At 44.3% G+C, this 142,990-nt stretch overlaps 7 protein-coding genes, 1 long non-coding RNA gene and 2 pseudogenes across 13 annotated transcripts in view; 2 read left to right on the forward strand and 8 right to left on the reverse strand.

Annotated features, from left to right (window-relative positions):
• LOC115121865 (ephrin-B2-like) overlaps window positions 1-11,800 on the reverse strand; it is a 143,043-nt gene extending 131,243 nt beyond the window's left edge. The window contains exon 1 of the mRNA XM_065025416.1: window positions 10,537-11,800. Within this exon, the coding sequence (XP_064881488.1) occupies window positions 10,537-10,697 (161 nt within the window). The 5' untranslated portion in view covers window positions 10,698-11,800. The remainder of the gene's footprint in view (window positions 1-10,536) is intronic.
• Window positions 11,801-12,992: 1,192 nt separating this feature from the next.
• Window positions 12,993-20,090, reverse strand: si:dkey-111f13.5 (uncharacterized). The gene is made up of 7 exons (XM_065025417.1): window positions 20,002-20,090; window positions 19,811-19,850; window positions 19,328-19,464; window positions 18,716-18,961; window positions 17,246-17,373; window positions 16,236-16,305; window positions 12,993-13,416 (listed from the first exon to the last, which is right to left on the reverse strand). The coding sequence occupies exons 3-7, from the start codon at window positions 19,331-19,333 to the stop codon at window positions 13,261-13,263; spliced, it is 606 nt and encodes a 201-aa protein (XP_064881489.1). The 5' UTR covers window positions 19,334-19,464; window positions 19,811-19,850; window positions 20,002-20,090; the 3' UTR covers window positions 12,993-13,260.
• A 10-nt stretch (window positions 20,091-20,100) lies between these two features.
• On the reverse strand, window positions 20,101-34,106 carry LOC115139062 (telomerase Cajal body protein 1-like; annotated as a pseudogene).
• Window positions 34,107-34,521: 415 nt separating this feature from the next.
• Window positions 34,522-40,876, reverse strand: LOC135574303 (uncharacterized). The gene is made up of 2 exons (XR_010465307.1): window positions 37,690-40,876; window positions 34,522-37,502 (listed from the first exon to the last, which is right to left on the reverse strand). It is a non-coding gene; the product is annotated as an uncharacterized LOC135574303 (long non-coding RNA).
• Window positions 40,877-41,014: 138 nt separating this feature from the next.
• Window positions 41,015-79,571, reverse strand: LOC115137995 (GRB10-interacting GYF protein 1-like). Of its 5 annotated transcripts, none has more exons than XM_029674372.2 (25): window positions 79,193-79,571; window positions 74,975-75,535; window positions 74,716-74,779; window positions 73,983-74,112; window positions 62,164-62,259; window positions 61,895-62,012; window positions 59,756-59,867; window positions 56,454-56,674; window positions 56,106-56,317; window positions 55,830-55,932; window positions 55,461-55,670; window positions 55,127-55,284; window positions 54,743-54,902; window positions 54,273-54,490; window positions 53,724-53,827; window positions 53,441-53,541; window positions 51,808-51,881; window positions 51,466-51,603; window positions 51,087-51,284; window positions 50,530-50,732; window positions 49,566-49,732; window positions 41,819-41,982; window positions 41,673-41,720; window positions 41,440-41,584; window positions 41,015-41,177 (listed from the first exon to the last, which is right to left on the reverse strand). In XM_029674372.2, exons 3-25 carry the CDS (start codon window positions 74,748-74,750, stop codon window positions 41,110-41,112), a joined length of 3,183 nt encoding a protein of 1,060 aa, XP_029530232.1. In that variant the 5' UTR covers window positions 74,751-74,779; window positions 74,975-75,535; window positions 79,193-79,571; the 3' UTR covers window positions 41,015-41,109. The 5 variants fall into 5 exon arrangements, with proteins under 5 accessions (XP_029530232.1, XP_029530230.1, XP_029530231.1 ...); XM_029674370.2 differs by having other exon boundaries at window positions 74,975-75,538; XM_029674371.2 differs by having other exon boundaries at window positions 74,964-75,538.
• A 306-nt stretch (window positions 79,572-79,877) lies between these two features.
• Window positions 79,878-81,533, forward strand: LOC115137997 (ribonuclease P protein subunit p20-like). 2 transcript variants are annotated; one of them, XM_029674377.2, is made up of 2 exons: window positions 79,878-79,991; window positions 80,487-81,533. In XM_029674377.2, exon 2 carries the CDS (start codon window positions 80,505-80,507, stop codon window positions 80,910-80,912), a length of 408 nt encoding a protein of 135 aa, XP_029530237.1. In that variant the 5' UTR covers window positions 79,878-79,991; window positions 80,487-80,504; the 3' UTR covers window positions 80,913-81,533. The 2 variants fall into 2 exon arrangements, with proteins under 2 accessions (XP_029530237.1, XP_029530236.1); XM_029674376.2 differs by having other exon boundaries at window positions 79,883-79,991; window positions 80,406-81,533.
• A 114-nt stretch (window positions 81,534-81,647) lies between these two features.
• LOC115137996 (erythropoietin-like) lies at window positions 81,648-91,045 on the reverse strand. Its single transcript, XM_029674373.2, has 5 exons — window positions 90,789-91,045; window positions 85,895-86,025; window positions 85,293-85,379; window positions 84,926-85,090; window positions 81,648-83,485 (listed from the first exon to the last, which is right to left on the reverse strand). The coding sequence occupies exons 1-5, from the start codon at window positions 90,808-90,810 to the stop codon at window positions 83,342-83,344; spliced, it is 549 nt and encodes a 182-aa protein (XP_029530233.1). The 5' UTR covers window positions 90,811-91,045; the 3' UTR covers window positions 81,648-83,341.
• A 28,129-nt stretch (window positions 91,046-119,174) lies between these two features.
• LOC135559599 (endonuclease domain-containing 1 protein-like) lies at window positions 119,175-122,000 on the reverse strand (annotated as a pseudogene).
• A 12,583-nt stretch (window positions 122,001-134,583) lies between these two features.
• On the forward strand, window positions 134,584-139,830 carry LOC115138000 (perforin-1-like). The gene is made up of 7 exons (XM_029674379.2): window positions 134,584-134,694; window positions 135,103-135,473; window positions 137,015-137,178; window positions 137,291-137,510; window positions 137,603-137,742; window positions 137,866-138,289; window positions 138,972-139,830. The coding sequence occupies exons 1-7, from the start codon at window positions 134,688-134,690 to the stop codon at window positions 139,428-139,430; spliced, it is 1,785 nt and encodes a 594-aa protein (XP_029530239.1). The 5' UTR covers window positions 134,584-134,687; the 3' UTR covers window positions 139,431-139,830.
• Window positions 139,631-142,990, reverse strand: part of LOC115137998 (interferon-induced very large GTPase 1-like) — an 18,994-nt gene continuing 15,634 nt past the window's right edge. Inside the window, exon 7 of the mRNA XM_029674378.2 lies at window positions 139,631-142,990. This exon is cut by the window's right edge and continues 3,574 nt beyond it. Coding sequence (XP_029530238.1) covers window positions 141,823-142,990 — 1,168 coding nt within the window. The 3' untranslated portion in view covers window positions 139,631-141,822.

Consider the following 142,990-nt stretch of genomic DNA (forward strand, 5'->3'; position numbering starts at 1 on the left):
GTCTGGCCAGATGGACTGAAGGGAACTGAATTCACACAGGCTGTCCCTATGCCAGTGGGTTCTAGTTACGAACACACGGACACAGAGACAGTGGTATGAAGTAGTATTGAAGACGCATTCCTGGATCTTAAGCACTTACAAACTCGTAACATATCGTACAAACTGGAATCCGTAACATATCATACGAATTTGCAACAACAACTAAAAACGCAGTGTTAATTAATTAATTGTTCACAATTTTCAGGGACCCGTTTGGGCTCGTGAGCACCACTTTGCAAACTACTGGCTGAAATGATACAAAAGCCCTGGAGTATCACATGAACCTGTATGAATAGCAGTAAGTAGAGTATAAATCAGGAAGAAGTGTTATGAGGGTTATAAGATAACAGTAATAGGAGAAGGAGAAGGTTGGGGTAGTATGGCCAAGCAGTATCATAGCCTCCTCCCATATTATAGCTGTGTGCTGTGGTCAACTCTGTGCGTGTGTGTGTGAGATATTGTGAAGAATGTGTCTTCGGCTGTGTTAATGGCACACAGGAAGAAGCTCTCAGGGTGATGATGATCAATTGGCCATCACTCACTATCTGGGTCACGACACATCAGACCACAGCCCCTTCACCCCTCTGCTAACTCTCCTCTACTCCCACTTTCTCCATTCCTCTCTCCCTCCCCAGTCAATCACCGGCCTCTCCTCCTCTCTCTCTCGCTACCAGTGCCAGACCTCATGTCCTCATCCACCCCTCTCTCTCTCTCTCTCTCTCCCTCCTCCCCAAAGAGTCAGTAAGCACTGTCAGTTACTGTGTTACTGTGACATGATTCAGCTGGCTAGGTCAGGATAAACATTCCCATTGCTCTCTGACACACAAACGCGTGCGCGCGCACACACACACACACACACACACACACACACACACACACACACACACACACACACACACACACACACACACACACACATACACAGTTGCCAAAGGAGATAAACATAAAACAAGTTTGACTAAAACGGACATGAATAAACACAGAACTGAGCACTTCTGTTAGGAACAGACAAAGGTTGTCTCTCAAATGGCACCCTATTCCCTATATAGTGAACAACAATTCCCTATGGGCCTTGGACAAAAGTAGTGCACTAAATAGGGTGCCATTTCAAACACAGCCAAAGTTTGTCGGTGAAAAGAGACCATTTGACGCCACTAGCTCAAAGACAGACAGGAACTGTTTTGAATAGATCTAGTTTCTCGGGAATGGGAGATAACAGAATAACTGTGGCTTTATTCCATTGCTTTGTGTTTATGTTCTTTTCTGCATAACTTTGAGCCAGGCATGCAAATGAAGGCCTCGCCTTACCAAGCTGAGGGGGATAGGAACACACCTTGGTTGGAACACACACACAAACACGTACTGACACACACACACACACACACACAGAGGTGATAATTGGGGCAGCAGGGTAGCCTAGTGGTTAGAGAGTTGGACTAGTTTTATTTATTTATTTATTTTATTTCACCTTTATTTAACCAGTTAGGCTAGTTGAGAACAAGTTCTCATTTGCAACTGCGACCTGGCCAAGATAAAGCACAGCAGTGTGACACAGACAACACAGAGTTACACATGGAGTAAACAATAAACAAGTAACATAGTAGAAAAAACAGAATCTATATACAGTGTGGGCAAAAGGCATGAGGGGGGAGGCACTGATGTGATAAATGAGCAGATGATGATGTGCAAGTAGAGATACGGGTGTGCAAAAGAGCAGAAAAGTAAATAATATAAAAACAGTATGGGGATGAGGTAGGTAAATTGGGTGGGCTATATGCCGATGGACTATGTACAGCTGCAGTGATCGGTTAGCTGCTCAGATAGCAGATGTTTAAAGTTGGTGAGGGAGATAAAAGAAGGTTGCAAGTTCAAACCCCCGAGCTGACAAGGTACAAATCTGTCGTTCTGCCCCTGAACAGGCAGTTAACCCATTGTTCCTAGGCCGTCATTGAAAATAAGAACTTGTTCTTAACTGACTTGCCTAGTTAAATAAAGGTAGAATAAAAAGAAATAATTGTAATCCAGGCCACAGGTCTGTGGGGTCAGGTCTGTGGGGTCAGGTCTGTGCATCTTACCATCTGTAGGAGGAGGAAGAGCAAGAGGGAGGAGGAGAGGAAGGAGTAGGAGAGGAAGGAGTAGGAGGAGATGGGGGGGAGGAAGGAGTAGGAGGAGACAGGGGAGGAGGAGAGGAAGGAGTAGGAGGAGACAGGGGAGGAGGAGAGGAAGGAGTAGGAGGAGGAAGAGCAAGAGGGAGGAGGAGAGGAAGGAGTAGGAGAGGAAGGAGTAGGAGGAGATGGGGGAGGAGGAGAGGAAAAATAGGAGGAGACAGGGGAGGAGGAGAGGAAGGAGTAGGAGGAGACAGGAGAGGAAGGAGTAGGAGGAGATGGGGGAGGAGGAGAGGAGAGGAAGGAGGGGGAGGAGGAGCAGGAGGACGATTGCCCTGTGAGGTCAATCCCAGACCAGCTCAGCTCAGCCGTGGTGAGGCCAGGCCACTCATTAGCTTGGTTCACACTGTCCCCTCTAAGCAGGATCATCCCCCCTCATGGAGGCATTTGGTCTGGCTCAGAGAGGACCGGAGGACTGGGAGGCTGGGGTGGGGTTGACAGAGGGGACACGTGCTGAGAGCGAATCCTAGATCAGAGGAAACCTGGGGGGATTTGGGGGGCACCACCCCTTGCCCCTGTCTCCCCTCTCTCCCCATCTCTCCTACACACACCCAGGCCAAGGCCGATTAGCTTTGTTTAACCAGTGGATCAGGAGGATCAGAATCGTAGATCTCAGTGGGCCAGCCTGCTGATCTAAAGGCCATGTGGATGGATATTATTGTGTTGCACCCCAGGGCACTGCTCTTCATCCGGATGTACTGGAGAGCAGAGAGAGCCCCCATTGCTTTTCACTGTGTGTGTGTGAGCACGCAGTCCACCAGTCCCCTATAACTGTAGAGAGACCATTCTGCCAGTCTGTCTGTTACAGGTGGAGATCTTCTCATATTGTGATTTTGACAGTTACTCAGCTAAGTACCCGGGGACTGAAACCTATACAACTAGTGAACCTAAAGAACCACAATGTATCAGACTACCATTCATTCCTGAAACCTCATGTGGTGTGTGTGTGTGTCTGGGCTTCTGACATGCTGTCTGGGCATGGTGTGTGTTGGACTCTCACTTCACATACACAGTGGCTGTGATATATGAAGCCCACACACTCACTCGCTTCAAAGGGGTAGTTAAGTAAGGTCGTCTGAGTATTCAGTGTAATGCACAGTGTGTGTGTGTGTGTGTGTGTGTGTGTGTGTGTGTGTGTGTGTGTGTGTGTGTGTGTGTGTGTGTGTGTGTGTGTGTGTGTGTGTGTGTGTGTGTGTGTGTGTGTGTGTGTGTGTGTGTGTTTTGTGCGTTTGTGTGTGACAGACATGTCCATGTGTGTCTGCCTGCTTGATCTCATACCCCAGGGAGCAGAGAGACAGAAAAGGACACCCCACTACTACCCTGCCTACCTGCCCTTCCTGGCTGGCTACCCGCCTGGCTGGCTACCTTACTAGTTTCTCTCTCAGTGAGCCAGCAGTGGCTAGTCTGTTCTTTTCTGCCACATCAGCTGAAAGCTCTATTCATATCTCCCGACGCTTTCGGCTCGTAAACTCTCTCTCACACAGAACTTGGCCTTTTCAGTTAGAGGAGCAAAAACAAGTGCCTGCTGCTGAGGATGCTTCACCGTGCAGCTAGGAGAGAAGCAGCTCCCCATACTCTCCCTTTCTCCCTGAGTTTCTTCCTCTTCTCTCTCTATCTCTCTCTCTATCTGCCTCTCCTCCCTCCAGTGAACTCCAAGCTCCTACCCTTTTCTTCTTTATTCCCCTATTAAACTTAACAGTAGATACTCGCTAATCATTTTTGCCCCAGGATCCGTGTGACTAAGCTTACTGCTTCTTATCCACACAACAGAAATCCCTCAATGGAGAATACATCCTTCCTTTTTAGGGAAACGTAAGGGTGGATTTATGGTTGAATTAAGGTTTGATTGTACCCATACAAATAGTCACTAATTCACCATAAAGTACACTGCATTAATAATACAACCTACAGTAACACCCCCCCGATTACATTTTCAGCAACCTTTCTGTTTTGAGACCCTGTTGTGTTGTGTTTTGTTTTCATTTTTTACTTGAAACACTTAGTTAACCAGCCTTTTATCCGGCATTAAATTAGCAGACGATTAATTCATTATTGAGAATCTGGAAGCAGTCGAGGGGAGACACCCACCCACCCACCCACCCACACACACACACACACACACACACACACACACACACGTTTACAAACAACCTACACTCTTAGAAAAGGTTCCAAAAGGGTTCTTGGGCTGTCCCCATAAAATAACCCTTTTCAGTGCCAGGGAGAACCCTTCTTTTACACCCTCTGTGGAAATGGTTACACATGAAATCCAAAAGGGTTCTGGTATGGGGACTGCTGAAGAACCCTTTTAGGGAGAGAGATAGGGAGAGAGAGACCGGGAGAGAGAGACAGGGAGAGAGAGACAGGGAGAGAGAGACCGGGAGAGAGAGACCGGGAGAGAGAGACAGGGAGAGAGAGACAGGGAGAGAGAGACCGGGAGAGAGAGACTGGGAGAGAGAGACCGGGAGAGAGAGACCGGGAGAGAGAGACAGGGAGAGAGAGACCGGGAGAGAGAGACAGGGGGAGAGAGACAGGGAGAGAGAGACAGGGAGAGAGAGACCGGGAGAGAGAGACCGGGAGAGAGAGACAGGGAGAGAGAGACAGGGAGAGAGAGACAGGGAGAGAGAGACAGGGGGAGAGAGACAGGGAGAGAGAGACAGGGAGAGAGCGACAGGGAGAGAGAGACAGGGAGAGAGCAGACTGATTTAGGCTGATAGACCAGACCAGCTCGAGAGGCATGCAACCCTCAAACCCTTTAACAACTCCCAATCTGATCGTACGCATTGGAGCATCCAAAACCCTAGCATAGGCTAAAATCATATCACATCTAATGAAGCCATTTATCTTCTACTGTGTGTGTGTGTGTGTGTGTGCGTGCGTGCGTGCGTGCGTGTGTGTGTACAGCATTAGCGACCAGCTTCCCTTCCAGTCCCACTCCTAACTCACGGAGAGTAATAACAGATTCGATCTTTCATTAGCCCAGCGTGTAGTTGATAATGGGAGATGCTGAGATAGGAATAACGGTGTGTGTGTGTTAAGTGTGTCTGGGATACGGATAATGTATGTCTAGGGGAGATTCTCCCAAGGTGATCGTTCTGGTTCAATTCCTGTTCCTTAAAGTATAACGTGTACTGGCACTTGTGTCTTAACGCATATCGATTCACGTACATTTTTGAGTCATTCCAATTTTAATCCTCTTGACTCCACCGTCCTCTCTGTTCTTCCCTCCACTTCTCATTCACTCACCCTTTTTTCTGTCTCTAACCTTTCCCTATGTTCCATCCATCCAACCCCTCTTCCCCTTCCTTCACCTACCTTTCCCTATGTTCCATCCATCCAACCCCTCGTCCCCTTCTTTCACCTACCTTTCCCTATGTTCCATCCATCCAACCCCTCTTCCCCTTCCTTCACCTACCTTTCCCTATGTTCCATCCATCCAACCCCTCTTCCCCTTCCTTCACCTACCTTTCCCTATGTTCCATTCATCCAACCCCTCTTCCCCTTCCTTCACCTACCTTTCCCTATGTTCCATCCATCCAACCCCTCGTCCCCTTCCTTCACCTACCTTTCCCTATGTTCCATCCATCCAACCCCTCTTCCCCTTCCTTCACCTACCTTTCCCTATGTTCCATCCATCCAACCCCTCTTCCCCTTCCTTCACCTACCTTTCCCTATGTTCCATCCATCCAACCCCTCTTCCCCTTCCTTCACCTACCTTTCCCTATGTTCCATCCATCCAACCCCTCGTCCCCTTCCTTCACCTACCTTTCCCTATGTTCCATCCATCCAACCCCTCTTCCCCTTCCTTCACCTACCTTTCCCTATATTCCATCCATCCAATCCCTCTTCCCCTTCCTTCACCTACCTTTCCCTATGTTCCATCCATCCAACCCTCGTCCCCTTCCTTCACCTACCTTTCCCTATGTTCCATCCATCCAACCCCTCTTCCCCTTCCTTCACCTACCTTTCCCTATGTTCCATCCATCCAACCCCTCTTCCCCTTCCTTCACCTACCTTTCCCTATGTTCCATCCAACCCCTCGTCCCCTTCCTTCACCTACCTTTCCCTATGTTCCATCCATCCAACCCCTCTTCCCCTTCCTTCACCTACCTTTCCCTATGTTCCATCCATCCAACCCCTCTTCCCCTTCCTTCACCTACCTTTCCCTATGTTCCATCCATCCAACCCCTCTTCCCCTTCCTTCACCTACCTTTCCCTATGTTCCATCCATCCAACCCCTCTTCCCCTTCCTTCACCTACCTTTCCCTATGTTCCATCCATCCAACCCCTCTTCCCCTTCCTTCACCTACCTTTCCCTATGTTCCATCCATCCAACCCCTCGTCCCCTTCCTTCACCTACCTTTCCCTATGTTCCATCCATCCAACCCCTCTTCCCCTTCCTTCACCTACCTTTCCCTATGTTCCATCCATCCAACCCCTCTTCCCCTTCCTTCACCTACCTTTCCCTATGTTCCATCCATCCAACCCCTCTTCCCCTTCCTTCACCTACCTTTCCCTATGTTCCATCCATCCAACCCCTCGTCCCCTTCCTTCACCTACCTTTCCCTATGTTCCATCCATCCAACCCCTCTTCCCCTTCCTTCACCTACCTTTCCCTATGTTCCATCCATCCAACCCCTCGTCCCCTTCCTTCACCTACCTTTCCCTATGTTCCATCCATCCAACCCCTCTTCCCCTTCCTTCACTCTCTTCCTTCACCTACCTTTCCCTATGTTCCATCCATCCAACCCCTCTGCCCCTTCCTTCACCCACCTTTCCCTATCTTCCATCCATCCAACCCCTCTTCCCCTTCCTTCACTCTCTTCCTTCACCTACCTTTCCCTATGTTCCATCCATCCAACCCCTCTTCCCCTTCCTTCACCTACCTTTCCCTATGTTCCATCCATCCAACCCCTCTTCCCCTTCCTTCACCTACCTTTCCCTATGTTCCATCCAACCCCTCTTCCCCTTCCTTCACCTACCTTTCCCTATGTTCCATCCATCCAACCCCTCTTCCCCTTCCTTCACCTACCTTTCCCTATGTTCCATCCAACCCCTCGTCCCCTTCCTTCACGTACCTTTCCCTATGTTCCATCCATCCAACCCCTCGTCCCCTTCCTTCACCTACATTTCCCTATGTTCCATCCATCCAACCCCTCTTCCCCTTCCTTCACCTACCTTTCCCTATGTTCCATCCATCCAACCCCTCTTCCCCTTCCTTCACTCTCTTCCTTCACCTACGTTTCCCTATGTTCCATCCATCCAACCCCTCGTCCCCTTCCTTCACCTACCTTTCCCTATGTTCCATCCATCCAACCCCTCTTCCCCTTCCTTCACTCTCTTCCTTCACCTACCTTTCCCTATGTTCCATCCATCCAACCCCTCTTCCCCTTCCTTCACTCTCTTCCTTCACCTACCTTTCCCTATGTTCCATCCATCCAACCCCTCTTCCCCTTCCTTCACCTACCTTTCCCTATGTTTTATCCAACCCCTCGTCCCCTTCCTTCACCTACCTTTCCCTATGTTCCATCCATCCAACCCCTCTTCCCCTTCCTTCACCTACCTTTCCCTATGTTCCATCCATCCAACCCCACGTCCCCTTCCTTCACTCTCTTCTTTCACCTACCTTTCCCTCTCTCCCTCTCAGCACCCCTCCCTCTCTCCCTCCCTCCTTCCCCAGCTCCCTTCTCTGACCTACCTTTAGTCACCGAGTGTCCCCTGCTGTGCAGCTGTATAATTAGTGCCTGAATGTGACACATTTTTAATTTGCCACGTCTAGTCACTGCGCTCTGAGAGGAGTGAGAGAGCGAGACAGAGAATGACAGGAAGAGAGAGAGGCTTGAAAAAGTGTGACAGGAGAGAGAGACAGAAGGTAAGAGGGAGAGCGGTGAGAGAGGAATGGACAAGAGGATGGAAATAGACAAGAGACTGGGAGAGAAAGAAAGAGGTAGAGAATGAGAGAGAGAGAGTGAGGCAACGAGTCCATGAAAAAGACAGGCCAATGTAACTTGAAGAAGAGATTGACACGTGTAGAGATGGAGGAGGGCAGCGGGGGAGTTGGATAATGTAGAGGTGAACACCCTAAACATCAAAGCAGCGAAATGAGGGATGGTCTTCAGGATAACTCCTCATCACAGTCACCAGTACATTTGCTACAAAGCCCAAATGTGGACCACTTCATTTGAATGTATTGTTTGATCCCGGCTTTGCATGGCAGTACGTGGTCATTTTGACAGCATACAGGAAATATAGTGTGTGTGTTGGGAAAGTGGGGGTTCTTCTTCTCTTAAACACTTTGTCAACGTGTAATAACTTGTGTAATCACCATGTTTCAAACATGTAACAACATGACTTTACAGAGCAAACGTTGGCTCTATTTCTCCTGTGACTGTCTCTTTCCATTCCGTGGCACTTAGGGAAGTGTGAAAGGGTAGCGAGTGTGAACGTCGCCACGGTTCCCCATTACTTACATTTTACATTAGTTCTAGACATAGGTCTACTTACCTCACAAATGAAGGTAACAGAACTTAGAAGTGACAAGTCAATTAAATTAGAACCCAATCGCATACTCAAGCATTAGGCCCGCTCACAAAGTACTCCCATTGCTACCCCTCCACTCCTTCGATGAAAACCACCCTCCATTGTCCAAGGCTGACGTTCCCATCAGATTACTACGCCCACTGCTGACGAAGACTCTGTGCATCTCAAATGCCACCCTATTCCCTATGTAGTGGACTACAAAGTGAATAGGGAGATATTCGGGACGCAGAGCCTCATTAGGGGCTTCTGCCAAGAGCTACAACGGCAGAGCCGTGCAGAATTAGATCTCTCCTCGCTGTAGCATCTGTTGAAGGAAAAAGAGGCCCCGGAGTAGCCCAGTCCACGGACCACATGGGCGCATTAAAAACCTATTCATCTTAAAAACAGCCCTCGGCATCTGTAGCTGGGCCTAATAGCCGCGCATAACCTACATTCCGTTCCAGACTGAGACCAGCTATGGAGTCTTGAGGTTTGAGTAGGCTACCTACCACACACGCCATCGCCACCGGGTGTCAATTCAGACGCACGGAAATTGGCGGAGGTGTGAGGAAACTGACGGAAGGTGGTCTCGGTTGTTAGGCAAAGTAGCTAATGACATTTAAAATGACATTTCTCACCTAATGGACGTTCCTTTTTCCAGAGGGAAAAATGCAAATGATTTGAATGTGTTCAGGGCAGGCAGCCTCTACTGTTAATCAATGTCAACTTGGCCTACAAGGCTACACGATTTCTAGACCACTAAGATGAATATGGTTTTATTATTCAAAGTCTATTTATATTCCTATAGCCTATATAATTGAATCTCACCCAGAAATGACATAGGCCTAGATGACAGTAGCAAAAAGTAAGTTCATGCACATTAACTACAATGTAACAACCAAACAAATGCAACTAGATAATTGACACAGAATTTTTATTTCAGTGCCTGATTGCAATAGATAGGCTTGATCACTGTTTCCCAAACTTGGTCCTGGGGCCCTCCCTGGGTGCACCTTTTGGTTTTCGCCCTACCATTACACAGCTGATTATAACAAACTCATCATCAAGCTTTGATGATTTGAATCAGCTGTGTAGTGCTGGGGCAATAACCAAAACATGAACGCTATTGGGGCACCAGGACGGAGTTCAGGAAACACTGCTCTAGATGAGGGAAACGAATTTCATGCCTCGAAAGGGAAAATCGTTTTCGAAATGCCGTCGTAAAATCCCTCAACACACACACACAATACAAACTGGCATTTACGAGCCTGGGTCACATAAAAGCACATAACTTCTAGCCTTAGATAACGAGAGAGAGAGAGAGAGATACAGAGAGAGAGGGACAGAGAGGGAGAGAGACAAAGAGAGAGAGAGACAGAGACAGAGAGAGGGAGAGATACAGAGAGAGAGGGAGAGAGACAGAGAGAGAGAGGGAGAGAGAGAGAGATACAGAGAGAGAGAGGCAGAGAGACAGACAGAGAGAGAGAGAGACAGAGAGAGAGAGAGAGAGAGAGAGAGAGAGGGAGAGAGAGGGAGAGGGAGAGAGAGAGGGAGAGATACAGAGAGAGAGAGAGAGAGAGAGGGGGAGAGACAGAGAGAGAGAGAGGGGGAGAGACAGAGAGAGAGAGAGAGAGAGAGAGAGAGAGAGAGCTACAGTTGTATAGGCCTGGAGTTATTGCACACCCTTCTCCAAACTTCGTTGAGAGCTTTAAACGTCCACATAATAAAGATAGGCCTGTAATTATCGTTTACAAAAGACTAGAAGGTAAACATCACATAGGCTGCACCGCAAGGCTTTACTTTCCACTCTTACCTTTTGTTCAATGAATTCCAGTAGATAGGCTCCATGTTGCTCGCCGCCGTCCCCAGTAAATCCATTAAGATTATCAGCAGAAAACTCAGTCTACTCCCACTTCTCAGACGCGCCATTGCAACCACACTAACCCGATTATTTACCCCCATTTCAAAATACATGTGATACTTTCTATGAGGTTGGAGATGGGGGACTTTCAAAACAAAGACTATAGCCGTGAAGGCTATAGGTGAGTCACTCAATGCGTGAATATGAGATATCGTGCCTTGGGCAACCGCATGGATATAAACCGAAAATAGAAGAGAAAATGCGTAATTGACACTGAACTATGACAGATAAAAGTTGCTCTATCCGTGACAGCTGGACGACAATATAGGCTGCGTCCTGCGTAAATGGAGAATATTTTCTGTGCGTGTCCAGGAGAAATACTATGCAAATCCCATGACTTTCTGATTATTTTGTCATTAGTCCCTATTTTTTCTCCTCAATGCGATGTCCACTGGCCCGTGCACAACTCCCCTTCTTACTCAAAAATAAATCCCGTTAAAGGATTTCTAGTGGTATTTATGTTGCGTGTTGGTCTTAGCTATAATTGTTTTTCCCAAACAATGTTCCCTTGTTGTCTGCGCCGATTCTGTTCGGCTTCTCTCCCATTCCTTCTTTTTTTAAACGGATTTTCCAGCAATATAGAAAGGGTACTTTATTTTTTTTAAATCGAGATAGAAGCGCTAATGTTGTGTTTAAAAATGGAAGAGGATTTTCTCCCGTTTAGAACAGAAGCTCCATCCCCATAAGGACGCGTTGATGCTTGCTGCTCGGTGGATTTGTCATTGCGCGGTCTGGTCCCCGCTCACTCCTTGTTCTTTCTCTTCTCTTCCAATTAGTACATCCGAGATCCTATCCCAAATGATTTGTAAATGCGACTGGCGAATAAACCTCGGTTAATGTTGACATCCAAGAACCAACTTATCACAGAACAAATAAAAACACTTGACTAGAACGAGAACTGAAGACTAGAACATCTCCAGCCTATTCAACTTTCAACTAACCAGAGGAATATGAAGAAAATAACACTTGGAATAATAAATAGACGTTTAACATAGGCTATATCCTTATGTTATAGACTAGCCGGTCTGGCGTGGCGAGTCATTTGGAATATAGATAGCTTCCCTTCTCCGTCAATGTTTTCCATTCGATAGCCTATCTCCCCCGTCTCACTAGTTCAAATTCCCACTCGTTTGACTTGCTGAACGCTCGGAGCGCATTGACAGACTGCCTGCTTGTTTGGGAAAAGGGGAGGGCAAATGGGAGGTGTATGCTCGAATGAAAAAAAAAGACCCATCTCCCGACTGGCAGGCGCACTAAAGGAGCGGAAAACTCCTTTCGTTTTTTTTTGGGGGGGGAGTCGGTTTCACTCAATGTATATATCAGCCTCCTTCCCCTCTCCTTGTGGGGGGTGGCAGCCGCTCTGGACCCCGAGCCGAGACAAGCAGGGCAAACTCTGACTCAGTCTCTCCTTTCGGTCTTTTCTGCCTCTTTCAAAGAAAGATTTCCCTTTCTCTGCTTCATCTGTTCGCATACTCCAGCAAACAGTCGCTCACGCTGGCCATCATGCACGACAAATGCTGCGACTCCTTGGTGAGACAATTTGTTAAAGATTGGTGAAAGGTCTCGAGCGCCCCCAGTGTGTATTTCTTCTGGTTCACAAAGTGGTAGCCTATTTGGGATTTTATGAGAGAAAATGACAGGTCTCTCTCTAATTATTATTGTATAATAACTGTTCATTGACAGCCAAATTCGGAAAATGTGTTCAGAAATGTATTATGTTAGGTGAATGTGATTCTAATTCGGACAAGTGTCCCAAGGCCTCTGACCCTGGTCATTCCCCAGATTCCCACCCATATTTTTCACTCTCTTTGCTTTGACATTGTTGAAAAATTATAGCCTAAGCAATAACTTCCAATACAAACAGCTGAAAGAGCCGTTTGATTTGACGATGTGCAGAGCACTGCGGGCGACAGGCACATCGGTGGCCGCACACTATTGTTTACAGTGGGGCCCTACTCGCCAAGAGAACAGACGGGGCTACATGCCATCTGACTGTCAAGTAGGGACCAAAACCTTGCCTGCACTGCCGCCCCGTGGTTAGATATGTAACTGCATGTCATGTTATGCATGACATTACTGTGGAATTACATGTACTTTTTTAAATTTAACTAGGCAAGTCAGTTAAGAACAAATGCTTATTTACAATGACGGCCTAAACCGGGCCAAACCTGGACACTGCTGAGCCAATTGTGCGCCGCCCTATGGGACTCCCAATCCCGTCCGGTTGTGATACAGCCTGGATGACGATATGAACACGATCTAACAAAATGTATGCTGATTTCTTGGTTCTGAAGCTTGTATACATTCTCCGTGCAGATTAAACTAAGATGATAAGATAAGACAACATATTAAAATGCTATCAGTTTATTGCCGAATACATGTGACCTTCATACACTATATGGACACAGTCCTGATGACAGACCAGAGAGGCAACTGTGAGTTCAACTGGTAAGGAGTTGGATGAAGTTGCTCCTAAACATTGATCTAATGTCAGTGTTGAATTCTTCCACATAATAGTAAAGATCAGGATGGGGAAGAATAATCGGATCCTAGATCTGTGCACACAGGCAACAGCAATGTTGTAGCTGTAGGTAGCAAGTAGATGTCTGTGCATCATCAGGTAATGTGTTGTGTGTTGATGACGTCATCCGTCTGGACCGCCACGTCTGTATAGCCAGGTTCTCTGCCCAGGCGACGCAGCTTCAGCAGGTAGTCAGAGTGGAGGGAGGACTCGGTCAGATCCACAAACTGTCTGTAACTACACTGTAACCTCTGACAGAGAGAGAGAGAACGGGAGACGGAAAGAGCAGTAGAAAGAGATGGAGGGATAGAGAGAGCGAGTAGGAGAGAGCGTTGAGAGTGAGAGATAGCGGGAGAGAGAGATGGAGGGATAGAGAGAGAGAGAGATGGAGGGATAGAGAGAGCGAGTAGGAGAGAGCGTTGAGAGTGAAAGATAGCGGGAGAGAGAGATGGAGGGATAGAGAGAGCGAGTAGGAGAGAGCGTTGAGAGTGAAAGATAGCGGGAGAGAGAGAGAGAGAGATGGAGGGATAGAGAGAGCGAGTAGGAGAGAGCGTTGAGAGTGAAAGATAGCGGGAGAGAGAGATGGAGGGATAGAGAGAGCGAGTAGGAGAGAGCGTTGAGAGTGAAAGATAGCGGGAGAGAGAGATGGAGGGATAGAGAGAGCGTTGAGAGTGAAAGATAGCGGGAGAGAGAGATGGAGGGATAGAGAGAGCGAGTAGGAGAGAGCGTTGAGAGTGAAAGATAGCGGGAGAGAGAGATGGAGAGATAGAGAGAGCGTTGAGAGTGAAAGATAGCGGGAGAGAGAGATGGAGAGATAGAGAGAGCGAGTAGGAGAGAGCGTTGAGAGTGAAAGATAGCGGGAGAGAGAGATGGAGAGATAGAGAGAGCGAGTAGGAGAGAGCGTTGAGAGTGAAAGATAGCGGGAGAGAGAGAGAGAGAGAGCGGTAGAAAGAGATGGAGGGATAGAGAGAGCGAGTAGGAGAGAGCGTTGAGAGTGAAAGATAGCGGGAGAGAGAGATGGAGGGATAGAGAGAGAGAGAGAGATGGAGGGATAGAGAGAGAGATGGAGGGATAGAGAGGGAGAGAGAGATGGAGGGATAGAGAGAGAGAGCGGTAGAAAGAGATGGAGGGATAGAGAGAGCGAGTAGGAGAGAGCGTTGAGAGTGAAAGATAGCGGGAGAGAGAGATGGAGGGATAGATAGAGAGAGAGAGATAGAGAGAGCGACTAGGAGAGAGCGTTGAGAGTGAAAGATAGCGGGAGAGAGAGAGAGAGAGATAGAGAGAGCGAGTAGGAGAGAGCGTTGAGAGTGAAAGATAGCGGGAGAGAGAGAGAGAGAGATAGAGAGAGCGAGTAGGAGAGAGCGTTGAGAGTGAAAGATAGCGGGAGAGAGAGAGAGAGATGGAGGGATAGAGAGAGCGAGTAGGAGAGAGCGTTGAGAGTGAAAGATAGCGGGAGAGAGAGAGAAAGAGATGGAGGGATAGAGAGAGCGAGTAGGAGAGAGCGTTGAGAGTGAAAGATAGCGGGAGAGAGAGATGGAGGGATAGAGAGAGCGAGTAGGAGAGAGCGTTGGGAGTGAAAGATAGCGGGAGAGAGAGATGGAGGGATAGAGAGAGCGAGTAGGAGAGAGCGTTGAGAGTGAAAGATAGCGAGAGAGAGAGATGGAGGGATAGAGAGAGAGAGAGCGGTAGAAAGAGATGGAGGGATAGAGAGAGCGAGTAGGAGAGAGCGTTGAGAGTGAAAGATAGCGGGAGAGAGAGATGGAGGGATAGAGAGAGAGAGAGAGCGGTAGAAAGAGATGGAGGGATAGAGAGAGCGAGTAGGAGAGAGCGTTGACAGTGAAAGATAGCGGGAGAGAGAGAGAGAGAGATAGAGAGAGAGAGAGATGGAGGGATAGAGAGAGCGAGTAGGAGAGAGTGTTGAGAGTGAAAGATAGCGGGAGAGAGAGAGAGAGAGATGGAGGGATAGAGAGAGCGAGTAGGAGAGAGCGTTGAGAGTGAAAGATAGCGGGAGAGAGAGAGAGAGAGATAGAGAGAGCGAGTAGGAGAGAGCGTTGAGAGTGAAAGATAGCGGGAGAGAGAGATGGAGGGATAAAGAGAGAGAGAGAGCGAGTAGGAGAGAGCGTTGAGAGTGAAAGATAGCGGGAGAGAGAGATGGAGGGATAGAGAGAGAGAGAGAGAGAGAGAGAGAGAGCGAGTAGGAGAGAGCGTTGAGAGTGAAAGATAGCGGGAGAGAGAGATGGAGGGATAGAGAGAGAGAGAGCGGTAGAAAGAGATGGAGGGATAGAGAGAGCGAGTAGGAGAGAGCGTTGAGAGTGAAAGATAGCGGGAGAGAGAGAGAGAGAGATGGAGGGATAGAGAGAGAGAGAGCGGTAGAAAGAGATGGAGGGATAGAGAGAGCGAGTAGGAGAGAGCGTTGAGAGTGAAAGATAGCGGGAGAGAGAGAGAGAGAGATGGAGGGATAGAGAGAGCGAGTAGGAGAGAGCGTTGAGAGTGAAAGATAGCGGGAGAGAGAGATGGAGGGATAGAGAGAGCGAGTAGGAGAGAGCGTTGAGAGTGAAAGATAGCGGGAGAGAGAGAGAGAGAGATGGAGGGATAGAGAGAGCGAGTAGGAGAGAGCGTTGAGAGTGAAAGATAGCGGGCGAGAGAGAGAGAGATGGTGAAAAGGAGACGGTAGGTGTTCAAATCTATGGTTTTATATTTTATATGAGAAGGCCAAACTGAGAAAAAAGTAGGGAGATCTAATGAGAGAATGGATGGCTTGAGATTCACAAATACAACCCAAAATGAACATAGTGGACGTGGTCACAAACAAAGGGCAAAGAGACAAAATGTTTGACACAAAACAAAAGTCAGGGGATGAGCTGGCACCGAACACAACTTCACAGCTTCTGCTTCGGCTCAGAGAGAGAGGGGAGGACGGCTGGAGTTCACATGTGCATGTTATGGATGGAGAGAGGGGAAAGTGTGTGAGAGAGAGAGGACTGCAGCTTTCTCATGTGGCCCATTGTGGATGTGGGTGGTAGTTTAGTGGTGTTCATTTATTCATGATGACCTCATTAAGTGTGCTGACCTTAAACTCTGTCTCATATCTCATCCTCTCCCCTGTGACTCTGGCCAGACCCTGCTCCAGCTGCTTGTACCTAACACCACACACAGAGACAGACAGGGAGGGAAGGAGACAAGGCCAAAACACATGAGAGGGAGTACACACACACAGAGAGAGAGAGATACATTGCCAAAAACATGGACGCACATACACACATTGCAAAACATGACGCAGACAAACACCGCAAGGCATGACACACAACGGCACGCATACACACACACATTCATATTACCAAGGCATGACACACAACGGCACGCATACACACACACATTCATATTACCAAGGCATGACACACAACGGCACGCATACACACACACATTCATATTACCAAGGCATGACACAACGGCACGCATACACACACACATTCATATTACCAAGGCATGACACAACGGCACGCATATACACACACATTCATATTACCAAGGCATGACACACAACGGCACGCATGCACACACACATTCATATTACCAAGGCATGGCACACAACGGCACGCATACACACACACATTCATATTACCAAGGCATGACACACAACGGCACGCATACACACACACATTCATATTACCAAGGCATGAGAAACACACAATAATAGACATCACAGGAGGTTGGTGGTACCTAAATTGGGGAGAACGGGCTCATGACAACGACTGGAGCAGAATGAGTGGAAAGGTATCAACAACATCAAACACAAGGTTTCCATTTGTTCCGTTCCAGCCATTATTATGAGCCGTCCTCCCCTCCGCAGCCTCCACTGGCACACATACGCAATGTGTGAAGAGAGGGCATGCAAGGGCATACACACTATGGAGAATGACAGAGAAGTAGTCATGTAGGCAGGTATGCAGGAGGGAGAGGAATGCATACAGGGAATGCAGAGCAGAGCGATGGAGAGATAGGGATGAAGGAGGAGGAGGAATGGCTCAGCGTCAGTGAGTCCCATGCACATTGTGTGTGTGCATGTGTAGACATTCTTGCCGGCTTTGCATTAGAGCGAGTTCCACAGTATGTCTGTCCTGGAGAATCTGTAGGTCCTTCTGTGCCTCTCTTTCACACTGCTGTCGCACACACACCTCTGTTTCCCGAACAAGCCTCTTCACATTCTCCTGAAAAAAAGATAGAGAGACTGCATGCAGAATTCTGCCAAAAATATCCTCCGTGTACAACGTAAAACACCAAACAATGCATGCAGAACAGAATTAGGCCGATACACGCTAATTATCAAAATCCAGAAAAGAGCTGTTAAATTCTACAACCACCTAAAAGGAAGCGATTCCCAAACCTTCCATAACAAAGCCATCTCCTACAGAGATATGAACCTGGAGAAGAGTCCCCTAAGCAAGCTGGTCCTGGGGCTCTGTTCACAAACAGACCCCACAGAGGCCCAGGACAACAACACAATTAGAACCAACCAAATCATGAGAAAACAAAAAAAATAATTACTTGACACATTGGAAAGAATTAACAAATAAAACTGAGTAAGCTAGAATGCTATTTGGCCCTAAACAGAGAGTATCTAGTGGCAGAATACCTGACCACTGTGACTGACCCAATCTTAAGGAAAGCTTTGACTATGTACAGACTCAGTGAGCATAGCCTTGCTATTGAGAAAGGCCACCATAGCCGGTCTTCTCTTGAGAGCCAGGTCTGCCTATGTGCACACAATTAGGTGGAAACTGAGCTGCACTTCCTAACCTCCTGCCAAATGTATGACCATATTAGAGACACATATTTCCTTCAGATTATACAGATCCACAAAGAATTTGAAAACAAACACAATTTTGATAAACTCCCATATCTACTGGGTGAAATTCCACAGTGGTGCCATCACAGCAGCAAGATGTGTGACCTGTTGCCACAAGAAAAGGGCAACCAGTGAAGAACAAACACCATTGTAAATACAACCCATATTTATGCTTATTTATTTTCCCTTTTGTACTTTAACCATTTGCACATCATTACAACACTGTATATAGACATAATAAAATATCTTATTTTGTAACTTTTGTGAGTGTAATGTTTACTGTACATTTTTCTTGTTTCTTATTTCACTTATGTATATTATCTACTTCACCTGTTTTGGAAATGTTAACACACACACACACACACACACACACAGGACAGCTAAGCTTGTGGGGACACACAATTCAATCCCATTCAAAATCATACTTTCCCTAACCCATAAATCTAACCATAACCCGTTCACTTACCCTAACCTTAACCCTAGCTCCTAACCCTAAAACTAATCCTAGCTCCTAACCCTTAATGTAATTCTAACCCTAATTCTAACCCCCTAGAAATAGCATTTGACCTCGTGGGGACTAACACGACATTTCCCCAGTTGGTCCAATGTTTGTTTGTTTACTACTCGTGTTGACTTCTGGTCCCCACAAGAATAGTTAAACACGTCCACACACACACACACACACACTTTTTGATATCTCCCACCTGTACTTTTGCCTCCATGGCCTCTACTTCTCTCTGTCTCTCCTCTTCCACCTCTCTCTGCATCTCAGCCCTCATCCTTCCGCAGGTCTCCTCTACCGCCAGCCTCATCTCCCTCTCGATCTCCTCCCGCAGCCCCACACAGCGCTCCGCAAACTGGGCCTGCTGCTCTACCCGCTCCCCCTGCCTCTGCTCGGCCTCCAGCCTCTCCCTTGCCAATAAGGCCTCTTTGAAGCACACCTGCAGACACTTGGGAGGGAATAAGGGAGAGGGGGAGAGAGAGAATAAGGGAGGGAAATATAAAGTGATGGTGGTCAAAAGGAAGGTAAGGAGGAATGGAGTGAGGGAGGGAAAGAAAGATGAAAGGAAGAAGGGATGAAGGGAGGAATGGAAAGAGGGATGGATGGAGAGAGGGAGTGAAATAAAGAGAGACTGAAGGTGGTCAGAATTGGCACTGTGCTCAGTGGTTTGTGGTAGTACGCCTCAGGGCTGGTGAGGAAGAGTGTGATCTTAGGGTTGGCTGCTGTACCTTTCCCTAAAGTGCAATTATAGAATCCATTACTCCAGCTAGGGCCTCTAAACTTTCAGCCATAGGTCCTATCTGCCAGGCCTCACCTGCATACAGGAGACTCCACAGCCACTTCAAAAGGCCCTGTTTATCATAACTATATATTGCCAGAGGGAATAGAGAGAGCAGGGAGCGGAGAGAGAGGGAGGGGGAATTTGGGGAGAGAGGGGGAGATGGGGAGAGACTGAGGCAGAGGGAGGGAGGGAGGGGGAGATGAAGCGAAGCGTGCTGAATTACTTATTCTTTATGTATGAGAACATATTGGAAATTCAAATCTGGTGCAGTGGGATCCTGGTCTGAGTTAGTGTATGATGTATAGTTTAATGTGTAGGTTATAGTGATACCTTACATCTATACGGTATGTTAATCAAGGTGGGTGTTTCACAGGGATATCCAACACATCTGGATTGAATGAGGTGAGGTCAGAGGAGTGCTGATGAGAGAGAAACCTTGTGTGTGTGTCATCTTTTCCTGGATTCTCAGTGTGTGTATAGCAGAATGTAGAGCTAACAAGTGCCAATTACCCTCACCTTCAGTGTAAGCAAGGGGAAATGTGTACATCAATCACATCTAAAGCATTGGACATGGAAGAAAGAGAGACGAGAGAACATTTAGGTAGATGAAAAATGGCATTGAGGAGCTATGAAATGTGCTGTGCAAAGATGACTTTGACGATTGAAATATTTATTTTTCAACCATGTTGTCTTAGTGTGCGTTTCACCTCTTCCTGTTGTTTCAGTGACTTCTCTTTATCCTCCTCTGCCCTCTGCAGAAATACTGCCATCCAGGGGGACTCCCCCTGTGTGGCCCCCACCTCTGGCTGCTCGGAGTGGGGGGAGAAAGAGGATGGCCCCGGGTCCTGGCTGGTGCTTGTAGAGGTGGACGGAGGGAGAAAATACTCTCCCAGACCTGTTAGGACCAATAACCAACAGCAGTCTCAGTACTCCCATAGAACAAGGTCCGACAACTCCAGTCCTGCAGGGCCACTGTTAGTGCAGGGTGTTGTTCCAGCCCAGCATTAACACACCAAGCCTGTTAACATTACAACCCCTCCGGGACCATATATCCCACCCCTGCCATTGAATCAAACTTGGATATTCTCAATCTGTGGAAAATTACTTTTAAATATGACATCAATGTCACAAGTCCTCAGTGACAGAAAATCTATTCCCTCCATTGCCCTGAAAACCTGTTCCTTAAAGAGAGGAGCAGAGCAATGAGAGAGAAACACCATACATTTACAATTCCGCCTCCAGATATGCGAAAACGTCTTTCTCCATGTAGAATTACCCTGTGTCAAACTGAAGTGTATGGGTGTGTGATGTGTGTGTTCTCTCAGTACGTTCTACCTAGGATTAGCTGCTCCAACAGAGGGCGGCCATTTGAATAATTGTTTTCAACTTTCTTTCTCAACGTCAAAATGCCAGTTCACTTTACGTTGCTACTTGCCTGATATTCCCCACTTGGACGACAAGGGTTTCTGACTATAGACTGTGGAGGCAGGCAACCAAAGCCTCTGTGTATTTGCAAATAACAAACTGACTGCACTCAAGCAAATTACACTAACAAAAGTGTCATGGCATGAAGGTAGAAAATGTCCTGCCTTGAAGTGAGAGAAAGTGAAAGAAATCAAGAAAGTGAGAGGAACAATACGTGTCATCCAGGAACTGAAGTAGCCCATTTTATACTGTGTTGTTAGTTGAGCGTTGCGTTTGAGTCTCACCCAGGATGTGTGTGTGGAGGAGCCTCTGTGTGGAGAGGCTGGTCCGGTTCAGCATCCTCTGTAGAGGCCCCATGTCAGACATGCTCCTACCCCACGAACAAGAGCACAGACCCCTTAGACTGGATAGATGACCCCCTTCTTATTCCCTACCTTTGGCTGGATAGATGAACATACCCTCCCTACTCACTGTTTGACTGCTACTGGAATACCCACTGTTGACACTGAAGACCACACCACTGATTCCCTCCTCTCTTTCTGCACTAACGCCCGCTCACCTTTTCTGTTTCACACTCTCTTTCTGTCTCGCACTCCACTTCTCTCGCTCGGCTCGTCCCTTATTCTAAAACGGTCGCTTAGCAACGCGCACAACAACAAAAAGGTGCGGCTCTTCAACCTGGCACTTCGCTCTATTTATACCCGGGGTTTTATACCCGCGGTTTTACAGTGCGCATTTGTAATGAGGGTATGCTCGAAAGGCATTTGACTAAGATATTTTTCAGAAATGTAAAATCTACATAGTCTTCTCACTTTGCCAAAATAGCTTATGTTAAATAACTATGAAGAAAAATAAATACAAAATATTATATATAAAATAAGACACATTCATTCAACAAAATACTGGCAGAAGAAAAGGAACCATAATGAGACTGGTTGAGTGAACAGAACCTTATTCAATCCAATTCTTGGACAGACAGCAAATCCACCCGTAAGTGTTCGTTAGCCCTCTAGTGGCCTCTTCCTAAACTTGCAGACGAACAAGACAGCAACATGCAATGGATAACTTTAATATATATATATATCAAATTAACCTATACAAACATAAGTTGTGCTACAACACAAAAGCAGCATAGCAGGCATTCTACATATACAAATATTGTTGATCATTTCATCCACACTGCCACAAGAAATCCCAGGACTAAGACAGTACAGGAACATCGGCCGTACGCAGTAAATCCTCTACTGAGAGGTCACGTTGAATCGCTGGGAAAATAAAATAAAAGGAACAATGTTGACGTGTCATCTCTCACGGACATTTCACTATAAAAAGACGTTTGCAGTATCCATTTGTTTGTGGTTACAGCAATTATGCCAACTGCTTACCGATTTTAATACCTTCAGAAACTAAATATTCATCATGGCTATAGAAAAATATACATTTACTGACGCACGTATAGCGACACCTCGGCACTTAGAACAATAAAATAATATTCACAAATCAAAGCTCTGAATTGCACTTAAACTAGCAGTATTAGGTTATTCTGGGCAGGACTATAGACAATAGCCTGATCCCAGACCTGTTTGATTGAAATGCTAAATAATGGCCATAAAACAACACCGAGATATCTGGGACCAGGCTATACAGCCTAGAAGGTAAACAACAGAACACTCCCATGGAGAAACATGAGTGGAAAGTAGACAACACAATGTACACTGTGCTCCTCCAACACAGTGGGCCTGGTCTGGCTGTGGTTTTACAATTACATGTAGTTTGAAATGAGGAAGAACTCAGTTAGCATAGTAGCATGCTACCAAAAATTCCTAATAACATGTTAGCATTCACCATAGTTTGTACCTTGGCTTCGACACCGGGGAAACTGTTGTTCGCTGAATCCAAGGGACTCAACACACTGGTTTGCATACTCAACATAAAAAGTACTCCCAATATTGTAGTAAACTTTACTCAGTGGCAGTTTGAAGTTACATTTGGTTCAGTCCTGAGGAGAGGGGTTTGAGTTGGGCTACTCCACCATCAATCAATCACCACCATTGGTGCTGGTTCCTCCTGCCCCCCCTCGCTGGCTGGGCTGAGTGGTCTGACCCAACACAGAGTCAGGGCGTTGTCCTGTCTGACCTCTGGGGTTGGTGATATCACAATATCACCCTCTGAACCCGAGTCGAAGGAGTCTCCGTCGCTACTGTCCCCCGGGTCGAGGAACCTGCGCTGCCTGCTGGTTGACACCAGCAACGGCACGAAAGGGTGGACACTGGGGGAGAGAGAGAGCAAATGGGAGGGAGAGGGGGATGAGAGAGAAATAAATGTAGTTAAATATCAGAAAGTGGCAAATATGACTAAAATACACTTGCAGTCCCCATGAGCCTGGAACTAGAGGTGAGGCTGCAGTACCTCCTCATTCCCATTGGGGGGGGGGGGGGGTCCCACACTGACACCACCCCACCTGTGTCGCCACTCAACAGGTACCGGGCAGACCTACAGAGACACAGGGGCAGCAATCAGCATCAAATGAAAAGAGTGGAGTGAAGAAACCTTGTGCTTTTGGGAAGCCCCAGTCTAGCACATAGTCTATCTAGAAGGAACCGGTTTACTTACGGATCCAGGTCAAAGTAGATACGTTGGTTGGTGGCTACTTTCCAGAACAGAACCTTGCCCGGGTCTCTCAGATCCCAGCACAGAATCTCTGGGTCCTACACACAATCATCATTCAGAAACACGTGGACACATACAAGAGCAACAATAACACTGGTCGTGAATGTGGGCATGTGTTTGCATGTGGAGAAACACCACGTTCTCCAATGTGACACTGTGTTCCTCTTCCCCAATCTCTCTCTGTGAGCAGTGGGTCCGTTTTTAAAACAAGACGGACAGCTTTTTGAGGCCCGTGTCTCTCTTTGTGTTGTCCTACCTTGCGCCCGGCAGTGTACAGGTAGTGTCCGTCGGGTGAGAAGGCGAGGTGTGTGATGCCCCTGTGGTGCCTGGGTGGCAGCAGAACCAGCCGAGAGCCGTCCTGGCAGGAGTCGAGGCCTGCGGTGCAGGAGAAGGAGCCACAGGCGTACACAGACTGGCACGGGCTGAACGCCAGGCAGGAGATGATGCCACTCTGACACTGCTTCTTCACTGGTGAGGAGAGGGAACACACTCAGCATCTATAGAATCGGGTTAGGGGACAGTTAGTTGAGATTTAATAGCACTTCTATAAACCCTCTGTAAGGGATCTCCCCAAATAAAGATGTACCCAGTATTGTTTCTGTTGCTACTGGACTCTACTCCACACCTATAGTTGGCCTCTCCTCACAGTCCCGTCCAGGCCTGTCTGTGTAAAACACCCTGACAGTCTCGTCGAAGCCGCAGTAGAGCTGTGATCCGTCTGGGGAGAAGCAGAGGTCAGCTCATCCAGATGGTTGTAGGGTCTGAAGTTGGCTCGCAGGTCCCCGTTGAACGCGTCCCAGATATGGACCGGGTTATCACGACTGCTGCCGGCTGGTGGAGAGAGAGACAGCGGTGGTGAGAGACGGAGGGGAGAAGGATGGAATATGATGCGAGGGAGGTTAGAGAAGGAAGAGAACGATGGAAGGAGAAAGGAAAGGAAAGGAATGGAAAGGAAGGATTTAGAAAGGAGAGAAAAGGATGGAGAGTGGTGGTGACAACAGGAAGAGCAGTACTGTACACACACTCATTTCATCTCCGTTGAAAAATAACTGACAGACACAGACTGACACTGCTTTGTGCCAGACTCATCTGGCCTCATCAGTGAAACACCCCACTGAGGCCATTTCACTTTTAATATCATTCCTCCCCTCTATCTATTCAAAAACAATAGCAGTTTGTTGTCACATTGGGGTTTATAATGGACAAAAACGATCCATCAACAGACATGCCGCATGGCTTTGGCTTTTCAACTTACATAATTGCGGGGGGCCACTGCCAAACAGCGAACCTAACAAACCAAACGCCGAAACATCACTGTCTGGACTGAAGCTCAATTAGCCAAAGCCAAGAGGAAATGAACCTGGGCGGCTCAGTGCTGTTATGGCACTGTGTCTTTGTTCTGGCTGTTGGGAATCACCCCATTATAATGGTACACCACAGCTAGCCTGGACGCCGGCCCAGAAAACAATACAAAGGAGGAACACCGGCAACTATTCTACACTCTCTACAGGAGAGTACAGCACATGGCTGTTGACAGAGAGAGGGTGTGAGATGGAGCAAGATGGAGAGAGAGGGGGCGAGACGGAGAGAGAGGGGGAGAGATGGCGAGATGGAGAGAAAGGGGAGAGATGGAGAGAGAGGGGGCGAGATGGAGAGAGAGGGGGAGAGATGGAGAGAGAGGGGGAGAGAGGGGCGAGATGGAGAGAGAGGGGGAGAGATGGAGAGAGAGGGGGCGAGATGGAGAGAGAGGGGGAGAGATGGAGAGAGAGGGGCGAGATGGAGAGAAAGGGGGAGAGATGGAGAGAGAGGGGGCGAGATGGAGAGAGAGGGGGAGAGATGGAGAGAGAGGGGGAGAGAGGGGGCGAGATGGAGAGAGGGGGTGAGATGGAGCAAGATGGAGAGAGAGGGGCGAGACGGAGAGAGAGGGGGAGAGATGGCGAGATGGAGAGAAAGGGGAGAGATGGAGAGAGAGGGGCGAGATGGAGAGAGAGGGGGAGAGATGGAGAGAGAGGGGGAGAGAGGGGCGAGATGGAGAGAGAGGGGGAGAGATGGAGAGAGAGGGGGCGAGATGGAGAGAGAGGGGGAGAGATGGAGAGAGAGGGGGCGAGATGGAGAGAAAGGGGGAGAGATGGAGAGAGAGGGGGCGAGATGGAGAGAGAGGGGGAGATGGAGAGAGAGGGGGTGGAGAGAGAGGGGAGATATGGCGGGAGAGAGGGAGAGATGGAGAGAGGGGGCGAGACGGAGAGAGAGGGGAGAGATGGAGAGAGAGGGGCGAGATGGTGAGACAGGGGGCAAGATGGAGAGAGGGGGCGAGATGGAGCAAGATGGAGAGAGAGGGGCGAGACGGAGAGAGAGGGGGAGAGATGGAGAGAGAGGGGGCGAGATGGAGAGAAAGGGGAGAGATGGAGAGAGAGGGGGAGAGATGGAGAGATGGAGAGAGGGGGCGAGACGGAGAGAGAGGGGGAGAGACGGAGAGAGAGGGGAGAGATGGAGAGATGGAGAGAGGGGGCGAGACGGAGAGAGAGGGGGAGAGACGGAGAGAGAGGGGAGATATGGAGAGAGAGGGGAAGAGGGGGAGAGAGAGGGGAAGAGATGGAGAGAGAGGGGGTGGAGAGAGAGGGGGAGATATGGCGGGAGAGAGGGAGAGATGGAGAGAGGGGCGAGACGGAGAGAGAGGGGGAGAGATGGAGAGAGAGTGGGAGATATGGAGAGAGAGGGGGAGAGAGGGAGAGATGGAGAGAGGGGGCGAGACGGAGAGAGAGGGGGAGAGACGGAGAGAGAGGGGAGATATGGAGAGAGAGGGGAAGAGGGGAGAGAGAGGGGAAGAGATGGAGAGAGAGGGGGTGGAGAGAGAGAGGGGGAGATATGGCGGGAGAGAGGGAGAGATGGAGAGAGGGGGCGAGACGGAGAGAGAGGGGGAGAGATGGAGAGAGAGGGGGAGAGAGAGGGGGAGATATGGAGAGAGAGGGGAAGAGGGGGAGAGAGAGGGGAAGAGATGGAGAGAGAGGGGGAAAGATGGAGAGAGAGGGGAGATATGGAGAGAGGAGAGAGGGAGAGATGGAGAGAGAGGGGCGAGACGGAGAGAGAGGGGGAGAGACGGAGAGAGAGGGGAGATATGGAGAGAGAGGGGGAGAGATGGAGAGAGAGGGGAAGAGGGGGAGAGATGGACAGAGATGGAGAGAGAGAGAAAGGGAAAGACAGGGAGAGAAAGAGTGAACATACACTGAGTGTAAAAAACATTAGGAACACAGACTTTTAATCCTTGAGACAATTGAGACATGGATTGTGTATGTGTGCCATTCAGAGGGTGAATGGGCAAGACAAAATATTAAAGTACCTTTGAATGGGGTATGGTAGTAGGTACAAGGCACACCAGTTTGAGTGTGTCAAGAACTGCAATGCTGCTGTTTTTTCCCACACAACCTTTTCCCATGTGTTTCAAGAATGGTCCACCAACTTGACACAAGTTGAGTTCATGCCCCGACGAATTCAGGCTGTTCTGAGGGCAAAAAGGGGTGCAACTCAATATTAGGAAGGTGTTCTTAATGTTTTGTACACTCAGCGTACAAGTCCATGGTTTGTTTGACGCCCCAAACTGATGTTAGGAAACGCTAAGGCCACGTCATTCCACCTCACTCCACTCTGTAACCCTTAACACCAGGTGAACAGGTCCAAGACAATATTGTGCCGTCTGAACAAGCACACAGATGAAGGGTAACAGAGTTGACATGGGGTGTCAGCTCCGACTAGCCCCCTCATCCCTGGCTCCTCTCAGGGCCCAGCTCTCAAGTGGTTCATCCCTCAGATAAATCATCTCCTCGAGTTGTTTATGCTCTCATCCTCCACCCTGTTTGACTCCTGTCTCTCTCTCTCTCTTAAACTCCCTTTCTTTTCTTCTTATTCCCCCTCTCTTCTTGCCATGGAGAGATATTTTACATGTGGTTTATGGTTTGATCCTCCTGTATTAACTATGGTGAGCACCTCTCTCACACACACACACACACACACACACACACACACACACACACACACACACACACACACACACACACACACACAATGACCCTTTTTTTATTTTCTCATTCCCTTTCATCTAGAGATGTTGTTTCCCTCGCTCCGTGGGGTTGACCACGGCCCACGCTGGGCACTGATCAGAGAGGAACCATGGGAGGATGGGGTTGCTGTTGTTAAGGGGGCCTCGTTAGTAGGCCCTACCAGCGTTGCCTGTAACAACGGCATTCTCCACAGTAACGGCTGGGCGCCCATTGATCTCAGCTTTCCACATCACAGACAATGTCTTAATAATTTCCGCGCTTTTGTACGGCTAGAAAAAAAACACGCAAAGACACACACACACACACACACACACACACACACACACACACACACACACACACACAGAGAGAGAGAGAGAGCCAGGAGAAAACCAAAAGTCTGGAAATCATGGGGCCCTTTAAAAAGCGTCTGGAGTTGTTAGTTCTTCTGTTCGTTCTGTTCTTCTGTTAGTTCTTCTGTTCGTTTTGGGTGAGTCATCACCCAAAGCACCACAGGTCTCGGACAAACAAACAGACAGACAGCACTGGGGTTCAAGGGGAAAAGGCTAAGACTCCTCAAAGAGAGAGACAATGATGATTTTACGGATTAGCAACTAGGTGCAAAACAACTAAACTACAGTGCTCACGTACTAGCACTGACAACATTTTCACTGTCAACAGTCTAATATGGAACTTAGTACAGTGCATACAATGTAGCATGGCTCAGTTAAGTCAGAAACCAAGGTTGTGGGTTCAATTACCGCAAGGTAGAAGTCTTCACGTGTCCAACAGACTTGAAATTCCGAGATCCAACCTGGGACCGTAGCGTATCCGGGTCCTAAATTCTGACTTTGGTCTAGGATCGGAGTCGGGTCTGATAATTGCCACAGATCTCAGGTATGTGCAATTACAATTTATTTACCGATTGGACCGGTACTTCGTTAATTTAATGTGTGTGAGGATGAGAACTGTGCAAGCTTGTTATCTGTGTCAGCCAATTGCAACTCAATAAAATGTATAGCTGGTTCTGGTTCTGGCAGCTCATCTCACGTACACCTGCTGCTGAGGAGAGAGACAGAGTGAGAGAGGAGCCTTGTCCTTGTCTACTGTTGACTGAGAAGATGTAGGCCTTTTTCATTGAAGTGAAAAGGAAAGTTAGAGGAGAAAGAGTGAAAAGAATCCGACAAGTGGAATGTCCCCAAGGACAAGTTTTAATATTGTAGTGGACGGAGATGAGAGAAAAGTTGGTGTGGCCAAATGGACTGTGTGCATATCGTTTAATGCAACTTAAAACAAATTATAATGAATACAAAAATAAACGCATTTATCATTATAGGTCTCTTTAAGAAATCAAAACAGTTCTTTAAATAGGCAATATGCTAATTTAAGTTCGAATTGTCTTAAATTTTGAGGTACGTGTTTAGTTGAAGGTTAAAAGTTGGCCTGTTAAATAAATATCATTAGCCTATTGTCGTCATTTGTTGGGTAGGCCTACAGTAGAAACTCACCTTTGTTGGTAGGCCTAACTGCTGAATTATCCTAGCCTGTTCTAAACTTTTGGGAAGGTTTAAACCAGTTCTTTAAAAAGGAAAAAAAGTGTTTTGTTTCATTCTGTTGAGACATTTTCTTTGACCAAATTAAGTTCCAACTATAATGTTGTGTTTTCCGCAATATAATAGAATTACCGGTAGGCCTACTATACGGCTACTAGCACTTAAACCATGAAAAGCAAAAACCAAAGGCGTCGAGACGCAAAACTTAATTTAATGCCTCAATATAAGAACATGTTCATATTTTCCCTTATAAACAATGACTTAACTTTATAATGGGAATATCAAAAGTAAGAAACTCTTGTGAAGGTTTGGTGTGGTATGGCTAATCTCAGGTTTAGCTACTGCAGGCCTATGAAGTCAGTGGGCACCAGCACGCCAACGGACTCCGATGGTTGAACTTGAGGTGAAGAACAACGTTTTAGGCCTACCAGTTACTCCTTTAATCTAACAATAAAATAATACTAATCTTTCTAAAAGAAAATATCCTGATGGAAAATGTACATAGTAGCCTCCTGTACGCCTGTATCTGTATAGCAGTAGTGGCCTGACAAGTATAAAGAAATGCATTTGGGTGTTGGGAACATGACGCTGGCATATCTTCCTCCTACTCTCCATCTCTCTAGGGCTAAGCTTCTTTTCCTTTATATAATGTTTATACATATTATTATCATACAGTGGGCTCATATGCATGCAACGCCCTAATGCATTTAGTGCTCAAATCTCTGACAGGAAAAAATAATAATCAATAAATAAAACAGGCTATACACTTTTGAATATGCTACACATCGAAATGTAACAAATTGTTTTTATTTTGTGTCATTTTTATAGGCAGTTAACTGTGGATCATTTGGCCAATATCACTCGTTTATTGATGGAGCTGGCAGCGTTTCTTTCTCTCTCGGAGCTGAACTGGTTTCTCGTATCCTAACCAGCATGGGCCTTTTCGTAACATGTCTGACTGGCCTCAGGTCCATTCAGAACAGGTCTGCGGATCCATTTCGGAATGGGTCCAACTTTTTGGGACCCGTCAAAGACTGGGTCACATACTATAAACCGCTTTGATACAGGATATAGGGCGGCAGGTAGCCTAGCAGTTAGAGTGTTGGGCCTGAAAGGTCACTGGTTTGATTCCATGAGCTGATAAGATGCAAAAATCTATCAACGTGCCCTTGAGCAAGGCACTTAACCCTCATTTTCTCCAAGGCGCGCTATACTACTATGGCTGATCCTGTAAAACGACACATTTCCCTGTACCTATCCGATGTACAGTATGTGACAATAAAACATCCCTTTATAAGCAAATGCTAAGGGGCATATCTCTGATATGAGTGGTGGTAGTGGCAGAGGATGGCTGCTGAACTCACAAGCAGGAGTTTGGATCCAGAGGGCTCATCTTGGGATACCAGCAGTAGTCATAGATGGTATCCCCCTCTGCCATCTTCAACAGTGGACTCTGTAGGGCAGGGAGAACATTAGAGAGAGGGGGGGGGGGGTCAAGTCCTCTATCTAGGCCTATACAGGATAGGACAGCTTATGTTGCTCGTTCAGTCCAGAAACATGGTAATTAACTACAATGACCATAACACCCATTTGTTCTGCAGATATACAGATATACTTTTACGCCTGCTACGCTAGGTTAGATACACAAAGACCGAATAGACTGCAATGAGCGAGGAATGTACACAACACAACAACAGGAAGGATAGAAACAGTTCAAGGTATGCAAGGTATCTACTTTGAAGAATTATTCAAATGACTTTGTCAGACAGCTCTGCAGCCTACTTAGGCAGGCTGGTCTAGCTAAATAGAATGACTAAAGACAGTACAGTATGGGAAGCACAGAGACAACGTTAGATGGTTTGGCTGGCTGGCTGCTACTACCTGAGCAGAGATGAGATGATGACTAAGGAATGAAAAATAACAAAGTTCTCAAATAAAAACGAACATGCACAACTGAAACATTGTACTATTTCGTAGTAATTAACCATTTCTCTATTGATGTCTACCCAATGTGGACCTGACAGAGACAATGGAATATTTTCAAAGTTTTGGCAATTGAATGTTTAATATGTTTCCATTAAAAAGCTCTAAATTCATTTTAATATCATCATTTTATAATGCATTTAATGTTTTGTTTTTTTAAACGATTGAAAGCGAAATGGAAACCGACCTCAAAAAGCACTAATCTCTCAGCACTAACCAGGAGTGAAGATCAGTGATGTAGTGAGTTAGTGGCGCCCTCAACATCTCCGTGAGCAGGTTCCAGTTGTAGATCTCTGGGGGGAGGTTGTAGACACGCAGCACGTTGGTCAGGATGCACGAGTCGTCTGGGGGCCCTGGGAGAATTACAGTGCCTTCAGAATCTATTCATACCCCTTGATTTATTCCACATTGTGTTGTGTTACAGACTGGATTAAAACATGGCTAAAGCAAACAAATATACATTTTTGCTCATTTATAGGAAACAAAACACTGAAAAATCAGATTTACATAAGTATTCACACCTCTGAGTCTATACATGTCAAAATCACCTTTGGCAGCGATTACAGCTGTGAGTCTTTCTGGGTATGTCGCACACCTGGATTGTACAATATTTGTACATAATTCTTTTAAAAAAATATTCAAGCTCTGTCAAGACAGTCATAGATATTCAAGCCAATTTAAGTCAACTGTAACCAGGCCCCTGAACATTCAATGTCATCTTGGTAAGAAACTCCAGTGTATATTTGGCCTTGTGTTTTAGGTCATTGTCCTGCTGAAAGGTGAATTTGTCTCCCAGTGTCTGTTGGAAAGCAGATAACCAGGTTTTCCTCTAGGATTTTGCCTGTGCTTAGCTCTATTCCATTTATTTCCATCCTAAAAAAAACTCCCTAGCCCTTGCCGATGACAAGCATACCCATATACCCATAACATGATGCAGACACCACCATGCTTGAAAATACGAAGAGTGGTACTAATTGATGTGTTGTTTGATTTACTCCAAACATAACACTTTGTATTCAGGACATAGAGTTGGCTTTTGCCACTTTTTGTGCAGTTTTACTTTAGTGCCTTATTACAAACAGGATATATATTTTGGAATTATTTTAATCTGTACAGGCTTCCTTTTTCATTTAGGTTAGTATTGTGGAGTAACTACAATGTTGGATTGTTGATCCATCCTCAGTTCTCTCCTATCACAGCCATTCAACTCTGTAACTGTTTTAAAGTCACCATTGGCCTCATGGTGAAATCCCTGAGCGGTTTCCTTCCTCTCCAGCAACTGAGTTAGGAAGGATGCCTGTATCTTTTTAGTGACTGGGTGTATTGATACACCATCCAAAGTGTAATTGATAACTTCACCAGGCTCAAAGGGATATTCGATGTCTGCTTTAAAAAAATATTTTTCTACCCATCGACCAATAAGTACCCTTCTTTGCAAGGCATTGGAAGACCACCATGGACTTTGTGGCAGAGTGGGTTCATCACAGCACCCACGGGACACTGGAGGTTAGAAAGATTGGAGGAGAATTTGAATGAGAATAAGACAAAACATATATGATACACGTACAATAAAACACATCATGGTAGCAATAGCACCAATGATAAAGCACACCAGCCCACCAACAAAATTACATTATTCAATGACGGGCTGCTTAAATGATGGCTAGTTCAGCAATTAGTTAGGTAACTTTCCATAAGATAGCAACCCAACTATTACGCTTGTTTACACTGTGCTGCACTGGGATCGGAAGGCAATCATGGTTACGTTAAGACACTATGGCGTCGGCGCAACATATTGGTCAGAAAACGTACCTAGATGCAGGGATGGGATATGCCACTGTACTCCAACTTCTACCTTTACCACACTGATACTTCAAGATTGAAATACTGTCCTTTTCATCCTCATGCTAGCTAGCACTAGTCACCGCAGCAATTTTGGAATGGCAGTGTCAGACCATCAGCTCATTTGTTGTTCAAGCAATGTGCCATTCCATAATGGCTGATGTGGCCACTGCTAGCTTGCACGGGGACAAAGTAATCACTGTTCTTCGAATGACTAGAAGTCTGCTTACATCGTAGCCGTACACTGGAGTTATATAGCAGCAGTCACGAAATCAAGTCATGCTGCGAATTTGTAAACACAGGAGGCCGCCATGAAAGATTGACAGCTGTACGAACAACACCATGAACAACAACATGAACACCCTAGTTTGGAGGAGTTCCTCCAAACTAGGGTGTTCATGTTGTTGTTCATGGTGTTGTTCGTCTTCTATGGTATATTGGCGATTGCACAATTGAATGTGCATCCCACCATTCAGTGTGCCGGATGGAAACAGGATTCCCAAAAACGGAACAAACTACCAAAAAACGACAAAAAAATGTATTCAATAACCAACTTTTCTGTAAAAAAAATGAAACCAATCTGATCCCTAAACAGGCTCTAGGGGAACCAGCACCGGCACCAGTCCCAAAACCTTTTCTGCCGCAGCCACAATAATGCAAGTCTTTGAGACTTGGCCCATACAGTTTATAACTGTGGCAATGAACGCCACAAAATCACTCCATGTTTTCTCAATTCTATTAATAGCCTTTGTTTGACCGCTCTAACTTTTACCAGCTCAATCTCTTTCCCCCTTACAGGGCACTCCAGGATCATGATCCCCACCGTCAGCCTTCTACACAGTTATTCAGCATACTCTGTCTGCACACATTTGAATCATGGCCAAATCCTTTACAATTCTTACAGTGCAGTGGTTTGAGTAGGAAAGCTCTTACAGCGCATATTGTGGCAACCCGGGTGCCAGCAGGGAGCTGCAAAGAAAGCAGGGCCTTGGTCAGCTCCAGAGGGCTAGAGAGCCAAGGTGAGTCAGCACCATGGACAGTCACCAACTGGGGCTGTTGATTCAACACAAGTACTACTCAGTCCAGGTGCTGCAACCAATTGGCACCTGGAATTGGTCCCACCAAATGAGTATAAGTAGAGGTGTAGTCACTCGGGCAGACAGGCAGAGGGTACGCCTAGACTTCAGAAGAACCGGAGTGAGTATGATAAGCACCCCGATCAGACGCCAAAGAAGATACTAGGCAATGTTTGACTCACCAGTCTCTCTCACTTCCCTTTCGTCCCCCGAAAGGAAGCGGACCCATTCCCGGGCAGCACACCACCCGGCGCAAGTTGAGAACAAGTATTGAAAGACTGAAATCATCGCTCTCTCTTTTGTTGTTCATTACCCTAGGCGGTCCGAGGAGCTGCCACACCGGACACCAAGTGACCCACCCGATACCCGAGAGGCCTTTCAGTTGTATTCCTCCCAACCTTAAAGAACAACTTTTGTTTGAGCACCTCAAAACGGTCTCCCGCCATCTTATTTTGTGAGTTTCACCTCTGACTCCCCTGGGCTGCCACAATATGAACTGTAACTCAGTAAAATCTTTGGAATTGTTACATGTTGCATTTATATTTTTGTTCAGTGTAGTTAGGCATGTTCCATTTTATGAGTTTGAGTAAAATGAATAACAATTGATAGTAAGAACAGAAACATAGCAGAAAGTCAGTCAAATCCATTGTTAAATGCATTTTATTTAATAATTTTTTGTTCTCGTCAAACCAACAAAACCCAAACTATTTACACTTTTTATGTTATTTTTCTGAATGCATTTGTTTTTATGTTACTTATCTCTAAAATATTCAAAATGTTTAAGCGATGGAACTGAGCCGACCATTTGGGTGAAAAAGAAAATGGATATAATTTGATCAAAATCGGTTTGTTAATGAATCATACATTTTTATGGAATGCATACATCAAAGGCATTGCAATCTCTCCCTGGGGCATCACAGTGCCAAAACATCAATCACTTTGAACTTCAATGATTAACAGAAAGACAGAACAGACCCACTGTTCACCTACAGGTGACCAACAATTACTCCAACAAAGACAATGCCAACTTTTAAAAAAATGAAACACCCAAATATAACTCAAGAGAATAATAATTTAGAGATGGCTACATATTAACAGTTCACTGCAAACCAGTTTATGGAGGGCATTCTTATCCCGCACAGATGGAGTTGAAAGATTGAAGTCAAAATCCACAGTATTCATCAAATACTTCAGTGACATTTTAGATATTCCTCCAGTTGCATTAACTAATATATCAACTGATCAAAACTATCATATATATATATATGGCACCCCCCCTTATTCATTCATATATATATATATATATATATATATAAACAAACAAACATGTTCCACTCAAAGTAGAGGGTCTCATCTCCCAAAGTTAATATTCATTTGTTTGACCAACCGAAGCAGTTGGAAAACACTTACAAAACAATTAATCCATTCAACCTGACTGACAGGGGAAGAATTGAGCTTCTCCATTGAAAACCTGGTTTCTATTAAAGAGACAGACAAACCCATGATCAACTGCATAGATGGCATACATACAAGTAACATACACAGCCATTCAATAACGTTAGTAAGATGCTTCTAATATACGAGGACATAATCTGTACAATGGTCAGTAATCAAAGTGTCAAATAGACAATCCACAAAGATAATCTACTCAGAGGACCACCAAGAAGAGATAGTACCCTCATTATTGGAACAGTGAAGCATTTTTTGTTCTTATGGCTCTATACTCCAAAAGTTTGGATTTGAAATCGAACAATTACTACAAGGTTAAACTATACATTCTCCGATTTTATTTGAGGGCATTTGTGTACATATTGGTTTCACCATTTACAAATGACAACACTTTTTATACATCGTCCAAAAAGTATTGGGACAAATTCACTTGTGTGTATTAAAGTAGTAAAAAGTGAAATATTTGGTCCCATATTCATAGCACACAATGGCTACATCAAGCTTGTGACTAAACAAATTAGTTGGATGCATTTGCTGTTTGTTTTGGTTGTGTTTCAAATGGCTTTGTGCCCAAAAGAAATTCATGGTAAATGTGTTGGGTCATTTTAGAATCACTTTTTATTGTTAATAAGAATGTTTACAAACACTTCATGAATGTGGATCCATGAATACTGATCATTCTGAATGAATTGTGAATAATGATGAGTGAGAAAGTTAAAAACGCACAAATATCATACCTCCCAAAAATGCTAACCTCCTGTTATCGTATTGGTGAGCATGTCTTGGGGGTATGATCTCACTCATCATTATTCATGACTCATTCAGGATTATCTGTAATATTGGTAGCATTCACATTAACGTAGAAGTGTTTAGAAACATAATTCTTATATTCCGATTTACAATAACAGTGATTCCAAATGATAACACATTTACCATTCATTTCTATTGGGCACAAATTAATCTGAAACAACCAAAACAAACAGCAAATGCATCCAAACAAGTTTGTAGTCACATTGCTGATGTAACAATCGCGTGCTATGAATATGGGACCAAATGTTTCACTTTTCACTACATTAATACACATAGGTGAATTTGTCCCAATACATTTGGTCCCTTGGAATAGGGGTGACTATGCATAAAGAGTGTTGTCATTTCTAAATGGTGGAACCAATATGTACCCTGAAATAAAAGCAGAGAACCTATGCTTTAACCTCATAATTGTTTGATTTAAAATCAAACTTGTGGAGTGCAGAGCCAAAATAAGAAAGAAATGCTTCAACATCCCAATAACTACAGAGGTCACTGTATATCCTTCATTTTAAATGGGTGGTCCTCAATAGGATAAAAACACTTCTTTCAAATCAAGTCTCAAACTGTCAAAAATCATTGGGTCATAAAATGACTTAGTGGGGCACTGTGTAGAACTGTAAAGGAACATATGGATCTATTTAACACACCCTTCCTGGTCAGCTCAGCTCCATAATACACAGGCTTCAGATTCCTCAGCCTGCATCTTCAGCTACATGTCTGGGCATTTAAAACTGGATAACAGAACAGTTAATCTTGCTTTGAAAAAAGGCAAACCATCAGTCTTAATCATCGTCCTCGGGGATTGCCTTCAGTTCTACTTTGTTGCCATAGATGCTGGACAGAAATAAATTAACATACAGCAGTATTGTTGGCCAATAAAACACCGTCCCGGTAAGTAGAACATTGACACCACCCCCCCTTATTCAAATGCTATAGTTCTTATCAGGTTCTCCAACTGGCTTTCACTCTTATTGTTAATATATGTTCTCGAGTTTGCCACACAAAGGCGGATCGCCACAGTTAAGGCATGTTGAACAGAAAAAAGAAAATAATTTTATATTATTTACATAGCAGTCAAAACTCAAGTGTATGGTATTGAGCCTTTCTGCTTTTGTGTGTGTTTGAATGTGGTTTCCAAGAATGTGGTTCTTGAAAAGAGAGTATTTGAGAATGCTGCATGGACATGCGTGTAAAGCTCTGTGTGTGTGTGGTCAGTTTCTCCACTGTTCCAGGTCCTCTGCTACTGCAGCTGATGTGGTTCCTGCTCTTTCACCACCAGGGGTGCAGAGGAGGAGCGGAAGAAGAAAGGGCTGAGGAGCTCCTCCATCTCCTCTCCAGCAGAGGGCAGCTAGGAACAGTGAGGACCCTGTGGAATGAGAGCCAGTGAGAATGATGGGAGACAGGGAGAGAGGGAGCGAGAGCAAGAGACGGAGAGGAATGAAGATTTCCAAATGAAACAATACTGAAAACAGAATTTTCATAAAGACAGTTCCCAACATTACACAGTCCATATATTCACTATAAACATTAAATAGATAGAAATACACTCTTACCCATATGATGGTTGTCTTCTTGCTGTCAGCTCGTGATCAATCTCCAGGCAGTGGCTAGGTGACAGAAGGTTGGGGAGGGGGCATCTGGGCAGCAGGTCCCCTGATACATCCGCCTGACTGTCTCTCCCCTGCCTTCTCCATTGGCTGGTGCCAGTTGGTCAAACACTCTGGGCTGGGCTCTGCAGCAGTGATCATCATTCAGTCTTGGGAGTCCCTGCAGTCCCCAGCTCCATCCATGTTAAGTCTTTTCTTTCCCTATCCCTGAAGACATACAGGGCTACTGGCAAAGTTTGGGGAATTTCCAGGTAATTCATTTACCACAGGGTTATTCACTCTGTAAATCAATGTCTCGTGAATTTCCTTATTCTGCTAGGTTGTATATCAAGCCTTGCAGTTTTGTCCAAGTGATCTTGTTTAAAGTTAGGCCTAATACAAAAATATGGTTATGTACAGGAGGAAGAAGGCGTGTTCCTGTCTTTTGTTTTGAAAATCTTGTTTTCAGTGAGACGGTATTAACTCAGTCAGTTACATTTCTTGTTAAACCCTCCCTCTGTACTACAATATTTCTGTGCTCCTATCCCAAATGTGATGGCATCTCACAGTTTGAATGAACCAAAGTGCATAGTGAGAGTGGTCGGGGCAGCCCTCGTCAACAGTGAGTGTTGACGAGGGATGATGGGTGTCCCCCAGAGATCATACTAGTAGTATCCTTTCATTTCCCCTCATCGCAGGGTTAAAATACCCCCACTGCACACCCTGAGACCCCTTTTAAACAAAAAAAGGAAAAATAATTCTGCCTGCACACGGTCCAATTGAATGCAATGGTAGATTTGAGGTCAATGTCATTTGTATGTAAGGTTTTACAAAATCTTACATTTCCTTTATTCTCAACCACTCCTCACGGGTTTGTCCATCTTTGTTTCGTTTACATGTTCAAGGAGCAAAAAAAAAGGTGCTCCATATTTTTCCTCCAGGAGACTTCTCTATTAAAGCGATGATATTGTTGTTTCCTTTATGTCCTAAGTACCAAAAACTCCTCTGCTGTTTCTGCTTTTTGATTCAGTTTTCTACTCCACGAACAGAAACACTTAGTCCTTGAGTTACAATACAGGCAGTAAAAAAGAAAAAAAAAGACAATCTTTGATTTTTCACCTGCACTCCTTGATGATCAGTCAGTTACAAAAGAGCCACATCCACTAAAGGGTCACATTGTGATGTCCTTCTTCCTTCCCGCAAAAACAACATAGGCCACTGAATGTCCATTTTGCAGAAGCGCACTTGCAAAACCCTGCCCTTACCCACTATCCACCCTAACCCCCAAAAAACTGCACCCACAGAAATCTGTGTGTTTTGTAAACAACCAAAACTCCAGTAAGGAATAGTAAAGAGTCTGTTCTTTATTTTTTCATAGTAATATTGTTTTTGTACGAACAGGATTGCAGAGGCAGTGTGTTCAACTGTAGCCTTCCCGAGTTCTTCCTCTTTTGTGTAAAAAAAAGGAGTAAAGAACTCGCCGACCTCTTCAATCTTAGATTTTTAGTTTTTTTTTTAGATTCCATTTTTAGACATTTTGTGGAGGAAAAAAAATCCCGTATCACATTTTTTTTTGACTTTTTTGGGAATACATTCAATGTTTTCTTAAGAAAGAAATAACAAACGCACTTCACATGGCGGTAATGCAACAAAAACTAAATTAAGGGATAAAAAAAAGAAATAGCAGTGCTCATCATAATCACAGTCCAAATACTTTTTCTTTTTTTAAAACTGATTATTCATGTATGTATTTTCATTTATATTCCTAAAAAAGAAACGTCATCATCAACAATAGCAATGAATAAGTAACACAAGAATATGCTAACATTTTGTGCACCATCCTGTACATGGACAGTGTGATGCTAATTGTTTTGAGCAGAATCTGAAGCCGCACACCTTTCACACGCAAGTTAAAGAGAACTGACAAGGCAACGTGATCACATCCCAGGAAAACTAAACTGGACTAACCTTCCAATCAATCATCATCCCCAGACTAAACCTGAAATATTAGGATATATGATTGACATACACGGGCTATACAGAGCGCTTAACATAACCATAACACACTCAAAAAGTAGATGTCTCAATGGCCATTGAACATTCCCTCCATCCCATTCACCCTTTCAGAGTTCTTAGGCACAAATATGCACACACACACACACACACACACACAGTGGCTGAGAGAAGACAGCGGGGAGGGGCACTGCTCCATCAGCCCGTACCCCAAAACACCCCAGAAACAAGTGGTGCTTTAACAACATATGAAGGAGCGCAAAGCCATAATCCTCCTCTACAAATGTCTGTATTTCTATTACGTTTCTCTGGGGATGAAGAGCTGGTGAGAGAAAGGATGTGTTGTGCCATTGCCCCCTCTGTCACACACACAATCATACACACGTAGATACAAAGAAAGTCCCTCTGTACAAGAGGACACGTCTAGTCATGGAAAAAACATCAATTCTTATTTGAACAAAATGACATAATGGCCTGGTATGTGTTCAAACATCTTGGTAAGCAATGGAGAAAACATAACAGACATTAGAAACATACTAGTCTGCACACACACACACACGCGCATACATACACAGAAATATTAATCTCTAACCCCATTTGTTTTTCTATTTTTTTATCTTAGTTTTTTTTAACACAAGTGCAAATCTTCAAGTTTTTTTGATGTATTTTTTTGTAATAGCTTTACTTTTCATATAAATGTATTGTAAAAAAAACAACAGTGTTTGTCTTTCAAGAAAGGATTTGTTTTTCTGATAAGGTTTCAAAATAAAAAAGGTCCCCTCTATCTTTGAGTTCCCCCTCCCAGTGAATCTATCCCACCAACCTTACACCTCACCTTACCCTTCCAGTTCAGATTTCCACGTGTATACGTACAGCATCTTGTGTAGATTCAATACACACGCACACACCGTACGTACGTACACTGACAACAAAAACCCTATTCAAATCCCCTCTTAATAATAAAGTGCATTAGTTCAGTTTAAGGTGCTTAGTCTTATAAGTGCCAAGGGATACCCATCATTCCTCTTTCCCCCACCACATCACGCTCCCTACTCAAGTGAACGATTGAAAGCAGGGGAGCCTTTCTCTTTTCAAGGGCAGGGAGATACAATCCTCTCCTCCCTCTCCCCATACAAGTTCTCCCCCCGCCATTATCTTCACCCCCCCCTCCCTCTCTCTCTCCTCCTCTCTGTTCCCCATTCCCCTCCCTCTTTCTACCCCATCCTCATCTCTTTCTCCCATCCTCCTCTCTTTCTCCCCCCTCTCCCTCCTATCCCCCCCCTCCCTTCAAGCAGTGCACATTCGTCATCAGATTTGTCTGATTAGTAGACAGAAGGCCTCAGGTAGTAGCTATTGCCGCTGATCAGATCTGGATCAGTAATCCTCCACCATCTCCATCTCATTCAGGCTCAGACGCTCACCCGTGTTGTGGTATGAGTACCCTGCAGTCAGGAGGGGAGAGCGATGGAGGGAAAGAGAAAAGTAGGAGGATGGAAAAGGAGAGGGAAGATAGATGGATGTGGGAACGCATAGAGCAGTTCAATCAGTTAGAACTATGAACAGCCTCCCAGCAGCCAATGAGAACATCCATCAGGTATGCAGTTTCCATGAGTTGGGTGGCCACAGGTCATATTCAGGTACATGTAAGGAAGTAATAAGTACACTATGTAACAGGTGTCAATAGGCTGAAGAGACCAGTCCTACCTAAGATGCTGGGGTCAGAGTGCAGCACCACAGGCTGTTTCTTCTTCTTCATGGCCCCCTGGGTGTCGTACAGCCCTCCCTTCCCCATCTGGGCGGCCTGGAACATGGACTGCAGGGTGCTGGGGCTCACTCCCCGCATGGAGTCCTGGAAACAGATAGGAGGAGGAGTTATGAGGGATCCACTAAGGTGAGTGTCACGCATAGCAGGGAGACTTGTGAGAAACAAGTCTTACCGGCAGAGGGAAGTTGCTCATGGCCAGCCCTGCTACTTCCTTTGATAGCTGGGTGAAGAAGAGAGGACAGGGCGAACGGCAGATTATAATATGAACCAAGGCATCCTCAAAGCTATAAGTTCTCACACACACACACACACACGCACCTGCTGCTGCTGCCGCTGCAGGTTCTGTTTCTGTTTGGCACGTCGCTCCAGGAAGTGCTTGGCGAACTCTTTGGCTTCCATGGTGTCTCCCAGGTAGGAGCGGATAAAGTCGTGGACCTCGTAGGGAGACTCCACCTCCTTCAGGTACGCCACGATGGTGGACACTGGACACACATGGTGATAAGATAAGCATAGATCCCATGGGGACAAGACAGACAGAAGAGTGGGAATGGAAAGCCTCAAATCTGGAAAGATGGGAGGAAAAAAACTTAATGAGGCTATAGACAAGGGCCCGGTTTCCCAAAACATCTTAACCAATGTTCCCTCTAAGCTCTGTGCGGGTGCGCAAGTAGCCCCGAGACTCCCGCGCAGCTCTCCCGGGACGAGAAACACAGTATCAACCCATGGAGAGAAGCACGAGATCGAACTTCAACTTTCTAGAGTTTTCCCTGTAAGTTAACACAATCAACATTTCCCTTCACTGTGGCAATTGTGTTCGAATCAAGGCAATATAAGCCACTTTCAATGCAACATACCGAAACAAAAACTAACTACGCAAGAGACTCTGTTGTAGGCAGAACGCATCAAAGTAGGATTCTGTTGCACTGACACGCTCAACACAGACCGGTGCGGCATAACCAATCAGAGCTGTAGTAGGCCTATGAGCAGTCGTGAGTAGGTACGCTTGTTTTTAGATCAAAGCAAGAGGTGATTGTAGCCACGTGTGCACATTTAGTTCATATCCTTTGCTAGTTAGTGAGATATTAGCCCAGTTATAGGTCATTTGTAATCAGTAAGAGGGAGTGATTGCTTCCTACAAGAGCACAAAACGTGTACATTTCTAGACATCTTTGAAAAGAGTCAGGTAAAGAGATTTATTTGTCTTAAACGGGCAGTGTTGTATTTTGACACAGGCTTGAATAAGCTTAGTAGCCAATAGGCAGCAGGTAGCATAATTTGTCTCACTATCTGTAATAACGGCATGGGAATAATAATGCATTTTATTTTGCAATGTGGTTTCTTGCATCAAACAAAATTTTCAGTCACCTCTGAAGGGCAAGTGGATAAAAAAAAATTAATGTCAAGCCCCGCATGTTTTTTCACGTCTCATGGAATGTAGGCCTACATTAAACACCACACATTGGCTGCTACTGTAGGCTGAATGAAAGAACAGCTATTTCCGTGTTAAGATGTTATGTGATGCATTTTCTCCATTGTGTTTGATGGTAGGCCACTCTGGTAGGCCTACATTATGATCAAATAGCCACGGTAGACTACTCGACCAGTGTTAAAACTACATTTAAAGCAGGTACAGCCTCAGTGTTCACAGTAAACGTGCGCTAGAAGTTGCACAGAATTTTCACAACATTCAAGTTTGTGCCCTGCAGACCTGAAATTTGCTGTGCCGAAACAAATTAAAGGATACATTGATCTTAAGGCTGTCCGTTGTTAGAACCGACGGAAGAGCATCTTTACATTTCCGAGCCATTTCCCAAAAAAGTCTTTATTAATGTTACACTTGAAATCGCTCGTAATCTAACGCCTGCCTCAGACCACTTATAGAACAGCTAAGTGTATCTTTAGATAACCGTTTGCCCTGCCGCGTCACTTTACATACAGAAAACATTTGCTAAACATAGAATGAAAATGTTTGTCTCTGTAACCGCTGAAAATGTAATATTTCTCAACATAAATAGCCTAAAAGGTTTGCAATATTATAAACAAGCGAAGCAAGGAAACCTTTATTTTTTTTTTTAAGTAAAAACCAAGAACCAATTCATATTATAGGAAGATAAGGCTAAATATTGACATCACTTTCATGTACAGTACCAGTCAAAAGTTTGGATACCTCTACTAATTCAAGAGCTTCTTTATTTTCAGGGGAAGAACGACAGATTTGTATCTTGTCAGCTCGGGAATTCGATCTTGCAACCTTTCGGTTACTAGTCCAACGCTCTAACCACTAGGCTACCACCATGCCTTGATGAAAGCTATGCATTCTCTCAACCAGCTTCACAAAGAATTAATTTCCAACAGTCTTGAAGTTCCCACATATGCAGAGCACTTGTTGATGCTTTTCCTTCACTCTGTAGTCCAACTCATCCCAAACCATCTCAAATGGGTTGAGGTCAGGTGATTGTGGAGGCCAGGTCATCTGATGCAGCACTCCATCACGCTACTTATTGGTCAAATAGCCCTTATACAGCCTGGAGGTATGTTGGGTCATAGTCCCTCTATCATTTGTTTTTCAACAGGACAAAGTGCAAACCAGATGGGATGGCGTATTGCTGCATTTGAATTTGAAATAAGACAGCGTCACCAGCAAAGCACCCCCACACCTCCTCCTCCATGCGCCATGGTGGGAACCACACATGCGGAGAGCATCCGTTCATCTACTCTGCGTCTCACTAAGACACGGCAGTTAGAACCAAAAATATCACATTTTGGACTCAAAGGACATAATTCCACCAGTCTAATGTCCATTGCTCATATTTCTTGGCAAAAGCAAGTCTTTTCATCTTATTTGTGTCCTTTAGTAGTGGTTTCTTTGTAGCAATTTGACCATGAATGCCTGATTCACGCAGTTCTCCTGATTCTCCTCTGAACAGTTGATGTTGAGATGTTTCTGTTACTTGGACTCCGTGAAACATTTATTTGGGCTGCAATCTGAAGCTGGTAATTCTAACAACACCAACAACATCTCAGATGGAGTTCAGGGTGTTAAATTTGAGTGCCTATTGTCCGGATCTCTGGCAGTCTCCATGGGGGTACCACAGGGTTCAATTCTCGGGCCGACTCTCTTCTCTGTATATATCAACGATGTCACTAGCGTCCCACCTCGTCAACAGCCAGTGAAACTGCAGGGAGCCAAATTAAAAACAAAAGAAATCCCATAATAAAATTCCTCAAACATACAAGTATTTTACACCATTTTAAAGATACACTTGTTGTAAATCCAGCCACAGTGTCCGATTTCAAAAAGGCTTTACGACGAAAGCACATCAAACGATTATGTTAGGTCAGAGCCAAGTCACAGAAACACAGCCATTTTCCCAGCCAACGAGAATAGTCACAAAAAGCAGAAATAGAGATAAAATGAAACCTTTGATGATCTTCATCAGATGACACTCATAGGACTTCATGTTACACAATACATGTATGTTTTTCTCCAACTGCTCTTAAAACGCTAGTAAAACAAAATGCATGCTTTTCAACCAATCGCTGCCCGCACCCGCCCACCCGACTAGCATCACTACTCTGGACGGTTCTGACCTAGAATATGTGGACAACTACAAATACCTAGGTGTCTGGCCAGACCCACTGGCTCCAGGTCATTTATAAGTCTTTGCTAGGTAAAGCTCTACCTTATCAGCTCACTGGTCACCATAACACCCAACCGTAGCAAGCGCTCCAGCAGGTATCTCTCACTGGTCATCCACAAAGCCAACACCTCCTTTGGTCGCCTTTCCTTCCAGTTCTCTGCTGCCAATGATTGGAAATAATTGCGGGAAAAAAGTTGAAGTTGGAGACTTATCTCCCTCACCAACTTTAAACATCAGCTATCTGAGCAGCTAACCAATCGCTGCAGTTGAACACAGCCCATCCAATCTACTTACCCCATCCCCATATTGTTTTTATTTACTGTTTTGCACACCAGTATTTCTAGTTCCACATCATCATCTGCACATCAAGTGTTAATTTGCTAAATTGTAATTACTTCACTACAATGGCCTATTTATTGCTTTACCTCCTCACGCCCTTTGAACACACTGTATATAGACTTTTATTCTATTGTGTTATTGATTGTACGTTTGTTTATTCCATGTGCAACTCTGTTGTTTGTGTCGCACTGCTTTGCTTGATCTTCGCCAGGTCACATTTGTAAATGAGAACTTGTTCTCAACTGGCCTACCTGGTTAAATATATATATATATATATATATATTTTTTTTTAATAGACTGTCGTTTCTCTTTGCTTATTTGAGCTGTTCTTGCCATAACATAGCCCTATTTGGTAAAAGACCAAGTCCATCTTCTGTATACCAACCCTACCTTGTCACAACTTCTGATTGGCTCAAACGGATTAAGAAGGAAAGAAATTCCACAAATAAACTTTTAAACAAGGCACACCTGTTAATTGAAATGCATTCCAGGTGACTAACTCATGAAGCTGGTTTAGAGAATGCCAAGGGTGTGCAAAGCTGTCATCAAGGCAAGGGGTGACTACTTTGAAGAATCCCAAATATCAAATATATTTTATTTGTTGAACACATTTTAGGTTACCACGTGTTAATTCATAGTTTTATGTCTTTAACTATTATACCACAATGTAGAAAATAGTAAAAATAAAGAAAAACCCTGGAATAAGTAGGTGTCCAAACTTTGACTGGTACGGATTGTGCAATCGATAGACCTACAGTTGAAGTCAGAAGTTTACATATACCTTAGCCAAATACATTTCAACTCAGTTTTCACTATTCCTGACATGTAATCCTCGTTAAAATTCCCTGTTTTAGGTCAATTAGGATCACCACTTTATTTTAAGAACGTGAAATGTCAGAATAATAGTAGAGAAAGTTATTTATTTCAGCTTATAGTTTTTTCATCACATTCCCAGTGGGTCAGAGGTTTACATACACTAAATTAGTACTCGATAGCATTGCCTTTAAATTGTTTAACTTGGGTCAAACGTTTTGGGAGCCTTCCACAATAAGTTGGGTGAATTTTGGCCCATTCCTCCTGCCGAGCAGGTGTAACAGACAGGTTTGTAGGCCTCCTTGACCGCACACGTTTTTTCAGTTCTGCCCACAAGATTTCTATAGGATTGAGGTCAGGGCTCTGTGATGGCCACTCCAACACCTTGACTTTGTTGTCCTTAAGCCATTTTGCCACAACTTTGGAAGTATGCTTGGGGTCATTGTCCATTTGAAAGACCCCTTTGCGACCAAGCTTTAACTGACTGATATCTTGAGATGTTGCTTCAATATAGCCACATAATTTTATTTCCTCATGATGCCATCTATTTTGTGATGTGCACCCGTCCCTCCTGCAGCAAAGCACCCCCACAACTTGATGCTGCCACCCCCATGCATCACGGTTAGGATGGTGTTCTTTGTCTTGCAAGCCTCCCCATTTTTCCTCCAAACATAACGATGGTCATTATGGCCAAACAGTTCTATTTTTGTTTCATCAGGCCAGAGGACTTTTCTCCAAAAAGTACAATCTTTGTCCCCATGTGCAGTTGCAAACCGTAGTCTGGCTTTTTTTATGGCGGTTTTGGAGCAGTGGCTTCTTCCTTGCCTTTCAGGTTATGTCGATATAGGACTCGTTTTACTGTGGATATAGATACTTTTTTACCGGTTTCCTCCAGCATCTTCACAAGGTCATTTGCTGTTATTCTGGAATTGATTTGCAATTTTCACACCAAAGTACGTTCATCTCAAGGAGACAGAACACGTCACCTTCCTGAGATGTATGACGGCTGTGCGGTCCCATGGTGTTTATACTTGTGTACTATTGTTTAAACAGATGAAAGTGGTACCTTAAGGCATTTGGAAATTGCTCCCACGGAAGAACCAGACTTGTGAAGGTCTACACGTTTTTTTTCCTGAGGTCTTCCCCATGATGTCAAGCAAAAAGTCACGGAGTTTGAAGGTAGGACTTGAAATACATCCACAGGTACACCTCCAATTGACTCAAATGATGTCATTGGCCTATAAGAAGCTTCTAAAGCCATGACATAATTTTCTGTAATTTTCCAAGCTGTTTAAAGGCACAGTCAACTTAGTGTATGCAAACTTCTGACCCACTGGAATTATAATAGAAATAAAATCGGTAAACAATTGTTGGGAAAATGTATTTCGTCATGCAAAGTAAATGTTCTAACCGACTTGCCAAAACTATAGTTTGTTCACAAGACATTTGTGGAGTGATTGTAAAATTAGTTTTAATGACTCCAACCTAAGTGTATGTAAACTTCCGACTTCAACTGTACCTAGTATTAAGCCATTGGGCTACATCTAAGCCACTTCAATATTTGTATCTATTAGGACAAAATTATTATAATTTCACTGTAGCCTAACCAATAACCTGAAGGTCAACATATTAGGTCTATGGCAATGTCGCTTAACTTGCTTCTTCATGCTTATTTATTGCAATTATTTTAAACTTCTCTAGGGTAGGGGGCAGCATTTGGAATTTTGGATGAAAAGCATGCCCAAATTAAACTGCCTTCTACTCAGGCCCAGAATATAGGATATGCATATAATTAGTAGATTTAGATAGAAAACTCTAAAGTTTACAAAACTGTTAAAATAATGTCTGCGTATAACAGAACTGATTTGGCAGGCGAAAACCTGAGAAAAAAAGTAGGATTTTTTTTGTTTGTGTAGTTTTCTATTCAATGCGATTACAGTATCCATTGACTTAGGACTCAAATTGCAGATCTTATATGCCTTCCACTAGATGTCAACAGTCTTTAGAAATTGTTTCAGGCTTGTATTCTGAAAAATGAGGGAGTAAGAGCAGTCGGAATGAGTGGACCCTGCCGTGTCACAGAGCTTTTTCATGCACGCGACCGAGAGAGTGCCTTTCTTGTTTACCTTTTATATTGACGATGTTGTTGTCCAGTTGAAATATTATCGATTTAGGCTAAAAACAACATGAGGATTGAATATAAACATCGTTTGACATGTTTCTATGAACTTCACGGATACAATTTGGATTTTTGTCTGCCCGTTGTGTCTGCGTTTGAGCCTGTGGATTACTGAAGAAAACGCGAACAAAACAGAGGTTTTCAGATATAAAGAGAGACTTTATCGAACAAAAGGAACATTTATTGAATAAATTAATGTCTTCTGAGTGCAAACATATGAAGATCATCAAAGGTAAGTGATTAATTTTATCTCAATTTCTGACTTGTGTAAGTAACTCTTCTACTTGGCTGGCTACTGTTTGTAATGATTTGTCTGCTGGGCTATGTTCTCAAATAATTGTAAGGTATGCTTTCGCCGTAAAGCATTTTTGAAATCTGACACAGTGGTTGGAGAAGTTAGAAGAAGTTCATCTTTAAACCTTTGTAGAATAGTTGTATCTTTTCTGAATTTTTATAATGACTATTTCTGTATTTGAATTTGGCGCTCTGCAATCTCACTGGATGTTGGCCAGGTGGGACGCTAGCGTGGGCAGGTGGGATGCTAGAGAGGTTAATTGGTTTAATAATTTAATTGTACTAGAAGCTCAATTCCTGCCTTCCATTAGGCTACAATGATTTGTTGAGCAATTCCGAAAACAGTTGTCCTAATTTTTAGGTCACGTTGATATTTTCAATAGTTTACATATACTGAGGAAATGCAGAACTTACATAATAAACATTGCATGCAAAATAGCACAAGACACTTATGATTGCATCATGGCAAACATTAAAAACACAATAGGCTACAGAACACTTCTTCTCTCGAAGGGAAAATGTACTGTGTAACAATTTTTTTCTTCTTTTCAAGATGACTTTGAGAAGCCATTAATCATTTAAGAGCTACAGTGAGCTCTTCAGCCTATATTCTGGAATCTTTTCCAGCACAGGACAGCTCCTGTAACAACACAGTTAACTTTCACTTTGTAACAAGTGCACTGCGTGGCGTTTGGGGAAAACAAGTGCGATGTCGTCGACCGTTATTTACACAATGCATCGTTCAAAACTCTCGTAAGCCTACTTACCGTCCAGCATACTCTCGTAAGCATAGACTTACCGTCCAGTGGAGAGGAGGTGTTGTTGGCTTGGGTGTTGAGGGCGTGCAGCATCTGTTCACACCAGGTGGTGAACCCGTCCTGAGGCGTCTTGATGCCCTGCAGCAGCTTCAGCAGCTTGTCCTCCTCATCCGTACGCTGCTTCCTACAGCTCAGCATATATTGCTCACTACAGGGAGGGAAGAGAGGGACACAAGACACAGAAAAGGGAGAGGTTTAACATGTAAATATACAGACACAGTGAGAGGGAAAGAGGTACAGGTTAAATTAACACTTTACACAATAAGGGCGGGTACCCCTTGGACTAAAAAGCATTTTCAATAGAGAATCTCCACTGAGCAACCCTTTATGAAAACACACCAATACCATTTACTGTTCATAGGGACAGGTGAGTGAAAGTTTTACACTCAAAACCCACACCTAATATGTAGCTAGTATAGACAGACAGAACACCAAACATAAGGAACACCTCGAGTTGCACCCCCTTTTGCCCTCAGAACAGCCTCCATTCGTCAGGGCATGGACTCTACAAGGTGTCAAAAGTGTTCCTCGGGATGCTGGCCCATGTTGTCTCCAATGCCTCCCACAGTTGTGTCAATGCTCGATGTCCTTTGGGTGGTGGACCATTCTTGACACAAACAGGAAACTGGTGAGTGTGGGGAAAAACCCAGCAGCTTTGCAGTTCTTGACACACTCAAACTGGTGCGCCATACCCCGTTCAAAGGCACTTAAATATTTTGTCTTGACCATTCACCCTCTGAATGGCACACATACACAATCCATGTCTCAAAGCTTAAGTCCTTATTTAACCTGTCTCCTCCCCTTCATCTACACTGATTAAAGTTGATTTAACAAGTGACATCAATAAGGGATCATAGCATTCACCTGGATTCCCATGGTCAGTCTGTCATGGAAAGAGCAGGTGTTCTTAATATTTCGTACAGTCAGTGTGTCTGTTGTCAGTACCTGAGTGAGGGGCTGCTGCGGCTGTTCTTCAGTCCCTGCATGCTGCTACTTCTGGTCTGGTTCTTCACTGCCTCATCCCACAGACCCATGCCGCCCCCAGCCTTACCCTCCATCCCCCCTCCGCCTCCCCACAGGCTGCCCGTGACAGCACCTCCGTCCCCCCACTGACCCATGGAGGAACCCCCCATTGACAGGCCTTGGTGCTGAGGAGAGAGAAAGGAGACGGAACATCAATATTAGAACAGAGTGGATAGGAAACCAACAGAAAAGCATTGAATGTAATACACTAATGCTTTGTATCGTGTCTACAAGCATTTTCACAGCCACTCACTGTGAGTGCTATGTGGGAGTGTCAGCACTCGGTCTCATTTTCCCTCATTTGTGGATGACGTGTCTGTGCTCACAGTCCCTCTCTTGCTATTTGAGTAGGCTTTCTTAGGCAGAGTGAACATGGGTAATCCCATAAATTCTGAAGAACACGTACATGTGTGTGTATGCTATTACGTATGCTATTTTGCCATCTGTGTGTGTGTGTGTGTCTTTTAGTAACTACTTACACGTTCTCTCTGCTGCTGCTGGGCTCTCTGCTGCTGTTTAAGAAGCCTCTCTGCCTCCTGCATGTCAAGCAGACTGAGGCCCTTGGCCCCTGACTTGTTGAGACCCCCAGTGCCCCAGCCAGATCCCACCCCGGAGCCTGAGCCCTGCTGGGGGGCCTGCTGGAGCAGCTTCATGATCAGCTCCTGCTGCTGGCGACACTGGAGGAAGACACACACCGTATGACGGTACGGTACAACATAAGATGGAAACACACACACAGACGTCAGATACACACAGCCAACACTCGCCGAGACAACAATCAAACTACCGCCCCATTACAATTGCCCTTTGTGAGAAAATAAGCTAGATAAAGTAATTCTCCTCCTCTGTCTCGCTCACCTGTTTGCGTCTGAAGATCTCCTCCTCCTCCCTCCTCTTCTGCTCCTCCTGCTGCCTCCTCTTCTCTTCCCTCCTCTTGCGCTGTTCCTCCTCCTCGCGCTTTACCCTGAGTTCAGCTTCTCTCCTCTCCTGCTGGAGCTGCCCAGGGGTCAGGGGGCAAAGGTCATGGGGTTCAGGGTGGAACACAGATGGTTTTGTTTTCAAAGAACAAGTTCAAAATGAAAAAGGGGCAAAAGGGATGTTTTGGACTGTACTGTCCTTATGGGTTCTACTCTACTAGACAGAGTTTCCATTTTGACAAGCGCTACTAGATTCCCACAGCCAGAGGGCGCCAGCACTCACCTTCTGAAGCTGTTCGAGAGTTGGACCCTGAGTTGAAGAATTCATTGTTAAGTCCCATAAACTGGCTTCACCGCCTGATTGGACAGAAGAGAGTGTTGCAGTCATTCCACACTATAGTGTAGCATATATACTAGAGGTCGATCGATTATGATTTTTCAACACCGATACCGATTATTGAAGTACCAAAAAAAAAGCCGATACCGATTAATCGGTCAAGATATATATATATATATATAATGACAATAACAACAATACTGAATGAACAATATTTTAACTTCATATAATATATAAATAAAATCTATTTAGTCTCAAATAAATAATGAAACATGTTCAATTTGGTTCAAATAATACAAAAACAGTGTTGGAGAAGAAAGTGTAATATGTGCCATGTAAAAAAACGTTAAAGTTCCTTGCTCAGAACATATGAAAGCTGGTGGTTCAATATTCCTAGTTAAGAAGTTTTAGGTTGTAGGTAATTATAGGAATTATGATGCGTCAACTATTTCTCTCTATACCATTTGTATTTCATATACATTGACTATTGGATGTTCTTATAGGCCCTTTAGTATTGCCAGGCTAATCTCAGGAGTTGATGGGCTTGAAGACATAAACTGTGTGTAGCGCTGTGCTACAAGCATTGCTAAGACCTCTGGCAAATGCAGTAAAGTGCGGTTTGAATGAATGCTTACGAGCCTGCTGCTGCCTACCACCGCTCAGACTGCTCTATCAAATCATAGCCTTAATTATAATAAACACACAGAAATACGAGCCTTTAGTCATTAATATGGTCAAAACCGGAAACTATCATTTCGAAAACAAAATGTTTATTCGGTCAGTGAAATACGGAACCGTTCCGTATGTTATCTAACGGGTGGCATCCATCAGTCTAAATATTGTTGTTACATTGCACAACTTTCAATGTTATGTCATAATTATGTAAAATTCTGGCAAATTAATTACGGTCTTTGTTAGGAAGAAACAGTTTGCAACGAGCCAGCTGGCCCAAACTGCTGCATATACCCTGACTCTACCTGCACTGAACGCAAGTGAAGTGACACAATTCCCCTAGTTAATATTGCCTGCTAACATGAATTTATGTTAACTAAATATGCAGGTTGAAAAATATATACATCTGTGTATTGATCTTAAGAAAGGCATTGATGTTTATGGTTAGGTACATTTGTGAAACGATTGTGCTTTTTTCGCGAATGCGCTTTTGTTAAATCCACACCCGTTTGACGAAGTTGAAGTAGGCTGTTATTCGATGATAAATTAACAGGCACCGCATTGATTATATACAACTCAGGACAAGCTAGTTAACTTAGTAATATCATCAACCACGTGTAGTTAACTAGTGATTATGTGAAGATTGATTGTTTTTTTATAAGATAAGTTTAATGCTAGCTAGCAACTTAGCTTGGCTCATTGCAGCCACAAGGTCCTTTTGACACTGCACTCATGTAACAGGTGGTCAGCCTGCCACAGTTTCCTCGTGGACTGCAATGTAATCGTCCATAATCGGCACCCAAAAAGGCTGATTGTTATGAAAAGTTGAAATTGGCCCTAATTAAATCGGCCATGCTGATTTAAAAATCGGTCGACCTCTAATATATACGGGTGTGTGTGTGTGTACCTGATTGCTGTGAAGCTGAGGTATGCATGTCCCACATGGACCCTGTATCTGGCACTGACATCGACCTGTTCACCGAAGGCAAAATACCCTGCTCTCCGCACCTAGGAGAGAAAAGCAAGAGACTTATAAGACATGGAAACTAGAAAAATAAAGAGAAAAGATGGGGGAGACATTCCTGTGCACATAGGTCAAGACGGCTCTCGCTCAATCATTTTCACTTTTTTTGTTGTTGTTTCTTAGTTTCAAATTCCATCTTCCACACAAATTCATGTGTAATTCACACCTGCTGATGAGCTGGAATAGCTGCTGCTGCTGCTGGAGCTGTTGATAGAGAACTGCTGCTGCCTGCTCCTGCTGCTTCTTCAGACGGTCCTGATCCATGCTACCCTGAGAGGAGAAGGTAAGGAGCACACAGGATAAACACAGGGGCAATCACACACGTAGGAGCTGCATACACAGATCGGAGTTAAAAAACACCCCAGCATACGCAACAGTAAATCTCATACAACAACATAACTAGAGCAAACCCTACAATTCGACACACACATGCACTAGAACTGGCTTCCAGGTTCCACAGTTGAGTTTGAGGGCACTAGTGCATTGAGAACGCATGACTAAGTCACTTTGGAGAAAAGCGTCTGCTGAAGGGCTTAGATTATTACTATAACAGCACTACTCTAAAAATAAACAAGCAACTCATTCAAGGCAATAAACCTTCACTACTCTACATTCCACACTCCATAAAACACAACAACATTGTGTTTCCCATCCAGCAAACTCCACATACACACCACCCCCCACACACACCCCTATCCACAGCTCTTTCACTCACAGCAGACCCCCGGGGCGGTAGAGGCTGAGGGCGTGGCGGTGGAGGTCTCACCAGCAGGGGCGGCGGGGAGGGCCCAGGGGCGAAAGGCACGCGTCCCCACATCTTGATGACGTCACCCAGCGGCTGGAAGCCCTCGTCACAGCCCCTCTTCACCAGCAGAGACATGGAGAAGTAACCCGCCTGGAACCACTCGCACATCTCCAGAGTGGTGAATGGACCTGGGGGGAGAGTAGAGGGAGGGGGGAGACGTAACAAAAAAAGAAAGTGAACGAAAGATAAAGGAGGGGGGAAAAAAAGAGGGCGAGACAGAGGATGATGTGAGGAGAAATAGGCTGAGAAGAGGTAGCAGAGTTGAGAGGTGCAACTTGTTGCCTAGGTATGTGCCATTTCCTGTGTGTGTGGTTTTGTACGTGTCCATGCGATTGTGTGTCTGCCCACATGTAGACCTATGCATCTCTGTGTGTGTGTACCCTGGATCTCTGCCTGGGGGTCCTTATAGAACCACTTCATGGCAGCGTCGTGGGAGAGGGGCAGGGCGGAGGCTGTGTTTCTGCTCTCCTGCAGCGTCTGAGTGAAACTCTCCTCCTCCAGAGACGTGTCCTGCAGGGACGCCACCATCTTCTCTGCCTCCTGCACAGAGGAAGACACACAGAATGGTTCATTAAACAATCGACAACACTTATCTGGGCTGTGCTCTTACCAAAGGTTCTTCCAAAATGACTACCACCTTAACCAGAAATATTACTATGTACTGAGACTAGTGTTTCAGGCCAATTGTCTTACACCAATTAGCATTTTAGTCCAGAGCTAGGCTTAAAATGTGTCCAGGAAACCAGCCCCAATATTGTTCGTACCTGTTGCAGGTGCTTCATGCCCTCGTCGTCCTCGGTGTCGCCCCCCGGTAGCAGGGAGAGATGGTTAGCAGCAGAGGAGGGAGGGGGTGAAGGCAGACTGGAGGTGGTGCTGGGGCTCTGTTGGGTGGTGGAGGACCCTGGTGGAGAGCCCTCGAGAACTGCAACAAAATCGGAGCATGTCGGTGAAGAGCACTTGATGTGCTCACGGTTTATATATGCATCTGTATGGTTTTGGTTTTTTCATGTACTGCTATTATATATGTACATGTTACTTAATTTACATTTCATTAGAGATAGTCTTATGACTGTCTCTATCACAGTGTGTATGTAGTACCTTCACTTGGCATCTTGCTGGCCTTGACAAGGACAGGAACAGGGACAGGGTGGCTGTTGGCCATCTGAGAGGCCTCCAGCTCAGCCACGGTGAGGGACAGCTGGGGCATGGGGGGGTTGAGAGCCAGAGCTGGAGGGGCAGAGAGGGGGCCAGGGGGAGAGGAGGAGGAGGTAGAAGAGGGACTGGTACCAGCGGATTCCTTTCCATCAACTGGAGAGAGAGAAAAAGTCCAGTAAATATTTTATTATTTTCAGAAGGAATAGACATTAATATGTAAAAACAATCGTAAACCTTGATACCATGAGGCGATTGAGGTAAGATATCAATTAAAAAGTCAATTAAGGTAAGAAAAAGCGCAGTTCCCCTCACCTCTCTGTCCTCCATTCATGATCCTCTTCATGTCAGAAAGACTCTCCCCCCCTTCTTCCTCCTCTTCTATTCCCTGGAAGTCCAATTCATCCTCCTTTCCTCCCTTCCGACAGGGAGAAAGAGAGAGAAGACAGAGACACGGAGAGAGTGTTACGATTTTCTAAACAATCATTAGGTGTCAACGACCAACTGAATTCAGAGAATAACTAGATGACTGAGACAGAAAGATGGGCATATTTGTAGACAACAACCTAGCACGCACTTAACACACACTACCTTGGATATGGGTAGGAAGGCTCCGGAAGCGTCGAAGGTGCCCATCTCTCCTTCTTCATCAGTGCACCACTCAGGCAGTCCGTCTCTGTCGTCCTCTAACCCCTCGCTGCCGGCCCGCCTGCGACCCCCGCCGAAGTCAAACTCAAACTTCCTGCGACGCCCCTCAACCTGACCGTCGTGCTCCCGCCAGCCTGCTGACTTTGGACCGCCATCTGGGAGAAAGAGGGAGAGAAATAGACAGAGAGAGAGGGGGGGGGGATCCATGAGCGATACAATCAGCAACATCAACATTTTTCTCTTACAGCTAAACTGACATGAAAAATAATATGTTTGCATAGAACTTCCTACCATCTAATCTCCGTGCTCCGGCCAGTCTCCAGCTGCCCCCGGGGTCGGCCCCCTCCTCCTCCTCCTCCTCCTGCTCCTCTCGGAGGCTACGCCAGTTCTCACTGTCCGACCGCGTGTAGTCCTTCCTCGGTACCCCAGGCACAGGGACACCGGTCGCCTCCTCGAAGCCAACACGTACCCCCTCCCTGGCACGCACAGGCTTCTCAAAACGCCTCTCGCCCCTGGGGAATGAGGGAGGGAGACAAGGGGGGAAAGAGAGGTCAGGAAGTCGTTCCTTTTTCCATTCCAGGGACCACCAAATCACCATCAAAAGCTCGATGACCACCATTGGCCAAGTTCTGGATATTTTTGTATTTATTATTAAATATCTTGAGCACATATGTCAGAGTCAAGGCCCGCGGGCCACATCCGGCCCGCAAGAAGGTTTTTTACGGCCCCTGGGATGATCTTGATTTATTATTAGAACCGGCCCGCAGCAAGCCGGCAGCCCGCAGATCTTTTACACGCACCAATACTACATTTCCCACAATGCAAAGGTGACGCACCGAGCAGTAGGCTGCTTCATTTCAATATTTATTGGCACAGCAGTCGTCAGCATCACAGTAAAATTAACTTTCAGATACCCATCAAAAATGGCAAAACGGAAGGTGGATACTGAGAACCGGGGTTTCAAACAAGGTGGGAGTCGGAGTATATGTTCACGAAGGTAGCTGGAAAACCTGTGTGTCTTCTGTGTGGAGAAAGTGTGGCGGTACTGAAAGAGTATAATCTGAGACCATTATGAAACGAAACACGCGGACAAAAACAAGAATATGGACATGGAACAAAGGCTACAAAAGGCAGAGGAATTAAAACGAGGCCTCAAATCTCGACAGGCTCTGTTCAAAAAGCCAAATCACAAGGCCAGGCTGCTGTCAAGGCCAGTTTTATTTTGGCAGAAGAGATCGCTAAATCAGCCCGGCCATTTACGGAGGGGGATTTCATCAAAAACTGCATGATTAAAGTTTGTGACGGTTTGCCCAGAAAAAAGGCAACTCTTTTTAAATGTGAGTCTGAGCAGAAACACCATTGCCGAGAGAGTAGACCAGTTGTCCATCAATCTAAAAGAGCAGCTTGTGAAAAAGGGAAAAGATTTTATTGCATATTCCTTGGCTGTGGATGAGAGCACCGACATTTCTGACATTGCCCAGTTGTCAATTTTCATCCGCGGAGTGGACTCCAACCTAAGCGTGACAGAGGAGTTTTTGGCTTTACGTCCTATGCATGGCACAACTACGGGGCATGATTTGTATGAAGAGGTGTCAAGATGTGTAAATGAGATGGAGCTGCCTTGGGAAAAACTCGTGGGTTTGACAACCGACGGAGCACCTGCGATGTGTGGACACAGGAGCGGACTGGTGGCGAAGATACGGGAAAAGATGCAAGAGGAAAACGCGACAGGTGAGCTGACAGCTTATCATTGTATCATACACCAGGAAGCGTTGTGCGGTAAAGCCTTGAAAATGGAGCATGTAATGAGCATCATCACGCGCACAGTTAACTTTATCAGAGCCAAAGGTTTGAATCACCGCCAGTTCAAGGCATTTCTGACGGAGTTAGAAACGGAGCATGGTGATTTGCCTTATCACACAGAGGTGCGATGGCTAAGCCAGGGAAAGGTGCTTCAAAGATGTTTCGAGCTTCGTGAGGAGATTTGTCTGTTCTTGGACAGCAAAGGGAAAGACACAACACAACTCCGAGACGAAATGTTTCTGTGTGAAATGGCTTTTCTGTGTGACATTACGAGTCATCTGAATGCAATAAACTTGCAGCTGCAGGGTCGGGATCGTGTCATCTCTGATATGTACAGTACAGTGAAGGCATTTAAAACCAAACTGACTCTGTGGGAGACGCAGATGCGGAAAGAAAATTTGAGCCACTTTCCCAGCTGCCAGACCATGAAAGAGAAGCTCTCTACCAGTGCGTTCCCGAGCACACAGTTGGCTGATAAAATAGGTATGCTTGCAGCTGACTTTCGACGCCGATTTGCTGACTTTGAAGCACAAAAGCAGATTGGAACTGCTCGGTAACCCATTTGCTGTTGACGTGGAAAGCTCACCACCAAACCTCCAAATGGAGTTGATTGACCTCAATGCAATGATGCACTGAGGGCAAAATATGCGGCAGTGGGTGCTGCGGAGTTCGCCCGTTTCCTCCCGGCACAATGCCCCAGCTGCGCATCCAGGCTGCTCAAACGTTGTCTATGTTTGGCAGCACATACCTGTGTGAACAACTGTTTTCTTTGATGAACCTGAACAAACATCACACAGAAGTCGACTTACTGCTGAACACCTCCACTCAATTCTGAGGATTTCTTCAGCTCAGAGCCTTACCCCGAACATTGATGAACTTGTGGAAAAGATGGGACACCACCAAGTATCACCCTCAACCTCAAACAAGTGAACATTACTGTGCAATCACATATTTAGAGTTTTTACTCAGTTCAAGTTTAAAAGTTAAAATTTAATATTTGTTTTCACTGCATGTTACTTCTCCTTAAACAAAGTGTTGTTTTTGATTAATAGATTTTTGCACTTTATTTTTTTGTATTTCAATCCAATTATATTTTAAAAATATTTCAGTTGAGTGGATGATAGAAAATTGCTATTATTGTTTTTTCTTTGAAGTAAATTTAGCCCACTTTTGCTAAAATAGAAAATATAGTCTACTGATGGTGCCTTGAATACCGGTTTCTTTCATTTAATGTTCATGTTATGGGGATATTTATATAAAGGAAATTTGTCTTTTGTGTCTGTTGAAAATTAAAGATTACTGACAGAGCCATAAGAAAATATTGCTTTATTTATCTGATCATATTGTAATATATTTGTTAGGTTTTCAGTAGGTTCAATTAGGTTCACTAGACTATATAATTTTAAAAAATTTTCAATGAACATTCGAACAGTCCGGCCCTCGTCTTGTAGCTGATTTTTTTATTTGGCCCTCCGTCCATTTGACTTTGACACCCCTGATCTTGAGGGTCAAATTGAGTCCATTTTAGCAGTGAATGTAATACATTAAATGCCTATTATTATTAAATAATTTGCATTGTGAGAAGTAAAATTCCTTATAATACCATTAATACTCCCAAATGTTATTACATTGTTTAAAATATTTTCTTTTTTTGGACCACCCGAGGTACCCTAGCAGATGGTTCACAGGTTGGAAACGACTAGTCTGCTGTGTTTAATTACAAATATCTTTCGTTCACATCCTCAAGCCTAACTAATTCAGACTTAAAGGGAATAATAGGTGTTTTTTACCTGTCGTCCCAGCTCTGGCTGCGGTGGATCTCTCTGGCTCCACGGCCGAAGCCTACCTCTCCCTCCTCAATACTTCTTTGGTAGAATCCTCCACTCTCGCCTCGACCTCGCCCTGGAAAAAGAACACACACAATGGAAATCACACAAACATTCCAAATGTAACTTCCTCCACTGCACCAGACACACAAGATTCATAAGCAAACAATGCTGTGTAAGTACATAAGTACTAGTGCATTCAGAAAGTATTCAGATCCCTTGACTTTGTCAACATTTTGTTACGTTAGAGCTTTATTTTAAAACGGATTAAATAGTTTTTTTTGCTTCAACAATTTACACACAATACCCCATAATAACAAAGCAAAGACAGGCTTATAGAAATGTTTGCAAATGTATTTAAAAAGAATTACAACTGAAATATCACATTTGCGTAAGTATTCAGACCCTTTCCTCAGTACTTTGTTGAAGCACCTTTGGCAGCGATCAAAGCCTCGAGTCTTCTTGGGTATGACGCAACAAGCGTGGCACACCAGTATTTGGGGAGTTTCTCCCATTCTTCTCTGCAAATCCTCTCAAGCTCTGTCAGGTTGGATGGGTGCACAGCTATTTCCAGATCTCTCCAGAGATGTTTGATTGGGTTAAAGACTAGGCTCTGGCCGCCCCACAAAAATATTCAGAGCTTTGTTCCGAAGCCACTCCGGCTTTGTCTTGGCTGTGTGCTTAGGGTCATTGTCCTGTTGGAAGGTGAACCTTCGCACCAGTCTAAGGTCCTGAGCAGGTTTTCATCAAGGATCTCTGTACTTTGCTCCATTCATCTTTCCCTCGGTCCTGATTAGTCTCCCACTCCCCGTTGCTGAAAAATATCCCCACAGCATGATGCTGCCACCACCATGCTTCACCGTAGGGATTGTGCCAGGTTTCCTCCAGACGTGACGCATGGCATTCAGGCCAAAGAGTTCAATCTTGATTTCATCAGACCAGAGAATCTCGTTTCTCATGGTCTGAGTCCTTTAGGTGCCTTTTGGCAAACTCAGGCTGTCATGTGCCTTTTTACTGAGGCATGGCTTCCGTCTTGCCACTCTACCATAAAGGCCTGATTGGTGGCGTGCTGCAGAGATGTTTGTCCTTCTGGAAGGTTCTCCCATCTCCACAGAGGACCTCTAGTGCTCTGTCAGAGTGACCATCGGGTTCTTGGTCACCTCGCTGACCAAGGTCCTTCTCCCCAGATTGCTCAGGTTGGTCGGGCGACCAGCTTTAGGAAGAGTCTTGGTGGTTCCAAACTTATTTCATTTAAGAACGATGGAGGCCACTGTGTTCTTGGGGACCTTCAATTCTGCAGACATTTTTGGTAACTCTACCGACACAATCCTGTCTCGGAGCTCTACGGACAATTCCTTTGACGTCATGGCTTGGTTTTTGCTCTGACATGCACGGTCAACTGTGGGACCGTACATGGAAAGGCACAAACCTGTCTAAGTCATGTCCTATCAAGGATCTCAAGGATGATCAATGGAAACAGGATCCACTTGTGTTGTTTATTTTTAATACATTTTTCAGAAATTCTAAAAACCTGTTTTCAGTTTGCCATTATGAGGTATTGTGTGTAGATTGATGAGGATGTTTTATTTAATCAATTTTAGAATAAGGCTGTAATGTAACAAAACAAGGAAAAAGTCAACGGCTCTGAACACTTTCTGAATGCACTGGAAGTACTGTGCATTTAACAAGGTTACATAAGCAAGGCAGTCTAAGACAGGTGTGTCCTGACAAATGGACTATTTGGACAGGACCAAGAGGAATCACAGATATCAGATGAGGTCACACAAGCAAAAGTCTGGCTTTTCCGTTCCTGAAATTGTTATGGCTTGAGCTCATTGCTCCTGTGATCATGTGTTCTGGGTAAAAGTTGCCCTTAGGCACAGATCTAGGATTAGCTTACCCTCCTGTGCTTCTACATCAGCATTGCTTGCTGTTTGGGGTTTTAGGCTGGGTTTCTGTTTAAGCACATTGTGACATCTGCTGATGTAAAAAGGGCTTTATAAATACATTTGATTGATAAATCCTAATCTTAATCATTAGTGGCAAAACACAGAACTGCTCTTCGATCAGTGTATAGGGGCAATTATTGATATTGTGTCTCACCTCTGCCTCCTCCTCGCGTGGTTCCTCTGCCTCGGGCCACGCCCGCTGGGGCAACTCCCCCTCCTTTACCCATGAGCCTCAGCACAGCCACACTGTTCACAGACATTGAGAAGTTCCTCTGGTTGGAGAGAATGAAAGAAGGTCAGCAGAATGTCAGTTGGGTGTGATCAAGTTGTCTCTCAGATGGAGATAAAATAGATTTGTGTGTTTAGCGCTTGTATGGCCAGCAGTTTGAGACAGGTGTGTGTGTGTGTGTGTGTGTGTCCAACCTGCTCCTCCTCAGTGAGAGGCTCCAGTGCCAGCGGCTGCATGGGCTCATCTTGCAGAATAGACGCAAACTCCTTATCCTGCATGTCCTCCGGGGCCTGGACACAACAAGAGAACATAACAGCAACACAATGTAAACAAACTACTTAATATGGGGACGTCTACAACACAAAACACTTTAGAAATAGAAGTAGTAGCAGCAGCAGAAGTAGTAGCAGCAGCAGAGGTAGTAGCAGCAGCAGAGGTAGTAGCAGCAGCAGAGGTAGTAGCAGAAGTAGAAGTAGCAGAAGTAGTAGTAGCAGAAGTAGTAGTAGCAGCAGCAGAGGTAGAAGTAGTAGCAGCAGTAGTAGCAGTAGAGGTAGTAGCAGCAGTAGAGGTAGTAGCAGTAGAGGTAGTAGCAGCAGTAGTAGCAGCAGTAGAGGTAGTAGCAGTAGAGGTAGTAGCAGCAGTAGAGGTAGTAGCAGTAGAGGTAGTAGCAGCAGTAGTAGCAGCAGTAGAGGTAGTAGCAGCAGTAGTAGCAGCAGTAGAGGTAGTAGCAGCAGTAGTAGCAGCAGTAGAGGTAGTAGCAGCAGTAGAGGTAGTAGCAGAAGTAGTAGAGCAGTAGAGGTAGGAGCAGAAGTAGAGGTAGTAGCAGCAGTAGAGGTAGTAGCAGAAGTAGTAGCAGCAGTAGAGGTAGTAGCAGAAGTAGTAGCAGCAGTAGAGGTAGTAGCAGAAGTAATAGCAGCAGTAGAGGTAGTAGCAGAAGTAGTAGCAGCAGTAGAGGTAGTAGCAGAAGTAGTAGCGGTATTAGAGGTAGTAGCAGAAGTAGTAGCAGCAGTAGAAGTAGTAGAGGTAGTAGCAGAAGTAGTAGCAGAAGAAGCAGTAGAAGTAGTAGCAGTAGTAGAGGTAGTAGCAGAAGTAGTAGCCGCAATAGAAGTAGTAGCAGTAGTAGTAGCAGCAGTAGAGGTAGTAGCAGTAGTCGCAGCAGTAGAGGTAGTAGCAGTAGTCGCAGCAGTAGAGGTAGTAGCAGTAGTAGCAGAAGTAGTAGCAGCAGTAGAGGTAGTAGCAGCAGTAGAGGTAGCAGTAGAGGTAGTAGCAGCAGTAGTAGCAGTAGAGGTAGTAGCAGCAGTAGAGGTAGTAGCAGTCGAGGTAGTAGCAGAAGTAGTAGCAGCAGTAGAGGTAGTAGCAGTAGAGGTAGGAGCAGAAGTAGAGGTAGTAGCAGTAGTCGCAGCAGCAGTAGAGGTAGTAGCAGTAGAAGTAGTAGTCGAGGTAGTAGTAGCAGCAGTAGATGTAGTAGCAGTATTAGAGGTAGTAGCAGAAGTAGTAGCAGCGGTAGAAGTAGTAGTAGTAGTAGAGGTAGTAGCAGTAGTAGAGGTAGTAGCAGAAGTAGTAGCAGCAGTAGCAGTAGTAGAAGCAGTAGAGGTAGAGGTAGTAGCAGTAGTAGAGGTAGTAGCAGAAGTAGAGGTAGTAGCAGAAGTAGTAGCAGCAGTAGAGGTAGTAGCAGTAGAGGTAGGAGCAGAAGTAGAGGTAGGAGCAGAAGTAGAGGTAGTAGCAGCAGTAGAGGTAGTAGCAGAAGTAGTAGCAGCAGTAGAGGTAGTAGCAGCAGTAGAGGTAGTAGCAGTAGTCGCAGCAGCAGTAGAGGTAGTAGCAGTAGTAGAGGTAGTAGCAGTAGTCGCAGCAGTAGAGGTAGTAGCAGTAGAAGTAGTAGCAGTAGTCGAGGTAGTAGTAGCAGCAGTAGATGTAGTAGCAGTATTAGAGGTAGTAGCAGAAGTAGAAGTAGTAGTAGTAGTAGAGGTAGTAGCAGTAGTAGAGGTAGTAGCAGAAGTAGTAGCAGCAGTAGCAGTAGTAGAAGCAGTAGAGGTAGAGGTAGTAGCAGTAGTAGAGGTAGTAGCAGAAGTAGTAGCCGCAATAGAAGTAGCAGAAGTAGTAGCCACAATAGAAGTAGTAGCAGTAGTAGTAGCAGCAGCAGTAGTAGTAGTAGCAGCAGAAGTAGTAGCAGCAGTAGAGGTAGTAGCAGCAGTAGAGGTAGTAGCAGCAGTAGAGGTAGTAGCAGCAGAAGTAGTCGCAGCAGTAGAGGTAGTAGCAGTAGTCGCAGCAGTAGAGGTAGTAGCAGTAGTCGCAGCAGTAGAGGTAGTAGCAGTAGTCGCAGCAGTAGAAGTAGTAGCAGTAGTCGAAGTAGTAGCAGCAGTAGAGGTAGTAGCAGAAGTAGTAGCAGCAGTAGAGGTAGTAGCAGCAGTAGTAGCAGCAGCAGTAGTAGAGGTAGTAGCAGCAGTAGAGGTAGTAGCAGAAGTAGTAGCAGCAGTAGCAGCAGCAGCAGTAGTAGCAGCAGCAGTAGTAGTAGCAGCAGAAGTAGTAGCAGCAGCAGCAGAAGTAGTAGAAGTAGTAGCAGCAGTAGTAGTAGTAGCAGCAGTAGAGGTAGTAGTAGCAGCAGCAGAAGTAGTAGAAGTAGTAGCAGCAGTAGTAGTAGTAGCAGCAGTAGAGGTAGTAGCAGAAGTAGTAGCAGCAGTAGAGGTAGTAGCAGAAGTAGTAGCAGCAGTAGAGGTAGTAGCAGAAGTAGTAGCAGTAGTAGAGGTAGTAGCAGAAGTAGTAGCAGTATTAGAGGTAGTAGCAGAAGTAGTAGCAGCAGTAGAAGTAGTAGAGGTAGTAGCAGAAGTAGTAGCAGTAGTAGAAGCAGTAGAAGCAGTAGAGGTAGTAGCAGAAGTAGTAGCCGCAATAGAAGTAGTAGTAGCAGCAGCAGCAGAAGTAGTAGCAGCAGTAGAGGTAGTAGCAGAAGTAGTAGCAGTATTAGAGGTAGTAGCAGAAGTAGTAGCAGCAGTAGAAGTAGTAGAGGTAGTAGCAGAAGTAGTAGCAGAAGAAGCAGTAGAAGTAGTAGCAGTAGTAGAGGTAGTAGCAGAAGTAGTAGCCGCAATAGAAGTAGTAGCAGTAGTAGTAGCAGCAGTAGAGGTAGTAGCAGTAGTCGCAGCAGTAGAGGTAGTAGCAGTAGTCGCAGCAGTAGAGGTAGTAGCAGTAGTAGTAGCAGCAGTAGAGGTAGTAGCAGCAGTAGAGGTAGCAGTAGAGGTAGTAGCAGCAGTAGTAGCAGTAGAGGTAGTAGCAGCAGTAGAGGTAGTAGCAGTCGAGGTAGTAGCAGAAGTAGTAGCAGCAGTAGAGGTAGTAGCAGTAGAGGTAGGAGCAGAAGTAGAGGTAGTAGCAGTAGTCGCAGCAGCAGTAGAGGTAGTAGCAGTAGAAGTAGTAGTCGAGGTAGTAGTAGCAGCAGTAGATGTAGTAGCAGTATTAGAGGTAGTAGCAGAAGTAGTAGCAGCGGTAGAAGTAGTAGTAGTAGTAGAGGTAGTAGCAGTAGTAGAGGTAGTAGCAGAAGTAGTAGCAGCAGTAGCAGTAGTAGAAGCAGTAGAGGTAGAGGTAGTAGCAGTAGTAGAGGTAGTAGCAGAAGTAGAGGTAGTAGCAGAAGTAGTAGCAGCAGTAGAGGTAGTAGCAGTAGAGGTAGGAGCAGAAGTAGTAGCAGCAGTAGAGGTAGTAGCAGCAGTAGAGGTAGTAGCAGTAGTCGCAGCAGCAGTAGAGGTAGTAGCAGTAGTAGAGGTAGTAGCAGTAGTCGCAGCAGTAGAGGTAGTAGCAGTAGAAGTAGTAGCAGTAGTCGAGGTAGTAGTAGCAGCAGTAGATGTAGTAGCAGTATTAGAGGTAGTAGCAGAAGTAGAAGTAGTAGTAGTAGTAGAGGTAGTAGCAGTAGTAGAGGTAGTAGCAGAAGTAGTAGCAGCAGTAGCAGTAGTAGAAGCAGTAGAGGTAGAGGTAGTAGCAGTAGTAGAGGTAGTAGCAGAAGTAGTAGCCGCAATAGAAGTAGCAGAAGTAGTAGCCACAATAGAAGTAGTAGCAGTAGTAGTAGCAGCAGCAGCAGTAGTAGTAGTAGCAGCAGAAGTAGTAGCAGCAGTAGAGGTAGTAGCAGCAGTAGAGGTAGTAGCAGCAGTAGAGGTAGTAGCAGCAGAAGTAGTCGCAGCAGTAGAGGTAGTAGCAGTAGTCGCAGCAGTAGAGGTAGTAGCAGTAGTCGCAGCAGTAGAAGTAGTAGCAGTAGTCGAAGTAGTAGCAGCAGTAGAGGTAGTAGCAGAAGTAGTAGCAGCAGTAGAGGTAGTAGCAGCAGTAGTAGCAGCAGCAGTAGAGGTAGTAGCAGCAGTAGAGGTAGTAGCAGAAGTAGTAGCAGCAGTAGCAGCAGCAGCAGTAGCAGCAGCAGCAGTAGTAGTAGCAGCAGAAGTAGTAGCAGCAGAAGTAGTAGTAGCAGCAGCAGAAGTAGTAGTAGCAGCAGCAGAAGTAGTAGAAGTAGTAGCAGTAGCAGAAGTAGTAGTAGTAGCAGCAGTAGAGGTAGTAGCAGAAGTAGTAGCAGCAGTAGAGGTAGTAGCAGTAGCGGTAGTAGCAGTAGTGTAGCAGTAGAGGTAGTAGCAGAGTAGTAGCAGTAGTAGAGGTAGTAGCAGAAGTAGTAGCAGTAGTAGAGGTAGGTAGTAGTAGTAGTAGCAGCAGTAGAAGTAGTAGAGGTAGTAGCAGAAGTAGTAGCAGTAGTAGAAGCAGTAGAAGCAGTAGAGGTAGTAGCCGCAATAGAAGTAGTAGTAGCAGCAGCAGCAGAAGTAGTAGCAGCAGTAGAGGTAGTAGCAGAAGTAGTAGCAGCAGTAGAGGTAGTAGCAGAAGTAGTAGCAGCAGTAGAGGTAGTAGCAGAAGTAGTAGCAGCAGTAGAGGTAGTAGCAGAAGTAGTAGCAGCAGTAGAGGTAGTAGCAGAAGTAGTAGCAGTAGTAGAGGTAGTAGCAGAAGTAGTAGCAGTATTAGAGGTAGTAGCAGTAGTAGTAGCAGCAGAAGTAGTAGTAGTAGTAGAGGTAGTAGCAGCAGTAGTCGCAGCAGTAGAGGTAGTAGCAGTAGTCGCAGCAGTAGAGGTAGTAGCAGTAGTCGCAGCAGTAGAGGTAGTAGCAGTAGTCACAGCAGTAGAGGTAGTAGCAGTAGTCACAGCAGTAGCAGTAGTCGCAGCAGTAGAGGTAGTAGCAGTAGTCGCAGCAGTAGCAGCAGTAGGGGTAGTAGCAGCAGTAGAGGTAGTAGCAGAAGTAGTAGCAGCAGTAGAGGTAGTAACAGAAGTAGTGGTAGTAGTAGAGGTAGTAGCAGCAGTAGCAGTAGTAGAAGCAGTAGAAGTAGTAGCAGTAGTAGTAGCAGCAGTAGAGGTAGTAGCAGAAGTAGTAGCAGCAGTAGAGGTAGTAGTAGAGGTAGTAGCAGCAGTAGCAGTAGTAGAAGCAGTAGAAGTAGTAGCAGTAGTAGAGGTAGTAGCAGAAGTAGTAGCAGCAGTAGATGTAGTAGCAGAAGTAGTAGCAGCAGTAGAGGTAGTAGCAGAAGTGGTAGCAGCAGTAGAGGTAGTAGCAGAAGTAGTAGCAGCAGTAGAGGTAGTAGCAGTATTAGAGGTAGCAGTAGCAGTAGTAGTAGAGGTAGTAGCAGAAGTAGTAGCAGCAGTAGAGGTAGTAGCAGAAGTAGTAGCAGCAGTAGAGGTAGTAGCAGAAGTAGTAGCAGCAGTAGCAGAAGTAGTAGCAGCAGTAGAAGTAGCAGTAGAAGTAGTAGCAGGAGTAGAGGTAGTAGCAGTAGTAGAGGTAGTAGCAGCAGAAGAAGTAGCAGCAGTAGTAGTAGCAGCAGTAGAGGAAGTAGCAGAAGTAGTAGCAGTAGTAGTAGCAGCAGTAGATGTAGTAGTAGAGGTAGTAGCAGAAGTAGTAGCAGCAGTAGCAGTAGTAGAAGCAGTAGCAGTAGTAGAGGTAGTAGCAGAAGTAGTAGCAGCAGTAGAGGTAGTAGCAGAAGTAGTAGCAGCAGTAGAGGTAGTAGCAGAAGTAGTAGCAGCAGTAGAGGTAGTAGCAGAAGTAGTAGCAGCAGTAGAGGTAGTAGCAGCAGTAGAGGTAGTAGCAGAAGTAGTAGCAGCAGTAGCAGAAGTAGAGGTAGTAGCAGTAGTAGAGGTAGTAGCAGTAGTAGAGGTAGTAGCAGCAGTAGTAGTAGCAGCAGTAGTAGTAGCAGCAGCAGAAGTAGCAGCAGCAGTAGAGGAAGTAGCAGAAGTAGTAGCAGTAGTAGTAGCAGCAGTAGCAGTAGTAGAAGCAGTAGAAGTAGTAGCAGTAGTAGTAGCAGCAGTAGAGGTAGTAGCAGAAGTAGTAGCAGCAGTAGAGGTAGTAGCAGAAGTAGTAGCAGCAGTAGCGGTAGTAGCAGTAGTAGAGGTAGCAGTAGCAGTAGTAGCAGAGGTAGCAGTAGCAGTAGTAGTAGAGGTAGTAGCAGAAGTAGTAGCAGCAGTAGAGGTAGTAGCAGTATTAGAGGTAGCAGTAGCAGTAGTAGCAGAGGTAGCAGTAGCAGTAGTAGCAGAGGTAGCAGTAGCAGTAGTAGTATAGGTAGTAGCAGAAGTAGTAGCAGCAGTAGAGGTAGTAGCAGAAGTAGTAGCAGCAGTAGCAGAAGTAGTAGCAGCAGTAGAAGTAGCAGTAGAAGTAGTAGCAGGAGTAGAGGTAGTAGCAGTAGTAGAGGTAGTAGCAGTAGTAGAGGTAGTAGCAGTAGTAGAGGTAGTAGCAGCAGAAGAAGTAGCAGCAGTAGTAGCAGCAGTAGAAGTAGTAGCAGCAGTAGAGGAAGTAGCAGAAGTAGTAGCAGCAGTAGAGGTAGTAGCAGAAGTAGTAGCAGCAGTAGAGGTAGTAGCAGAAGTAGAGGTAGTAGCAGAAGTAGTAGCAGTAGTAGTAGCAGCAGTAGATGTAGTAGCAGCAGTAATAGCAGCAGTAGAAGTAGCAGCAGCAGAAGTAGCAGCAGCAGTAGGGGAGAAAAGAAGATACACCAGATAGGTGCAGTGAAATGTGTTGTTTTACAGGGCCAGCCATAGTAATACAACGCCCTGGTGTTCATTTGGATTAAGTACCTTGCTCAAGGGCACATCGACAAAATGTTCACCTTGTTGGCTCAAGTATTCGAACCAGCTACCTTTTGGTTACTGACTGAATGCTCTAGCTGCTAAGTTACCTGACACCCTAATAGCAGTAGTAGAAACCGCAGCAACAGCAGTAGTATCGGTAGCAGCAACAGCAGTAGTAGTAGTAGCTGCATTAGCAATAGCAGCAGTAGTAGCAGCAATACTGCAACACAAGCAGCAGTAGTAGTAGTAGTAGAAGCAACATTCGAACCGGCTACCTTCGGTTACTTGTCCAACGCTCTAAGCGCTAAGCTAATAGTAGTAGTAGCAACAGCAGAAACAGCAGCAGTACTAGTATTTTGGTATTCCGTTAGGATTCCCATTAGCGGTTTCAAAAGCAGCAGCTACTCTTCCTGGGGTCCACACAATACATGACATAATACAGAACATTAATAGATAAGAACAGCTCAAGGACAGCCTACATACCAATGCATACAAACTATCTAGGTCAAATAGGGGAAGATGCGCTGTGGTGAGGTGCTATAGTAGCAACAGTAGTAGTAGCAACAGTAGTAGCAGCAGCAGCAACAAGAGTAGTAGTAGTAGCAACAGTAGTAGTAACAGTAGCAATTTTTAAAAATAATCGGAAATCGGCGCGCCCAAAAATACCGCTGCTGCAACAGCAGCAGCAGCAGTAATAGTAGAAAAGTTGCAGCAGTAGTAATAGTAGGAGAGTAGTAGCTGCAATAGTAGCAGCAATAGAAGCAACAGCTGCAGAAGCAACAAAAGCAGCAGCAACAGCAACAAGAGTAGTAGCAACAGTAATAGTAGCAACAGTAATAGTAGCAAAAGCAGCAACAGTACTAGTAGTAGTAGCAACAGTAGTGGTAGGAACAGTAGTAGTAGCAGCAGTAGTAGTAGCAAAAGCAGCAACAGTACAAGTAGTAGTAGCAACAGTACTAGTAGTAGTGTGGCGAAATCTGCTCGGAGCCTTCACCGTGCGCTGCCACTTTAAGAGCGCATGAGCAGTAAGGAAGGAGGAGATAAAGAGAGCTCGTTCAGCTCTTTGGGGAGGAGCTCTTGGGTGGCGCGACAGTTTGATTGTGTGTGCTGTGCTGCAGAAGTTTTGTTTGTTTTCATCGTTTGTAGTTTATAAAGTATTTAACTCAATCAACGGTGTGATCGCTTTAGATCGTGGTTGTTTTTGTTTGGGACTGCGCCCGTTATGGATCGCATGGATTAGTAGCAACATTGTTGCGAAGCTTTAACAAACAAACCAACAAACCATCGGACAGTCAGACACCGGCAGGCCTGAAGACCACAGCTAAGATTGATCTTTTTCTCTCTCTTTCTCTTTCCTCTCATTCCAGTGCTTTACCCTGCAACAGACTCTCTATTTTTCAAATGCACTTCCCCTTGAAGTTCATTAGAGCTGGACTATTATTTCCCTGCCAGAAGTATTTGGATGGACATTTTAGTAGGTTACTTGCAAGTTGTATATTATGTGAACTGTATTGAGGTGGGGTGTACTAATGACATGTGGCCGAGAAGACTGTGGACATTTTTAAGGCCTTTGTTGTGTCGATGAACACCCCCCACATTCATACCCTCTGCACTCATCCACTAATGTATAACAGGCTATGAATATTTCCTTTAACCTGTCACATTATCGTGTGCAATGAGTGAATAGAGTCTGCAGACACACGACACATGCAGCTTTTACAAGTGTAGTTAACACTGAAAGCTTCAGTTTACATTATTGATAAGCTATTAGCAAGTTAGACTGACAAACCACATCATGCATTGAGCTAAAAGTTAATTTATCTTGCATTTGCTATAAAGTAGTGGGTAGTGGTTGCCTCCTTTTGCAGCGATTTTGTTGTTGCATGTTCGGCAGACAGGGTGACCATCTTCGATATAAGTTTCCCTCAGCACTCTTGTAAAACCCAAAATACGACCACACTTTAGATTTGGTCCTCTTAGAAGTCTGAAAAATCTCCAGAGTGCTGTCACTGCCTTCCACCATGTTTTTACACAAAACAAAACCCACGTTGCATGCTGCGCCTGCATCAGGCTGTTGCTAACTTTGGTTGATGCTGGACAGTTTACACCGTGAGTTTAAACCGTGGTAATCAAACACGGTTTTAATGATAATTAACATTTCAGTAGTGGTTTCATCCCTACTACTACTACTGTTGCTAATACTACTCTTGTTGTTGCTAATACTACTCTTGTTGTTGCTACTACTACTACTGTTGCTACTGTTGCTACTGCTACTGTTGCTGCTACTACTCTTGTTGCTGCTACTACTACTGTTGCTACTACTACTGTTGCTACTATTACTACTCTTGCTGCTACTACTACTACTACTACTGTTGTTTACTGCTGCTGCTACTACTCTTGTTGCTGCTACTACTACTGTTGTTACTACTACTGTTGTTACTACTACTGTTGTTACTATTACTGGTGTTACTACTACTGTTGTTACTACTACTGTTGTTACTACTACTGTTGTTACTACTACTGTTGTTACTACTGTTGTTACTACTACTGTTGTTACTACTACTGTTGTTACTACTACTGTTGTTACTACTACTGTTGTTACTACTACTGTTGTTACTACTACTGTTGTTACTACTACTGTTGTTACTACTACTGTTGTTACTACTACTGTTGTTACTACTACTGTTGTTACTGTTGTTACTACTACTGTTGTTACTACTACTGTTGTTACTACTGTTGTTACTACTTACTACTACTGTTGTTACTATTACTGTTGCTACTACTACTACTCTTGTTGCTGCTGCTGCTACTACTGTTGCTACTACAGTAGTACTGTTGCTACTACTACTCTTGTTGTTGCCGCTAGTGCTACTACTGTTGCTACTACTACTACTCTTGTTGTTGCTGCTAGTGCTACTACTGTTGCTACTACTACTACTCTTGTTGTTGCTATTGCCACTACTACTGTTGCTACTTCTACTACTCTTGTTGTTGCTGCTGCTGCTGCTGCTACTACTCTTGCTGCTGTTGCTACTACTACTACTACTGTTGCTACTACTACTAGTGTTGTTGCTACTACTACTCTTGCTGCTGTTGCTACTACTACTAGTACTGTTGCTGCTGTTGCTACTACTACAAGTATTGTTGCTACTACTAGTACTGTTGCTACTACTACTAGTACTGTTGCTGCTTTTGCTACTATTACTGTTGCTACTACTACTACTGTTGCTACTACTACTACTCTTGTTGTTAATGCTGCTACTACTACTACTCTTGCTGATGTTGCTACTACTACTGTAGCGGTATTTATTAGAGAGGGGTAAAGAAAGATTTTGTTCGGGCGCCAGGCAGGTATTAACCATGCCGAAAGGAAAAGAGTAGAATAGCGAGAGTACCACTACCAGACCCACACACATCAGCAGAAGAGACTGCCTAGAGTGTAGTCTGTTTACCAGATAGCCAGTGGAGAGAAAAGAGAATACACACCATATAAAACCCACATCACAGCACAGGGGTAACCCAAACAAGAATACCTCATACAATAATACTAATACTAATAATGGCAGAGCAATTCAACAGCATCTTCATACAAGAACGAACCCAGTCATCAACATAGGATTTGCAATAATCTGTATTATTTAAAAAGTATTAGTAAATTCATAGTATGTGAGGATCTTAAAACATCTAAGGTTAAAAAGATGCATTCAGTATTAGTTGATAGAGATTGATAACATTCATATAATTGTGTTAAAGTTCAAATCTGTCAAAGGGTACGAATTGTGAGAGTAATGTTATATTGATTACTTTATTTTGTAGTGCCTTAAATGTAAATGTAAATGTAGTGCCTAAAAGTGTTAATCTGTGATCTACGAAATGCTCTTAATCTATGAGCCGGAGATCGATTGCTCTGGTCTCCACCCATATTCCTGGGGAAAATCGGGGTCTTTTCTCATTGAACTAAACGTTGAATTGAGAATACAACACCGTATCACTCTCGTGATTATTTCTCCCCTGTTTTCAGGTACTTTATTGATGATAAAAATAGTAATTTACATGTTATAACTCGCTAACATGTCAAGAGTGTTTAAGGTGTGTCTTAGTAACGTCTTGAGGAAGTTAGAGTTAAGTTTGAAGAGAGTAATATTAGCCCTGCTCGGTTGAAGTGAAGAATAGCATCGTACTGAGAGTAGCTGCCATTTTATGTCGATTGTGAATGAACATGTGCGTTGTTAATAAGATATTTTGCTGTGTTAGTTGTATAATGGGTTTTCTGTTTTGTAATGTGTTACTTTTGTGAAATGATTGAACTAAACGTTGAATTGAGAATACAACACCGTATCACTGTCGTGATTATTTCTCCCCTGTTTTCAGGTGCGTAACAATAACACGTTATGTAGTTTAGTCACCCAACCAACATATTTTGTTCATTTAAAAGACGTCGACTTGGTTGTAAAAGTGTTCCAACAGGAGAAACACTATACAAGACGCCTGTATTTATGTCAATTGTTGGGTTCATTACAATTACTATCACTGTCTTAAGACTCATTTGTATTTATGGAAATTGTGCATGCGGTCATTGCATATACTCAAATGCAACCCAGAAGATAAGACTGTGTGTGTGTGAGAGTGAATAATAATAATAAATTATAATGTAACACCAATAATACATTTGCTATTCCCTCCTTTACAGAGTGCAGCAGGCAAACCCAGTCTACAGTTGTGACACAGGCACTCGAGGAAGCATTTAAAAGGCAGGCTGCTTATGCACCCACATCAAAAAATGCTCAAGCCCTCACTGCAGTCCTTTCCTAATAAATTGCAAAGGACATGATACCATTTCATCTCTAAGCAGCATCAGCCACAGCAGCCGCAGCAGCCGCAGCAACAGTAGCCACAGACTTCATCTTGACCTTTGTAACCACCCATTTCATAAGACTGAGCACCGTGTGGCTTCCTCCTGCTCACCTTGTTCTCTTTGATATAAAGTGCTAACATCTCCTCTCGGCCGTAGCGATACTCGGCCAGCTTGTACTTTGGCATGGCGGGGGAAGGAGGGGGGGACGTCACACTCCCCCCACTGGATAGTGCACGGAGCCTGGGGGGGGAGGGGGGGGGGAGACAGTTAACACACATTCACACTTAGATTACATCACAACTCTCTTCTTGGCAAACACCACAAACGTATATTAGTAACCTCATTTACAATCTGAGCATTTAATTGAAGAATGTCTTGAAACGGGCTAGATTCTGCTGTCACAAACAATAGCTCTATTTACAAACTTTCGGCATACAAAGCCACCACACCATATCCAGCCAGTACTTTTGAAGAAAAGGGAAGGAAAGTGGAAAAAGGCATCGAAAATGTGTGTGCGCCGCTGCATGCAAACGTTATGGAGGTGGGAGGAGTGATCTGGTGGTTGGCGGAGCACCAAGATGCACACGGCACAGCAGCCAGCAGTCCATTAGAGGTGACCAGCCACTGGCCGCCTACCAATCCAAGGCCTACTCCTCCCTCCCGCCTCGCATTAATCTCTACACAAACATTTACTGAAGGCTCAGCACCCAGGAGAGGAGAGGAAATGGACAGAATAGAAGGAGAAGAAGAGGACGAGGTGGGTAAGGGAAGGAGTCCGGATCAACAATGGTAAGGACGGAGTAGCAAGAGCGGTGAGAGAGGAAGAGAAGTAGAATGAGTTACCATTCGGGGCCGAAGTTAAGTGTCTCAGCAGTCATATTCCTTACGTCTTTACAGAGCTGAGTATCTGGAGAAAAGTGCAAGAAAAGAATGCATCTGTCAGTGACACACCAACTAACACACAGCATGCATGCTTGGTCGCACCGACAAACACGTGTGCACACACGCATACAGTCAGTATAACCACACCAACAAGGCGTAGCATTTTCCAGACAAGGACACCCCCCCCACCCCCACACACACAAACGCACTTTGCTCTTACCCTGTCCAGAAGAGCGGACCAGGCTGGATCAGGCTAGGACTGGCTTAGTTAGGCTTAGGTGAGAAGGCTGAGTGGTGCTTATTTTGCTGTGATCACAGAGCTCCCCAAAACACACAGAGATAAAGAATAGCTGCCTGTTTCAAGTGTGTATAGGGGATAGAGTGCTGGTTCGGGTAAGAGAACAGTTTGGAAGAAGCCTCTGCTCACAGCCGAAAAAAAGCAGTACAAATAAAAAACAAGAACAAAGAAATTGGAATAAACTGTCAAGTCAATAACGACGAAACAAACAAAATAAAACACTGTCAATAGTAACAATAATGATTGGACGACAACAGCAGTAATATCACACTTAAAAAAATAAAGATCCTTCTCGATTTAAATCTAAACGCAGGGAAGAAAACAGGCTGCTGGAACAGCTGCCAGGAACAGACGCGACTCTCTCCCTCCTCCTCCTCTCCCTCTCTTCTCTCGCCTTCTGTCGTTCTCTCTCCAACTGAAACGTGGCTTGACCGAGACTCTCCAGGTGAGGACACCTTTGATTCCTGACCACCTCCCTTCAAACTGCTGCAAAACAAGAAAGAAGTGAATCAAGAAAAATAAAGTAAATAATAGCAAGTGCTGTTACTCTCTCATTATCTATGCATAGTCACTTTAATAACTCTACCCACATGTACAAATGACCTCAATACCAATGCCCCCCGCTATTGTTATTTACTGATGCTCTTTAATCATTTGTTATTCTTATCTCTTACTTTTTGGGGGGTCTTTTCTTGAAACTGCATTGTTAGTTAAGGGCTTGTAAGCATTTCACTGTAAGGTCTACCTGTTGTAATTCGGTGCATGTGACAAATACAACTTGATTTGAAAATAAATTAACCCACACACAGAGACACAGGGACAGAAGAGTAAGAAACACACACCCAGTCATTGTTTGGCAGACAGCCTTGTAATTGGATTATTGTTTTGCCTTAAAACCAGTGATGCACCAATATGGCATTTTTGTTCAATATCCAATATTTTCCTTGCCAAAAAACCTGACACCGATAAACTATATTTAAAAATGTTGCAGCCTTTTAAGCATTCTAGTAAAGTTAAATAGTTAACACACACATGGACGCAGCGGTCTAAGGCACTGCATCTCAGTGCAAGAGGCATCACTATAGTCCCTGGTTCGAATCCAGGCTGTATCACATCCGGCCATGATTGGGAGTTCCATAGGGCGGCACACAATTGGCCCAGCGTCGCCCAAGTTTGGCCGTCATTGTAAATAAGAATTTGTTCTTAAATGACGTGCCTAGTTAAATAAAGGTTACACACACTGACCAAAAAGTTATTTTGTCGCGCGTACGTATCAAACCCTATTTCTTTCACTTACTTGATGTGCTGTTTAGTTGTTCATTTGTTCAGTCGTTTCATTCTCAACCAGGATTTCTATGGAACGCCGTTTGGTTCTTTGCATGTCAAAATATACTATTTAACACTATTTGACGTGTCAAATAAGCTTGCTGACCAATCAGGACCTGAATGACTGCACGTCACATAATAATTTAAACACGTTCATACATTTTGTACCTAGTTATTACACATTAATTACACTATCACTCGTATTTCATAAGTCACAACGAACGATTCATCGATACGTATGCTATGATGCTGGTATATTTGTCTCACGCACCTACAGTGCTGGTCATTAAAAAAAAGGTAGCTAGCTCATGGATGCAAACAATGTTCTTCCCCAAAAACATAGCAAAAATGACATTGTTTCAGTAGCTATAGTTAGCTAGCTGTCATCCTCTTATTTTAATCATGGTGGTCGGACCCATCTATGCGAAGCTGGCCACAATAAGGATTAGCCACAATAGTGGACTTTGCGGCTAGCCTACAAAATAAAAGTATCCCATAATTATACAATTTGTATTCATTCGCATCACTGTCAATGACATTGAAAGCAAACTGCAAATTCCACTATTGTGCCTAATCCTTAATGTGGCTAGCTTCACAACACATGACCCGGTCCGGTCGAGCCTCATTAGCCAGATGAAGCTAGCTGGCTGCTTATGAACTGAAGTTCAATTTCAATAGGTGAACAACAAGTGGCAACCTAGCTAATACTTACTCACAAGGATTCCTAAATCATTGCAAAGAATAATGAAAATGACTGTTTTTTAGTGGTCATTGTTTTCAGGCTGGTTGTATTGGTGCTAGCTAGGTACCAAGCTAAAGCAAGCTACCCCGGATGTTGCGGTCAAACAAATGAGGCTTTATTACCAACGCAGTATTGTAAACACATAGTTCGTGGCTGGTGTTTGCTGACTTTTTTTGTACAGCTTTGACAATGCTACTGCATCTTTTTCGACACGCAAAGACCCAAACAGCGTTCCATAGTACGCATGTCGTGCAGCTAATAGCAGTGACGCTATCACTGTGTAACTCCGGTAGGGCAACATCTGGAAAATTCTGATATGTTCACCGATATATCGTGCATCCCTACTTAAAATATTTTTAAAGCACCTTGGAATGCTTAGCGAGTGTTGATTGGTAGACTTCTTAAAGGATTTGGAATTTCCAGAATGTATTTTTCTGTATAATATGATAGCTACTGTACTCTAGCTGAAGAACATACGCACATATAGGTACTTTCCGCAGGTGCGGGAGTTGTAGGCAAACTTGTGGAAAACGATGCACAGCTACTGTACTCTAGCCTTCCACCCTGAGCATGCATCTGTGTTCCTTTGTGTATTTTTTTCCTCACGCAAATTAATAATCAACAGTGCAAGACCTTTGCCGTCAATAATAACTAACTTAGTCAAAAGGGTTCCATTTTCACAGAAATTGAGCCCCAGCAACTAATACAATTATGTCACACTCTTACAAAAAACCTGCACCAGAACCTGAAAACACAATGGCAACAACAATATTCAAGGAACAAAATGCCAAACCCAGGCTTTGTGGTAAAAACAAACAACCAACAGCCAGACACCTAGGCTATGGGCTTGTAGTGCTGTCCCCATAGAATTAGAATTCAGACTGTGCTAAACCCTCAGACTATGGCAATCTTATCAGGTGAATCTAATTTGATGGCTCTTCCTAGAGATGCCCAGTTATGCATAGGTGGACTTTTGCACATGAACACAGAATAATTCATTACTACACGCGCTTAATTACGTCGGTTTCGTTTTGAGCAGATTTCACCATGGGCTTTGATATGGGCACCTGGCTCACGCCCAAGAGGCAGCCCGGTTCCAAATCGAACTTAATCAGCTTTCAGCCGATGCAAAATATGCCTACGCGGCCACCCCGGCGAGATTAATCGAACCCCTCACTGTTTGAGTTAAGAGGGCGCTCCACCCACACCGCGTTTGCCCGTTCAAGTCACGGACCGTATACTAGTGCCCCGCGGCTCAGAATAATCGAATCCGTCCAATATTAGCCTACAGTAAACATGGCCAACCGGTGTCCGATTGGTTGGTTCTGTAACGACAATTACCTAGCAGGATTCCGGTGTTATTTTAAGCAAAATATAGTGATAATATCAGCTTGTTACTGCCTTTAATGTCAGATAATTTATAAATAGTTTTCCTTAAAAAGTTTAACCATTGTGGAAATTACTTGATTGAGTACTACAGTATCCCGCTTGTTTGGAATTCGAGTAGCAACTAGTTAGCTAACATTACCGGCGTTGTTGGGCCAAGTAGCAACGCTAACAAGGCTCGAGTCAAAAACGCCATTTGAAAATGAACAGGACAATCGATTTTAGATAAAATGTTAACTATCTGGGTAATTTATCAATGAACACTGATTTATCCAGCTAATCATATTTAGATTACATAACACTTACAATGTGTATCTTTAGCCGTGTAAGGCCTTGGGTTTACATCCAAGGTTCAAATGACACGAGATATGGCGAAGAGGGGCGGAGTGCCCGCCGAGTGTTAATCGCGCCCCCCCTCGCCAATCCGCCGCCCAAGCTACAACTAACGTTACCTCGCTGCTTACTTTGGCCTTCAACAACCTGAGCAAAACAAACCAATAAAACAGCAATGGTAACCGATAAACATTATACAACGGCTCGCTCACAGCCCTATCTTCTTAAACAAGAGAATTTAGCTAGGCATTCGACTCGTGTTTGCGTGTGCCCTCTCATATTTAAATGATTTGCCAGGTAAATCAAGTGGCTAGCAAAACTAGCTAGCTGTGACAATAACAACCATAGCTTACCTTACTGAAGCAATGTTGATTATTTTTCAAATACGTTATTTTTGTGTACAATCTTCATTCATTCAATATTTTGTGAATGATTAAAAATATTGTATTTATTATTTCCCCCCTCCTACGGTCACTGCGTGTTGATGTCTTGTCGGCTCGCTACTCTTGTTTGTGTTTTCAGAGAAAGATGGCCGTTCTATTCGCACCACGTGACTTTACATTGACTTGCGTTACTAGAGGTTGTTGGCCAGTGTTTAGGTATATCGGTATACTACTTTAAGATTAATCACCCCGTTCGCACAACATGTATAACTTAGCATACACAGCATGTATAATTCTTAGCAATTTAGTTTAAGCTAATAATGCATCTTTTGAGTGTTCGCAAGTGGTTGTAGTGGGTCCGTAATCGCTCCACATACGAAAGACCACACTGTGCATAGCCTAGGCAGCGGACAGTGAGCGTTAGATCTGCGGCACTATCCGCTGCCTAGGCTATACTGCACGTGTCATGTTTACATGGGGGGCTGCGCCTGCAAGTTTGTAACAGATACTATCGCGGCGATTCAGTCGAACCATTTGATTTGAAAAGTCACTCTGGTCAGACTGCAACGTTGTTTTAATTTCTCGAGCAGTCAAAGGGTGGCGCAATATGACTTAAAATAATTCCTTGTTGGAGGAGAACGTTGTCATTATCATATGATTACTTCCGGGGCACCTCTGTGTTTCCGGACGTTCATAGTCAGGTTGAAAGTCTCCATCCAGCACGATAGACAAAAAATAAGAATCATTTGTTTGCAAACAGTAGTTGGAGGTACAGTTGGATTGCTTTCACTTTCTAATATTGTCAGAATGTTAACTAAATTGGTTTGGAGTGACACATTTTTGCAAAGACAGTGTAGCGGCTAAATTACATTAAATTCTAATCTAGCTAGCTAGCTACCTAACTTTAAATCCATATAGACCTCCCCCCGGTAGTGGTATTTCATGACGTCAGTGGCATAGCTATGTGTTCATTTATTTTTTATTTTGCTATTATATACATTATTTGAACCTTCAGTAGTGTGGCTAAGCAGTAAATGTGCTGTATGAAAGATGAGTGTGTAGGCCGTCATTGTAAATAAGAATTTGTTCTTAACTGACTTGCCTAGTTAAATAAAGGATAACAATTTGTGTTGGTTGTCCATTCTTGTCATTGACATTTCCTGTTGTTTTTGCTTTACTGCAGTGCTCCATCTCACCCTTCCTTGTCTCTGACTTACTTGTAATGGCAAAACCACGCAGCCTTATCTCCGCCTCCATCCCCCAGACACCCCCTGGCATCATCATGCCCCCAGCCGACGACAGCGGCACAGGGGTGATGATGGACCCCATAGAGTACACCCTACGCAAGCGTCTCCCCAGGAAGCTGCCCAAGCGCCGCAACGACGTGTACGTCAACATGAAGACAGACTTCCGGGCCCAGTTGGCCCGCTGCCAAAAGCTGCTCGAAGGAGGAGGCCACGGAGAGATTCGTGTCCACGGTCTGGGCCTGGCCATCAACAGGGCCATCAACATTGCCCTGCAGCTCCAGGCCAGTAGCCAGGGGGCGCTACAGCTGGCATCCAACACGTCTACAGTGGAGCTGCTGGACGATATGGAGCCTGAGGATCCTGACGAGGCGGGGGAACCCATGGCGCGTTCCCGGAATAACTCTGCTATTCATATCAAAGTGTTCTACCCAGACTCACAGTGACCCGAAACACAACTATCGTCCCTAGCTTGGATATGGCTAACTACCTCCATTGATGTGTTGTCTGTAATATCCTACTGATGGAGTCGAGTCATATCAGGGGTACACCTATTCCATCCACCTGCAGTGGCTAAGACTGACAGTGTTGTTTAGATGCAGGGATAATGATCTATCCACTATTGGAATCTCTTTCTCAGTTTTGTTACATATTTTGTCATGCATGATGTCAGTCAGAGCAGTGCATTTGTCAGTATCAAGAGTGTGTTGTTTCATGGCATCGTCATTTCCAGACAATCCCTTACTGCCTGAAACAAAGTCCCATAGGAAATGGGACAGACCAGACTAAGACCAACTCATACAAGCTACAATACACCTGTTCCCCATGTGGGAATATGTTTGAATCTTTCATTAAATGTATTTGTTACATGTTTTTTGTTTCTTGTGGTAACACTGAATATTATTTGACCATGGGAAATAAGTAATACTTCAGTCATTTCTGGTCAAATTGAAGTTTACAAAATAAGTCTGGGCATGAGACATGCCAATCATATGTTTTACCTACCGATTCCATACATGGAAATCTAGCTCTGTGGAAGAGTCAATAAACGTTATTTTTTTATTTGACTTTTGCCACATTTTGTTTTTCAGTATTTGAACATGTATATACAGTATTTATTGTATATTTTCAATCTAGTTTTTTTTATGTGCCATAAAATAGATTGAGAAAAGTACTGGTTTATTTAATAAAACATTAAAGTGAAAAGCTATAATCCAGTCATTTTTTCAGGTATAGTAACAGTGAATTTCCACTAGGTGACAATAGAATGCTTCATTTGCACAATGCATGTTTTAGGTATGTGAAACTATTGAACCGTGATTTGAGTTTGAAATTTAACAATACTCATGTTTTCTACCTGAATTCATTTGAACTGTTGCTAAGTATGCAACCCCAAAACAAGGCTTTCTTTCAACACCAGATATATCTGGACTTCAAAAGAGAGGCACTTATCACACAGACAAACTTCCTCTTACGTTGTTTTCATCCATCCTTTTAATCTAAGAATAATATTTTGTATTTAAATACCAAATGGCAGTGTAATAGAAGGGACAAAACATCTGAAACAAACAGGAAAAAACATGTACAAACATCTGCACTGTGACTGCAAGACTTTTAAGACGGGAAACAAAACACAGGAGAAAAACACTAATCCCGACATTGGAAGAATCCCCAACGTCAGCGACTCCAAAGGTTCCCAGGATTGCGCTTGATTGGCTGCTGCTTGAATGAAGGCGAGAGAGAGAGGCATGCAGGATGTTCATCATGAGAACCAATCAATATTTTTCCTGGCAGTCATGCTATCTGCGTCGAAGCTCTATTTGAGTGCTGGTGTGCATAAACCAGACACTGATAATCACAGCAAAGCTTCGGAGTTCTCACGTAAGCCCCCTCTCCCTCTTCCGCTCAATCTTTTCCTCCTTCAACCGACTGAACCTCTGATTCTGTTTCTTCCCCCCTCTAGTCCATTCAATAGGGTTATAAGGAGTTGTATAAAACTCATTCAAACAGGTACTCTCTCACGCATACAGTACATTCAAACACACATATCATTTCTTCTACAAAGGGTAACAGACAGTGAGCAGTTGGATATTGACTTGTACAAATATGTTAACAACTATGTTCAGTGGGTGTATACAGTAATTATGGTCAATCGTTAGAGCTCAACTGTGGTCTCTAGCTCCTAGTTACAGTATATCTCTCATAATACTATAGTCATGACAGTAACTGGAGCTTAAAAGTAAAAATATAAATCTCTATAAATAAGTAATTACATTAGCAATATATAATACATATGAGGACACTGATAGACAGCAGTTGGAGAAGTGTTTTGTGTTAAGAACGAGGCAGGTGGTGTTTGAAGAGTTTGTGGTACAGGCTAGGCCCCCTCATTCTGGTATTTGATAGGCAGTCAATGACAGTTGAGTAGAACTCCAACAAGGTGTCGTCATGTGCAATCTGCGTCGATTACGCAGGCTTGGCGATGAGAAGTCACATTCCATTGCAGTAGGGGCCACAGAATCACACTCATGCTAAAAGACATACAGACACACACAAAGTGCTGAAGAGTGCCCATTAAAGAGCTGTGGAGCTGTGTATTCTGTAGGCCCCATTCCTTTTCGTGTGTGATTTCTTAACCACATACTTCCCTCATCTCCATGTTCAAGGTGCTACCTGCTCTTTTCCTTTTAAAGTCCAATAGGAACTGTTCTGTCCATATAGCTTAATTCTCTCCTGTGAAGATCTGGTCCACCCACTCATCTTTTAGAGTTCTACCTGGCAACAAGCAGAGTCAATAGTGTCAGATCCCACCCCCTGCCTCGGGAAGCTCCAATCAACTCGGCCCCGCCTCGGAGAGCCCCAATCAGCTGCCGCCCTAGTGGCAGATGGGCGCGTTGGACAGCAAGAGCTGCAGCTTGCCTCGCAGGAAGTTGACGTGGACCTGAAGCAGCTCTGAAGCAGACGACACCCGCCATGTCTCCTCTCCTCCAGACACTCCCCCTGCTGGAGGGTTGCACTCCTGACAGGAAGACAGGAGAAGAAATATGTCAGTATTAGAGTTGGACGGTATCTAGATGTTCCTACCATCATATCGTCTCTGTACCATACTGGGGTATATGGTATTACCGGATGTACACACAAGGGGCGCTCTTTCTTAAAAATTAATATATCATTTTTTTACACACAAAATGTATTTAGGCAACATGGATCTTAATCCAGGAGGGGATTGATGGTCTCTGCTGTAACCAATAACCTTGATCTTGCCATCTAGCCACTTAGCTAGCAAGTTAGCAAACCAAATGCATAGCTGGAGCCCTGAGTTGGATATCATTTATTTGGCATATCTTAGATAGTTAATTTAGTTATAAGCAGTGACATAACACGCACTTCCGGAGCCCGCCGTCGGTATGTCTAAATACCCCAGTATACGGTATATCGCCCAAGCCTGGTCAGCATACACAAAATGGAGTAGCCTACTGGGTTTTCTTCACTTGGCAAAAACCAGAAGAAAACTGTCCGAAACGGCGTGAAACGGGGAGATTCCATCTGAACTTGTCCAAGATGCACTTGTTTTCTTTTTCCGTTGTACAACATTTCGCTACGGTGTATCCTGATGAACACAACCATGAAATCAATATTTAAAAAATTACACACTACACACTAGACTGGATGGAAAGATTTAAAAACAATATCACCATGATGAAGTAATATCAGCAGTATTTCACCAGGGTACAAGCCTAGGGAGCTGTTTGTTTGATGTCTATACTATGAAAGCTCTGCAGTAACCCTTGAGCCTGAAAGCACAGATGGAATGACTGGAGCTCATTTAGTCTTTCCATGGCCTTGGTGTGTACCCAGTAAACTCTGCCTGCCTGTTAGTGCCCCACCTCACTGGTGGATGTGAGTGTGGTTGTCGTAATTTCTGCTACTATCTAAGAACCACCGCCCCCGAGAGGATTCTCTGAATTTCTCTACCTAACAGTCCCTTACGCTCTTAGAAAAGCAGGTCCCAAAAGGGTTTTTTGGCTGTCCCCATAGGAGAACCCTTTTTGGTTCCAGTAAGAACCCTTTTGGATTCCATGTGGAACTCTCTGTGGAAATGGTTCTACAGTACATGGAACCCAAAAGAGTTCTACCTGGAACCAAAAGGGGTTCTTCAAAGAATTATCCTATGGGGACAGCCGAAGAACCCTTTTAGGCTCTAGATAACACCTTTTTTTCCCCAAAGAGCGTACAGTCAGCATGACACAACTAGCCATCAGCAGCAAGCTCCAGCCACCGTGTGGGAATAGTAGTAACTGGGTCATTCAGGTTAAACATTGCGTGTCTCTAGGAATGCATCTGGACAGGGCCCAAAGTGAACTTAAGATAGTGACCATTCATTCCTATGCATTCCTATGCTTGTCTGCAATAGCAACTTCCACAAGCCCTTGCACTTTGATTCCCTGACCTGGCTCACCTGGATGTTGAGGCTGCGCAGCACCTTTCCTATTCTGAAGATGTTTATGAGGCTGTTGTCTATGTGGCTTTGCAACGCTGTGTTGGTGACGGAGGCTCGTAGCGAGCCAATGGCCTGGTTTAACAGCCACAGGCCAGACTGTACCTCCTGAGCTTGCTCCAGTGCCTACAAAAACACAGAGAGAGAGACATAGTTGCCCAGTTGACCAGAGCCATGTGATTTAGGTTGAAACCTCAATGGCCAAACTCTCTCTATGTGGCTCTGCATTGAGTTAACAGGATATATTGCAGATCTGATAACGGTAGAGCACATTCTTAGGTAGACTGGTTCTTCTTCTTGGAGAGAGAGGCAGACTGTTGTTACTTACATTTTTCCTCTCCCAGATGCTGAAGTCTACTTTGGTTTGGGGAACAGTAACGGGCTCTGGAAGACCACATCCTTCTTTACAAGTCAGCTGAGGGAGGGAGCAGGGGACGGATGGAGAAAAGAAACGAGGCAAGGAAAAATGGATAGAAAATGAGAGATGTGTGAGATGAAATGTAACTAACACCATGACTATCACTGCAAATAGCACCAGTTCATGGCCAGGGCCCGTATTCATAAAGGGTGAATATGAATGCTGATCAAGGATCAGTTTTCCTCTTAAAGCTCGCACAAATCGCACTGGATGTGGATCTCGCGTTCGTCTGCCTAGTGTCCGCGCTGTGCTTTAGGGACCACCTGCTGTAGAGGTCCGACTGCCGTTATTTTACATGCGACTCTACATGTAAAATCGGTGCACACTCAGTTCACAAATGATATTCAGAGTACTCTCGGCCAGCAAAAGCTATTGTTGTGTCTGAGCCATAAGATTATAAAGAATTGAAAAGGGGGGAGGGGGCCGTGATCTCAGATAAGCACTCCTACTTTTAGACGATTTATTAATAAGGGCTCAGACCAGACCAGACACGGATCTGGTGTGTCTCTCACCATGGCTGCTTGGGCATCTCTGGCCTCTTCAATGAAGTGTTTTAGGACCCGCAGGTCACAGATCGGCCGCAGGGGGGACGGTAGGCCTGGTCTGGTCCACTCCAACAGCATCAGCAGCAACGTAAAGAGTCCTACACACACACACACACACACAGAGGGGCTTCAGCAAACATACTGTCAACACTCCATACCATTATCAGCCATAACCAATTAAACAATCTGTAGCTTAACCCATAAGCAATATGGAAAACATGTTATCAAAGGGGTAGGGGTGGATTTGAGCAAGGCTGACTAATTACATATAGACTACATATGTCTGTATTTGGGTGAGTCAAATGCAATCATGCTCTGGCACTAGTATTGACCACAAGGGGGACTCTGGATATTATTTAACCTGTATTTTAGCAGGGAGTCATATTGCATGTTGCATCGCTACACAAGGAGCTCCAACACTACTAATACTGATGCAAAGAATGTCTTTCTTCATATATATATGCCAATGAATGAATAGCTGTGTTCAGGCTTTTAAACTGTCATTAAATACATGCCATTGGCTTGGAGCTATGTATGCTAGCCTATGCATGTAGGTGTCACACTCTCTCTACCCAGACCTCTCTGGTTCTATTAGTCTCTCCCAATTCTGTTTACATCCATCTGTCCCAAGTTGAATCCCTTTTCCCTGCCTCCCATCCTCTGTAGCATCCCCTCCTCCATCACCTTGCCCCATGTTTTGAGCCCATCCCCTGGTCCTTTGCAAACCCCCTGTGAACCTAGGAGCAACATACTAACCACCCAGTCACAGGAGCTACCGCTAAGTCAAACCCATACTCTGACGTCTGAACTGCTCTTTCTGGCTCTGACCGTGCTGCTGTAGCACGGGCTGTGCCTCTCAGCACACTACTGTAACTATGTTCTCCACTGCTTGCCTCTTCACTCAAGACAAACTAGTGTTGTTCTATTCAGGCCAAGATTATTTCATTTACACTGTAGAAGAATAACTGTTTGAATTGGGTGTTACTTGGTATTCTTGACCTGCAAGCTAACGCAATGGATCAAGGTTACTTGTGATCCGTCATCCAGAACATGAGATCAGACACGGTCCTGGACACACAGAGTGTCTAGTATTCCAGCACAATGCTACTGTACACAGCACATAACAGTGCTTTTGTGGAAATCTGCCGTCTATGTATTCCTGAGCTTCACGTATATTGGCTCATGTGTGTTCTTAAAGTGTATGCGTTTTGTGGTATTTCTAGTGACAGCCTGGTAAAAATGGGCTCAACAGTGATGTATGCATTATGGATATCGTTTACCGTTTAAGAACCAAATAGAGCAAAATTAGAGTTTGTGTTGGGCAAATCAGGTAAGTCCCTCCCCGTTTCGTTCTGTTTGCTTACGTTTAATAAATGTTTAGCAACAGAATCGTGGGAATGAATACACCCCCGGCCTTTCCACGTGTTCAGTCTTGCACGCACCTGTCCTAGTGCAAACTGTTCCATTATAATTGTGGTAAACCCTATGTGTTACACATGACAGTTCAATGGAGTTGTTCAGGTCATATAACTGCCTTCATTTTGCTGGACCCCAGGAAGAGTAGCTACTGCCAAAGCAACAGCTAATGGGGTTCCATAATAAATACAAATATGGACATCATGTGAATGAGCTCTTTCACTGCAGCCTGACTGTATGACGCAGTAAAATGCTACAGATTACAGACAGCTCTCCAAGGCTGCCTCGTGTCAGGCTGAGCACTGGTAGCCTCCGCAGCCGTTTCCCCAAAACGATTCTGCAAGGATGAGTCAAATGTTTGCCAATTATTTGGGTTTAGCCTTTAGTGGTCTAAACATAGAAAGTTGGCTTATCAACCAAGATTTTTTTTAAACTCAGATAACAAAAGATTTTCTTAGCCCATTGATGTTTTTAAAAACAATGTTGGCTGTGGGGAGGACAAAGAGGACTCACAGAGATCCCTTTTAAGGGTCAAAAAGGAAATGCCCCCTCTAACCCTAACCCTCTCTCAGGGTCTTCACCCTGTGTACATAAAACCCCTTTATGTTGTCTGTCTGTGTTGTCCCCTGTGTCATACTTAGGGAGGGTATATTACTGGGAACTTTCTACATTTACCAGTAAAATTGGGCCAGACACTTGTTCACAACGTTGACATCAGCAAGCCGCTCGCCCACATGACACCATACACGTGTTCGGCAGGTGTGAGGCTGGTTGGACGTACTGCCAAATTCTCTAAAACTATGTTGGAGGCGGCTTGTGGTAGATAAATTAACATTCAATTATCTGGCAACAGCTCTGGTGGATATTTCTGCAGTCAGCAAGCCAATTGTGTGCTCCCTCAAAACTTTGTGTTGTGTGACAAAAACGCACAGTTTAGAGTGGCCTTTTATTGTCCCCAGCACAAGGTGCACCTGTGTAATGATCATGCTGTTTAATCAGCTTTGTGATATGTCACACCTGTCAGGTGAATGGATTATCTTGGCAAAGGAGAAATGCTCACCAACAGGGATGTAAACAATGTGCACAACATTTTAGAGAAATATACTTTTTGTGCATTGTGTGGAATATTTTATTTCAGCTCATTAAACATGGGTCCAACACTATACAAGTTGCATATATATTATTGTTCAGTGTATGTTGAATAATTTTATAAGATGATTTTCAAACAACTTGAATGACAATCTATAAAACATTATCTCATCAACTTAGTGAATACCGTTGGTGTTTAATATGAGGGTTTCAGTGTATTGTTTTTTTTTAACACACTTTTATTTATTTTATAAATTAAAGTGTGTTTTTATATGTTTTATGAATAACCACATTGTCCATCTATTAGAAACTTATGGAAAACATGGTCTGATATAAAAAATGAATTCTATATATGAATTTAAAAAAAAGTAAATCAAGTATAAACTACCGAAGTTACAATAGATTGCCATAGATTTTCTGTTAATTACCAAAACTACTGAAGGTTCTGATAACTTTGGTAAACTACCGGTAGCTTTGCAACCCTAGTCATAACTAAGTCAACTATAATCACGGGCTGCGGTGATATGGTCGCATGCTTCTAAAGTAATGCTGATTATCTGTGTCACATACTGGAACCCCACGCTGACCTTTGGAGACTAAGAAATTAGGCCAGCTGCAGCAGTGTGTGTGTTTGAGTGTGTATGTTTGTGCGTGGGTGGTACTTAGGGACACAATGTAATGACAAGACAAACAAAAGTATGGATTACTCTCATATAACCTTACACCCCATTCCAGTCTGAGAGGTTGTAGGTGGTTTGGAAAGAGCAGCATAGCCAACCTCATAACTGACCTCCTCTAGGGTTGAATGTCTGAATTCCACACTTTTCAATCACTATGTTTAACAAGTTGATTAGTGTGACCCTCCGACCTTTGCCATGGCCTACGTGTGAGACTGATTGCGTGTCCTCCCTATGCACTCACTCACTCCCAGACTCCCTCACTGACTGACTCTGCAATGCTGACCCATAGACTACTCTGCCTGCCTGCCAGTCACGTGCTGAGCACAGGGACTCTGGAGTCCAGGAAGCAGGCCAAAGTGAAAGGTAACAGAACCAATGCCAGCAGCATCAAATGCCAAGATTTGACTTCTATTTTTTTTGCCATTCTAGGGTCTAGTTCTGCGCTGTGCACTGATGGTAAACCTTGGCAATCACCAGACACAGAGTGGCAGATTAATCTCTCAAAGGTCACCTAGCTGTCAGTGATGCTCTCTTTTGAGACGATTTCATTCCTACTCTTGACGTTTAATATATCAAATTACTTCTACATGACATTGGTTCATTCTCAAGGTGATCTCAACACTTCAATCCAATTGGGAAGAGTGACAGGTAAATTATGTATAACAACCTACTACACTGCCAGCCTGACTCTTAGACTGAAAGTGCAAAGTTGTGAGTAATCAGCAAGCAGGTCACACTGATATGACATCATTTCCTGTGAGGAATCCCAATGCAATGCAAAGTCAAAGGGTGGAATCTTGAACTTCCTCTGTGGAAATCCTTTTTCTGTTCAATCATCCTTTGAGAAATGTAAAGTCATCCCATTCTAACATTAATCAGCAATAACTGGAAGCATGTCACTTCCTTGCTGCCTCAACATTGCAGTCATGCTACAGTTAACTAACAGGAAACACATCCATGGCCTTACTCAGAGCCGGAACGGCCCATAGGGCAGGAGCCCCTCTCCTGTTTCTGTCTGTAGCTTGAGGCAGCTGGATGTACAAGTATACCCCCTGGACAGGATACTGAGCCGTCTATCGCAGCGCAGGGCTTTACCCCCAATCCATCAGTTCAACCATCTAATCTCAGAGATGACACTAACCACAAGGCCACTGAGTTGGTACTCATGGAAGGGTCATGGGTAAAAACGTACTGTACATATGTCAACCATGTGTACCTTCTGGTTAAATCAATCGATCAATCAATAAAATGTATTTTAAAAAACGACACAAAATCCCAAACTATTTGAGCTGGAACCGCGGAGATATTGCGCGTCCATGCGTCGTCTCACTAGACTATTGACATAGGGGACTTTACGCACGTAGTTGACCCATTCTCTGTCAAAACCTGGATGTGAAAATAAACTACTTTTACTGTATTAAAGTTCCTTTATGAAAGCATCATTTGAAAGCCAAAATCAAAACGTGGTTGAAACGCTGATATTTACATTTAGCAGACTCTCGTATTCAGAGTGACTATGGTTACGTTCCTTGCCCGAGGGCACATCGACAGTTTTTAGGCTTCACATTATTTGGGCTGTATAATATGTATAGCCTCCTTATTAGTCGTACCAGAAAATGTGACTATAGCAGCCTATTTCGTTTATAGCATACCAAGTAATTAGAAAACGGTCTTACCTCGACTTGAATTGTGGAACATTCGCAAAGCAATGATGTGTCGTTTAAACACATTGCGCGAAATAATAACATCTGTTCACCCACTCCTCAACATGCAAAAGCCATCGGTCCATTAAAAATGCCCAACCATGCCCAGTGTACTGGTCCTCATTCTCCAGGTGCTGAATGTGAGGAGCTTTGTGCTGTAGCTGCGTCTACCAGTCAGAGCCAAATATAGGCTACAGTAGCCTCCTCGCCGGAGCAACGATCTATCAGGCTTTTCGTCACTGCTTTGGCAAGTCACTAAAACGTGTATTTACCTCCCCTCAGCAAAGCGATAAGGCCATACAGCCGATTGGGATGAGCGCACGCTCTTCAGGCCTACGCATCAACACAGACAAGAGCTATAAAACGTCAACTCAGGTAGTCCTTTGCCAAACCATGAAAATATTCAACTTCAGGAGAATAAAACTAAAGCATTACTAGTTACTCACTGGGTGGCAACTCCATATCGGAATCTGCATGGTCCCTCACAGGATCCTCGCCGTTTCGCACATTGGCCCGTCTATTGCCCACTAATTGCAACCAGAAGCTCTTTTATGGATTTCCCTGGGCTATCCGGTAGGTGTTTCTACAACTGAGATTTTTTTAAATTGATGACAATGAAAATAAAGTTACATTGTCCTGTGATGACTATCTGAACGACTTCCTTTGTTTTGGGACATTTATTGTATTATATTGTCATCCAAATAATATCCATGTTTTCAAACAATAGTCCCCAAATGTAAATAATGTTATGCAAGTGTGCCAGAAGTGCCGGTGCGCCATGGTGCGCTGACAGCCTAGAACATTACCAAATGAAATAGCCTTGTCCTAGATTGTTACTTTAATAATGCCGCTATTTGCCGGTTGATTGCATTCCTCAGAGGCCTTTAGCGTCAACATCTTAGAGCTTTGTTGAGACGCAAACACCCCACACCCAGTTTTGTTGGCGCAAGTCGCTAGCGTTTGTCTCCCGGACTTGTAGCTTGCTGTCTAGGAGACACAGCCACGCGTGGCGGGGGTGGGGAGGCTTGGAGCCCTCCGAGGTTCCTGTCCAAATACACTATATATACAAAAGTATGTGGACACCCCTACAAATGAGTGGATTTGGCTATTTCAGTCACACCGTTGCTGACAGGTGTATAAAATCATGCACACAGCCATGCAATCTCCATAAACATACATAGTCAGTAAAATTACTTTTAACGTGGAACCTTCATAGGATGCCACATTCCCAACAAGTCAGTTGTTCACATTTCTGCCCTGCTAGAGCTGCCCCAGTCAACTGTAAGTGCTGTTGTTGTGAAGTGGAAGTGTCTAAGAGAAACAATGGCTCAGCACCCAAGTGGTAGGCCACACAAGCTCACAGAATAGGACCGGCGAGTGCTGAAGTGCGTAAAAATCATCTGTCCTCGGCTGCAACATTCACTACGAGTTCCAAACTGCTCCTGGAAGTAAAGTCAGCACAATAACTGTTCGTCAGGAGCGTCATGAAATGGGTTTCCATGGCCGAGCAGCCTCACACAAGCCTAAGATCACCATGTGCAATGCCAAGGGTCGGCTAGAGTGGTTTAAAGCTCCCCACCATTGGACTCTGGAGCAGAGGAAACGCGTTCCCTGCAGTGACGAATCACTATTCACCATCTGGCAACCCGACAGATGAATCTGGGTTTGGCGGATGCCAAGAGAACACTAACTGCCCAAATGCACAGTGCCAACTGTAAAGTTTGGTTGAGGAGGAATAATGGTCTGGGGCAGTTTTTCATGGTTCCGGATAGGCCCCTTAGTTCCAGTGAAGGGAAATCTTAACACTACAGCATACATTGTAGACGATTCTGTGCTTCCAACTTTGTAGCAACAGATTGGGGAAGGCCCTTTCCTGTTTCAGCATGACAATGCCCCTGTGCACAAAGCGAGGTCCATACAGAAATGGTTTGTCGAGATCAGTGTGGAAGAACTTGACTGGCCTGCACAGAGCCCTGACCTCAACCCCATCGAACACCTTTGGGATGAAATAGAACGCCTGACCTCATTAATGTTATTGTGGCTGAATGGAAGCAAGCCTCCACAGCAATGTTCCAACATCAAAAGAAGAGAGGCTGTTATAGCAGCAGAGGGGAGATCAACTCCATATTAATGCTCATGATTTTGGAATGAGATGTTCGGCGAGCAAGGTTAAAAAAAACATATTCATGACCAAACAAGAAGACCTAATTTGGTAGTGTGCACTGTAAAACACTATTTAATATTCTCTCACGTGATGTAAGACCTGAGGTCCTGTGTTGGCTCCCCTAGATAAATGCCTAGGCTTTAGCTCAATGGGCTAACATAGTTTTAATTTGGATATAGACTAATACCCTGATTTGATATACAGCCAATCACAGAAGGAGGTCCAAATAGTTTCCTTCTGGTTTGGACTTGGGTTATTGAATAAAGCCTTGTACATAAGCCCTACATTTTATAAGACTATATATGGTTTCATTAAGAAACCGTAATGACATGGTTGTTGCTCAGAACGCCGACAAATCGTTTGACATGTAGTATGCATAGTATTTGACGTATAGTACGTATAGTATTTGATGCATGTTTGCAGATGGCATTCTTAGAAACGTTTCCCTGCTGGTATTGTCCCCTTGTGTTAGTTACAATGAAACAAGTTCTCCGCCCTAGTAGTTCTGTTCACTCTGAAGGTAGTTTTTGTAGGATGGCTTAATTACTCCTCTTCATTCCTAGAATAATAGAAGGCCTTTTAAAGAGTTCCCCTTTTAGTGGACAATGAGATCCTTTTACGTCACAGAGGAAGTAGTGGTATGTTTGAATGTGCCCTATCAGGTGTCACTGACGCTTAGCGGATCACACTGCCTTACTTAAAGAAATACAGGGAAACCCGATACTGTAGACATACATGTTCACGTACATTCTATACTGTACAAACATACTGTAAATGCACCCGCATACATGCACGTACACACACAGCGACTATGCTCGGGCACCACGGGCCAGCTGGTCTACAAGAATACGCCCAGTGTTCTGTGAAACATCTTCTGGGTAAATTAGTCAAACTACACAAGTCATTTAAGGGTAAATCCCTTTGAAATCAATCACTTTTTGATAGCACCCCTTTTGATCTGAACAAAACCTTCCATTCATATTTGCCCGTTGTAGAAGGGTTCAGAAAGTGACTTTTTGGAACTGAATGCCAAAACATTAAAGTGATAAAGGTGCTCAAAGTTGAGCTGTTTTGCTTATCCCACCATACCATGAGACATCCATGTCTTCATCACTAGAAAAGCTAAACGGTTGACATTGACATCATTTCAAAGCTAACAGGGTTGTCAAACTATTCGATTAAAAAAAAATAATAATAATAAAAACTGTTGTCATTTTTTTACCATTAACCATTATCAGGTTAACCATTACCAAAGAGGTTAACAATTATCTAAAAACTGAAATATTTTTTTTTGCATACATTGTAGCTTAGACCTTATTTTAGATCATCTGATGTTTTGGTGTGTTGTGCCCGCCATCAGTTGAGACAACATGCTCTTGAATACAGGGTTGGTGTTGTGATCTGGCTAATAAATGTTCTAAAATGAGAATCAAATGGAAATTTCAACTTTCAAATGGTACCACAAAGATGGTTGGAGATCTACACATCAGAGAATGTTGACATGAATGGGAATATCTGCTCTTTTAAATTATACCATCAAGCCTCAATATGAAACCTGTTGAAATCATAGAAATAGAAATAATAGAGTACACATTTAAGTTGACATTCAGCGTTAGGTGGACTGGTGGCGATCTTTGTGGTATTAATTAGAAGTTAACATTTTAATTACATTTCAATGGTGTACCAGCTCAATTGCAGTGGTATGAAGGGATAGGCCCATTCTATTAATTATTTTTCTATATAATACCCTGTAGTCAAGAGCTTGTTGTGTCAGAAACCTTAGATGGTGTGAAGTAGGGTCTAAGCTGCATCTGCGAATATGATAAGAATCTGACTTTACACTTTTTTACATATATGACATTAAATGTTAATTTAAAAACTTTCCCCCAAGATATTATAAAATAGTTTGACAACTCTGTTTGTTAATGATAAACTCAACCATTCATCCTTTCCAGTGACAAAGACATGTCTAATGGTATGGTCAACTTTGAGGGTCAACTTCGAGCACCTTTATCTCCTGAATATCTTGGCATTCAGGTCCAATCAAATAGATTGAATCAAAGAGATTTACCCTTAAAGCTGAGATTTGTAACTTTTTGGGGCGACCTGACCAAATTCACATATAAATTTGAGTTATACATCTGCCATTCTCATTAAACGCAAGTCTAAGAAGCAGTAGATCTGTTCTATGTGCACTATTTCTATGCTTCCCAAGCTTAAATATGCACTATGCAGACATCAATCCACCATTTCCTGGTTGCTAAAATTCTATTAGTTCGCATAATTTCAGTTTATGTCACAACTTGTAGACTTGTTTACGTCCTGCTGTGCGTTTGGTTGCTAACCTTGTTTTTCTACCTGCCAACTTTACGGTTTCTACTTTCTAATTACCGTTTATATTTTTGGTTTTACCCTCGCTCAAATTTTTACATTCAACTTTTTCACTCCGGACGCTTTATCTAGATGTGGTATGTCAGGACCTCCACCACCCGACGCTAAGTAGTAACATTAACATGATGCCTTCTAATTGCAGTTGCTGTACTCATAATATACAGGAGAACGATCGCCTTACAGCGAGATAGCTGTGCTGCCAGCTTCAGACGCAATCGTTAGGCAAGGGTAATTTAAGTCTAGGAAAGGATGATGGAAAGGACTGTGCCACCAGTAAGTACAGATAGTAGTATAAACCCCCAGCACGGTCCCCGCAGACGGACAACTTTCTCATGGCTCCTGGAAGGAAATGCTGAAGGAATGCTTAAACGGTGTCGCTCATAAGCCGACAGAAACATTCAACCGGTTCTCCCCAATAAGCAGCGAGTCGGAGTCAGAAGCTGAGCCTTCTCTGGTCTCTACTCCTCCCGTTACGGGGTCTGAGACGCCGAAGCCTCCCACCATTAGCTCTGACAAATTGAAAACCCTAGTCATTGGCGACTCCATTACATGCAGTATTAGACTTAAAACGAATCATCCAGCGATCATACACTGTTTACCAGGTGGCATGGCTACCGACGTTAAGGCTAATCTGAAGATGGTGCTGGCTAAAGCTAAAACTGGTGAGTGTAGAGAGTATAGGGATAATGTTATCCACGTCGGCACCAACGATGTTAGGATGAAACAGTCAGAGGTCACCAAGAGCAACATAGCTTCAGCGTGTAAATCAGCTAGAAAGATGTTGGCATCGAGTAATTGCCTCTGGCCCCCTCCCAGTTAGGGGGAGTGATGAGTTCTACAGCAGAGTCTCACAACTCAATCGCTGGTTGAAAACTGTTTTCTGCCCCTCCCAAAAGATAGAATTTGTAGATAATTGGCCCTCTTTCTGGGATTCACCCACAAACAGGACCAAGCCTGGCCTGTTGAGGAGTGACGGACTCCATCCTAGCTGAGGGGTGCTCTCATCTTATCTACCAACATAGACAGGGCTCTAACTCCCCTAGCTCCACAATTAGATAGGGTGCAGGCCAGACAGCAGGCTGTTAGCCAGCCTGACAGCTTAGTGGAGTCTGCCACTAGCACAGTCAGTGTAGTCAGCTCAGCTATCCCCATTGAGACCGTGTCTGTGCCTCGACCTAGGTTGGGCAAAACTAAACATGGCGGTGTTCGCCTTAGCAATCTCACTGGAATAAAGACCTCCTCCATTCCTGCCATTATTGAAAGAGATTGTGATACCTCACATCTCAAAATAGGGTTACCTAATGTTAGATCCCTCACTTCCAAGGCATTTATAGTCAATGAACTAATCACTGATCATAATCTTGATGTGATTGGCCTGACTGAAACATGGCTTAAGCCTGATGAATTTACTGTGTTACACTAGTGACCATATCCCCCGCGCATCCCGCAAAGGCGGAGGTGTTGCTAACATTTATGATAGCAAATTTCAAATTACAAAACAAAAACATTTTCGTCTTTTGAGCTTCTAGTCATGAAATCTATGCAGCCTACTCAATCACTTTTTATAGCTACTGTTTACAGGCCTCCTGGGCCATATACAGCGTTCCTCACTGAGTTCCCTGAATTCCTATCGGACCTTGTAGTCATGGCAGATTTTATTCTACTTTTTGGTGACTAAAATCCACATGGAAAAGTCTGTGTTTCAGACATAAGGAAGTGCACGACTTTTAAACTCGGACAAAACAGAGATGCTTGTTCTAGGTCCCAAGAAACAAAGATAACTTCTGTTGAATCTGACAATTAATCTTGATGGTTGTAATGTCGTCTCAAATAAAACTGTGAAGGACCTCGGCGTTACTCTGGACCCTCTTTTAACAAACATATCAAGACTGTTTCAAGGACAGCTTTTTTCAATCTACATAACATTGCAAAAATCAGAAACTTTTAGTCCAGAAATGATGCAGAAAAATTTGTCCATGCTTTTTTAACTTCTAGGTTAGACTACTGCAATGCTCTACTTTCCGGCTACCCGGATAAAGCACTAAATAAACTTCAGTTAGTGCTAAACACGGCTGCTAGAATCTTGACTAGAACCATTTTTTTGTATCATATTTCTCCAGTGCTAGCCTCTCTACACTGGCTTCCTGTTAAGGCAAGGGCTGATTTCAAGGTTTAACTGCTAACCTACAAAGCGTTACATGGGCTTGCTCCTACCTATCTCACTGATTTGGTCCTGCCGTACATACCTACATGTACGCTACGGTCACAAGACGCAAGCCTCCTTACTGTCTGTAGAATTTCTAAGCAAACAGCTGGAGGCAGGGCTTTCTCCTATAGAGCTCAATTTTTATGGAATGGTCTGCCTACCCATGTGAGAGAGGCAGACTCGGTCTCAACCAGACTCGATCTCAATCTTTATTGAAAATGCATCACTTCAGCAGGTCCTATGATTGAGTGTAGTCTGGCCCAGAAGTGTGAAGGTGAACTGAAAGGCACTGGAGCAACTAACCGCCCTTGCTGTCTCTGTCTGGCTCGTTCCCCTCTCTCCACTGGGATTCTCTGCCTCTAACCCTATTAGTGGGGATGAGTCACTGGCTTACTGGTGCTCTTCCATGCCGTCCCTAGGAGGGATGCATCACTTGAGTGGGTTGGGTCAATGACCTGATCTTCCTGTCCGGGTGTTCTCCCCCTAGGCTTGTGCCGTGGCGGAGATCTTTGTGGGCTATACTATGCTTTGGTAAAGTGGGTGGGCTTTTTTCCTGCCTGTTTGGCCCTGTCCGGGGATATCGTCGGATGGGGCCACAGAGTCTCCTGACCCCTCCTGTCTCAGCCTCCAGTATTTATGCTGCAGTAGTTTATGTGTCGGGGGGCTAGGGTCAGTCTGTTATATCTGGAGTATTTCTCCTGTCTTATCTGGTGTCCTGTGGGAATTTAAGTATGCTCTCTCTAATTATCTCTCTCTTTCTCTCTTTCTTTCTCTCTCTTGGAGGACCTGAGCCCTAGGACCATGCCTCAGGACTACCTGGCCTGATGACTCCTTGCTGTCCCCAGTCCACCTGACCGTGCTGCTGCTCCAGTTTCAAATGTTCTGCCTGTGGCTATAGAACCCTGACCTGTTCACCGGATGTACTACCTGTCCCAGCCTGCTGTTTTCAACTCTCTAGAGACAGCAGGAGTGGTAGAGATACTCTGAATGATCGGCTATGAAACGCCAACTGACATTTACTCTTGAGGTGCTGACCTGTTGCACCCTCGACAACCACTGTGATTATTATTATTGGACCATGCTGGTCATTTATGAACATTTGAACATCTTGGCCATGTTCTGTTATAATCCCCACCCGGCACAGACAGGACTGGCCACCCCTCATAGCCTGGTTCCTCTCTAGGTTTCATCCTAGGTTCTGGCCTTTTTAGGGAGTTTTTCCTAGCCACCGTGGTTCTACACCTGCATGGCTTGCTATTGGGATTTTAGGCTGGGTTTCTGTACAGAACTTTGTGACATCAGCTGATGTAAGAAGGCCTTTATAAAAACATTTGATTGATTTAAGTGACAAAACAAGCAAGTATAGTGTAGCAGCAGTGGTTCCCAAACTTTTTATAGTTCCGTACTCCTTCAAACATTCCACTTCCAGCTGCGTACCCCCTCTAGCACCAGGGTCAGCGCACTCTCAAAAATATATTTTTTTGCCATCATTATAGGCCTGCCACACACACACTATACGATACATTTATTAAACTTAAGAATGAGTGTGAGTTTTTGTCACAACACGGGGAAGTGACAAAGAGCTCTTATTGTCACGTTGGAGCGGAACAGGCGAACCAAAGTGCAGACTCCGACAAGGAGACTGGGATGAGGTAACCAAGGTATTTATTGAAAAACGGGGAGAAGATTGAGTGCAGGTCAGGGGAAGCTCCAGCGGGTTGCTGGAAACCAGGTGCGGAGGCTGAGGCTGGAGCGAGAGGTGTGGGGACAGGGTAAGCTGGTTCCGGAGGGGAATCCAAGGGAGCGTAGAGTGGGGAATCCAGGACAGAGTTGCAGGACTGGGGTAACTGGGAACTTCTGGCTGTGAAGCATGAAGCTCACATTTCTCAGCCTTAACAAAAAGCTTATTCTCCAACAGCCATTGGAGAACTTGGCAAACGTGTTGCTGGTGAGCCTCAGGGTCCTTAGAAAAAATTTGAATGTCATCCAAATAGACAAAAACGAATGGTCCAATCACATCCCTCAGAATGTTATTAACCGGTCTCTGGAAAACAGCATGAGCGTTAGTGAGACCAAACGGCATAACCAAATACTCAAAGTGTCCAAGTGGTGTGTTGAATTCCGTTTTCCACTCGTCCCCTTCTCTGATGCGAACAAGGTGGTAGACATTCCAGAGGTCGAGTTTAGTGAACACCGTGGCACCATGGTGGGGGGGCAAAAGCAGAACTGATGAGTGGCAAGGGATACTTGTTCCTAACAGTGATACTATTCAACCCACGGAAGTCTATGCATGGCCTCAGTGCCTAATTTTTTTCTTGACAAAGAAAGATCCAGCCCCTAACGGAGAGGAAGAAGGCCTGACATGTCCTGCAGCCAGGGAATCCTGGAGGTACCCCTCCATAGCCTCTTGCTCGGGGCGAAAGAGGTTATACAACCGGCTAAAGGGGAAAGGAGATCCAGGCCAGAGGTCAGTAGTGCAGTCGTATAGCCGATGAGGCGGCAGAGACAGGGTGGGGTGCTTGCTGAACACAGGGGCTAGATCGTGATACTCTAGAGGAACAGATGACAGGTCTGGGGGTTCTGGAATGGACTAGGGCACAGACAAGGCAGGGGGAAGGGCAGAATGTAGACAATTAGAGTGACAAGATGTACTCCAAGTGGTGACCCTTCCAGCAGTCCAGTTGATCTGTGGGTTGTGCAGCTTTAACAAAGGATGGCCAAGAACCAGGGGAGAGAAAGGGCAGTCGATTATGTGGAGACTGATCCTTTCCTGGTGATTCCCAGAGAGACGCAGGATGACTGGCACGGTTCTCTCACTGACACTGTCCATTGAGCTGTCCATTGAGAGCGTTGGCATCGAGGGGTGAATCGAGTGGAACAGTGTCCAGACCCAACTGCGTAACAACACCTCGGTCCAGGAAACTTGTCGGCACCCGAGTTGATGAGGGCAGGTAGAGAAAAAGCCTAGCTTTGCCATACAAGAGTTCCATCTAGCAAGGGTCTGGGGGAAGATGGACCGGTGCTTGACACAACAGTATATCCCCCACAACAGCCGAGCCAGCCCCTTTAGCTGGCCTCAGTGAACAAGTGGAGACAAATTGACCAACCTGGCCACAGTATAGGCAGCGCCTAGTGCTGACTCGCCGATGCCTCTCCTCAAGAGAGAGACGGTTTTGGTTCTGCCCTCTCTCTCTGACGCTCACGGAGACGGTTGTCGATGCAGATGGCGGGAGAGATGAGCTCCTCGAGTTCACCAGGCTCATCCCTGGACACCAACTCATCCTTGATGGTATCGGTGAGAGCGTTCTGGAATGCTCCCTGAAGGGCCTCCTCATTCCAGCCACTCTCAGCAGCGAGGGAGCGAAACTCGATTGCCATCTCAGCGACACTATGGGACACCGGATGAGCACCAGATTGCATGGCAGGATCAGATGTGACACTTATAGGACCAGGGCACAAATAATAATATTATAATAATAATCAATCATTTTGCTCTTTATTTAGCCATCTTACATATAAAACCTTATATGTTAATCGGAAATTGTGAATAACTCTTCTGATTAAATTAAATTTTCCCAGAACCGCTTGTTGCAATTTTGATGAGGCTCTCTTGTTCACATATCGGTAAGTTTACTGGAGGCAGGGCATGAAAGGGATAATGAATACAGTTGTTTGTGTCATCCGTTTCGGGAAAGTACATTTACATTACATTTAAGTCATTTAGCAGACGCTCTTATCCAGAGCGACTTACAAATTGGTGCGTTCACCTTAAGACATCCAGTGGAACAGCCACTTTACAATAGTGCATCTAAATCTTTTAAGGGGGGTGAGAAGGATTACTTTATCCTATCCTAGGTATTCCTGAAAGAGGTGGGGTTTCAGGTGTCTCCGGAAGGTGGTGATTGACTCCGCTGTCCTGGCGTCGTGAGGGAGTTTGTTCCACCATTGGGGGGCCAGAGCAGCGAACAGTTTTGACTGGGCTGCGCGGGAACTGTACTTCCTCAGTGGTAGGGAGGCGAGCAGGCCAGAGGTGGATGAACGCAGTGCCCTTGTTTGGGTGTAGGGCCTGATCAGAGCCTGGAGGTACTGAGGTGCCGTTCCCCTCACAGCTCCGTAGGCAAGCACCATGGTCTTGTAGCGGATGCGAGCTTCAACTGGAAGCCAGTGGAGAGAGCGGAGGAGCGGGGTGACGTGAGAGAACTTGGGAAGGTTGAACACCAGACGGGCTGCGGCGTTCTGGATGAGTTGTAGGGGTTTAATGGCACAGGCAGGGAGCCCAGCCAACAGCGAGTTGCAGTAATCCAGACGGGAGATGACAAGTGCCTGGATTAGGACCTGCGCTGCTTCCTGTGTGAGGCAGGGTCGTACTCTGCGGATGTTGTAGAGCATGAACCTACAAGAACGGGCCACCGCCTTGATGTTAGTTGAGAACGACAGGGTGTTGTCCAGGATCACGCCAAGGTTCTTAGCGCTCTGGGAGGAGGACACAATGGAGTTGTCAACCGTGATGGCGAGATCATGGAACGGGCAGTCCTTCCCCGGGAGGAAGAGCAGCTCCGTCTTGCCGAGGTTCAGCTTGAGGTGGTGATCCGTCATCCACACTGATATGTCTGCCAGACATGCAGAGATGCGATTCGCCACCTGGTCATCAGAAGGGGGAAAGGAGAAGATTAATTGTGTGTCGTCTGCATAGCAATGATAGGAGAGACCATGTGAGGTTATGACAGAGCCAAGTGACTTGGTGTATAGCGAGAATAGGAGAGGGCCTAGAACAGAGCCCTGGGGGACGCCAGTGGTGAGAGCGCGTGGTGAGGAGACAGATTCTCGCCACGCCACCTGGTAGGAGCGACCTGTCAGGTAGGACGCAATCCAAGCGTGGGCCGCGCCGGAGATGCCCAACTCGGAGAGGGTGGAGAGGAGGATCTGATGGTTCACAGTATCGAAGGCAGCCGATAGGTCTAGAAGGATGAGAGCAGAGGAGAGAGAGTTAGCTTTAGCAGTGCGGAGGGCCTCCGTGATACAAAGTACCTGCGTAATTGCGCGCCCAACTCTTTCAGGTGCTTCGGTATATAACATTTGACATTGCCCGTAAGATTGAATTCATTTGCACACAAAAAATCATACAGTGATGGAAAGACCAGTGTGTTGTCCTTGTTAATGCAGACAGAGAAGAGCTCCAACTTCTTAACCATTGCCTCCATTTTGTATAGTTGTGGAGAGTCCCTGTAATCCTAGATTCAGATCATTCATGCGAGAAAAAACATCACCCAGATAGGCCAGTCGTGTCGGAAACTCGTCATCATACAAGCTGTCAGACAAGTGAAAATAATGGTCAGTAAAGAAAACTTTAAGCTCGTCTCTCAATTTAAAAGAATGTGTCAATACTTTGCCACTTGAGAACCAGCGCACTTCTGTTTGTTGTAAAAGTGTTACATGGCCGCTGCCCATATCATTGCATAGCGCAGAAAATACATGAGATTTCAGGGACCTTGCTTTAACAAAGTGAACCATTTTCACTGTAGTGTCTAAAACGTCTACAAGCTGTCAGGCATTCCCTTGGCAGCAAGAGCTTCTCGGTGGATGCTGCAGTGTATCCAAATAGCATTGGGAGCAACTGCTTGCACGCGCGTTAACTCTCCACTATGTCTCCCTCTCATGGCTTTTGCGCCATCAGTACAGATAAACACATCTTGATCACCAAAGTCCATTTGATGTCATTAAGCTGTATAGTACTTAAACAATATCCTCTTCTGCTGTCCTGATTTTCAGTGGTTTGCAGTAGAGGATGTCTTCCTTAATTGACCCTCCATAAACGTAACGGACATATACCAGGTGCTGTGCCAGGCCCGCCATGTCTGTTGACTCATCCAGCTGTAACGCATTGAATTCACTGGCTTGTATGCGAAGCAGTAATTGTTTCAAAACATCTCCTGCCATGTCACTGATGTGTTGTGAAACAGTGTTGTTTGATGAAGACATTGTCTGTATAATTTTTTGGGCCTTTTCCCCCAGCATTGTCCCAGCCATATCCACGGCAGCAGGAATAATTAAGTCCTCCACAATAGTATGGGGCTTGCTTGTCCTAGCCACTCGGTAGCTCACCATATAAGACACTTCTAGCCCCTTCTTATTAATGGTATTTGTTACTTTTATACATGTCTTAATACTCGAAGGTCATCTTAATTCTTGCTCAAAAAACTCCTGTAGCTTATTTTTCAAATTGGTATGTTTTGTTTCTAAATGTCTGCGCAAGAGTGAAGGTTTCATCGAGTTGTGAGATAGTACTTTTGCACATATAACACACTGTGGCTGAGGAAAGGCACTACTCCCAATATAAGTGAACCCCAAATCAATGTAGTTCTCATCATCTTTGCGCCTCTTCGATGGTCCAACGTCCCTGTCTGTTGTTCAGTGATTTCCCGGGTAAGGGGGCAGTAGCTATTCGGCTGCATCAGATTCACAACTTTCAGTGTCCATGCTAGCTGGGCTAACAACAGATGTAGAATTACTGGTGCTAGCATTGGATGTGCTCATGGAAACAGAACAGCTTGTGTCGTTGACAGGTGCTGGTGTAGTACTGCTGGTAGTAGCAGTACTACAAGTAGAGCTGGTATGTGTCTCTATGAATGCAGGCCTTACTTTTTTAAACATGAATCCATTTTTGAGCAAAAGGAATGAGCAGCAGCTACATTTGGCTACATACGGACCGTTAGTGTAATTCCCGGTTAATGTGATTGGATGTGAATTATTTGACTAGGCTACCTGTATTTGACATTGTGTTGTTATTTCGCTGAACACTAGACGGTTTAATTTTATTTTTGGCAGTGAAACGAGGCTACTCAGGCAAGAAAAAAAACATCAACCAGATGTATAGCCCTGTTGGAAAATCTAAATGGACTGTTTGAAAATGTGAAAAAAATAAAAAAAATAAACGTGAATCACATTTTTATTTGGCGTATTGCTCGTACCCATGGGGGTACGCGTACTCCAGTTTGGGAATACCTGGTGTAGAGCATCATTGTACAATCTAAACAGCTTTGAAATATACTATCTTTTACATAACCAACATTATTTTTTCAGTTATTCGAAGGTGAAAATACAAGAATTATAGAATTAATGCACATAGAACAGATCTAATGCATCTTAAACTTGCTTTCAATGAGAATGACAGATCTATAACTCACATTTCTATGTGAATTTGGTCACATTGTCCAAGAAGTAATATATTGCAGCTTTAAGTTTTGTTTTTGCATCTTTTACTTTCGGTTTTGTACACCGGCTTCAAACAGCTGAAAATACAATCGTTTTGTTTAAGGAAAATATATTTCACAGCGGTTTTGATGGTACAATGATTCTCTACACTGTACTTGCTTGTTTTGTCACAGAAACTGAAGTTAGGTGAACTATTACAATTTTAGCAACCAGAAAATGGCAGAGCAATTTATACACAGTGCAACTTTAAATAAGTTTGGAACACATTATATCAACTGATAGAATTTTAAGAAAAATCTTAAACTTGCTAAGAAACAAAGGTCAATGGTGAAGTGAAACACGACAGACCAAATTCAAACAATAATGGCATTATTTCAGACTTTCTATAAATAGTTGTTCAAAACCATGGAAGATGTGGATTTCTAACCAATTATTGCTGTAAAATATTGCATTTCAAGTAACTTGTGGGCACCTTGAACAGATAGACTACAAAGGACAGGTGGACTACAAAGGACACCTTCACAAAGACACGCAGTGAGGCGTCAAAGACAACCCACATGTGACTGACTGTCCAGTCCCACTGGCTCTTAACATAGTCATGGTTCTCAGTCTGTCTGGGACCATGGCTTGCTGTACTGTTTGCTCAAATAAAACTCTGGGCTGTTTGCTTATGTCTGAGCCAAAATGAGAGAGGGGACAGAGAGACAAGGTACGTGCTGCAAGCCATGTATCGGGGCTGGGTGCGGGGGCGTCCCGTCATAATGACTCCGTTGGTAGAACCGATGTTGTCGTTGAATTAGGGATGATTTAAAAGGGAAAGCTGGATGAACCCAAGGACACCCCCCTGCCCTTTTTGATAATAAACAAAGAAAGCCAGGAGTCGGAGGCGGGGAGGGAGAGAGAGAAAATCCACAACATAGTAAACAGCACCAGTGAAAGTTCATGGCGGCAGTCTTTCTCCCTACCGCTGGGAAGAGAGCCAGATAGATCTACTTTCTGGAGGTCAGTCCACTGGCGCGACACAAGACAGGAAATTCACATGAAAGAATGGGTAGACCAGAGAGGCAGGAGCCAGGACAGTAGCCTGTCGGAAGTTATTGTTTTGGACCAGCACAGGCGTCTGTCCGCGGAGGCAGAGTAATCTTCCAGTCGTGTCTGGCCTGGGACAGGTTCCACTAATGTCGTGACCTCTACAGCACTCTGGTCACTTGTGATACTGTTCACGTCCAATAGGGCTTTTCTGGGACAGGAAGCCCCGAAGCTCGTCACCACAAGGCTAGGGAGCCCCTCCCCCGAGTCTTTGTATTGTGTCCTGCCCATAATAACAGTAGCAAGTAGCCACTTAGGCTAATACATTTTATGAACTTCCTGGCCTTATGGATGTAAACAATGCTTACGATAACCATCACAACTACCTCCCCACTCTAAGTCAGTTTCTGGATGCCAGACACACTTGAACTGCATTGTATATGACAATCTCACTTTTGGCAGGCTCCACACACCGCCTGTCCCTGTGGCCTAGCCGACCCCAAGTCACCCCTGCTGATTGTTTTAGGAAGACCAGGCGACTCTTCAGCAGGAAGATTTTAATAGACTGAGAAGAGCCTCCTCTACTGATAAACAACAAGTTGGTCTGGGACTGGTTCCACGTCGCTACCAGTCACTAGAATAACCTTTTTACACTGGCAGGAAACAGCCACGATATTTAACTTAGTCACTCCTCCATAGATTTTTTCTGTAATCACTTGAATGAATAATAAACAGTTATATTACCGTACACTTCTGTACGGGGAAAGGTCAGCCTACTTTTAGATTCTTCTTAGGGTCGGAAATTATCCAATTTTTAGCCTGTGTAAGAGAATTGGACTAATTTGCTGTAGTTCTATTGGAGGCTTCCGTTTATTGTTTGTCCTGTCAGGTTGTTTAGAAAGCTGTTTACCAGTACCTTGGCGGGCCCTACTCTGGTAGGTCCATTGACATTTTAACTTGGGGCAGGTGAGAAATCAAAACACTGTGGCCCTATTTAAATGCTACAACCTCATCAAACAAAACCAAAACATTGTAACATCTATTATGCTCCCGAACTGTGCCAAAAGAGAGATCCCTATGACTATGAGCAGTGCAGGGCTGAAGGCTCACACAGCTGTTCAAACTTAGGGAGCAGAAGCCAATTACATTCTCCGAAGCCCCAATCCCATTGTGTAACATTGCATAATAGAAAACACACTCCAAACTACCCAATACAACAGCTGTTTTAGTGCCAATTCAACGTGTGGCAGGCGAGGCGCAAATCCAACAAGCGTAACAAACTAATAAAAATGCATGGATCTTTTCTTGCAGGCGCTGTGGTTCTGTGGTTGAACTCGCTTGATGCTCTCCTTAACTATTGAGCCACAGAGTTCCCTATCTGAATAATCTGTTATCTATAAAATCATTGAGGCCCCTGTTCATTGACTGAGCCCTGAGCTTCCTAATGCCTAAAGTTGGCTCTATCATGGGAAAGGTTAATGCTGTAATGAAAAGCATCAGATAAGGCCATGTGATTATATAATCTGGTACAATTCTTTGTAATTTTATCCGCCTATGAATGTTATTGATTCAGATGCAACAGTTAGGTCCTAGATCCAGAGCCGGACTAAACAGTCAGGTCTTGACCATAAGAGATTCACATAAGAACATGGCATTGACCTTGCAAGTAAGACTACGGTCGCCAATACGAACTGCCTCGTTTCCTGTGATGGGAAAATCAAATCAAATCATTTTATTTGTCACATGTGCCAAATACAACCTTACAGTGAATTGCTTACTTACAAGCCCTTAACTTGTTATGGCTGGGGACAGTATTGAGTAGCTTGGATGAATAAGGTGTCCAGAGTAAACTGCCTGCTACTCAGGCCCAGTTGCTAATATATGCATATTATTAGTAGATTTGGAGAGAAAACACTGAAGTTTCTAAAACTGTTTGAATGATGTCTGTGAGTATAACATAACTCATATGGCAGGCAAAAACCTGAGAAAAAAATCCAACCAGGAAGTGGAAAATCTGAGGTTTGTAGTTTTTAAACTCTTAGCCTATCGAGTATACAGTGTCTATGGGGTCAAATTGCACTTCCTTAGGCTTCCACTAGATGTCAACAGTCTCTAGAACCTTGTTTGATGCTTCTACTGTAAAGGAGGGGGGAATGAGAGGGGATTGAGTCAGAGGTCTGCTAGAGAGGCATGAGCTGACCACGCGCGTTCACGTGAGAGTTAGCTTGAGTTCCATTGCATTTCTGAAGATAAAGGAATTCTCTGAACATTATTGAAGATTTATGATAAAAACATCCTAAAGATTGATTCTATATATCGTTTGACATGTTTCTACAAACTGTAATATAACTTTTTTGACTTTTCGTCTGAACTAAGCACATTGAGCATGTAATATTACTGAGAAAAACGCGCAAACAAAAAGGAGGTATTTTGACATAAATTATGGACTTTACCGAACACATCAAACATTTATTGTGGAACTGGGATTCCTGGGAGTGCATTCTGATGAAGATCATCAAAGGTAAGTGAATATATATAATGCTATTTCTGACTTCTGTTGACTCCGCAACATGGCAGATATCTGTATGGCTTGATTTGTTGTATGAGCACTGTACTCAGATTATTGCATGGTGTGCTTTTTCGGTAAAGCTTTTTTGAAATCTGACACAGTTGCATTAAGGAGAAGTGGATCTAAAATTCCATGCATAACAGTTGTATCTTTTATCAATGTTTATTATGAGTATTTCTGTAAATTGATGTGGCTCTCTGCAAAATCACCGGATGTTTTGGATCTACTAAACATAATGCGCCAATGTAAACTCAGATTTTTGTATGTAAATATGAACTTTATCAAACAAAACATACATGTATTGTGTAACATGAAGTCCTATGAGTGTCATCTGTTGAAGATCATCAAAGGATAGTGATTCATTTTATCTCTATTTCTGCTTTTTGTGACTCCTCTCTTTGGCTGGAAATGTTTTTCTGTGACTAGGTGCTTACCTAACATAATCATTTGGTGTGCTTTCGTCGTAAAGCCTTTTTGAAATCGGACACTGTGGTGGAATTAACAACAAGTTTATCTTTAACTGGCTGTTGTTATATCGATCCCGTTAGCGGGATTCAAGCCATAAGAAGCAAGAACCAACAATGCAGTTTAAGAAAAATACCTAAAAAAATTAAACAATGAGTTTCTCCAGCACATAGGGATGCAGAGCACATACGAAGCTATAGAGGGGAAGAAATGTTAAGCCTCTCAGTTTTAATGTTAACATGATTGTTTCCTTTCTTTTCACAATGGGGATATGTTGGTGCTCGTTGAAATGGCAGGCTTTTCTGGAAAGCACAGATTGGGATTGTATGGGTATGTTCAGTTAATCACATCCATTATGTTCAGTTTAACTCTGGATTTTTTGCACAGCTTTTACAGGCAGTATTTAGACATATTATTTTCAAGTCCTTCTTTCAGAAAAAAAACATACTCTGTACAGAAGAAAATAGAAGTATGACCTATGAGTATGACCTATGAGTATGACCTGTGTTTTGGTTTATCATGTCACATGACCTTAACTTTTATTTTAAGCCTTTTCCAGAAATGAGAATTAAACCAAAAATGTAAGTAATTGTTTGAGGATGGTGCAGGACCATCTGACATTAAAAGACAGTGGGATGAAAAAGCTTTAAATAAAGGTTCAAATCCTGGTCATGTGACATGATCAACCGAAACACAGGGCCCTACCTATGAGGGAGTTTCCCCACCACACTCATGGTGATACTCAAACTACCTGATCCATCTGGACCCCAGTACAGTTCACTACCTGTGGGTTCTACCCATTTTCATCTCAACACCGCATGCTTTCAGACACATTATTCATGCACACAAAATCAACATATTATTTTCACATTGTTTATTTTATCAGTGTATTTTCAATTGTATTCTCTTAGCTTAAAGTCCTCTGTACTCACCTGAAGTAAACTCAGGATCAAGTGTTTAGAAGTAGAGAAGGTTGTCCAGCGATAGAAAGTTGGCCTCTTCGGTCGAGTCCAGAGTGGGCCCACTGTGGTGTCTGACTCTTCTTCTGCAAGGACAGAGGAGATAGGAGGAACGGTATTGTCATGTCATTCACTAATCACTGCAAGGAGGAGAAGCACTGATGAACCATCAGTAGCCCATCCAATTAGTCAATATAATTTGTCTATATTATGTCAACTTCAACAAGCTTCTCGTCTAGTCTGCATCTATAGTTTGGAAGGGGATCAACTCTTACAAGAGCTGCAAGGATAAGTTTTGATTGGTATTGTCTTGCTAGGGTAATTTAATTTAAGTGCTGTCTTTTATTTAGTAGCCTAGTTAGTCATTGCTGTTTGAACTGTCTGATTGCTCAGTACTTGTGACTGTCATTGTGGACTTAGATTAGTTTCAGGCCTATTTGTGTAACAGTCTTGCTCATTTGTGGGCATGTTGTATTGTAGGTAGAAGCAGATCCTCTTTTATAACAATGCAAATTTGAGAACAGTGCTACCTAAATTGTATCACCATATTGATTGCACGACACGTAAGGCTAATACTCTCGACCACTGCTACTCTAACTTCCGCGATGCATACAAGGCCCGCCCTCCCTTCGGCAAATCTGACCACGATGCCATCTTGCTCGTCCTGGCTTATAGGCAGAAACTCAAACAGGATGTACTAGTGACGAGATCCATTCAACGCTGGTCTGACCAATCGGAAGCCACCCTCCAAGACTGTTTTTATCACACGGACTGGAATATGTTCTGATCAGCCTCAGAGGACAATATTGACCTATACACTGACACGGTGAGTGCATTTATAAATAAGTGCACTGGAGGCGTTGTACCCACTGGGACCATTAAAACCGACCCTAACCAGAAACCATGGATGGATGGCGGCATTCGTGTAAAACTGAAAGCTCGATCCACTGCATTTAACCATGGAAGAGGTCTGGAGATATGAATATAAAGAGTGCAGTTATTCGCTCCGCAAGGCAATCAAAAAAAGCGAAATGCCGGTACAGGGACAAAAACAGCCACATCACGGACACTGACGTCATGCTTCCAGACAAACTAAACACCTTCTTTGCCCGCTTTGAGGATAATACAGTGCCACCGTCGCGGATCGCTAACAAAGACTGCGCCCCCCCCCCTCTCCTTCTCAGTGGCTAACATGAGTCAAACATTTAAACTTGTCAACCCTCGCAAGGCTGCTGGCCAAGATGGCATAGCCGCGTCCTCAAAGCATGCGAGGACCAGCTGGCTTGTGTGTTTACAGACATATTTAATCGCTCCCTATCAAAAGTCTGTTGTCCCCACATGCTTCAAGATGGCTACCATTGTTCCTGTATCCAAGAAGGCAAAGATAACTGACCTAAATGACTACCGCCCCGTAGCACTCACTTCTGTCATCATGAAGTGCTTTGAGAGGCTAGTCAAGGATCATATCACCGCCACCTTACCGGCCACCCTAGACCCACTTCAGTTTGAATACCACCCCAACAGGTCCACAGACGACGCAATCGCCATCACACTGCACACTGTCCTATCCCATCTGGACAAAAATAATATCTATGTAAGAATTCTGTTCATTGACTACAGCTCAGCATTCAACACCATAGTACCCTCCAAGCTCATCATCAAGCTGGAGGCCCTGGGTCTCAACCCCTCCCTGTGCAACTGGGTCCTGAACATTCTGACGGGCCGACCCCAGGTGGTGAAGGTAGGAAACAACATCTCCGCTTCGCTGACCCTCAACACTGGGTCCCCACAAGGGTGTGTGCTCAGCCCTCTCCTGTACTCCCTGTTCACCCACGACTACGTGGCCATGCACGCCTCCAACTCAATCATCAAGTTTGCAGACGACACAACAGTAGTGGGCTTGATCACCAACAATGATGAGACAGTCCAGAGAACACTGCTACTCCAGCTGTTCTCTCGTCACCTGACTGTGTGTTCTCTCATAATCCGAGAGCATTTTGTAGTCGCAATGGTGGCACAGGGATAAATCAAATCAAATCACATTTTATCGGTCACATACACGTGATTAGCAGATGTTATTGCGGGTGTAGTGAAATGCTTGTGCTTCTAGCTCCGACAGTGCAGTAATATCTAACATCTAATATCTAACAAATTACACAACATATACCCAATACACACAAATCTAATTATGAATGAATTAAGACTATATACATATGGACGAGCAATGTCAGAGCGGGAATGGACTAAGATATAGTAGAATAGTATAGAAAACAGTATATACACATGAGATGAGTAATGTCAGATGTGTAAAGATTAAGTGACTAAGATACTGTAGAATAGTACAGAATACAGTATATACATATGAGATGAGTAATGCCAGATATGTAAACATTATTAAAGTGACTAGTGTTCCATTCCTTAAAGTGGCCAGTGATTCCTAGTCTATGCCTATAGGCAGGAGCCTCTAATGTGCTAGTGATGGCTGTTTAACAGTCTGATGGCCTTGAGAGAGAAGCTGTTTTTCAGTCTCTCGGTCCCAGCTTTGATACACCTGTACTGACCTCGCCTTCTGGATGATAACGGGGTGAACAGGCAGTGGCTCAGGTGGTTGATGTCCTTGATGATCTTTTTGGCCTTCCTGACATCGGGTGCTGTAGGTGTCCTGGAGGTGGGTAGTTTGCCCCCGGTGATGCGTTGGGCAGACCGCTGAATTGTGACTCCCCTCTGTCCCTATACTGACATTTCGCTTGTTTGATTGCCATGCGGAAGGAATAACTACACGGTTTATATTCAGCTTTTTTCCCAGTTATCTTTCCATCACACTGCAGTGCGTATGTTATCGTGTGTGTGTATGCGTGTGTCTTTGCCTGTGTGTGTCTCTGCCTGTGTGTGTCTTTGCCTGTGTGTGTCTCTTCACACTCCCTGCTGTTCCATAAGGTGATTTTTATGGGGGGGGGGGGGGGGTATCTGTTTTTATTGCTTTCATGAGTTACTTGATGTGGAATAGAGTACCATGTTGTCATGGCTCTATGTATTACTCTGCTCCTCCCATAGTCTGTCATGGACTTGGGGACTGTGAAGAGGCCTCTGGTGGCACGCCTTGTGGGGTATGCGTGGGTGCCTGAGCTGTGTGCTTGTAGTTTAAACAGACAGCTCAACATGTCAATACTTCTCACAAAAACAAGTAGTGATGAAGTTAATCTCTCTTCTACTTTGAGCCAGGAGAGATTGACATGCATATGATTAATGTTACCTCTCAGTTTACATTTAAGGGCCAGCCCAGGTGCCTTGTTCTGGGCCAATTGTAATTCTCCTAAATCCCTCTTTGTGGCACCTAACTACACGAATGGACAGATGTGACAAAGTAGGGCCTGCAGGACCTGCCTTGTTGATAGTGTTGCTAAGGCAGAGTTGATCTTTATTATGGACAGACCTCTCCCCATGTTAGCTACTGTTGCATCTGTTGCGCTGTTGCGCCTTCTTCACCACACTGTCTGTGTGGCTGGACCATTTCAATTTGTCCACAATGTGTACGCCGAGGAACTTAAAACTTTCCACCTTCTCCACTACTGTCCCGTCGATGTGGATAGGAGGACCGAGTACGCCCCAATTCTCATCGACAGGGCTGCAGTGGAGCAGGTTGAGAGCTTCAAGTTCCTTGGTGTCCACATCACCAACAGACTAGAATGCGTCCAAACACACCAAGACAGTCGTGAAGAGGGTACGACAAAGCCTATTCTCCCTCAGGAAACTGAAAAGATTTGGCATGGGTCCTGAGATCCTCAAAAGGTTCTACAGCTACAACATCGAGAGCATCCTGACTGGATGCATCACTGCCTGGTACGGCATTTGCTCGGCCTCTGACCGCAAGGCACTACAGAGGGTAGTGCGTACGGCCCAGTACATCACTGGGGCTAAGCCGCCTGCCATCCAGGACCAGGCGGTGTCAGAGGAAGGCCCTAAAAATTGTCAAAGACCCCAGCCACCCCAGTCATAGACTGTTCTCTCTGCATGACAAGCGGTACCGGAGTGCCAAGTCTCAGACAAAAAGGCTTCTCAACAGTTTTAACCCCCAAGCCAATAGACTCCTGAACATGTAAGCAAATGGCTACCTCAATCAGCCTGACTAACCAGTGTCTGTATGCAGCCTCGCTACTTTTATAGCCTTGCTACTGTATATAGCCTTGCTACTGTATATAGCCTCGCTACTGTTTTTCACTGTCTTTTTACTGTTGTTTTTATTACTTTACTTACCTATTGTTCACTTAATACCTTTTTTGCATTATTGGTTAGAGCCTGTAAGTAAGCATTTCACTGTAAATACCTGTTGTATTCGGCGCACGTGACAAATAAACTTTGATTTGATTTGATGACCTTTTATACACTATATTAGGCCCAGCCTTTGGAACTTTGGTTTTCTTAGATATGGCTATTATATTGTGATCACTACATCCAATGGATTTGGATACTGCTTTAAAGCAAATTTCTGCAGCTTTAGTAAAGATGTGATGAATACATGTGGATGATTTCACCAGTGCTATTTGTAAACACCCTGGCAGGTTGACTGATAACCTGCACCATGGGGCAGGTTCTGATTACAGTTTAATGCTTTCTCTTGATTGGGCAGCTTGATGAAAGCCAGTCAATATTTAGGTCCGCCTGAAAATTACCTCTGTTATCACATGCATTACACATGTGCTAGGCCTATACTCACTATCAGTCTTCTTGATTGATGACTGTGGAGCATTCTTCACTGTCTCAGAACTCTGTCCCCCGCTCTGTCCCACCTCCTTCCACCCTAGGACTATGCCTCAGGACTACATGGCAATCTTGAAGAACGATCTTGCCTTAATGGAAGAGGACTGGCCACCTCTCAGAGCCTGGTTCCTCTCTAGGTTTCTTCCTAGGTTCCTTCCTTTCTTGGGAGTTTGTCCTAGCTGCCGTGCTTCTGCGTTGGTTGCTGTTTGGGGTTTTAGGCTGGGTTTCTGTATACGCTTTTTGTGACATCTGCTGATGTAAAAAGGGCTTTATAAATTCATGTGATTGACTGTCTGGTCTACTCAAGAAAGCCATTGGTCAACTGCAAAACATACAGAATGCTGCAACATGAGTACTGACCAAGACCAGACGGAGAGCACACATTACACCGGTTTTAAAGTCTCTGCACTGACTGCCTGTAAGTTTTAGAATTCATTTTAAGACTCTTCTAAGAATCTATTCTAGATTATTCTATGGTTTTTAAATCAACCCATGATTGTGCACCCCAATACATGTCACACATGCTTTTAAGTTACATACCCAGTAGGTCCCTCAGGTGCTCTGGCATTGGCCTTTTAACTATCCCAAAGCCGGACATTCGGCTCTGTGGACAATGACTCCCAATGTTAGGGTGGAGACATAGGTACCTTGTCATTATATAATCTCTGGTGCCACTATAAGAGGTCAGTCGTGAGTGCCATGATGGGGGTAGGTACATAATATTTGGTCTATTTAGAGAAAATGGAACATATCACAAAAAACACATGCATTCCCATCCTGATGTAAGCTATATTTAACCCACTATTTTACATCTTGATCCCAGTTGGAGGGATACAACATCTCTGAATTTGTTTGATTTGTAGGAGAAAAAGAGCGAGGAGCCATTGACCCCAACATGGCTACCTATGACCTCCACTATCATATCAAATCAAGCTTTATTTATACAGCAGATTTCAGACATGGAATGCAATGCAATGTGCATCACTGGGAAAAAAACATATTTAAAAAAATGAAAATAAATACAGATATTTACTACACAACAAACATAAGGAGATACAAAACTAAAGAATAATGAAAACTGAATGACTAAAAAGCACCCTGAGGAAAAGCAAAGCTAAAAAGGTGTGTTTTAAGATCTCTTTTAAATATGTCCACAGTTTCGGCCCTCAGGTTCTCTGGCAGGCTATTCCAGAGGCTGAGGGCATAGTAACTAAAGGCTGCCCCTCCATGCCTCTTGGTCCTAGGCTTTAAGCTCCCGCCTATTCCTTTCTTTGGATTGGTGTATACATCTCATTATTTTAATACTTTTTTGAATAGTGGATGAGGGGCGTTGATGTCAACCGCTTGTATTCAATGGACAGAGATGCTATACTACTAGCCTCATATCATGAATATGCATAGCTATCTCGAGACAACTCCGATATAAAGTGTTTTTTCTCAAAGTTGCCCGAGACGTGTCCATCCTACTTATATCAGTACACTCGTCTCATTGACCTCCATACAAAAACTCCTCGCTTGGTGAGCGAAAGAAGCAAAACAACACCACCTGCTGGAGAACACATTTTTGGCCCAGTTTATTTTTTAAAACTAGGCAAGTCAGTTATGAACAAATTATTGACAGCTAACCAGGGAACTGAAACTGCCTTGTTCAGGAGCAGAATGACAGATTTTTATCTTGTCAGCTCAGGGATTTCAATCCAGCAACCTTTTGGTTACTGGCCCAATACTCTAACCACTAGGCTAGAGTATTGGCTACCTGTTACCGCAAGGGGTAACAACAGTTGTGTCATTTCGCCTCTTCCTCTCTGGTGGCACTCAACAGGTAAGAACCCCTCTGACTATCAGGCTGCCACTGAGGGTGGGGAATATTCCAGGAGATAACAGCAGCATGACTACAGATTTTCGAATTCCAACGGTCATCTTGAGATGCCTCCAACTCTGCCGGTTTGGTCCACCGGTTCTCATTCAAGCCAAAAACCTGTCTCAATTGTGTCTCCAAGTACCCTAAAATCAGAACAACATTGGGATAAAGACGAACTACGGGTAAAATGTGAAGAAATAAATGTGGGAATTGCAGTGGAGGTAATTATTCGAAAGCAGAGGCATCCTTTTCTCACCATCATATTGTTGTCTTTGTGATGATCCAACAGCCACTGAATTCCTGCACAACATGGTGTCTCTAGGCTACATCTTAAATGGTCCTATTTTCTCAGTATTCTTTTGGCTGGCAGTATTTCATGGTCAATGACAAAACAGGGCCAGTGTCTGTGTGTAGGCCTAGCTACCATGTTTACAATTAAAGGGAGAAAACACTTTTTAAATTGTAAAACATAGGATTGTTGGCAGTGCCATAGCCGCGGGAAGTAGGGGTGCTGAAGGTGCTACAGCATCCCCTGAAGAATCTGAATACAAATCAAATGTTAATCAAATATATATATAATAAAAATGAAATAAAAGTATTGCGCTGAGCCTTTTAATAGTCCTGATATAGCTGTTTTCCAGTCCCCCCCCTTCCCACGGCTATGAGCAGTGCTTGACTTGGGCAGGAGCTCACCCTTCTACTACTTGAGCTCCTGTTCCTGTTATGGAATATGAACTCAAAACTATTGTGGAGCTCCTGCACCTAAATATCAACTGTGCCAGCACCCAAAATGAGTACCAGCACCTATTTCAGTCCAAGTCAAGCACTGAGGGAGATCATCTGAGAACAATATCCAATTTAGTAAGAAAAACAGATCTACTCGACTATTAAAACGGAAAGACTGATAGGTTATTAAATAGAATGCAGACTGATCATCACTGACAGCCAGGTGTCAATCAAAAACGTAGGCTACAGGTATACGCTTGATGCAAAATGAGGGGGAGGGTGTTATAGAAGGAAACGTAATATATAATAATATAGAGAATCTGTAATGCTTTAAAGGTTTCCCATTTTCCAATGACAAGCCAAGCGCCCTCTTTATGAAATTGCGCACACGCATGTTGCTCCCGCCAAAGCAAGCCCAGATAGGAACACAATCATCAGCGTTTGCTGATACGGGGAACCATTTCAGTGACGAACAGAGTTGCAATTTTGCGGTTGTCGATATATTCTTGGGCTATTTTTAATAATTAACTTAATTTAAGTTGAGGGTTAGGCGTAAGGTTTAGGGTTAGGCGTACGGTTATCAGTGTGGTTAAGGTTAGGGTGAGGCCTCCACTGGAGAGGGCATCAGTGCAGGGTGGGTGTCATGGAAAAAGTGGGATGATAGCTTATTCTATAACCTGTCTGCCTCAGACTCCTAGGAAATGAAAGGGAGAAGGACAGATCAGCCTGGAAATGAAGACTCATTGTGTTGTGAACTCTTTGACAGAGAGATAATTCTTGTAAGGTCTTACTTAGATAATCACTTCATTAAATGGCTGTTGTAAACATATTCACAAATATCTGTTAAATATAGCGTACTTGTATTGTCCTGTGCATCAGTAGGGAGTATTGCATGAGTAGGACACTATTTCCCTCTTGTGGATGACTGCAGTTGCAGACTCTTCATACAGTGTGAGGCAATGACTAAACCTTTAAAGGCCAATTGCAGTCCCTGTGTTTTGTATTATATTGTACAGCACCTGATGGAAACTAACACTTTAAACGTGTTAAAAAAAATTGTTCAGTGCTATTTCCTGACAGTTGCTTGTTGAAAATACAATCTACACAGGACCTTCTAATCAGCAGGTTTTGCATGGGAGTTGTTTCAGTCTTCCTGGTGACATGATCAATATATGTAATAGGTATAATAGACCAATAACAAAGAGTGTGTTCCAAATCGCTCAGCCAATAACAGCCACTTTTCTGTTTTCCCCTCCCCACTCAGACCAATCCCAGACAGTCCTAGTTAAATTGTTGCTTGAGCAATAGGTTTTTGCAATAAAAAAGCTATTTTTGTTTCTTTTTTACTATTTTAATGGAACACTATTCCAGATATTGATATAATAAATGGCTGCATTGGGCCTTTTAAAGATGACTGTCTACAAGCCTGGTGAATATCACATGTGAATACAGTAATTCTCCACAGTAATTCTTATGATCTGAAAGTTTTTGTCCACATCTATCCTTCCTCGGAGTAAATTCTCCAGGTTCTTCATTGGAACCTCCACCAGGTGTTTGTTGACACAATCGTTCAGCCCGTAGGCCCCGAACACCGGGAACTTGTATAGTGCGATGTAGGGCTCGTTCTGGTCATAGTCGGTGCAGCAGTACGCCAACCATATGTACTCGGGGACGGCCACACAGTCCCAGCGGATCATGTTCCTGGAGGTCGTGACCCCGGTGACCACAAAGGCTTTGCCACGGCAGTAGTTGTTGAGACGTTTGCGGATGAGGTCCTCGTGCTCGGCCCAGGGCCCGATCTTGAACTTGCGGATCTGCGGCAAGAGGCAACAACATTACTTAGATTCCCCATACGTCTTCTGATTATTATTCATCTTCCACCAAACCTTCTTTAAAATGTGCAGACTGAACCAACGTACCTGGGGCACCACGTTGGTCATTGTGTAGGTGAAGGCCATGTCCAGGGGGTCGGACTGGTGCTCATCAGGGTTGAGGAGGCCTCTCTCGTACCGGGCCACGTCAGCATAGTCTTCCAGCACGGCTGTCCTCGAAGTTCATGTGCATGTGGGAGGACTGGGGGAACGGCTCCATGTTGCTTTCTGCCGTTCTCTGACACCAACTACAGAGGGAGAGAGAGGAAGGGATGGAGAGAGAGTGGAAGGGAAGGAGGGCGAGAGGAAGGGATGGAGAGAAAGTGGAAGGGAAGGAGGGCGAGAAGAAGGGATGGAGAGAGAGTGGAAGGGACGGAGGGCGAGAGGAAGGGATGGAGAGAGAGTGGAAGGGAAGGAGGGCGAGAGGAAGGGATGGAGAGAGAGTGGAAGGGAAGGAGGGCGAGAGGAAGGGATGGAGAGAGAGTGGAAGGGAAGGAGGGCGAGAGGAAGGGATGGAGAGAAAGTGGAAGGGAAGGAGGGCGAGAGGAAGGGATGGAGAGAAAGTGGAAGGGAAGGAGGGCGAGAGGAAGGGATGGAGAGAGAGTGGAAGGGACGGAGGGCGAGAGGAAGGGATGGAGAGAAAGTGGAAGGGAAGGAGGGCGAGAGGAAGGGATGGAGAGAAAGTGGAAGGGAAGGAGGGCGAGAGGAAGGGATGGAGCGAGAGTGGAAGGGAAGGAGGGCGAGAGAGGAAGGAATGGAGAGAAAGTGGAAGGGAAGTACTTCAAATCTATGATACTCCCCCACTTAACATACTGCTTGACTAGTTGGGCCCAAGCTTGCTGTACAACATTAAAACCTATTCAGTCTGTCTACAAACAGGCTCTCAAAGTGCTTGATAGGAAGCCCAATAGCCATCATCATTGTCACATCCTTAGAAAGCATGAGCTCTTGAGTTGGGAAAATCTTGTGCAATACACCGACGCATGTCTTGTATTCAAGATCCTTAATGGCCTGGCTCCCCCTCCACTCAATATTTTTGTTAAACAGAAAACCCAGACATATGGCAGCAGATCCACAAGGTCTGCCATGAGAGGTGACTGTATAGTTCCCCTAAGGAAAAGCACCTTTAGTAAATCTGCATTCTCTGTGAGAGCTTCCCATGTCTGGAATACACTGCCATCAGACACACATAACTGCACCACATATCACACTTTCACAAAATGCTTGAAGACATGGCTAAAGGTCAATCAGATTTGTGAACATGGTCCCTAGCTGTGTGTTGCCGCTTTCCATGTTGTCTGTTGTCTGTAGCTTGTGAGGTGTGGAAACACTTTGTTGCTTTTATGAATTTTGTCTTGCTGCTTTTTGTTCTATGTTGCTCTGTCTGTATGCTACGTCTTGCTTGTCCTATGTTGCTCTGTCTGTATGCTATGTCTTGCTTGTCCTATGTTGCTATGTCTTGCTTGTTCTATGTTGCTATTGTCTATATTGTAATTGTTTTTAATAACCTGCCCAGGGACTGCGGTTGAAAATTAGCGGGCTGGCTAAAACCGGCACTTTTACTGAAATGTTGATTAATGTGCACTGTCCCTGTAAAAATAAAAAATAAACTCAAACTCAAGGAGGGCGAGAGAGGAAGGGATGGAGGGAGAGAGGGGGTAGAGACAGATACAGATAGAAAGAGGGAGGTGGAGAGGTGGGGAGAGATCGAAAATGAGGGGAGGATCAATTCATTTTGCATATGCACAACACCTGTTTCCTACGTGAATGGCTATCACAACAATATCCCATTGTAACAGCCATTCACACAACCTATACAGTTGCTTATCTCCAGTGTTTCATTTTGCGTAGAGCAGCAGTATTATCCTAGATGTTAGTCATCTGCATCCATGAGAGAACATGTTTGAAATGACATAGGGTTTCTAACTCGCTATCTAGAGCATGCAACCATCTTGGCCTATGTTCATTCAAAATCCAACACACACACTTACTTGCCACATACCTGTGGCTCGAACATCCAGGGAAGGTCCACCCTCTTCCCGCTGTCAAACTTCTTGAAGGTATAGGCTGAGTAGATGGGGATGAGTTTGTGGGGGTCGCAGAGGGTGATGAAGCGCGGCTTGTCCTCGTAGCGCTGGCAGATCTTCTTCAGGGAGTTACTAAGGAGGTAGCCCTGCGGTGGGGTTCCCATGTACAGGGAGTCCTTACAGCGCTCCATGTGGTTAAAGTCCTCCACCACCCCTGCCGGGGACTCCCGCCCAGCAGGATCAGCACCACAGCCAGGGACAGAGAAGAGTAGATGGATAGGTGTCTCATGATGACCATCTCTCTCTCTCTCTCTCTCTCTCTCTCATTGTCCTTGCACCTATCTTCTTTAGTGGTCTTGTCTGCCTCTTTCAGTTAACACTGTCTCAGCATGTGTTCCCTCTCTCCTTATGACCTTAACACAGTATTCTGTGCTTGAGTCGTTTGTCTCTCCCTCCCGCCTTTCTAAATTGCCCAGATAGAGCATCATCATCAGATAGATGTATTTTACTGGCTGACACTATCGTCTCCTCTCTTTCATGCTCTGCAGCCTCTGTTAGGCCCTGAAAGGCTGTGTTTTTGTTATCAATCTCATGCTTTCTGCTCAGTAGAGAGGAACTCAAGGTGCCTTGTGTGTTGGTTCTGTTATTATATCTTTGTTTTAGTATGGTCAGGGCGTGAGTTGGGTGGGTTGTCTATGTTCGTTTTTCTATCATTTGGGATTTCTGTGTTCGGCCTAGTATGGTTCTCAATCAGAGGCAGCTGTCAATCGTTGTCCCTGATTGAGAATCATACTTAGGTAGCCTGGTTTCACTTTTGAGTTGTGGGTGTTTATTTTCTGCCTTTGTGTATGTCGCCAGACAGGACTGTTTTGGTTTTCGTTCGTTCACTTTATTGCTTTTTGTATTTCAGTGTTCAGTTTTGATTCATTAAATATTTCATCATGAACACTTACCACGCCGCGTTTTGGTCCTCCGATCCGTCTCGCTACTCCTCCTCAGAAGAGGAGGACGTGATCACACACTGCATCTCATTCCCCGAAATGGAGATATGCAAAGTGTGTGAGTGTGCGTGAGTGTGCGTGTGTGCTTGAGTCTGTCTGAGCGTGTGTGTGTAGATCTGTGGCTTCTCAGCTCTTCTCATGTAAAGACTGAGGATGTGTGAGCAGAACAAGGCTTTGTGCAGTGGTAGATTGGGAGGGAGACTTGAGGAAGGCTCTGAAACAAAATGGAGACCTAGCTGTGCTATGATTATTTCAAATCACAGACATGTTGTGGATTCATTGATTGTCACTGGAATTAGTATGATGGGCTTCTAGTGAATAAGCTTGTAGATGTACAGAAAAACAACATTCCATCCAGGATCATCAGTTAAATCAGCAGCAATGACTTTGAGTTTTTATTTCTACTCATTGTTATTCGTACCAACAACTGTTGTTTTACATATTTTCTGTTTCCAAACCACATGAGGGGAGAGGAAGGTTTTTAATTTCCCCCTGAGGGGTTGTAAACCACATTCTTATATCTTCTGCGTGTATGTACAGCAACAGGACTAGACTACAACCTCTATTTCCTGTTGTATGTTTTAGCTGGTGAGCTGTTCACAAGTTGACACCCCCACCCCCCACACACACCAGCTGAATGTAGCTCTGAATAAGCAGGCAGGTCCCCCGTGATACAAGTTAGTATTCAACTTCCATCCATGTCTAATGACATGGAAACCGGCCACTAGGGGCATCAGTGAGCTCTGTTACCTTCAAGCAAGTTTTAGTGTTGTGGACGGGGATGGAGGATGGGCATAAGTATCTGCTGCTTTTAAGACACGGTTCGATCCCACCTTGGGGCACTACTTGTTGAGTAAATAAAACACTAAACAATCACAATACAGTAACTATTGGTCACTACTATGTATTATAATTCTAATATGTATTCATTATAGAATTGTGTCAGTTATTAACGGTCGTAATAATGGAAATAGAGGTTACAGGAAGCATTACAGGACATAGAGGATGTAGTCTAGTACTGTAGTTGTAGCCACACACAGAAGACATGAGAAATGTGATTCACAACCACTCAGGGGGAAATTAAAAATCTTCCTCCCCTCATGTGGTGTGGAAACAGAAAATCTGTAATACAACTGTTATTGGTACAAACAATGAGTAGAAATAATTGCTCATCCATTCCTTTCCTTAGATGTATGTATTAGGTAGTTGTGAAATTGTTAGATCACATGTTAGATATTGCTGACTGTTGGAACTAGAAGCACAAGCATTTCACTACACTCACATTAACATCTGCTAACCATGTGAATGTGACCAATAAAATTTGATTTGAATCATAACCTTTCTTAACTGCACTCTCCAATTGTAGGCCTAGATATGTGAGAGAGGAGAGAATGTGTGTTTTCATGTTTTCACATATTTATATAGTTGAAGTGGGAAGTTTACATACACTTAGGTTGGAGTCATTAAAACTTGTTTTTCAACCACTCCACAAATTTATTGTGAACAAACTATAGTTTTGGCAAGTCAGTTACGACAACAATTGTTTACAGACAGATTATTTCACTTATAATTCACTGTATCACAATTCCAGTGGGTCAGAAGTTTACATACACTAAGTTGACTGTTCCTTTAAACAGCTTGCACAAAATGATTCCAGAAAATGATGTAATGGCTTTAGAAGCTTCTGATAGGCTAATTGACATCATTTGAGTCAATTGGAGGTGTACCTGTGGATGTATTTCTTTTTTTTTACCCCCTTTTTCTCCACAATTTCGTGGTATCCAATTGTTAGTAGCTACTATCTGCCTCATCGCTACAACTCCTGTACGGGCTCGGGAGAGACGAAGGTTGAAAGTCATGCGTCCTCCGATACACAACCCAACCAAGCCGCACGGCTTCTTAACACAGTGCGCATCCAACCCGGAATGTGTCGGAGGAAATACCGTGCACCTGGCGATCTTGGTTAGCGCGCACTGCGCCACAGGAGTGGCTGGTGCGCGATGACACAAGGATATCCCTACCGGCCAAACCCTCCCTAACTCGCGGCCGGTTACGACAGAGCCTGGGCGCGAACCCAGAGTCTCTGGTGGCTCAGCTGGCGCTGCAGTACAGCGCCCTTAACCTCTTGAAGCTAGGGGGCACTATTTTTATGTTTGGAAAAATAACGTTCCCAAAGTAAACAGCCTATTTCCCAGGATCAGATGCTAGAATACGCATACAATTGACAGCTTAGGATAGAAAAAACTCTAAAGTTTCCAAAACTGTAAAAAAAAATATATATATTGTCTGTGAGTATAACAGAACTGATATTGCAGGCGAAAGCCTGAGAAAAATCCAATCAGGAAGTGACTCTTATTTTGAAACCCCTGTATTCCTATGCATCCCTATTGCCCATTGAAAGGGATATCAACCAGATTCCTTTTTATATGGCTTCCCTAAGGTGTCAACAGCCTTTAGATATAGTTTCGGGCTTTTATTTTGAAGAATGAGCGTGATCAACCACATTGCGTAAGTGGACAGGTGGGGGCTCTCAGAGGGAGTTGTGCGCAAAAGACAAAGGAGGCCATTGTTACTCCCGGTCCTAGGGAAAAACTAACTGTCCCGGTTGATATATTATCGAATAGATATTTGAAAAACACCCTGAGGATTGATTATAAAAAAGTTTGACATGTTTCTGTGGACATTATGGATATAATTTGGAATTTTTGTCTGAATTTTTGTCCAGAAAATCACATTGTATGATTTTTAAGTAATTAATTTGTATTTTATTGCATGACGTAAGTATTTGATACATCAGAAAAGCAGGACTTAATAATATTTGGTACAGAAACCTTTGTTTGCAATTACAGAGATCATACGTTTCCTGTAGTTCTTGACCAGGTTTGCACACACTGCAGCAGGGATTTTGGCCCACTCCTCCATACAGACCTTCTCCAGATCCTTCAGGTTTCGGGGCTGTCGCTGGGCAATACAGACTTTCAGCTCCCTCCAAAGATATTCTATTGGGTTCAGGTCTGGAGACTGGCTAGGCCACTCCAGGACCTTGAGATGCTTCTTACGGAGCCACTCCTTAGTTGCCCTGGCTGTGTGTTTCGGGTCGTTGTCATGCTGGAAGACCCAGCCACGACCCATCTTCAATGCTCTTACTGAGGGAAGGAGGTTGTTGGCTAAGATCTCGCGATACATGGCCCCATCCATCCTCCCCTCAATACGGTGCAGTCGTCCTGTCCCCTTTGCCGAAAAGCATCCCCAAATAATTATGTTTCCACCTCCATGCTTCACGGTTGGGATGGTGTTGTTGGGGTTGTACTATTTCTTCTTCTTTCTCCAAACACGGCGAGTGGAGTTTAGACCAAAAAGCTCTATTTTTGTCTCATCAGACCACATGACCTTCTCCCATTCCTCCTTTGGATCATCCAGATGTTCATTGGCAAACTTCAAACGGGCCTGGACATGCGCTGGCTTGAGCAGGGGGACCTTGCGTACACTGCAGGATTTTAATCCATGATGGCGTAGTGTGTTACTAATGGTTTTAGTAACACACAGTGACACATCCCTAACCTGATCGGAAACCAGATTGCATACCAAAGAGAATACTATAGACATCAAGAAAGCCAGTCAGTTGATTATTGAGAAGTTTTTCCAACACTTTTGATAAACAGGGCAAAATAGAAATAGTCCTATAACAGTTAAGATGAGCTTGATCTCCCCCTTTAAATAAAGGACGAACCATGGCTGCCTACCAAGCAATGGGAACCTCCCCGGAAATGAAAGACAGGTTCAAAAGTTCAGAGATGGGCTTGGCGATGATAGGGGCAGCAGCAACCTCGGTGCTGCAGCAACCTTTCTCTGCTTGCAATCTCAAGGGTCCCAGCTACAATTTGAATGGTCATTTTTTTAGTTCAAATCCTTCTTTAAATCCCCAAAATTCTGTTTAGCTGGCGCCATTAATTTCAGTAATCCACTCGTTCAACTTGCAGACAAAGGAGTCCAAAAAGCTACCACTAATCTTTGTCCAAAGAAGTCAAACAACGTTTCTATTAAATCCTCAGGTACTCTAAAATGTAAATAACCTATAATATTTCATACGGAAAGTAGAATGTTCAATAGGAAAGCAAAATTACTAAGCGTGCGCCCTCTCCCCTGAGCACCGAAAGACTGATATTGAACCAGTGCTCTCTTCACCAAAACTCCAAACCTTGAATTAAGATTGTTGACATCTAGTGGAAGCCATAGGAATTGCAATCTGGGAGACGAAATTACATAGGATGTGTAGCTTTCCATTGTAATTGCCTGGGACCTAAAAAAACAACATTCAGGTTGTTTCCCGGATTTTCGCCTGCCATATCAATTCTGTTATAGTCTTATTTTAACAGTTTTAGAAACTTCAAAGGTTTTTCTATCCAATGCTACCAATTATGCACATTTCCTGGCTTCTGGGCCTGAGTAACAGGCAGTTTACTTTGGGCACATCAGTCAGGCGGAAATTCAGGAAACTAGACCCCATCCCTAACAAGTTTTAAGGTTTTTTAGCAAGCATCTATAACAAATCAGGACAGGTCGTTTCTCTGAGCAGCCATTACGAACACTAAGGTCATTACAGAAAATACTACACTGATACTTATCAGGATTATTTGTGAGGATAACATCAAGGAGAGTAGCCTTTTCTGGGTGTTTGGAGTCGTACCTTGTGGGATTGGTAATAATCTTAGAAAGATTTAGGGAGTCCCATTTCTTTAGGACTTGGTCATGTGGTTTAAGCATGTCCCAGTTTAGGTCACCTAGCAGGACAAATTCAGACTTATTGTAAGGGGCCAGGAGATAGCTTAAGGCAGGTAGGGTACAGGCCGGTGCTGATGGAGGACGATAGCACCCAGCAACTTCAAAGACAAATAACATCACACCAAACACTACTCATTCAGTTCCAGGTTGATCATCTATCATCTGTTAACATTTAAACGTCCGGTAAAGGATATAATGGCCCTCCACGTCCTCCTCACTATGCTTCAGACCCGAAGGCAGACCCACCCAGCCGATCAGACACAACGGCCGGGCTCTGCCTGGTGGCACTCCAGGCCTGGCTTACTGTTAGGGACCACTGTAGCAAGTGTTGACGTTAGCACTTGCCTGTTCCAGGTGCCCAGGTTCCCTGAGCTGTTGAGTAGGGAACCGGGTGCCATTTGGGATGTAACCATTGACTTGAAATGTCACCACTGGCGGTTAAGAGCATCGGGCCAGTAACCGAAGGGTTGCTGGTTTGAATCCACAAGCCGACTAGATGAAAAATCTGTCGATTCGCAATTGAGCAAAGCACTTAATCCTAATTACTCTGGAGAACAGCGTCTGCTAAATGACTAGAAGGTAAACGTCTTGAAGAACAATCTGGCCTAGATGGCTGTAATGTTGATGTTATGGCACCGGATCATGTTCACCGATTCTGGTGATAATGTAGGTGGCGCAGCGGCAGTAGTTGTTGAGGCGCTTGTGGATGACGTGCTCCTGTTCCTCTCAGGTGCCGGCGCTGAATTCTCAGACCTGAAAGACAGTGCCACATCATACCTGTGCATGTTTATTGGTTGTTGGGGTTTAGGAAGTCATTTTACCACTGGTGTTGCTATTTTACTTACTTGGTATAAAAAGTTGACTGGATGTTGTATTTTTTTTTTGTTTAAAACATGATCAGTCAACTATAAGCCCATGAAATTAGGTGCTTTTGCCCATTAAATTACATGTCATTTCATTGAGTTTAGCACCACATACTTTCAAATTCAAATGCTATAGAAAAAAAACATACATTAAGAAAGAAATACAAATAAATAAACAGTCTATCAGTGAAAGCCAATCAGTATGGAATAATACATTGGACTGATGGGCCTTGGTCAAAAGTAGTGCACTAAATAGGGAACCGGGTGCCATTTGGGATGTAACCATTGACTTGAAATGTCACCACGTAACCTGTATCTTGTACATCCAGGGCACATCCCCCTCTTCTCCCAGTCAGAGCTCCTGAAGGTATAGGCTGAGTAAATGGGGACGTGGTCGGCCGTGTCGTACAGTGTGACGTGGTGTGGCTTGTTGTAGTGTTGGCAGATCTTCTGGAGCGAGTGGTCCTCTAGGCCCACGGAGGGCGTCTCCATGTACAGCAACTCCTTCTCCACCGTACCCTGAACACCATCCGTCATTGCCATGGTGACCAGTAGTAAGGCCTGTGCCCAGAGTAGGGCCATGATGACTTCAGCTACAAGGTCACGATGTAGACATGGAGTTAAGCTGTCCCAATGGAAGGAAAGGAGAAGTCTGTGTGTGAGTCTGAGGAGCTTCAATGAGGTGATATGTCCTTTGCATTCCTGTGCATGTGTCTCTCTCTGTTACTATCTGTCTGTCTGTCTTTCCGTCCCTCTTAGTACCTATATGTGTCCCTGAGCTCTTTGTGTCGGCAGCTCTGAAGGAGAGGTACACCTGTGTCTCAGCGTTAGCTCTCCCTAATCTGGGCAAAGTATGCAAAGCCATGCACCTTTTAGCCCAGCTGACTCGCCCATCATTGTCTATAAGGAGGAATAAAGAGGTCATTGCTAGCCTGGTCCCAGATGTATTTGTGCTGTAGAGCCAATGGCTGTGGACTTTGTCATGACATCAACTATAGAAGTTGGCAATACAGCACACGATCTGGGACCAGGGTAGGCTATTACCAAATCCTGATGGGTTTTTGCATTGGTAGTTGGAGGAAGTGAATTAATTCAGCTGGACTGAAACCTCTAAAGACTGAAAACAGACTGATTGACAGGTGACTGTTTGGTCACTTTAGAACGAGCGGTTCCTGTCACTTGTCAAGAGCTTTTTCCCCTGAGTACTAGAGGTTGGACCATAGTGGATGGAAAACCAAACTTACCTCAGCTCGCTCTGAGGGGCCAGTTCCTGTCACTTAACGTGTCAAAAGTATTTTTATAGATGTGTTGGTGTTTCATACGTCATATCATATGTGATAGGTTTCAGTCTCTTCCTGGAAGGCTGTGGTGGCTAGACTCATAGATGGTCTTGTATATGGTTATGCTGGATGACCATGTAAGGTTGTGTTGGTGTCATGTGTACTCAGGCATGACTTGATGGGAAATCAAAGAGAGCCCTTCCAGCACACCCTTTAAAGGGGAAACAAGTGTCAGGTACAGTGTGGCAAAAAAAGTATTTAGTCAGCCACCAATTGTGCAAGTTCTCCCACTTAAAAAGATGAGAGAGGCCTGTAATTTTCATCATAGGCACACTTCAACTATGACAGACACAATGAGAAAAAAAATCCAGAAAATCACATTGTAGGATTTTTAATGAATTTATTTGCAAATTATGGTGGAAAATAAGTATTTGGTCACCTACAAACAAGCAAGATTTCTGGCTCTCACAGACCTGTAACTTCTTCTTTAAGAGGCTCCTCTGTCCTCCACTCGTTACCTGTATTAATGGCACCTATTTGAACTTGTTATCAGTATAAAAGACACCTGTCCACAACCTCAAACAGTCACACTCAAAACTCCACTATGGCCAAGACCAAAGAGCTGTCAAAGGACACCAGAAACAAAATTGTAGACCTGCACCAGGCTGGGAAGACTGACTCTGCAATAAGTAAGCAGCTTGGTTTGAAGAAATCAACTGTGGGAGCAATTATTAGGAAATGGAAGACATACAAGACCACTGATGAGCTCCCTCGATCTGGGGCTCCACGCAAGATCTCACCCCGTGGGGTCAAAATTATCACAAGAACGGTGAGCAAAAATCCCAGAATCACACGGGGGGACCTAGTGAATGACCTGCAGAGAGCTGGAACCAAAGGAACAAAGCCTACCATCAGTAACACACTACGCCGCCAGGGACTCAAATCCTGCAGTGCCAGACGTGTCCCCCTGCTTAAGCCAGTACATGTCCAGGCCCGTCTGAAGTTTGCTAGAAAGCATTTGGATGATCCAGAAGAAGATTGGGAGAATGTCATATGGTCAGATGAAACCAAAATATAACTTTTTGGTAAAAACTCAACTCGTCATGTTTGGAGGACAAAGAATGCTGAGTTGCATCCAAAGAACACCATACCTACTGTGAAGCATGGGGGTGGAAACATCCTGCTTTGGGGATGTTTTTCTGCAAAGGGACTAGGAAGACTGATCCGTGTAAAGGAAAGAATGAATTGGGCCATGTATCTTGAGATTTTGAGTGAAAACCTCCTTCCATCAGCAAGGGCATTGAAGATGAAACGTGGCTGGGGCTTTCAGCATGACAATGATCCCAAACACACCGCCCGGGCAACGAAGGAGTGGCTTCGTAAGAGGCATTTCAAGGTCCTGGAGTGGCCTAGCCAGTCTCCAGATCTCAACTCCATAGAAAATCCTTGGAGGGAGTTGAAAGTCCGTGTTGCCCAGCAACAGCCCAAAAACATCACTGCTCTAGAGGAGATCTGCATGGAGGAATGGGCCAAAATACCAGCAACAGTGTGTGAAAACCTTGTGAAGACTTACAGAAAACGTTTGACCTCTGTCATTGCCAACAAAGGGTATATAACAAAGTATTGAGATAAACTTTTGTTATTGACCAAATACTTATTTTCCACCATAATTTACAAATAAATTCATAAAAAATCCTACAATGTGACTTTCTGGATTTTTTTTCCTCATTTTGTCTGTCATAGTTGAAGTGTACCTATGATGAAAATTACAGGCCTCTCTTATCTTTTTAAGTGGGAGAACTTGCACAATTGGTGGCTGACTAAATACTTTTTTGTCCCACTGTACCTCAATGACATGAGTGATTCAGTTGATCCATTTCCTTGTCAAGGCCATAACAGTTTATGTTTCTGTACGTGTGTATTGGGCATAGCAACAAATAATTGGTGAATGAAAATTGTACCCCCACCCGGTTAACAATACATCTCCGAATGGTGTTACTGGCGGTGGTGAGGCCGGTGATAACATAGACCGCTCCCATGGCAGTAGTTGTTGCGGCGTGGTGGGGAGCCAGTTGTGTTGGAGGAACTCCTTGGCCTGGGGCACCACATTGGCCAGGCTGTAGGTGGAGGCCTTGTCCCCGGGCCTGGTGCTGGTCGGGGTCCAGCTGGCCATGCCTGGCTCTGCTCCATGGCTAGGCGTCTGGATGTAGACCTGGGGAATGGCTGCATGTTACCTGTCCTAGAGCCACTGGACAGCTGGAGTAGATAGAGGGATAGAGCAGTGTGTGATTACACAGACAGAACATAGATGCTACACGGTACAGGAGCCACTGGACAGCTGGAGTAGATAGAGGGATAGAGCAGTGTGTGATTACACAGACACAACATAGATGCTACACGGTACAGGAGCCACTGGACAGCTGGAGTAGATAGAGGGGATAGAGCAGTGTGTGATTACACAGCAGAACATAGATGCTACACGGTACAGGAGCCACTGGACAGCTGGAGTAGATAGAGGGATAGAGCAGTGTGTGATTACACAGACAGAATATAGATGCTACACGGTACAGGTGCCACTGGACAGCTGGAGTAGATAGAGGGATAGAGCAGTGTGTGATTACACAGACAGAACATAGATGCTACACGGTACAGGTGCCACTGGACAGCTGGAGTAGATAGAGGGATAGAGCAGTGTGTGATTACACAGACAGAACATAGATGCTACACGGTACAGGAGCCACTGGACAGCTGGAGTAGATAGAGGGATAGAGCAGTGTGTGATTACACAGACAGAACATAGATGCTACACGGTACAGGAGCCACTAGACTGGAGCTGGACAGGAGCCAGATGGAGAGATAGGGGATAGAGCAGTGTGTGATTACACAGACAGAACATAGATGCTACACGGTACAGGAGCCACTGGACAGCTGGAGTAGATAGAGGGATAGAGCAGTGTGTGATTACACAGACAGAATATAGATGCTACACGGTACAGGTGCCACTGGACAGCTGGAGTAGATAGAGGGATAGAGCAGTGTGTGATTACACAGACAGAACATAGATGCTACACGGTACAGGAGCCACTGGACAGCTGGAGTAGATAGAGGGATAGAGCAGTGTGTGATTACACAGACAGAACATAGATGCTACACGGTACAGGAGCCACTGGACAGCTGGAGTAGATAGAGGGATAGAGCAGTGTGTGATTACACAGACAGAACATAGATGCTACACGGTACAGGAGCCACTGGACAGCTGGAGTAGATAGAGAGGGATAGAGCAGTGTGTGATTACACAGACAGAACATAGATGCTACACGGTACAGGAGCCACTGGACAGCTGGAGTAGATAGAGGGATAGAGCAGTGTGTGATTACACAGACAGAACATAGATGCTACACGGTACAGGTGCCACTGGACAGCTGGAGTAGATAGAGGGATAGAGCAGTGTGTGATTACACAGACAGAACATAGATGCTACACGGTACAGGAGCCACTGGACAGCTGGAGTAGATAGAGGGATAGAGCAGTGTGTGATTACACAGACAGAACATAGATGCTACACGGTACAGGAGCCACTAGACAGCTGGAGTAGATAGAGAGGGATAGAGCAGTGTGTGATTACACAGACAGAACATAGATGCTACACGGTACAGGAGCCACTAGACAGCTGGAGTAGATAGAGGGATAGAGCAGTGTGTGATTACACAGACAGAACATAGATGCTACACGGTACAGGAGCCACTGGACAGCTGGAGTAGATAGAGGGATAGAGCAGTGTGTGATTACACAGACAGAATATAGATGCTACACGGTACAGGTGCCACTGGACAGCTGGAGTAGATAGAGGGATAGAGCAGTGTGTGATTACACAGACAGAACATAGATGCTACACGGTACAGGAGCCACTGGACAGCTGGAGTAGATAGAGGGATAGAGCAGTGTGTGATTACACAGACAGAACATAGATGCTACACGGTACAGGAGCCACTGGACAGCTGGAGTAGATAGAGGATAGAGCAGTGTGTGATTACACAGACAGAACATAGATGCTACACGGTACAGGAGCCACTGGACAGCTGGAGTAGATAGAGAGGGATAGAGCAGTGTGTGATTACACAGACAGAACATAGATGCTACACGGTACAGGAGCCACTGGACAGCTGGAGTAGATAGAGGGATAGAGCAGTGTGTGATTACACAGACAGAACATAGATGCTACACGGTACAGGTGCCACTGGACAGCTGGAGTAGATAGAGGGATAGAGCAGTGTGTGATTACACAGACAGAACATAGATGCTACACGGTACAGGAGCCACTGGACAGCTGGAGTAGATAGAGAGGGATAGAGCAGTGTGTGATTACACAGACAGAACATAGATGCTACAAGGTACAGGAGCCACTGGACAGCTGGAGTAGATAGAGGGATAGAGTGAGGAGTAGCATGCAACAGATGAATGCGTATAAAAATGAGTTATTATACAAATTGCAAACAGGAATATCAATAGTACTATGTAACAATGTGTACCATTTACCTGCACTTTGTTCACAGTGAGACCTGTTCATTGTGAGGGAAGTGTCATTTGGTGCTGTGCTTATCAAGACTTCTAGCCACCATGCCAGAGTACCAGAGGAAGGGTTTCAACTGTGCTCACCACCACAATAAAGCCCTCTTCTCACCACTGTAGCAGACGGTCTATTCTTTGAATAAGGCTCTTTATCAGCTTCTAACCCCAAAGCCATAAGACTGCTGCACAGTTCATCAAATGGCTACCTGGGCTATTTGCATTGACCCCCCTTCCTTTTTTTTTTACACTGTTGCTACTGGCTGTTTATTATCTATGCATAGTCACTTAACCCCTACCTACATGTACATATTACCTCAATCACCACGACTAACCTGTACCCCCGCACATTGACGGTACCGGTCCCCCTGTTTATAGCCTCATTATTGTTATTTTATTTATGTATTTTTTTACTTTAGTTTATTAAGTCAATATTTTCTTAACTCTTATCTTTCTTAAAACAGCCATGTTGGTTAAGGGCCTGTAAGCATTTCACGCTAAGGTCTACACCTGCTGTATTCGGCTCATGTGACAAGTCAAATGTGATTTGATTATCTCTTCTTCAGTTTGATTTGAACACAGAGTTCAAAATATTGCGATATGATATTTTGACCATATCGCCCAGCCCTATCCACAGATCTCAGAGGGAAAATGACTGCCTAAGCAGTCAAATTGCTCTGTATGTCAAGTGGCAGTGCCAGGGACCTGTTTTATTGGGTGCCTGGTTGATTATTTATGGAAAAGCAGTAGCAGACAGGTGTGTGAAATTATAGTTAGGAAACTGCTGGGTCCAGTCTTGTTTTTCTGGTGCCATGAAACATTCACTAATGCACAGATATTAACTATCTGTATCTGTCTGCAAAGGCTTTCTTATAAGTGAACACCAACCCTCACACCTAAACACACATAGCAACAGCAGGTGGTGGTTCATAACCAAAGGAAACTGCAGGCCCCATCTACATAAACAAAGCCTTGACCACAACTGAAACGCCGCCTCCAGGATGGAACCCACAGACATCTTGCTGTTTGTTTCCCTGTAGTCAGCTAGTCAGTCAGACATCCGACAGACACAGAATGCTCCATTGTTCCATGATCATCTTCATCAAACCCATCATCATCACCAAGAGATTGTGATTGATATTATGTCAGGTGAGAGGTTATATATCTATGCTTTACTCTCTATGTGTGTCTCCAAAAGAGAGCAACACTGGTTTTTTCCTCCCTTTTCTTTTTGTAGGGGAACAGGAGTCTGCTCACCCTCCACATTGTATAGTTTAATGGAGATAGTTACAGAGGTGAAGTGAGCAAGGAGAAAGATGAGAGCTGTGCAGTTGACTCAGGGATCGAACCACTGTCGAATATGTACCCAGGAATTAACAGTGATTTTCCGCTAGACAAATCAAATTACACCACAATATCTTAACATTAGACACGTTTTGAGTTCTGAAAACATCTGACAAACGTTGATATTGGAATGTAATATCCCGTTAAGTTTACCATTTGAATTGACCTTGATTTAAATGTATGTCAAATCTACTTTCTCCTCCTCCTCTCCAGGCACACAGACTTCTCTGGTTGCCCTGCTGTGGCTGTGGGGAGCGTGGCTTTCCCCTGTCCTGTCCTCGTGCACCACGGGCCGGCCAGCAGAGTGCAAGGCTGCGCTGTCAGCTCCGGGTACCAACCTGGCGGGCGAGGGTTTCGACGTCGTCACCATGGAACGCAAGCAGGCCTATGTCATCGACGTGGACACCTGGAGGAAGAGCGATAACGGTACCTGTACCCTCTGTGTTAACCCTTTCATGGGAGGCCAGACTCAGAGGCTGCCTGCGGCTGTGGTGGACTGGCGTCCTTCGCAGAAGTGCAACATGATGTTAGCCAGTATGGTCTACGACTCCAGCGAGGCGTTTGTGAGCAGCAGCCAGACAGAGGTAATACTACTAAACTCAACATGTCAGGTGTTGGTTTCATCAGCTGAAAGAAAAGTTACCAGACATGTTCCATACGCATAAAAAGCGTATTTCTCGAACATTTTGCAAACAACTTTGTTTACATCCTTGTTAGTGAGCATTTCTCATTTGCCAAGATAAACCATCCACTTGACAGGCGTGTCATATCAATGAGCTGATTGTGCTGCGGACAGTAAAAGGCCACTCTAAAATGTGCAGTTTTGTCACACAACACAATGCCGCAGATGTCTCAAGGTTTGAGAGAGCGTGCAATTGGTATGCTGACTGCAGGAATGTCCACCAGAGCTGTTGCCAGAGAATTTAATGTTAAATTCTCTACCATAAGCGGCTTCTGTCATTTTAGAGAATTTGTCAGTACGTCCAACCAGCCTTCCAAACACAGAACAAATACAGTATGTGGGTGAGCGGTTTGCTAATGTCAACTTTGTGAACAGAGTGCCCCATGGTGGTTCTGGGGTTATGGTATGGGCAGGCATAAGCTACAGACAACGAACACAATTGCATATTATCGATGGGAATTTGAATACACCCCAAAAAACGATCCTGAAGCTGTAGTGGAAAAATTCGGTGAGTCATATTTCACAAATACTGGAGCATGTGAGTTCAAACAGACTTTCATTACCACTTAACAAATGCCGAGCTTGTTCATGAATACAACAGCCTTCCAGTCTTGGCACACACGTTTGATATATTTGTCCTCCTTTCGCCACACTCACAGTAACTCCTCTCAATGGCTCATCCCCTCAGGCATTTAGCCACCGTTATCTTATTGGTTTCGTATTAGGGCATGGAACCCGTAGAGCCACAGAAATAGACACAAATAGTCTGCACTCGTCTTAAGCCAGGTTCATGCATGTAGGACCATAGTTACAGACCTTGGCACTTTACAGGAATAACCATGCATGTCATCCTGCTAACTCCTCTGAAAGGGACACCCCTGTTCTGGAAAAAAAACAAGAGGCTTAACCATAGCAACAGTACATAGTTGGCCATAACACAGTTACAGGAAAAGCCAGTCGTGTCCACACCCCAGAGAGGTGCATGTTTAATGGTGTCTAATGACCCGGAGCACACACAGTGCACTAGTTTTGCTGGTTCCTTCTGAAATAAATTATTGCCACATATGTCCTGAGAAATTCACAATGAATCCCATTGTGAAGCCCATTTTTTAAAAAGGTTTCTGTGACCAAGAGATGCATATCTGTATTATCAGTCATGTGAAATCAATAGATTAGGGCCTAATGAATTGATTTAAATTGACAGATATCCTCACATGAACTGTTACTCAGTCAAATATTTGGAAGTTTTACATGATGCATTCACATTTTTGTTCAGTATATAAAATATATATTTATAGAGAGAGAGATTTATAATAATAGTCAGAAGTATAATAATAATATAAATAAGAATAATTGATTCAATATATATTTAAATATAGCTCTTTTCCCAATACTCAAAGTGCTTTATGTGGGTAAACTCACCTTATCCACCGCCATGTGTAGGTAGATGTCAGTTGGAAGATTGGTCTGGACATTATGACCCCCCAGGCTAAGGGGTCGGTCATGGTGGGGGGCACCCACTCCAGAGCTGCCAAAACGGTGATGAGCCAGTCGAAGAAGGACAAGTACAGCTTCATCAAACAGGATATACACTGCTCTTATTACAGGTGATATACCTTGTAAATATAACATCACTTGTATTCTCGAAGTTTAACTTTATAGAACCAACACTGCTCTCTACAGGCTATAAACTCTCCATCTTGTGTGTTTCTTTCTCAGATACCGCCTGCTAGATGACCCTCCCCTGCACCCTGAGTTCTCTCGCTCCCTGGGCCTCCTGCCCCCCCTCTACACAGCCCAGACCAAGGTTGAATACAGATATTTTCTTGCCAACTTTGGCACCCACTTCATCAAGAAGGTTCTCCTGGGGGGGCGGGTGAAGAGCGTGACCTCCCTGCGAGTGTGTCAGGCGGCCCTGAGTGGCTACAACGAGAACGAGGTCCTTTTCAATCAAAATATATTAGTAAATGTATTTATCTATTTATTTATTTAAAGAAAATGTACATTACGTTAAAAACAATAATAATCCAGGTCAAGGACTGTCTTGAGGCTGAGGCCTCCGTCGCCACCGTTACCGGAACAGCCGAAGTAAAGACAGAGACCAAGTTCTGCAAGGCGGATCTTCAGAAACGTGACATCAAGGACCGCTTCAGCAGCACCTTCCAAGAGAGGTTCGATTGATTTTGATTTGATAGATTTTTGGGGGTTAATGGGCATTATACAAGACTTATAAAACACATATTTCCATTGTGGTCCTCGTTTAAGACAAATCATGACTAATGATGAACAAACAGGTTTACCGAGGTGGTTGGGGGACAGACGGACGGGACGCCAGACTTGCTCTTCTCCCAAACGGGTGGAAACTCCAAGGCCTTCGCTGATTGGGCGAGCAGCCTGAAGACCATCCCTGACATCATCAACTACTCCCTTCACCCCCTCCACCTATTGGTGAAGCAGGCAAGTAAGAGGGCTGGGCTGAAGAAGGCTGTGGAGGACTACATCCTGGAACATGCTCTGGTCAAGCGCTGCTCTGGGAAGTGCAAGGGAGGCTCCAGCTCCAGTGCCCACGACTCCTGCCAGTGTGTGTGCCAGGCCAGCAAGGAGATGACCAGCCAGTGCTGCCCGCAGGAGAAGGGCCAGGCCCGCTTTACCGTCACCGTGATGAACGCCAAGGGCCTCTGGGGGGACACCACCTCTGAGACCGACGGCTTCGTCAAGGTATTATCTCTTTTATTTTATCTTACTAAGAAATTTGTTTTTAAATTGACTTGAATGCTAAAGTCTAGGATTTTACGTGATTTACATTTCCGTAGCCACATCCCTCTACACTATGTGGACATCCCTTCAAATGTATGTGGACACCCCTTCAAATTAGTGTATTTGGCTATTTCCTCCACACCCGTTGCTGACAGGTGTATAAAATAGAGCACACAGCCAGCCATTGCAATCTCCATAGACAAACATTGGCAGTAGAGCGAGGTCCATAGAGAAATAGTTTGTCGAGATCGGTGTGGCCTGCATAGATCCCTGACCTCAACCCCATCGAATACCTTTGGGATGAATAGGAATGCCATCTGCGAGCCAGGCCTGATCACCCAACATCAGTGCCCGACCTCACTAATGCTTGTGGCTGAATGGAAGCAAGTCCAAACAGCAATGCTCTAACATCAAGTGGAAAGCCTTCCCATAAGAGTGGAGGCTGTTATAGCAGGAAAGAGGGGGGCTACTCTATATTAATGTCCATGATTTTGGAATTAGATGTTCAACGAGCCGGTGTCCACATACGTTTGGCCATGTAGTGTATATACTAAAACAAGTGGCAGGGGGCCCCGTTTTCTTTTCTTTTTCTAATCACATACAGTACCTTTAAATAAAGTTTGATTTGGTTTGATCCGTCAAGGTGTCAATGGATGGAGCAGCCATGCAGACCAGGGTGATCTACAACAACAACAACCCCACCTGGAACAAAGTATTAGACTTCGGTTTCGTCAAGCTCTCCCTGGCCAGCGAGCTGAAGTTTGCTGTGTACGATGAAGACAAAACCTGGTACAAGTCTTGGAACGACCTCCTGGGGGAGTGCAGCGTCCGGCTGGGTTCTCACAGCAAAATGTGTCCCATGAATCATGGAAACCTGTACTTTTCCTACAAGGTTGACTGTGCCACAGGACTTGGGGGCTCCACCTGTGGGGAGTATGTCCCCTCTGGGATGAACTCTGACCTCTCTGACCTCTACACCTCCCGCAACTCCCTCAACATGACCCAGGATCTGCTGGCTCACATCCGGACGGGCCGGCCCCTAGGAGACCCCCTGGCTTTCGTGGTTAAGCAGAAGGCTAATGGTCATGGAAAAAACACATGAATCTCACATCGCATGTGAGGGATAATGGTTACCCTTGTCTCCTTGCTCTCAGTGAGCTGTGATCAAAACCGCTATGCTATGCACTATAAACCTTATCCTGGCCTATCTAACTTTAAGGCATACCATTTCTAACCTATTGTTCTGAACCATAAATCATTTTACTTTGGTAAAAATAAAATAAAAACACCAACAAAAACATCCAAAGTGCTGTATATCCTGTGTATTTCTGAAGGTAATGGTTTATACACATGTTTATATGTTTAATGAACAGGGGCCATGTACAATTACAAAATGAAATATCATGCATTAAAATGGACATTTATGTTTTCATTCTCTCATGACTGTGCCATGTTGTTTGTGCTACCACTGCAATAAAAAGCTACTTGATTTGAAATATTCAGCTGGTAGTCCAGAACATCAATTCATTGACCCTCACTTGAAAACTAATGTGCTGCTTTTATGTTGTATTCAATGGAAGCAATTTTCTCTAAATATATAATCATTGAATACATTTTAGAAATGAATATTTACTACAGTTGGTGTAGCCTACTTTGTTGACTGCACCTCTTCATTGACCAACTGGACCAGTTCAAGGAGTCACTGTTAAGATTCTTTTCCATTGATATGTTATACAAGAAAGTAATTTCTTTATTATGGAATATATTTGGTGGGAAATACTAATACATTAAGCTGGGTTGGGGTCAAATGCATTTCAGCTCCCGTCAGATCAGGATGTACAGTACACTAAAATTACAATTCCAGATCACTTCAATTTCGAACAATTTGAATTTGAATTGGCGTTTGGTTCACTTTTGGAATTGACCGGAATTTAAATTGAATTTAACCCAACCCTGACAGTAGGAGGCATCAGGATGATTGTGTGTGTACTTCAGGGTATAGTATTGTAAGTACACAATTTAATCTTACTATTCAGCTACTACAAATAGCTAAGCACTGATATTTCACAGGGACAATATCATCTCAAAGTCTCTTAGAAAAGCGACAAGTTTAGAAAAGTATTATATTCTCACAATTGTCCAATTCAATGGTTTCTCAACAATTTCCTGAATCACAGAAGTGTAAGTTAAATGTCAGACCATGCTTGATTTTACCAAACCCAATGTTACAGAAAAATGAAAGATAAAACCACATAAAAAAAAAAAACTGTAAATGAATACTAGCACAAATACAAAACAAAATTAGAAAATGATTCTCTGTAAATACGACCATTTATTTAAATGTAGAAGATTCACAAAAAAAGTGTTGACTTCAAGAGGCAATATTCTGCAGTTCGCATCGGACAACAGATTCCTTGTTGATTGTTATCAGTGCCTGCCAAAGTAGACTGATAGTCACACCAAGTTCAAGGACTGATGTATCTTTTGTGAATTGCTTTCAAGCAAAGAAGCTGAGGCACAGTGTATAACAGATTATCATTCCAGCCACCATTTTGTGGCTCTTCGATTAGACTATTCTGCTAAGTGACGAAGCAGATGCCTTGTCTTGATTCTGTAAACTAAAACCTAAAACATAATCAGATTTAAGCATCTTTAAGCATCTTTATCATAAATGTTTCTTCTTTGTTTAGTGTTAAATCTGACCCTTTTTCTTACCGGCAAAGGCGTTTTTTTTTTTTTTTACTATGGCCCGACACATCATTACTCTACAAGATGCTATTCCTCTTCGAGAGGATGAATGGGCTCTCAATTAAAAACTTTTTTAGACACAGGGAATACCTGGACAAAATACCTGAAATTCACTACTTTCATTTATCTGCTTACTCTGCCCTCATATTTAAGTGTTATACCATATTATTTCCAGTGACAACTATGTGGAGTTTGTGCAAACAATTTTGTGAGCTTATTACAGTATTATAGACCAAATGTTTTATTTAACTAGGCAAGTCAGTTACGAACAAATTAATCTTTACAATGACGGCCTACCCATGCCAAACCTGGGCCAATTGTGCACCGCCATATGGGCCTCCCAATCACAAACAGATGTGATACAACCTGGATTCAAACTAGGGACACCTTTTGCACTGAGATGCAGTGCCTTAGACCGCTGAGCCACTATGTCGTGGGATGTATGTAGAAGAACCCTTACCTTCTAATGGCTCGTGTGGCTTGTGCATGTCATAGAGCAAAACATTACTTGTGTGTGTTCGTGAGAGTCTCAGCTTTTCATAGTGGGGTCATAATACCGTTCAGACATTACAGATGTTTTTTTTGTGAGAACAACCGTTTTCGAGATCTGCCCTCGTCTCACAAACACTGCTCTAGTTCAGCACCTGTTAATTTGCGCAGGCGAATGGTTGGTTTTGGCAGATGCAGAAGATATAGACGAATCTAATGCAAAAGAAACACCGGTCTGTAGCTAAAACACACAATATTTAAAAGGGGTTAGAAGCACTAGAATGTGCTGGCGATACCGTGGGACTCAAAGCATTAGTAATGCTAAAGGACTCTCTAAGGCTCTTTTCTGCCTGTTCCTTTGTGATCAATTTCCAGGAAAGGGGGATATCTCCTGGGCATGCATCATACTCTTTGGAAAATTTCTTGTTGAATTTTGCCATCACATATTTCCAGTAGTCTGAGGCTTGTATGCTGGGATCTGCTGGAATATGCCAATTGGGAAAAATGTCTCTGTACTTTTTGAAAGGGTGGTATTTTCCATTTGTCTCATAGCATCTGAAAGAAGTCTCACTGAACACAGAGGAGGAGCAGATATCAGTCACGAGTTCCTTTGAACCCTCAAACCTGTATCGACCAAGTCCCTGTGGTCTGTGTATTGAAGCACAGTGATCATTGTGGGCCTCCCCTCCTGCCTCGCATGGTGACTTGCAGAATGGACACTGCTTCCCGCAGCCAAACACTCTTGTGAACAGGACGTTCTGTGGTTTAATCCTCAGTTGATCCAATTTCTTACTTACATCTGTTGCATTTCTGAATTCTTCTCTCAGAGATTCTTCCATCTCCACCACAGATGTTTTGAGCCAGTAGGAAAACTGTTCCTGGTTGGAATTGTTGAGGATCATGGTGGCTTCCAATGCATCTTGGGGGATGACCAGCTTCTCTCCAAGTTCCCTGCATATGTCCTGAATGAATTCCTTTATGTTGCCATTCTTAGTCATCTGTGCTTTTGTGATTGCCTCAGTGATGACTCTGATGATCCCTTTGAGTTGACAGTCTTCCAACTCAAACATTTTGTTTCCTTGTGAAAATCGTTTCAACATTTCACCCAAAATCCAATTCTTGACAAAGTCTTCGTAGTGACAAGTGTAGCTCACATAGTTGGCAAAGTTGAATTCTGACAGTAGTTGCTTCAAGATAGAGTACTGGAAAAATGTCCGAGAGCTGAATTGAAAGGCATTCTGTCCTGTCAGCATTTCGTCAACAATTTCCGGACCCAGGGAACTGGCAACATAGGCTTCTACTGCAGGTTTAAGACACAGGTTGGTGAACTCCACAGATTTCTTCCGACACTGATCTTGTCCATTGAACAAGTCTTTGAAGTTCGCCAAGTATTTACCTTTGAACTGTTCAAGGCACAAACGAGGA

This window comes from Oncorhynchus nerka, linkage group LG12, assembly GCF_034236695.1.
Source record: "Oncorhynchus nerka isolate Pitt River linkage group LG12, Oner_Uvic_2.0, whole genome shotgun sequence".
In the NCBI taxonomy this organism is placed as follows: domain Eukaryota; kingdom Metazoa; phylum Chordata; class Actinopteri; order Salmoniformes; family Salmonidae; genus Oncorhynchus; species Oncorhynchus nerka.

Excerpts from the sequence above, each read along its gene's own strand:
- si:dkey-111f13.5 (XM_065025417.1), bottom strand. Across the intron at positions 16,306-17,245 it reads CTCGCTCTAATGCAAAGCCG|GTACAAGCAGCTGGAGCAGG; the intron begins GCAAGAATGTCT and ends GTGTGGTGTTAG. Across the intron at positions 13,417-16,235 it reads GATATGAGACAGAGTTTAAG|AGGTTACAGTGTAGTTACAG; the intron begins GTCAGCACACTT and ends TCTCTCTGTCAG.
- LOC115137995 (XM_029674367.2), bottom strand. The coding sequence starts at position 74,882 with ATGCGTGTGTGCACACGTGTTTGTCGGTGCGACCAAGCATGCATGCTG. Across the intron at positions 51,882-53,440 it reads CTCAGCTTCACAGCAATCAG|GCGGTGAAGCCAGTTTATGG; the intron begins GTACACACACAC and ends CTGTCCAATCAG. Across the intron at positions 50,733-51,086 it reads AGCAGCAGCAGAGAGAACGT|CACCAAGGCCTGTCAATGGG; the intron begins GTAAGTAGTTAC and ends CTCTCTCCTCAG.
- LOC115137997 (XM_029674376.2), top strand. The coding sequence starts at position 80,445 with ATGGCAAAACCACGCAGCCTTATCTCCGCCTCCATCCCCCAGACACCC.
- LOC115137996 (XM_029674373.2), bottom strand. The coding sequence starts at position 90,810 with ATGTTCCACAATTCAAGTCGAG. Across the intron at positions 85,380-85,894 it reads GAGATGCCCAAGCAGCCATG|CTGACTTGTAAAGAAGGATG; the intron begins GTGAGAGACACA and ends TCCCTCCCTCAG. Across the intron at positions 83,486-84,925 it reads TGCGCAGCCTCAACATCCAG|GAGTGCAACCCTCCAGCAGG; the intron begins GTGAGCCAGGTC and ends TCTTCCTGTCAG.
- LOC115138000 (XM_029674379.2), top strand. Across the intron at positions 137,743-137,865 it reads AGCAGCACCTTCCAAGAGAG|GTTTACCGAGGTGGTTGGGG; the intron begins GTTCGATTGATT and ends ATGAACAAACAG. Across the intron at positions 138,290-138,971 it reads AGACCGACGGCTTCGTCAAG|GTGTCAATGGATGGAGCAGC; the intron begins GTATTATCTCTT and ends TGATCCGTCAAG.